The sequence below is a fragment of the Acipenser ruthenus genome, chromosome 18, assembly GCF_902713425.1.
Source record: "Acipenser ruthenus chromosome 18, fAciRut3.2 maternal haplotype, whole genome shotgun sequence".
In the NCBI taxonomy this organism is placed as follows: domain Eukaryota; kingdom Metazoa; phylum Chordata; class Actinopteri; order Acipenseriformes; family Acipenseridae; genus Acipenser; species Acipenser ruthenus.
This window is the reverse complement of record NC_081206.1, coordinates 13,639,579-13,783,757: the sequence shown is the minus strand read 5'-3', so window position 1 is coordinate 13,783,757 and position 144,179 is coordinate 13,639,579.

Sequence of the window (144,179 nt, the reverse complement as noted above, 5' to 3'; positions counted from 1 at the left end):
ACACTAATATTGCTGTAATAGATGAGACAGTGATATCATTATTGTGCATGGCACTGACATTGCTGTAATGGATGAGACGGTGATATCATTATTGTGCATGGCACTGACATTGCTGTAATGGATGAGACAGTGATATCATTATTGTGCATGGCAGATTGCCGTAATGGATGAGGCGCTGATATCATTATTGTGCATGGCACTGACATTGCTGTAATGGATGAGGTGGTGATATCATTATTGTGCATGGCACTGACATTACTGTAATGGATGAGGTGGTGATATCTTTATTGTGCATGGCACTGACATTGCTGTAATGGATGAGACAGTGATATCATTATTGTGCATGGCAGATTGCTGTAATGGACGAGGCGGTAATATCATTATTGTGCATGGCACACTGCTGTAATGGATGAGGCGGTGATAACATTATTGTGCATGGCACTGACATTGCTGTAATGGATGAAGTGGTGATATCATTATTGTGCTTGGCACATTGCTGTATTGGATGAGACAGTGATATCATTATTGTGCATGGCACTGACATTGCTGTAATGGATGAGACGGTGATATCATTATTGTGCATGGCACTGACATTGCTGTAATGGATGAGACAGTGATATCATTATTGTACATGGCACTGACATTGCTGTAATGGATGAGACGGTGATATCATTATTGTGCATGGCACTGACATTGCTGTAATGGATGAGACGGTGATATCATTATTGTGCATGGCACATTGCTGTAATGGATGAGGCGGTGATATCATTATTGTGCATGGCACTGACATTGCTGTAATGGATGAGACAGTGATATCATTATTGTGCATGGCACATTGCTGTAATGGATGAGGCGGTGATATTATTATTGTGCATGGCACATTGCTGTAATGGATGAGGCAGTGATATCATTATTGTGCATGGCACTGACATTGCTGTAATGGATGAGGCTGTGGTATAATTATTGTGCATTGCACTGGCATTGCTGTAATGGATGACACAGTGATATCATTATTGTGCATGGTACATTGCTGTAATGGATGAGGCGGTGTTATCATTATTGTGCATGACACTAATATTGCTGTAATAGATGAGACAGTGATATCATTATTGTGCATGGCACTGACATTGCTGTAATGGATGAGACGGTGATATCATTATTGTGCATGGCACTGACATTGCTGTAATGGATGAGACAGTGATATCATTATTGTGCATGGCAGATTGCCGTAATGGATGAGGCGCTGATATCATTATTGTGCATGGCACTGACATTGCTGTAATGGATGAGGTGGTGATATCATTATTGTGCATGGCACTGACATTGCTGTAATGGATGAGGTGGTGATATCATTATTGTGCATGGCACTGACATTGCTGTAATGGATGAGACAGTGATATCATTATTGTGCATGGCAGATTGCTGTAATGGACGAGGCGGTAATATCATTATTGTGCATGGCACACTGCTGTAATGGATGAGGCGGTGATAACATTATTGTGCATGGCACTGACATTGCTGTAATGGATGAAGTGGTGATATCATTATTGTGCATGGCACTGACAATGCAAAAATGGATGAGGTGGTGATATCATTTTTGTGCATGGCACATTGCTGTAATGCATGAGTGGGTGATGTTATTGTGCATGGCACTGACATTGCTGTAATGTATGAGACGGTGATATCATTATAGTGCATGGCACATTGCTGTAATGGATGAGGCAGTGATATCATTATTGTGCATGGCACTGACATTGCTGTAATGGATGAGGTGGTGATATCATTATTGTGCATGGCACTGACATTGCTGTAATGGATGAGACGGTGATATCATTATTGTGCATGGCACTGACATTGCTGTAATGGATGAGACGGTGATATCATTATTGTGCATGGCACATTGCTGTAATGGATGAGGGGGTGATATCATTATTGTGCATGGCACTGACATTGCTGTAATGGATGATGCAGTGATATCATTATTGTTTTTGTTTTTTTTTTAACTTAGTCGTTGCCAATTAGTTTTTATTATTTTCTCCCCAATTTGAAATGCCCAATTGTTTTTTAGGCTCAGCTCACTGTTACCACCCCTGCGCTGATATGGGAGGGGTGAAGATGAACACACGCTGTCCTCCGAAGATTGTGCTGTCAGCTGCCCGCTTCTTTACACGCTGCAGACTCACGCTGCAGCTGCCTCAGAGCTACAGCGTCGGAGGACAATGCAGCTCTGGGCAGCTTACAGGGAAGTCCGCAGGCCCCCAGCCAGATTACAGGGGTCACTGGTGCGCGGTGAGCCGAGGACACCCTGGCCGACCTAACCCTCCCTCCCCCCGGGCGACGCTCGGCCAATTGAGTGCCGCCCCCTGGAAGCTCCCATCCACGGTCGGCTGTGGAATAGCCTGGACTCGAACTCGCGACGTCCATGCAATAAGCGCATCCTGCATTCTAGCGAGTGCTTTTCACTGGATGCGCCACTCGGGAGCACCAGTGATATCATTATTGTGCATGGCACTGACATTGCTGTAATGGATGAGGCAGTGATATCATTATTGTGCATGGCAGATTGCTGTAATGGATGAGGCAGTGATATCATTATTGTGCATGGCACTGACATTGCTGTAATGGATGAGGCAGTGATATCATTATTGTGCATGGAACTGACATTGCTGTAATGGATGAGACAGTGATATCATTATTGTACATGGCACTGACATTGCTGTAATGGATGAGACGGTGATATCATTATTGTGCATGGCACTGACATTGCTGTAATGGATGAGACGGTGATATCATTATTGTGCATGGCACATTGCTGTAATGGATGAGGCGGTGATATCATTATTGTGCATGGCACTGACATTGCTGTAATGGATGAGACAGTGATATCATTATTGTGCATGGCACATTGCTGTAATGGATGATTCGGTGATATCATTATTGTGCATGGCACTGACATTGCTGTAATGGATGAGACAGTGATATCATTATTGTGCATGGCACATTGCTGTAATGGATTTGGCGGTGATATCATTATTGTCCATGGCACTGACATTGCTGTAATGGATGAGGGGGTGATATCATTATTTTGCATGGCACATTGCTGTAATGGATGAGGCGGTGATATCATTATTTTGCATGGCACATTGCTGTAATGGATGAGGCGGTGATATCATTATTGTGCTTGGCACTGACATTGCTGTAATGGATAAGGCGGTGATATCATTATTGTGCATGGCACATTGCTGTAATGGATGAGGCGGTGATATCATTATTGTGCATGGCACTGACATTGCTGTAATGGATGAGGCAGTGATATAATTATTGTGCATGGCACTGACATTGCTGTAATGGATGAGACGGTGATATCATTATTGTGCATGGCACTGACATTGCTGTAATGGATGAGGCAGTGATATAATTATTGTGCATGGCACTGACATTGCTGTAATGGTTGAGACGGTGATATCATTATTGTGCATGGCACTGACATTGCTGTAATGGATGATGCAGTGATATCATTATTGTGCATGGCACATTGCTGTAATGGATGAGGCAGTGATATCATTATTGTGCATGGCACTGACATTGCTGTAATGGATGAGACAGTGATATCATTATTGTGCATGGCACATTGCTGTAATGGATGATTCGGTGATATCATTATTGTGCATGGCACTGACATTGCTTTAATGGATGAGACAGTGATATCATTATTGTGCATGGCACATTGCTGTAATGGATGAGGCGGTGATATCATTATTGTGCATGGCACTGACATTGCTGTAATGGATGAGGGGGTGATATCATTATTTTGCATGACACATTGCTGTAATGGATGAGGCGGTGATATCATTATTTTGCATGGCACATTGCTGTAATGGATGAGGCGGTGATATCATTATTGTGCTTGGCACTGACATTGCTGTAATGGATGAGGCGGTGATATCATTATTGTGCATGGCACATTGCTGTAATGGATGAGGCGGTGATATCATTATTGTGCATGGCACTGACATTGCTGTAATGGATGAGGCAGTGATATAATTATTGTGCATGGCACTGACATTGCTGTAATGGATGAGACGGTGATATCATTATTGTGCATGGCACTAACATTGCTGTAATGGATGAGGCAGTGATATAATTATTGTGCATGGCACTGACATTGCTGTAATGGTTGAGACGGTGATATCATTATTGTGCATGGCACTGACATTGCTGTTATGGATGAGGCAGTGATATAATTATTGTGCCTGGCACTGACATTGCTGTAATGGATGAGACAGTGATATCATTATTGTGCATGGCACATTGCTGTAATGGATGAGGCGGTGATATCATTATTGTGCATGGCACATTGCTGTAATGGATGAGGCGGTGTTGTCATTATTGTGCATGGCACTAACATTGCTGTAATGGATGAGACAGTGATATCATTATTGTACATGGCACTGACATTGCTGTAATGGATGAGACGGTGATATCATTATTGTGCATGGCACTGACATTGCTGTAATGGATGAGACGGTGATATCATTATTGTGCATGGAACATTGCTGTAATGGATGAGGCGGTGATATCATTATTGTGCATGGCACATTGCTGTAATGGATGAGGCGGTGATATCATTATTGTGCATGGCACTGACATTGCTGTAATGGATGAGGTGGTGATATCATTATTGAGCATGGCACTGACATTGCTGTAATGGATGAGGCAGTGATATAATTATTGTGCATGGCACTGACATTGCTGTAATGGATGAGACGGTGATATCATTATTGTGCATGGCACTGACATTGCTGTAATGGATGAGGCAGTGATATCATTATTGTGCATGGAACTGACATTGCTGTAATGGATGAGGTGGTGATATCATTATTGTGCATGGCACTGACATTGCTCTAATGGATGAGACGGTGATATCATTATTGTGCATGGCACATTGCTGTAATGGATGAGGCAGTGATATCATTATTGTTTTTTTTTTTGTTTTTTTTTAACTTAGTCGTTGCCAATTAGTTTTTATTATTTTCTCCCCAATTTGAAATGCCCAATTGTTTTTTAAGCTCAGCTCACCGCTACCACCCCTGCGCTGACTTGGGAGGGACGACGATGAACACACGCTGTCCTCCGAAGCGTGTGCTGTCATCTGCCCGCTTCTTTACACGCTGCAGACTCACCGTGCAGCTACAGCGTCGGAGGACAATGCAGCTCTGGGCAGCTTACAGGGAAGTCCGCAGGCCCCCAGCCAGACTACAGGGGTCGCTGGTGCGCGGTGAGCCGAGGACACCCTGGCCGACCTAACCCTCCCTCCCCCCGGGCGACGTTCGGCCAATTGAGTGCCGCCCCCTGGAAGCTCCCATCCACGGTCGGCTGTGGAATAGCCTGGACTCGAACTCGCGACGTCCAGGCAATAAGCGCATCCTGCATTCTAGCGAGTGCTTTTCACTGGATGCGCCACTCGGGAGCACCAGTGATATCATTATTGTGCATGGCACTGACATTGCTGTAATGGATGAGGCAGTGATATCATTATTGTGCATGGCACATTGCTGTAATGGATGAGGCAGTGATATCATTATTGTGCATGGCACTGACATTGCTGTAATGGATAAGGCAGTGATATCATTATTGTGCATGGAACTGACATTGCTGTAATGGATGAGACAGTGATATCATTATTGTACATGGCACTGACATTGCTGTAATGGATGAGACGGTGATATCATTATTGTGCATGGCACTGACATTGCTGTAATGGATGAGGCGGTGATATCATTATGTGCATGGCACATTGCTGTAATGGATGAGGCGGTGATATCATTATTGTGCATGGCACTGACATTGCTGTAATGGATGAGGGGGTGATATCATTATTGTGCATGGCACATTGCTGTAATGGATGAGGCGGTGATATCATTATTGTGCATGGCACTGACATTGCTGTAATGGATGAGGGGGTGATATCATTATTGTGCATGGAACATTGCTGTAATGGATGAGGCGGTGATATCATTATTGTGCATGGCACATTGCTGTAATGGATGAGGCGGTGATATCATTATTGTGCATGGCACTGACATTGCTGTAATGGATGAGGCAGTGATATAATTATTGTGCATTGCACTGACATTGCTGTAATGGATGAGACGGTGATATCATTATTGTGCATGGCACTGACATTGCTGTAATGGATGAGGCAGTGATATCATTATTGTGCATGGAACTGACATTGCTGTAATGGATGAGGTGGTGATATCATTATTGTGCATGGCACTGACATTGCTCTAATGGATGAGACGGTGATATCATTATTGTGCATGGCACATTGCTGTAATGGATGAGGCAGTGATATCATTATTGTTTTTTTTTTTGTTTTTTTTTAACTTAGTCGTTGCCAATTAGTTTTTATTATTTTCTCCCCAATTTGAAATGCCCAATTGTTTTTTAAGCTCAGCTCACCGCTACCACCAGGACAATGCAGCTCTGGGCAGCTTACAGTCAAGCCCGCAGGCGCCCGGGCAGACTACAGGGGTCGCTGGTGCGCGGTGAGCCGAGGACACCCTGGCCGACCTAACCCTCCCTCCCCCCGGGCGACGCTCGGCCAATTGCGCACTGCCCCCAGGAAGCTCCCGTCCACGGTCGGCTGTGGAATAGCCTGGACTCTAACTCGCGACGTCCAGGCTATAGAGCGCATCCTGCAGTCTAGCGAGTGCTTTTTACTGGATGTGCCACTCGGGAGCCCCAGTGATATCATTATTGTGCATGGCACTGACATTGCTGTAATGGATGAGGCAGTGATATCATTATTGTGCATGGCACTGACATTGCTGTAATGGATGAGGGGGTGATATCATTATTGTGCATGGCACATTGCTGTAATGGATGAGGCGGTGATATCATTATTGTGCATGGAACATTGCTGTAATGGATGAGGCGGTGATACCATTATTGTGCATGGCACATTGCTGTAATGGATGAGGCAGTGATATAATTATTGTGCATGGCACTGACATTGCTGTAATGGATGAGGTGGTGATGTCATTATTGTGCATGGCACTGACATTGCTGTAATGGATGAGGCAGTGATATAATTATTGTGCATTGCACTGACATTGCTGTAATGGATGAGACGGTGATATCATTATTGTGCATGGCACTGACATTGTTGTAATGGATGAGACAGTGATATCATTATTGTACATGGCACTGACATTGCTGTAATGGATGAGGTGGTGATATCATTATTGTGCATGGCACTGACATTGCTCTAATGGATGAGACGGTGATATCATTATTGTGCATGGCACATTGCTGTAATGGATGAGGCAGTGATATCATTATTGTTTTTTTTTTGTTTTTTTTTAACTTAGTCGTTGCCAATTAGTTTTTAATATTTTCTCCCCAATTTGAAATGCCCAATTGTTTTTTAAGCTCAGCTCACCGCTACCACCAGGACAATGCAGCTCTGGGCAGCTTACAGTCAAGCCCGCAAGCGCCCGGGCAGACTACAGGGGTCGCTGGTGCGCGGTGAGCCGAGGACACCCTGGCCGACCTAACCCTCCCTCCCCCCGGGCGACGCTCGGCCAATTGAGTGCCGCCCCCTGGAAGCTCCCATCCACGGTCGGCTGTGGAATAGCCTGGACTCAAACTCGCGACGTCCAGGCAATTAGCGCATCCTGCACTCTAGCGAGTGCTTTTTACTGGATGCGCCACTCGGGAGCACCAGTGATATCATTATTGTGCATGGCACTGACATTGCTGTAATGGATGAGGCAGTGATATCATTATTGTGCATGGCACATTGCTGTAATGGATGAGGCGGTGATATCATTATTGTGCTTGGCACTGACATTGCTGTAATGGATGAGACAGTGATATCATTATTGTACATGGCACTGACATTGCTGTAATGGATGAGACGGTGATATCATTATTGTGCATGGCACTGACATTGCTGTAATGGATGAGACGGTGATATCATTATTGTGCATGGCACATTGCTGTAATGGATGAGGCGGTGATATCATTATTGTGCATGGCACTGACATTGCTGTAATGGATGAGACAGTGATATCATTATTGTGCATGACACATTGCTGTAATGGATGAGGCGGTGATATCATTATTGTGCATGGCACTGACATTGCTGTAATGGATGAGGGGGTGATATCATTATTGTGCATGGAACATTGCTGTAATGGATGAGGCGGTGATATCATTATTGTGCATGGCACATTGCTGTAATGGATGAGGCGGTGATATCATTATTGTGCATGGCACTGACATTGCTGTAATGGATGAGGTGGTGATGTCATTATTGTGCATGGCACTGACATTGCTGTAATGGATGAGGCAGTGATATAATTATTGTGCATTGCACTGACATTGCTGTAATGGATGAGACGGTGATATCATTATTGTGCATGGCACTGACATTGTTGTAATGGATGAGACAGTGATATCATTATTGTACATGGCACTGACATTGCTGTAATGGATGAGGTGGTGATATCATTATTGTGCATGGCACTGACATTGCTCTAATGGATGAGACGGTGATATCATTATTGTGCATGGCACATTGCTGTAATGGATGAGGCAGTGATATCATTATTGTTTTTTTTTTGTTTTTTTTAACTTAGTCGTTGCCAATTAGTTTTTATTATTTTCTCCCCAATTTGAAATGCCCAATTGTTTTTTAAGCTCAGCTCACCGCTACCACCCCTGCGCTGACTTGGGAGGGACGACGATGAACAAACGCTGTCCTCCGAAGCGTGTGCTGTCATCTGCCCGCTTCTTTACACGCTGCAGACTCACCGTGCAGCTACAGCGTCGGAGGACAATGCAGCTCTGGGCAGCTTACAGGGAAGTCCGCAGGCCCCCAGCCAGACTACAGGGGTCGCTGGTGCGCGGTGAGCCGAGGACACCCTGGCCGACCTAACCCTTCCTCCCCCCGGGCGACGCTCGGCCAATTGAGTGCCGCCCCCTGGAAGCTCCCATCCACGGTCGGCTGTGGAATAGCCTGGACTCGAACTCGCGACGTCCAGGCAATAAGCGCATCCTGCATTCTAGCGAGTGCTTTTCACTGGATGCGCCACTCGGGAGCACCAGTGATATCATTATTGGTCATGGCACTGACATTGCTGTAATGGATGAGGCAGTGATATCATTATTGTGCATGGCACATTGCTGTAATGGATGAGGCGGTGATATCATTATTGTGCATGCCACATTGCTGTAATCGATGAGGCGATGATATCATTATTGTGCATGGCACTGACATTGCTGTAATGGATGAGGTGGTGATATCATTATTGTACATGGCACTGACATTGCTGTAATGGATGAGACGGTGATATCATTATTGTGCATGGCACATTGCTGTAATGGATGAGGCGGTGATATCATTATTGTGCATGGCACTGACATTGCTGTATTGGATGAGGCAGTGATATAATTATTGTGCATGGCACTGACATTGCTGTAATGGATGAGACGGTGATATCATTATTGTGCATGGCACTGACATTGCTGTAATGGATGAGACAGTGATATCATTATTGTGCATGGCACATTGCTGTAATGGATGAGGCGGTGATATCATTATTGTGCATGGCACTGACATTGCTGTAATGGATGAGGTGGTGATATCATTATTGTGCATGGCACTGACATTGCTGTAATGGATGAGGCAGTGATATAATTATTGTGCATGGCACTGACATTGCTGTAATGGATGAGACGGTGATATCATTATTGTGCATGGCACTGACATTGCTGTAATGTATGAGGTGGTGATATCATTATTGTGCATGGCACATTGCTGTAATGGATGAGGGGGTGATATCATTATTGTGCATGGCACATTGCTGTAATGGATGAGGCAGTGATATCATTATTGTGCATTGCACTGACATTGCTATAATGGATGAGGTGGTGATATCATTATTGTGCATGGCACTGACATTGCTGTAATGGATGAGACAGTGATATCATTATTGTGCATGGCAGATTGCTGTAATGGATGAGGCGGTGATATCATTATTGTACATGGCACTGACATTGCTGTAATGGATGAGGTGGTGATATCATTATTGTGCATGGCACTGACATTGCTGTAATGGATGAGACGGTGACATCATTATTGTGCATGGCACATTGCTGTAATGGATGAGGCGGTGATATCATTATTGCGCATGGCACTGACATTGCTGTAATTGTTGAGGTGGTGATATCATTATTGTGCATGGCACATTGCTGTAATGGATGAGGTGGTGATATCATTATTGTGCATGGCACATTGCTGTAATGCATGAGGGGGTGATGTTATTGTGCATGGCACTGACATTGCTGTAATGTATGAGACGGTGATATCATTATTGTGCATGGCACATTGCTGTAATGGATGTGGCAGTGATATCATTATTGTGCATGGCACTGACATTGCTGTAATGGATGAGGCAGTGATATAATTATTGTGCATGGCACTGACATTGCTGTAATGGATGAGGCTGTGATATAATTATTGTGCATGGCACAATGCTGTAATGGATGAGGCGGTGATATCATTATTGTGCATGGCACATTGCTGTAATGGATGAGGCAGTGATATCATTATTGTGCATAGCACATTGCCCTAATGGATGAGGCGGTGTTATCATTATTGTGCATGGCACTAACATTGCTGTAATAGATGAGACAGTGATATCATTATTGTGCATGGCACTGACATTGCTGTAATGGATGAGGCGGTGATAACATTATTGTGCATGGCACTGACATTGCTGTAATGGATGAAGTGGTGATATCATAATTGTGCTTGGCACATTGCTGTTTTGGACGAGGCAGTGATATCATTATTGTCCATGGCACTGACATTGCTGTAATGAAAGAGGTGGTGATATCATTATTGTGCATGGCACTGACATTGCTGTAATGGATGAGACGGTGATATCATTATTCTGCATGGCACATTGCTGTAATGGATGAGACGGTGATATCATTATTCTGCATGGCACATTGCTGTAATGGATGAGGCGGTGATATCATTATTGTGCATGGCACTGACATTGCTGTAATGAATGAGGTGGTGATATCATTATTGTGCATGGCACTGACATTGCTGTAATGGATGAGACGGTGATATCATTATTGTGCATGGCACATTGCTGTAATGGATGAGGCGGTGATATCATTATTGTGCATGGCACTGACATTGCTGTAATGGATGAGGGGGTGACATCATTATTGTGCATGGCACATTGCTGTAATAGATGAGGTGGTGATATTATTATTGTGCATGGCACATTGCTGTAATGGATGAGGGGGTGATATCATTATTGTGCATGGCACATTGCTGTAATGGATGAGACAGTGATATCATTATTGTGCATGGCACTGACATTGCTGTAATGGATGAGGAAGTGATATCATTATTGTTTTTGTTTTTTGTTTTTTAACTTATTCGTTGCCAATTAGTTTTTATTATTTTCTCCCCAATTTGAAATGCCCAATTGTTTTTTAGGCTCAGCTCACTGTTACCACACCTGCGCTGATTTGGGAGGTGTGAAGATGAACACACGCTGTCCTCCGAAGATTGTGCTGTCAGCTGCCCGCTTCTTTACACGCTGCAGACTCACGCTGCAGCTGCCTCAGAGCTACAGCGTCGGAGGACAATGCAGCTCTGGGCAGCTTACAGTCAAGCCCGCAGGCGCCCGGGCAGACTACAGGGGTCGCTGGTGCGCGGTGAGCCGAGGACACCCTGGCCGACCTAACCCTCCCTCCCCCCGGGCGACGCTCGGCCAATTGAGTGCCGCCCGCTGGAAGCTCCCATCCAAGGTCGGCTGTGGAATAGCCTGGACTCAAACTCGCGACGTCCAGGCAATAAGCGCATCCTGCACTCTAGCGAGTGCTTTTTACTGATGCCCCACTCGGGAGCACCAGTGATATAATTATTGTGCATGGCACTGACATTGCTGTAATGCATGAGGCAGTGATATCATTATTGTGCATGGCACTGACATTGCTGTAATGGATGAGGCAGTGATATCATTATTGTGCATGGCACATTGCTGTAATGGATGAGACGGTGATATCATTATTCTGCATGGCACATTGCTGTAATGGATGAGGCGGTGATATCATTATTGTGCATGGCACTGACATTGCTGTAATGAATGAGGTGGTGATATCATTATTGTGCATGGCACTGACATTGCTGTAATGGATGAGACGGTGATATCATTATTGTGCATGGCACATTGCTGTAATGGATGAGGCGGTGATATCATTATTGTGCATGGCACTGACATTGCTGTAATGGATGAGGGGGTGACATCATTATTGTGCATGGCACATTGCTGTAATAGATGAGGTGGTGATATTATTATTGTGCATGGCACATTGCTGTAATGGATGAGGGGGTGATATCATTATTGTGCATGGCACTGACATTGCTCTAATGGATAAGACAGTGATATCATTATTGTGCATGGCACTGACATTGCTGTAATGGATGAGGCATTGATATCATTATTGTTTTTTTTTTTTTCATAACTTAGTCGTTGCCAATTAGTTTTTATTATTTTCTGCCCAATTTGAAATGCCCAATTATTTTTTAGGCTCAGCTCACCGCTACCACCCCTGCGCTGACTTGGGAGGGGCAACGATGAACACACGCTGTCCTCCGAAGCGTGTGCTGTCATCCGCCCGCTTCTTTACACGCTGCAGACTCACCGTGCAGCTGCCTCAGAGCTACAGCGTCGGAGGACAATGCAGCTCTGGGCAGCTTACAGGCAGATCCGCAGGCGCCCAGCCAGACTACAGGGGTCGCTGGTGCGCGGTGAGCCGAGGACACCCTGGCCGACCTAAACCTCGCTCCCCCCGGGCGACGCTCGGCCAATTGAGCACCGCCCCCAGGAAGCTCCCGTCCACGGTCGGCTGTGGAATAGCCTGGACTCGAACTCGCGACGTCCAGGCTATAGAGCGCATCCTGCACTCTAGCGAGTGCTTTTTACTGGTGCCACTTGGGAGCCCCAGTGATATCATTATTGTGCATGGCACTGACATTGCTGTAATGGATGAGGCAGTGATATCATTATTGTGCATGGCACATTGCTGTAATGGATGAGGCAGTGATATCATTATTATGCATGGCACTGACATTGCTGTAATGGATGAGGCAGTGATATAATTATTGTGCTTGGCACTGACATTGCTGTAATGGATGAGACAGTGATATCATTATTGTGCATGGCACATCACTGTAATGGATGAGGCGGTGATATCATTATTGTGCATGGCACATTGCTGAAATGGATGAGGCAGTGATATCATTATTGTGCATGGCACTGACATTGCTGTAATGGATGAGGCTGTGATATAATTATTGTGCATGGCACTGGCATTGCTGTAATGGATGACACAGTGATATCATTATTGTGCATGGCACATTGCTGTAATGGATGAGGCGGTGATATCATTATTGTGCATAGCACATTGCTGTAATGGATGAGGCGGTGATATCATTATTGTGCATGGCACTGACATTGCTGTAATGGATGAGGCAGTGATATCATTATTGTGCATGGCACATTGCTGTAATGGATGAGACAGTGATATCATTATTGTGCATGGCACTGACATTGCTGTAATGGATGAGGCAGTGATATCATTATTGTTTTTGTTTTTTGTTTTTTAACTTATTCGTTGCCAATTAGTTTTTATTATTTTCTCCCCAATTTGAAATGCCCAATTGTTTTTTAGGCTCAGCTCACTGTTACCACACCTGCGCTGATTTGGGAGGTGTGAAGATGAACACACGCTGTCCTCCGAAGATTGTGCTGTCAGCTGCCCGCTTCTTTACACGCTGCAGACTCACGCTGCAGCTGCCTCAGAGCTACAGCGTCGGAGGACAATGCAGCTCTGGGCAGCTTACAGTCAAGCCCGCAGGCGCCCGGGCAGACTACAGGGGTCGCTGGTGCGCGGTGAGCCGAGGACACCCTGGCCGACCTAACCCTCCCTCCCCCCGGGCGACGCTCGGCCAATTGAGTGCCGCCCGCTGGAAGCTCCCATCCAAGGTCGGCTGTGGAATAGCCTGGACTCAAACTCGCGACGTCCAGGCAATAAGCGCATCCTGCACTCTAGCGAGTGCTTTTTACTGATGCCCCACTCGGGAGCACCAGTGATATAATTATTGTGCATGGCAATGACATTGCTGTAATGCATGAGGCAGTGATATCATTATTGTGCATGGCACTGACATTGCTGTAATGGATGAGGCAGTGATATCATTATTGTGCATGGCACTGACATTGCTGTAATGGATGAGACAGTGATATCATTATTGTACATGGCACTGACATTGCTGTAATGGATGAGACGGTGATATCATTATTGTGCATGGCACTGACATTGCTGTAATAGATGAGACGGTGATATCATTATTGTGCATGGCACATTGCTGTAATGGATGAGGCGGTGATATCATTATTGTGCATGGCACATTGCTGTAATGGATGAGGCAGTGATATCATTATTGTGCATGGCACTGACATTGCTGTAATGGATGAGGCTGTGATATAATTATTGTGCATGGCACTGGCATTGCTGTAATGGATGACACAGTGATATCATTATTGTGCATGGCACATTGCTGTAATGGATGAGGCGGTGATATCATTATTGTGCATAGCACATTGCTGTAATGGGTGAGGCGGTGTTATCATTATTGTGCATGACACTAATATTGCTGTAATAGATGAGACAGTGATATCATTATTTTGCATGGCACTGACATTGCTGTAATGGATGAGACGGTGATATCATTATTGTGCATGGCACTGACATTGCTGTAATGGATGAGACAGTGATATCATTATTGTGCATGGCAGATTGCTGTAATGGATGAGGCGCTGATATCATTATTGTGCATGGCACTGACATTGCTGTAATGGATGAGGTGGTGATATCATTATTGTGCATGGCACTGACATTGCTGTAATGGATGAGGTGGTGATATCATTATTGTGCATGGCACTGACATTGCTGTAATGGATGAGACAGTGATATCATTATTGTGCATGGCAGATTGCTGTAATGGATGAGGCGGTAATATCATTATTGTGCATGGCACACTGCTGTAATGGATGAGGCGGTGATAACATTATTGTGCATGGCACTGACATTGCTGTAATGGATGAAGTGGTGATATCATTATTGTGCTTGGCACATTGCTGTATTGGATGAGGCAGTGATATCATTATTGTGCATGGCACTGACATTGCTGTAATGAATGAGGTGGTGATATCATTATTGTGCATGGCACTGACATTGCTGTAATGGATGAGACGGTGATATCATTATTGTGCATGGCACATTGCTGTAATGGATGAGGCGGTGATATCATTATTGTGCATGGCACTAACATTGCTGTAATGGATGAGGTGGTGATATCATTATTGTGCATGGCACATTGCTGTAATGGATGAGGTGGTGATATCATTTTTGTGCATGGCACATTGCTGTAATGCATGAGTGGGTGATGTTATTGTGCATGGCACTGACATTGCTGTAATGTATGAGACGGTGAAATCATTATTGTGCATGGCACATTGCTGTAATGGATGAGGCAGTGATATCATTATTGTGCATGGCACTGACATTGCTGTAATGGATGAGGTGGTGATATCATTATTGTGCATGGCACTGACATTGCTGTAATGGATGAGACAGTGATATCATTATTGTGCATGGCACATTGCTGTAATGGATGAGGCGGTGATATCATTATTGTGCATGGCACTGACATTGCTGTAATGGATGAGGGGGTGATATCATTATTGTGCATGGAACATTGCTGTAATGGATGAGGCGGTGATATCATTATTGTGCATGACACTGACATTGCTGTAATGGATGAGGGGTGATATCATTATTGTGCATGGCACATTGCTGTAATGGATGAGGCGGTGATATCATTATTGTGCATGGCACATTGCTGTAATGGATGAGGCGGTGATATCATTATTGTGCATGGCACATTGCTGTAATGGATGAGGCAGTGATATCATTATTGTGCATGGCACTGACATTGCTGTAATGGATGAGACAGTGATATCATTATTGTGCATGGCACTGACATTGCTGTAATGGATGAGACAGTGATATCATTATTGTCCATGGCAGATTGCTGTAATGGATGAGGCGGTGATATCATTATTGTACATGACACTGACATTGCTGTAATGGATGAGGCAGTGTTATCATTATTGTGCATGGCACTGACATTGCTGTAATGGATGAGACAGTGATATCATTATTGTGCATGGCACTGACATTGCTGTAATGGATGAGACAGTGATATCATTATTGTGCATGGCAGATTGCTGTAATGGATGAGGCGGTGATATCATTATTGTACATGGCACTGACATTGCTGTAATGGATGAGGTGGTGATATCATTATTGTGCATGGCACTGACATTGCTGTAATGGATGAGACGGTGACATCATTATTGTGCATGGCACATTGCTGTAATGGATGAGGCAGTGATATCATTATTGTGCATGGCACTGACATTGCTGTAATTGTTGAGGTGGTGATATCATTATTGTGCATGGCACATTGCTGTAATGGATGAGGTGGTGATATCATTATTGTGCATGCCACATTGCTGTAATGCATGAGGGGGTGATGTTATTGTGCATGGCACTGACATTGCTGTAATGTATGAGACGGTGATATCATTATTGTGCATGGCACATTGCTGTAATGGATGAGGTGGTGATATCATTATTGTGCATGGCACATTGCTGTAATGCATGAGGGGGTGATGTTATTGTGCATGGCACTGACATTGCTGTAATGGATGAGGCAGTGATATCATTATTGTGCATGGCACTTACATTGTTGTAATGGATGAGGGGGTGATATCATTATTGTGCATGGCACTGACAATGCTGTAATGGATGAGACACTGATATCATTATTGTGCATGGCACTGACATTGCTGTAATGGATGAGACGGTGATATCATTATTGTGTATGTCACATTGCTGTAATGGATGAGGCAGTGATATCATTATTGTGCATGGCACTGACATTGCTGTAATGAATGAGGTGGTGATATCATTATTGTGCATGGCACATTGCTGTAATGGATGAGGCGGTGATATCATTATTGTGCATGGCACTGACATTGCTGTAATGGATGAGACGGTGATATCATTATTGTTCATGGCACTGACATTGCTGTAATGGATGAGGCAGTGATATCATTATTGTGCATGGAACTGACATTGCTGTAATGTATGAGACAGTGATATCATTATTGTACATGGCACTAACATTGCTGTAATGGATGAGGCAGTGATATCATTATTGTGCATGGCACTGACATTGCTGTAATGGATGAGGTGGTGATATCATTATTGTGCATGGCACTGACATTGCTGTAATGGATGAGGTGGTGATATCATTATTGTGCATGGCACTGACATTGCTGTAATGGATGAGACAGTGATATCATTATTGTGCATGGCACATTGCTGTAATGGATGAGGCGGTGATATCATTATTGTGCATGGCACTGACATTGCTGTAATGGATGAGGGGGTGATATCATTATTGTGCATGGAACATTGCTGTAATGGATGAGGCGGTGATATCATTATTGTGCATGACACTGACATTGCTGTAATGGATGAGGGGTGATATCATTATTGTGCATGGCACATTGCTGTAATGGATGAGGCGGTGATATCATTATTGTGCATGGCACATTGCTGTAATGGATGAGGCGGTGATATCATTATTGTGCATGGCACATTGCTGTAATGGATGAGGCAGTGATATCATTATTGTGCATGGCACTGACATTGCTGTAATGGATGAGACAGTGATATCATTATTGTGCATGGCACTGACATTGCTGTAATGGATGAGACAGTGATATCATTATTGTCCATGGCAGATTGCTGTAATGGATGAGGCGGTGATATCATTATTGTACATGACACTGACATTGCTGTAATGGATGAGGCAGTGTTATCATTATTGTGCATGGCACTGACATTGCTGTAATGGATGAGACAGTGATATCATTATTGTGCATGGCACTGACATTGCTGTAATGGATGAGACAGTGATATCATTATTGTGCATGGCAGATTGCTGTAATGGATGAGGCGGTGATATCATTATTGTACATGGCACTGACATTGCTGTAATGGATGAGGTGGTGATATCATTATTGTACATGGCACTGACATTGCTGTAATGGATGAGACGGTGACATCATTATTGTGCATGGCACATTGCTGTTATGGATGAGGCAGTGATATCATTATTGTGCATGGCACTGACATTGCTGTAATTGTTGAGGTGGTGATATCATTATTGTGCATGGCACATTGCTGTAATGGATGAGGTGGTGATATCATTATTGTGCATGCCACATTGCTGTAATGCATGAGGGGGTGATGTTATTGTGCATGGCACTGACATTGCTGTAATGTATGAGACGGTGATATCATTATTGTGCATGGCACATTGCTGTAATGGATGAGGTGGTGATATCATTATTGTGCATGGCACATTGCTGTAATGCATGAGGGGGTGATGTTATTGTGCATGGCACTGACATTGCTGTAATGGATGAGGCAGTGATATCATTATTGTGCATGGCACTTACATTGTTGTAATGGATGAGGGGGTGATATCATTATTGTGCATGGCACTGACAATGCTGTAATGGATGAGACACTGATATCATTATTGTGCATGGCACTGACATTGCTGTAATGGATGAGACGGTGATATCATTATTGTGTATGTCACATTGCTGTAATGGATGAGGCAGTGATATCATTATTGTGCATGGCACTGACATTGCTGTAATGAATGAGGTGGTGATATCATTATTGTGCATGGCACATTGCTGTAATGGATGAGGCGGTGATATCATTATTGTGCATGGCACTGACATTGCTGTAATGGATGAGACGGTGATATCATTATTGTTCATGGCACTGACATTGCTGTAATGGATGAGGCAGTGATATCATTATTGTGCATGGAACTGACATTGCTGTAATGTATGAGACAGTGATATCATTATTGTACATGGCACTAACATTGCTGTAATGGATGAGACGGTGATATCATTATTGTGCATGGCACTGACATTGCTGTAATGGATGAGACGGTGATATCATTATTGTGCATGGCACTGACATTGCTGTAATGGATGAGACGGTGATATCATTATTGTGCATGGCACATTGCTGTAATGGATGAGGCGGAGATATCATTATTGTGCATGGCACTGACATTGCTGTAATGGATGAGACAGTGATATCATTATTGTGCATGGCACATTGCTGTAATGGATGAGGCGGTGATATCATTATTGTGCATGGCACTGACATTGCTGTAATGGATGAGGGGGTGATATCATTATTGTGCATGGAACATTGCTGTAATGGATGAGGCGGTGATATCATTATTGTGCATGGCACTGACATTGCTGTAATGGATGAGGGGTGATATCATTATTGTGCATGGCACATTGCTGTAATGGATGAGGCGGTGATATCATTATTGTGCATGGCACATTGCTGTAATGGATGAGGCGGTGATATCATTATTGTGCATGGCACTGACATTGCTGTAATGGATGAGGTGGTGATATCATTATTGTGCATGGCACATTGCTGTAAGGGATGAGGCAGTGATATCATTATTGTGCATGGCACTGACATTGCTGTAATGGATGAGACAGTGATATCATTATTGTGCATGGCACTGACATTGCTGTAATGGATGAGACAGTGATATCATTATTGTCCATGGCAGATTGCTGTAATGGATGAGGCGGTGATATCATTATTGTACATGGCACTGACATTGCTGTAATGGATGAGGCAGTGTTATCATTATTGTGCATGGCACTGACATTGCTGTAATGGATGATACAGTGATATCATTATTGTGCATGGCACTGACATTGCTGTAATGGATTAGACAGTGATATCATTATTGTGCATGGCAGATTGCTGTAATGGATGAGGCGGTGATATCATTATTGTACATGGCACTGACATTGCTGTAATGGATGAGGTGGTGATATCATTATTGTGCATGGCACTGACATTGCTGTAATGTATGAGACGGTGACATCATTATTGTGCATGGCACATTGCTGTAATGGATGAGGCAGTGATATCATTATTGTGCATGGCACTGACATTGCTGTAATTGTTGAGGTGGTGATATCATTATTGTGCATGGCACATTGCTGTAATGGATGAGGTGGTGATATCATTATTGTGCATGGCACATTGCTGTAATGCATGAGGGGGTGATGTTATTGTGCATGGCACTGACATTGCTGTAATGTATGAGACGGTGATATCATTATTGTGCATGGCACATTGCTGTAATGGATGAGGCAGTGATATCATTATTGTTTTTTTTTGTTTTTTTTTTACTTAGTCGTTGCCAATTAGTTTTTATTATTTTCTCCCCAATTTGAAATGCCGAATTGTTTTTTAAGCTCAGCTCACCGCTACCACCCCTGCGCTGACTTGGGAGGGACGACGATGAACACACGCTGTCCTCCGAAGCGTGTGCTGTCATCTGCCCGCTTCTTTACACGCTGCAGACTCACCGTGCAGCTACAGCGTCGGAGGACAATGCAGCTCTGGGCAGCTTACAGGGAAGTCCGCAGGCCCCCAGCCAGACTACAGGGGTCGCTGGTGCGCGGTGAGCCGAGGACACCCTGGCCGACCTAACCCTCCCTCCCCCCGGGCGACGCTCGGCCAATTGAGTGCCGCCCCCTGGAAGATCCCATCCACGGTCGGCTGTGGAATAGCCTGGACTCGAACTCGCGACGTCCAGGCAATAAGCGCATCCTGCATTCTAGCGAGTGCTTTTCACTGGATGCGCCACTCGGGAGCACCAGTGATATCATTATTGTGCATGGCACTGACATTGCTGTAATGGATGAGGCAGTGATATCATTATTGTGCATGGCACATTGCTGTAATGGATGAGGCAGTGATATCATTATTGTGCATGGCACTGACATTGCTGTAATGGATGAGGCAGTGATATCATTATTGTGCATGGAACTGACATTGCTGTAATGGATGAGACAGTAATATCATTATTGTACATGGCACTGACATTGCTGTAATGGATGAGACGGTGATATCATTATTGTGCATGGCACTGACATTGCTGTAATGGATGAGACGGTGATATCATTATTGTGCATGGCACATTGCTGTAATGGATGAGGCGGTGATATCATTATTGTGCATGGCACTGACATTGCTGTAATGGATGAGACAGTGATATCATTATTGTGCATGGCACATTGCTGTAATGGATGAGGCGGTGATATCATTATTGTGCATGGCACTGACATTGCTGTAATGGATGAGGGGGTGATATCATTATTTTGCATGGCACATTGCTGTAATGGATGAGGCGGTGATATCATTATTTTGCATGGCACATTGCTGTAATGGATGAGGCGGTGATATCATTATTGTGCTTGGCACTGACATTGCTGTATTGGATGAGGCGGTGATATCATTATTGTGCATGGCACATTGCTGTAATGGATGAGGCGGTGATATCATTATTGTGCATGGCACTGACATTGCTGTAATGGATGAGGCAGTGATATAATTATTGTGCATGGCACTGACATTGCTGTAATGGTTGAGACGATGATATCATTATTGTGCATGGCACTGACATTGCTGTAATGGATGAGGCAGTGATATCATTATTGTGCATGGCACTGACATTGCTGTTATGGATGAGGCAGTGATATAATTATTGTGACTGGCACTGACATTGCTGTAATGGATGAGACAGTGATATCATTATTGTGCATCGCACATTGCTGTAATGGATGAGGCGGTGATATCATTATTGTGCATGGCACTGGCATTGCTGTAATGGATGAGACAGTGATATCTTTATTGTGCATGGCACATTGCTGTAATGGATGAGGCGGTGATATCATTATTGTGCATGGCACATTGCTGTAATGGATGAGGCGGTGATATCATTATTGTGCGTGGCACATTGCTGTAATGGATGAGGCGGTGATATCATTATTGTGCATGGCACATTGCTGTAATGGATGAGGCGGTGATATCATTATTGTGCATGGCACATTGCTGTAATGGATGAGGCGGTGTTATCATTATTGTGCATGGCATTAACATTGCTGTAATGGATGAGACAGTGATATCATTATTGTGCATGGCACTGACATTGCTGTAATGGATGAGACGGTGATATCATTATTGTGCATGGCACTGACATTGCTGTAATGGATGAGACAGTGATATCATTATTGTGCATGGCAGATTTCTGTAATGGATGAGGCGGTGATATCATTATTGTGCATGGCACTGACATTGCTGTAATGGATGAGACGGTGATATCATTATTGTGCATGGCACATTGCTGTAATGGATGAGGGGGTGATATCATTTTTGTGCATGGCACTGACATTGCTGTAATGGATGAGGCAGTGATATCATTATTGTTTTTTTTTTTTTTTTTAACTTATTCGTTGCCAATTAGTTTTTATTATTTTCTCCCCAATTTGAAATGCCCAATTGTTTTTTAGGCTCAGCTCACTGTTACCACCCCTGCGCTGATTTGGGAGGGGTGAAGATGAACACACGCTGTCCTCCGAAGATTGTGCTGTCAGCTGCCCGCTTCTTTACACGCTGCAGACTCACGCTGCAGCTGCCTCAGAGCTACAGCGTCGGAGGACAATGCAGCTCTGGGCAGCTTACAGGCAAGCCCGCATGCCCCCAGCCAGACTACAGGGGTCGCTGGTGCGCGGTGAGCCGAGGACACCCTGGCCGACCTAACCCTCCCTCCCCCCGGGCGACGCTCGGCCAATTGAGTGCCTCCCCCTGGAATCTCCCATCCACGGTCGGCTGTGGAATAGCCTGGACTCAAACTCGCGACGTCCAGGCAATAAGCGCATCCTGCACTCTAGCGAGTGCTTTTTACTGGATGCGCCATCGGGAGCACCAGTGATATCATTATTGTGCATGGCACTGACATTGCTGTAATGGATGAGGCAATGATATCATTATTGTGCATGGCACATTGCTGTAATGGATGAGGCGGTGATATCATTATTGTGCTTGGCACTGACATTGCTGTAATGGATGAGACAGTGATATCATTATTGTACATGGCACTGACATTGCTGTAATGGATGAGACGGTGATATCATTATTGTGCATTGCACTGACATTGCTGTAATGGATGAGACGGTGATATCATTATTGTGCATGGCACATTGCTGTAATGGATGAGGCGGTGATATCATTATTGTGCATGGCACATTGCTGTAATGGATGAGGCAGTGATATAATTATTGTGCATGGCACTGACATTGCTGTAATGGATGAGACGGTGATATCATTATTGTGCATGGCACTGACATTGCTGTAATGGATGAGGCAGTGATATAATTATTGTGCATGGCACTGACATTGCTGTAATGGTTGAGACGGTGATATCATTATTGTGCATGGCACTGACATTGCTGTAATGGATGATGCAGTGATATCATTATTGTGCATGGCACATTGCTGTAATGGATGAGGCAGTGATATCATTATTGTGCATGGCACTGACATTGCTGTTATGGATGAGGCAGTGATATAATTATTGTGCCTGGCACTGACATTGCTGTAATGGATGAGACAGTGATATCATTATTGTGCATGGCACATTGCTGTAATGGATGAGGCGGTGATATCATTATTGTGCATGGCACATTGCTGTAATGGATGAGGCGGTGTTGTCATTATTGTGCATGGCACTAACATTGCTGTAATGGATGAGACAGTGATATCATTATTGTACATGGCACTGACATTGCTGTAATGGATGAGACGGTGATATCATTATTGTGCATGGCACTGACATTGCTGTAATGGATGAGACTGTGATATCATTATTGTGCATAGCACATTGCTGTAATGGATGAGGCGGTGATATCATTATTGTGCATGGCACTGGCATTGCTGTAATGTATGAGACAGTGATATCTTTATTGTGCATGGCACATTGGTGTAATGGATGAGGCGGTGATATCATTATTGTGCATGGCACATTGCTGTAATGGATGAGGCGGTGATATCATTATTGTGCATGGCACATTGCTGTAATGGATGAGGCGGTGATATCATTATTGTGCATGGCACATTGCTGTAATGGATGAGGCGGTGATATCATTATTGTGCATGGCACATTCCTGTAATGGATGAGGCGGTGTTATCATTATTGTGCATGGCATTAACATTGCTGTAATGGATGAGACAGTGATATCATTATTATGCATGGCACTGACATTGCTGTAATGGATGAGACAGTGATATCATTATTGTGCATGGCAGATTTCTGTAATGGATGAGGCGGTGATATCATTATTGTGCATGGCACTGACATTGCTGTAATGGATGAGACGGTGATATCATTATTGTGCATGGCACATTGCTGTAATGGATGAGGGGGTGATATCATTATTGTGCATGGCACTGACATTGCTGTAATGGATGAGGCAGTGATATCATTATTGTTTTTTTTTTTTTTTTTTAACTTATTCGTTGCCAATTAGTTTTTATTATTTTCTCCCCAATTTGAAATGCCCAATTGTTTTTTAGGCTCAGCTCACTGTTACCACCCCTGCGCTGATTTGGGAGGGGTGAAGATGAACACACGCTGTCCTCCGAAGATTGTGCTGTCAGCTGCCCGCTTCTTTACACGCTGCAAACTCACGCTGCAGCTGCCTCAGAGCTACAGCGTCGGAGGACAATGCAGCTCTGGGCAGCTTACAGGCAAGCCCGCAGGCGCCCGGGCAGACTACAGGGGTCGCTGGTGCGCGGTGAGCCGAGGACACCCTGGCCGACCTAACCCTCCCTCCCCCCGGGCGACGCTCGGCCAATTGAGTGCCGCCCCCTGGAATCTCCCATCCACGGTCGGCTGTGGAATAGCCTGGACTCAAACTCGCGACGTCCAGGCAATAAGCGCATCCTGCACTCTAGCGAGTGCTTTTTACTGGATGCGCCACTCGGGAGCACCAGTGATATCATTATTGTGCATGGCACTGACATTGCTGTAATGGATGAGGCAGTGATATCATTATTGTGCATGGCACATTGCTGTAATGGATGAGGCGGTGATATCATTATTGTGCTTGGCACTGACATTGCTGTAATGGATGAGACAGTGATATCATTATTGTACATGGCACTGACATTGCTGTAATGGATGAGACGGTGATATCATTATTGTGCATGGCACTGACATTGCTGTAATGGATGAGACGATGATATCATTATTGTGCATGGCACATTGCTGTAATGGATGAGGCGGTGATATCATTATTGTGCATGGCACTGACATTGCTGTAATGGATGAGACAGTGATATCATTATTGTGCATGGCACATTGCTGTAATGGATGAGGCGGTGATATCATTATTGTGCATGGCACTGACTTTGCTGTAATGGATGAGGGGGTGATATCATTATTGTGCATGGAACATTGCTGTAATGGATGAGGCGGTGATATCATTATTGTGCATGGCACATTGCTGTAATGGATGAGGCGGTGATATCATTATTGTGCATGGCACTGACATTGCTGTAATGGATGAGGTGGTGATATCATTATTTTGCATGGCACTGACATTGCTGTAATGGATGAGGCAGTGATATAATTATTGTGCATTGCACTGACATTGCTGTAATGGATGAGACGGTGATATCATTATTGTGCATGGCACTGACATTGCTGTAATGGATGAGGCAGTGATATCATTATTGTGCATGGAACTGACATTGCTGTAATGGATGAGACAGTGATATCATTATTGTACATGGCACTGACATTGCTGTAATGGATGAGGTGGTGATATCATTATTGTGCATGGCACATTGCTGTAATGGATGAGGCAGTGATATCATTATTGTTTTTTTTTTGTTTTTTTTAACTTAGTCGTTGCCAATTAGTTTTTATTATTTTCTCCCCAATTTGAAATGCCCAATTGTTTTTTAAGCTCAGCTCACCGCTACCACCCCTGCGCTGACTTGGGAGGAACGACGATGAACAAACGCTGTCCTCCGAAGCGTGTGCTGTCATCTGCCCGCTTCTTTACACGCTGCAGACTCATCGTGCAGCTACAGCGTCGGAGGACAATGCAGCTCTGGGCAGCTTACAGGGAAGTCCGCAGGCCCCCAGCCAGACTACAGGGGTCGCTGGTGCGCGGTGAGCCGAGGACACCCTGGCCGACCTAACCCTCCCTCCCCCCGGGCGACGCTCGGCCAATTGAGTGCCGCCCCCTGGAAGCTCCCATCCACGGTCGGCTGTGGAATAGCCTGGACTCGAACTCGCGACGTCCAGGCAATAAGCGCATCCTGCACTCTAGAGAGTGCTTTTCACTGGATTCGCCACTCGGGAGCACCAGTGATATCATTATTGTGCATGGCACTGACATTGCTGTAATGGATGAGGCAGTGATATCATTATTGTGCATGGCACATTGCTGTAATGGATGAGGCAGTGATATCATTATTGTGCATGGCACTGACATTGCTGTAATGGATGAGGCAGTGATATCATTATTGTGCATGGAACTGACATTGCTGTAATGGATGAGACAGTGATATCATTATTGTACATGGCACTGACATTGCTGTAATGGATGAGACGGTGATATCATTATTGTGCATGGCACTGACATTGCTGTAATGGATGAGACGGTGATATCATTATTGTGCATGGCACATTGCTGTAATGGATGAGGCGGTGATATCATTATTGTGCATGGCACTGACATTGCTGTAATGGATGAGACAGTGATATCATTATTGTGCATGGCACATTGCTGTAATGGATGATTCGGTGATATCATTATTGTGCATGGCACTGACATTGCTGTAATGGATGAGACAGTGATATCATTATTGTGCATGGCACATTGCTGTAATGGATGAGGCGGTGATATCATTATTGTGCATGGCACTGACATTGCTGTAATGGATGAGGGGGTGATATCATTATTTTGCATGGCACATTGCTGTAATGGATGAGGCGGTGATATCATTATTTTGCATGGCACATTGCTGTAATGGATGAGGCGGTGATATCATTATTGTGCTTGGCACTGACATTGCTGTAATGGATGAGGCGGTGATATCATTATTGTGCATGGCACATTGCTGTAATGGATGAGGCGGTGATATCATTATTGTGCATGGCACTGTCATTGCTGTAATGGATGAGGCAGTGATATAATTATTGTGCATGGCACTGACATTGCTGTAATGGATGAGACGGTGATATCATTATTGTGCATGGCACTGACATTGCTGTAATGGATGAGGCAGTGATATAATTATTGTGCATGGCACTGACATTGCTGTAATGGTTGAGACGGTGATATCATTATTGTGCATGGCACTGACATTGCTGTAATGGATGATGCAGTGATATCATTATTGTGCATGGCACATTGCTGTAATGGATGAGGCAGTGATATCATTATTGTGCATGGCACTGACATTGCTGTTATGGATGAGGCAGTGATATAATTATTGTGCCTGGCACTGACATTGCTGTAATGGATGAGACAGTGATATTATTATTGTGCATGGCACATTGCTGTAATGGATGAGGCGGTGATATCATTATTGTGCATGGCACATTGCTGTAATGGATGAGGCGGTGTTGTCATTATTGTGCATGGCACTAACATTGCTGTAATGGATGAGACAGTGATATCATTATTGTACATGGCACTGACATTGCTGTAATGGATGAGACGGTGATATCATTATTGTGCATGGCACTGACATTGCTGTAATGGATGAGACGGTGATATCATTATTGTGCATAGCACATTGCTGTAATGGATGAGGCGGTGATATCATTATTGTGCATGGCACTGGCATTGCTGTAATGGATGAGACAGTGATATCTTTATTGTGCATGGCACATTGCTGTAATGGATGAGGCGGTGATATCATTATTGTGCATGGCACTGACATTGCTGTAATGGATGAGGGGGTGATATCATTATTGTGCATGGCACATTGCTGTAATGGATGAGGCGGTGATATCATTATTGTGCATGGCACTGACATTGCTGTAATGGATGAGGGGGTGATATCATTATTGTGCATGGCACATTGCTGTAATGGATGAGGCGGTGATATAATTATTGTGCATGGCACATTGCTGTAATGGATGAGGCGGTGATATCTTTATTGTGCATGGCACATTGCTGTAATGGATGAGGCGGTGTTATCATTATTGTGCAAGGCATTAACATTGCTGTAATGGATGAGACAGTGATATCATTATTGTGCATGGCACTGACATTGCTGTAATGGATGAGACGGTGATATCATTATTGTGCATGGCACTGACATTGCTGTAATGGATGAGACAGTGATATCATTATTGTGCATGGCAGATTGCTGTAATGGATGAGGCGGTGATATCATTATTGTGCATGGCACTGACATTGCTGTAATGGATGAGACGGTGATATCATTATTGTGCATGGCACATTGCTGTAATGGATGAGGGGGTGATATCATTATTGTGCATGGCACTGACATTGCTGTAATGGATGAGGCATTGATATCATTATTGTTTTTTTGTTTTTTTTTTAACATATTATTATTATTTTCTCCCCAATTTGAAATGCCCAATTGTTTTTTAGGCTCAGCTCACTGTTACCACCCCTGCGCTGATTTGGGAGGGGTGAAGATGAACATACGCTGTCCTCCGAAGATTGTGCTGTCAGCTGCCCGCTTCTTTACACGCTGCAGACTCACGCTGCAGCTGCCTCAGAGCTACAGCGTCGGAGGACAATGCAGCTCTGGGCAGCTTACAGGCAAGCCCGCAGGCGCCCGGGCAGACTACAGGGGTCGCTGGTGCGCGGTGAGCCGAGGACACCCTGGCCGACCTAACCCTCCCTCCCCCGGGGCGACGCTCGGCCAATTGAGTGCCGCCCCCTGGAAGCTCCCATCCACGGTCGGCTGTGGAATAGCCTGGACTCGAACTCGCGACGTCCAGGCAATAAGCGCATCCTGCATTCTAGCGAGTGCTTTTTACTGGATGCGCCACTCGGGAGCACCAGTGGTATCATTATTGTGCATGGCACTGACATTGCTGTAATGGATGAGGCAGTGATATCATTATTGTGCATGGCACATTGCTGTAATGGATGAGGCAGTGATATCATTATTGTGCATGGCACTGACATTGCTGTAATGGATGAGGCAGTGATATCATTATTGTGCATGGAACTGACATTGCTGTAATGGATGAGACAGTGATATCATTATTGTACATGGCACTGACATTGCTGTAATGGATGAGACGGTGATATCATTATTGTGCATGGCACTGGCATTGCTGTAATAGATGAGGCGGTGATATCATTATTGTGCATGGCACTGACATTGCTGTAATGGATGAGACAGTGATATCATTATTGTGCATGGCACATTGCTGTAATGGATGAGGCGGTGATATCATTATTGTGCATGGCACTGACATTGCTGTAATGGATGAGGGGGTGATATCATTATTGTGCATGGAACATTGCTGTAATGGATGAGGCGGTGATATCATTATTGTGCATGGCACATTGCTGTAATGGATGAGGCGGTGATATCATTATTGTGCATGGCACTGACATTGCTGTAATGGATGAGGTGGTGATATCATTATTGTGCATGGCACTGACATTGCTGTAATGGATGAGGCAGTGATATAATTATTGTGCATTGCACTGACATTGCTGTAATGGATGAGACGGTGATATCATTATTGTGCATGGCACTGACATTGCTGTAATGGATGAGGCAGTGATATCATTTTTGTGCATGGAACTGACATTGCTGTAATGGATGAGACAGTGATATCATTATTGTACATGGCACTGACATTGCTGTAATGGATGAGGTGGTGATATCATTATTGTGCATGGCACTGACATTACTCTAATGGATGAGACGGTGATATCATTATTGTGCATGGCACATTGCTGTAATGGATGAGGCAGTGATATCATTATTGTTTTTTTTTTTTGTTTTTTTCTAACTTAGTCGTTGCCAATTAGTTTTTATTATTTTCTCCCCAATTTGAAATGCCCAATTGTTTTTTAAGCTCAGCTCACCGCTACCACCCCTGCGCTGACTTGGGAGGGACGACGATGAACACACGCTGTCCTCCGAAGCGTGTGCTGTCATCTGCCCGCTTCTTTACACGCTGCAGACTCACCGTGCAGCTACAGCGTCGGAGGACAATGCAGCTCTGGGCAGCTTACAGGGAAGTCCGCAGGCCCCCAGCCAGACTAAAGGGGTCGCTGGTGCGCGGTGAGCCGAGGACACCCTGGCCGACCTAACCCTCCCTCCCCCCGGGCGACGCTCGGCCAATTGAGTGCCGCCCCCTGGAAGCTCCCATCCACGGTCGGCTGTGGAATAGCCTGGACTCGAACTCGCGACGTCCAGACAATAAGCGCATCCTGCATTCTAGCGAGTGCTTTTCACTGGATGCGCCACTCGGGAGCACCAGTGATATCATTATTGTGCATGGCACTGACATTGCTGTAATGGATGAGGCAGTGATATCATTATTGTGCATGGCACATTGCTGTAATGGATGAGGCAGTGATATCCTTATTGTGCATGGCACTGACATTGCTGTAATCGATGAGGCAGTGATATCATTATTGTGCATGGAACTGACATTGCTGTTATGGATGAGGCAGTGATATAATTATTGTGCCTGGCACTGACATTGCTGTAATGGATGAGACAGTGATATCATTTTTGTGCATGGCACATTGCTGTAATGGATGAGGCGGTGATATCATTATTGTGCATGGCACATTGCTGTAATGGATGAGGCGGTGTTGTCATTATTGTGCATGGCACTAACATTGCTGTAATGGATGAGACAGTGATATCATTATTGTACATGGCACTGACATTGCTGTAATGGATGAGACGGTGATATCATTATTGTGCATGGCACTGACATTGCTGTAATGGATGAGACGGTGATATCATTATTCTGCATAGCACATTGCTGTAATGGATGAGGCGGTGATATCATTATTGTGCATGGCACTGGCATTGCTGTAATGGATGAGACAGTGATAACTTTATTGTGCATGGCACATTGCTGTAATGGATGAGGCGGTGATATCATTATTGTGCATGGCACTGACATTGCTGTTATGGATGAGGCAGTGATATAATTATTGTGCCTGGCACTGACATTGCTGTAATGGATGAGACAGTGATATCATTATTGTGCCTGGCACTGACATTGCTGTAATGGATGAGACAGTGATATCATTATTGTGCATGGCACATTGCTGTAATGGGTGAGGCGGTGTTGTCATTATTGTGCATGGCACTAACATTGCTGTAATGGATGAGACAGTGATATCATTATTGTACATGGCACTGACATTGCTGTAATGGATGAGACGGTGATATCATTATTGTGCATGGCACTGACATTGCTGTAATTGATGAGACGGTGATATCATTATTGTGCATAGCACATTGCTGTAATGGATGAGGCGGTGATATCATTATTGTGCATGGCACATTGCTGTAATGGATGAGGCGGTGATATCATTATTGTGCATGGCACATTGCTGTAATGGATGAGGCGGTGATATCATTATTGTGCATGGCACATTGCTGTAATGGATGAGGCGGTGTTATCATTATTGTGCATGGCATTAACAATGCTGTAATGGATGAGACAGTGATATTATTATTGTGCATGGCACTGACATTGCTGTAATGGATGAGACGGTGATATCATTATTGTGCATGGCACTGACATTACTGTAATGGATGAGACAGTGATATCATTATTGTGCATGGCAGATTGCTGTAATGGATGAGGCGGTGATATCATTATTGTGCATGGCACTGACATTGCTGTAATGGATGAGGCGGTGATATCATTATTGTGCATGGCACTGACATTGCTGTAATGGATGAGGCGGTGATATCATTATTGTGCATGGCACTGACATTGCTGTAATGGATGAGACAGTGATATCATTATTGTGCATGGCACATTGCTGTAATGGATGAGGCGGTGATATCATTATTGTGCATGGCACTGACATTGCTGTAATGGATGAGGGGGTGATATCATTATTTTGCATGGCACATTGCTGTAATGGATGAGGCGGTGAAATCATTATTGTGCTTGGCACTGACATTGCTGTAATGGATGAGACAGTGATATCATTATTGTGCATGGTACATTGCTGTAATGGATGAGGCGGTGATATCATTATTGTGCATGGCACATTGCTGTAATGGATGAGGCGGTGATATCATTATTGTGCATGGCACTGACATTGCTGTAATGGATGAGGCAGTGATATAATTATTGTGCATGGCACTGACATTGCTGTAATGGATGAGACGGTGATATCATTATTGTGCATGGCACTGACATTGCTGTAATGGATGAGACAGTGATATCATTATTGTGCATGGCACTGACATTGCTGTAATGAATGAGACAGTGATATCATTATTGTGCATGGCACTGACATTGCTGTAATGGATGAGACGGTGATATCATTATTGTGCATGGCACTGACATTGCTGTAATGGATGAGGTGGTGATATCATTATTGTGCATGGCACATTGCTGTAATGGATGAGGGGGTGATATCATTATTGTGCATGGCACATTGCTGTAATGGATGAGGCAGTGATATCATTATTGTGCATGGCACTGACATTGCTGTAATGGATGAGGCAGTGTTATCATTATTGTGCATGGCACTGACATTGCTGTAATGGATGAGACAGTGATATCATTATTGTGCATGGCACTGACATTGCTGTAATGGATGAGACAATGATATCATTATTGTGCATGGCAGATTGCTGTAATTTATGAGGCGGTGATACCATTATTGTACATGGCACTGACATTGCTGTAATGGATGAGGTGGTGATATCATTATTGTGCATGGCACTGACATTGCTGTAATTGTTGAGATGGTGATATCATTATTGTGCATGGCACATTGCTGTAATGGATGAGGTGGTGATATCATTATTGTGCATGGCACATTGCTGTAATGCATGAGGGGGTGATGTTATTGTGCATGGCACTGACATTGCTGTAATGTATGAGACGGTGATATCATTATTGTGCATGGCACATTGCTGTAATGGATGAGGCAGTGATATCATTATTGTGCATGGCACTTACATTGTTGTAATGGATGAGGCAGTGATATCATTATTGTGCATGGCACTGACAATGCTGTAATGGATGAGACACTGATATCATTATTGTGCATGGCACTGACATTGCTGTAATGGATGAGACGGTGATATCATTATTGTGCATGGCACTGACATTGCTGTAATGGATGAGACGGTGATATCATTATTGTGCATGTCACATTGCTGTAATGGATGAGGCAGTGATATCATTATTGTGCATGGCACTGACATTGCTGTAATGGATGAGGCAGTGATATCATTATTGTGCATGGCACTGACATTGCTGTAATGAATGAGGTGGTGATATCATTATTGTGCATGTCACATTGCTGTAATGGATGAGGCAGTGATATCATTATTGTGCATGGCACTGACATTGCTGTAATGAATGAGGTGGTGATATCATTATTGTGCATGGCACATTGCTGTAATGGATGAGGCGGTGATATCATTATTGTGCATGGGACATTGCTGTAATGGATGAGGAGGTGATATCATTATTGTGCCTGGCACATTGCTGTAATGGATTAGGCAGTGATATAATTATTGTACATGGCACTGACATTGCTGTAATGGATGAGACGGTGATATCATTATTGTGCATGGCACTGACATTGCTGTAATGGATGAGGTGGTAATATCATTATTGTGCATGGCACATTGCTGTAATGGATGAGGGGGTGATATCATTATTGTGCATGGCACATTGCTGTAATGGATGAGGCGGTGATATCATTATTGTGCATGGGACATTGCTGTAATGGATGAGGAGGTGATATCATTATTGTGCCTGGCACATTGCTGTAATGGATGAGGCAGTGATATCATTATTGTGCATGGCACTGACATTGCTGTAATGGATGAGGCAGTGTTATCATTATTGTGCATGGCACTGACATTGCTGTAATGGATGAGACAGTGATATAATTATTGTGCATGGCACTGACATTGCTGTAATGGATGAGACAGTGATATCATTATTGTGCATGGCAGATTGCTGTAATGGATGAGGCGGTGATATCATTATTGTACATGGCACTGACATTGCTGTAATGGATGAGACGGTGACATCATTATTGTGCATGGCACATTGCTGTAATGGATGAGGCGGTGATATCATTATTGTGCATGGCACTGACATTGCTGTAATTGTTGAGGTGGTGATATCATTATTGTGCATGGCACATTGCTGTAATGGATGAGGTGGTGATATCATTATTGTGCATGGCACATTGCTGTAATGTATGAGACGGTGATATCATTATTGTGCATGGCACATTGCTGTAATGGATGAGGCAGTGATATCATTATTGTGCATGGCACTTACATTGTTGTAATGGATGAGGCAGTGATATCATTATTGTGCATGGCACTGACAATGCTGTAATGGATGAGACACTGATATCATTATTGTGCATGGCACATTGCTGTAATGGATGAGGGGGTGATATCATTATTGTGCATGGCACTGACATTGCTGTAATGAATGAGGTGGTGATATCATTATTGTACATGGCACTGACATTGCTGTAATGGATGAGACGGTGATATCATTATTGTGCATGGCACTGACATTGCTGTAATGGATGAGGGGGTGATATCATTATTGTGCATGGCACATTGCTGTAATGGATGAGGCGGTGATATCATTATTGTGCATGGCACATTGCTGTAATGGATGAGGCGGTGATATCATTATTGTGCATGGCACATTGCTGTAATGGATGAGGCGGTGATATCATTATTGTGCATGGCACTGACATTGCTGTAATGGATGAGGGGGTGATATCATTATTGTGCATGGCACATTGCTGTAATGGATGAGGCGGTGAAATCATTATTGTGCATGACACTGACATTGCTGTAATGGATGAGGCAGTGATATCATTATTGTGCATGGCACATTGCTGTAATGGATGAGGTGGTGATATCATTATTGTGCATGGCACATTGCTGTAATGCATGAGGGGGTGATGTTATTGTGCATGGCACTGACATTGCTGTAATGTATGAGACGGTGATATCATTATTGTGCATGGCACATTGCTGTAATGGATGAGGCAGTGATATCATTATTGTGCATGGCACTTACATTGTTGTAATGGATGAGGCAGTGATATCATTATTGTGCATGGCACTGACAATGCTGTAATGGATGAGACACTGATATCATTATTGTGCATGGCACTGACATTGCGGTAATGGATGAGACGGTGATATCATTATTGTGCATGGCACTGACATTGCTGTAATGGATGAGACGGTGATATCATTATTGTGCATGTCACATTGCTGTAATGGATGAGGCAGTGATATCATTATTGTGCATGGCACTGACATTGCTGTAATGAATGAGGTGGTGATATCATTATTGTGCATGGCACATTGCTGTAATGGATGAGGCGGTGATATCATTATTGTGCATGGGACATTGCTGTAATGGATGAGGAGGTGATATCATTATTGTTTTTTATTTTGTTTTTTTTTTAACTTAGTCGTTGCCAATTAGTTTTTATTATTTTCTCCCCAATTTGAAATGCCCAATTGTTTTTTAAGCTCAGCTCACCGCTACCACCCCTGCGCTGACTTGGGAGGGACGACGATGAACACACGCTGTCCTCCGAAGCGTGTGCTGTCATCTGCCCGCTTCTTTACACGCTGCAGACTCACCGTGCAGCTACAGCGTCGGAGGACAATGCAGCTCTGGGCAGCTTACAGGGAAGTCCGCAGGCCCCCAGCCAGACTACAGGGGTCGCTGGTGCGCGGTGAGCCGAGGACACCCTGGCCGACCTAACCCTCCCTCCCCCCGGGCGACGCTCGGCCAATTGAGTGCCGCCCCCTGGAAGATCCCATCCACGGTCGGCTGTGGAATAGCCTGGACTCGAACTCCCGACGTCCAGGCAAAAAGCGCATCCTGCATTCTAGCGAGTGCTTTTCACTGGATGCGCCACTCGGGAGCACCAGTGATATCATTATTGTGCATGGCACTGACATTGCTGTAATGGATGAGGCAGTGATATCATTATTGTGCATGGCACATTGCTGTAATGGATGAGGCAGTGATATCATTATTGTGCATGGAACTGACATTGCTGTAATGGGTGAGACAGTGATATCATTATTGTACATGGCACTGACATTGCTGTAATGGATGAGACGGTGATATCATTATTGTGCATGGCACTGACATTGCTGTAATGGATGAGACGGTGATATCATTATTGTGCATGGCACATTGCTGTAATGGATGAGGCGGTGATATCATTATTGTGCATGGCACTGACATTGCTGTAATGGATGAGGCGGTGATATCATTATTGTGCATGGCACTGACATTGCTGTAATGGATGAGACAGTGATATCATTATTGTGCATGGCACATTGCTGTAATGGATGAGGCGGTGATATCATTATTGTGCATGGCACTGACATTGCTGTAATGGATGAGGGGGTGATATCATTATTTTGCATGGCACATTGCTGTAATGGATGAGGCGGTGATATCATTATTGTGCTTGGCACTGACATTGCTGTAATGGATGAGACAGTGATATCATTATTGTGCATGGTACATTGCTGTAATGGATGAGGCGGTGATATCATTATAGTGCATGGCACATTGCTGTAATGGATGAGGCGGTGATATCATTATTGTGCATGGCACTGACATTGCTGTAATGGATGAGGCAGTGATATAATTATTGTGCATGGCACTGACATTGCTGTAATGGATGAGACGGTGATATCATTATTGTGCATGGCACTGACATTGCTGTAATGGATGAGACAGTGATATCATTAAAGTGCATGGCACTGACAATGCTGTAATGGATGAGACAGTGATATCATTATTGTGCATGGCACTGACATTGCTGTAATGGATGAGACGGTGATATCATTATTGTGCATGGCACTGACATTGCTGTAATGGATGAGGTGGTGATATCATTATTGTGCATGGCACATTGCTGTAATGGATGAGGGGGTGATATCATTATTGTGCATGGCACATTGCTGTAATGGATGAGGCAGTGATATCATTATTGTGCATGGCACTGACATTGCTGTAATGGATGAGGCAGTGTTATCATTATTGTGCATGGCACTGACATTGCTGTAATGGATGAGGCAGTGATATCATTATTGTGCATGGCACTTACATTGTTGTAATGGATGAGGCAGTGATATCATTATTGTGCATGGCACTGACAATGCTGTAATGGATGAGACACTGATATCATTATTGTGCATGGCACTGACATTGCGGTAATGGATGAGACGGTGATATCATTATTGTGCATGGCACTGACATTGCTGTAATGGATGAGACGGTGATATCATTATTGTGCATGTCACATTGCTGTAATGGATGAGGCAGTGATATCATTATTGTGCATGGCACTGACATTGCTGTAATGAATGAGGTGGTGATATCATTATTGTGCATGGCACATTGCTGTAATGGATGAGGCGGTGATATCATTATTGTGCATGGGACATTGCTGTAATGGATGAGGAGGTGATATCATTATTGTTTTTTATTTTGTTTTTTTTTTAACTTAGTCGTTGCCAATTAGTTTTTATTATTTTCTCCCCAATTTGAAATGCCCAATTGTTTTTTAAGCTCAGCTCACCGCTACCACCCCTGCGCTGACTTGGGAGGGACGACGATGAACACACGCTGTCCTCCGAAGCGTGTGCTGTCATCTGCCCGCTTCTTTACACGCTGCAGACTCACCGTGCAGCTACAGCGTCGGAGGACAATGCAGCTCTGGGCAGCTTACAGGGAAGTCCGCAGGCCCCCAGCCAGACTACAGGGGTCGCTGGTGCGCGGTGAGCCGAGGACACCCTGGCCGACCTAACCCTCCCTCCCCCCGGGCGACGCTCGGCCAATTGAGTGCCGCCCCCTGGAAGATCCCATCCACGGTCGGCTGTGGAATAGCCTGGACTCGAACTCCCGACGTCCAGGCAAAAAGCGCATCCTGCATTCTAGCGAGTGCTTTTCACTGGATGCGCCACTCGGGAGCACCAGTGATATCATTATTGTGCATGGCACTGACATTGCTGTAATGGATGAGGCAGTGATATCATTATTGTGCATGGCACATTGCTGTAATGGATGAGGCAGTGATATCATTATTGTGCATGGAACTGACATTGCTGTAATGGGTGAGACAGTGATATCATTATTGTACATGGCACTGACATTGCTGTAATGGATGAGACGGTGATATCATTATTGTGCATGGCACTGACATTGCTGTAATGGATGAGACGGTGATATCATTATTGTGCATGGCACATTGCTGTAATGGATGAGGCGGTGATATCATTATTGTGCATGGCACTGACATTGCTGTAATGGATGAGGCGGTGATATCATTATTGTGCATGGCACTGACATTGCTGTAATGGATGAGACAGTGATATCATTATTGTGCATGGCACATTGCTGTAATGGATGAGGCGGTGATATCATTATTGTGCATGGCACTGACATTGCTGTAATGGATGAGGGGGTGATATCATTATTTTGCATGGCACATTGCTGTAATGGATGAGGCGGTGATATCATTATTGTGCTTGGCACTGACATTGCTGTAATGGATGAGACAGTGATATCATTATTGTGCATGGTACATTGCTGTAATGGATGAGGCGGTGATATCATTATAGTGCATGGCACATTGCTGTAATGGATGAGGCGGTGATATCATTATTGTGCATGGCACTGACATTGCTGTAATGGATGAGGCAGTGATATAATTATTGTGCATGGCACTGACATTGCTGTAATGGATGAGACGGTGATATCATTATTGTGCATGGCACTGACATTGCTGTAATGGATGAGACAGTGATATCATTAAAGTGCATGGCACTGACAATGCTGTAATGGATGAGACAGTGATATCATTATTGTGCATGGCACTGACATTGCTGTAATGGATGAGACGGTGATATCATTATTGTGCATGGCACTGACATTGCTGTAATGGATGAGGTGGTGATATCATTATTGTGCATGGCACATTGCTGTAATGGATGAGGGGGTGATATCATTATTGTGCATGGCACATTGCTGTAATGGATGAGGCAGTGATATCATTATTGTGCATGGCACTGACATTGCTGTAATGGATGAGGCAGTGTTATCATTATTGTGCATGGCACTGACATTGCTGTAATGGATGAGACAGTGATATCATTATTGTGCATGGCACTGACATTGCTCTAATGGATGAGACAATGATATCATTATTGTGCATGGCAGATTGCTGTAATTTATGAGGCGGTGATATCATTATTGTACATGGCACTGACATTGCTGTAATGGATGAGGTGGTGATATCATTATTGTGCATGGCACTGACATTGCTGTAATTGTTGAGGTGGTGATATCATTATTGTGCATGGCACATTGCTGTAATGGATGAGGTGGTGATATCATTATTGTGCATGGCACATTGCTGTAATGCATGAGGGGGTGATGTTATTGTGCATGGCACTGACATTGCTGTAATGTATGAGACGGTGATATCATTATTGTGCATGGCACATTGCTGTAATGGATGAGGCAGTGATATCATTATTGTGCATGGCACTTACATTGTTGTAATGGATGAGGCAGTGATATCATTATTGTTCATGGCACTGACAATGCTGTAATGGATGAGACACTGATATCATTATTGTGCATGGCACTGACATTGCTGTAATGGATGAGGCGGTGATATCATTATTGTGCATGGCACTGACATTGCTGTAATGGATGAGACGGTGATATCATTATTGTGCATGTCACATTGCTGTAATGGATGAGGCAGTGATATCATTATTGTGCATGGCACTGACATTGCTGTAATGGATGAGGCAGTGATATCATTATTGTGCATGGCACTGACCTTGCTGTAATGGATGAGGCGGTGATATCATTATTGTGCATGGGACATTGCTGTAATGGATGAGGAGGTGATATCATTATTGTTTTTTATTTTGTTTTTTTTTTAACTTAGTCGTTGCCAATTAGTTTTTATTATTTTCTCCCCAATTTGAAATGCCCAATTGTTTTTTAAGCTCAGCTCACCGCTACCACCCCTGCGCTGACTTGGGAGGGACGACGATGAACACACGCTGTCCTCCGAAGCGTGTGCTGTCATCTGCCCGCTTCTTTACACGCTGCAGACTCACCGTGCAGCTACAGCGTCGGAGGACAATGCAGCTCTGGGCAGCTTACAGGGAAGTCCGCAGGCCCCCAGCCAGACTACAGGGGTCGCTGGTGCGCGGTGAGCCGAGGACACCCTGGCCGACCTAACCCTCCCTCCCCCCGGGCGACGCTCGGCCAATTGAGTGCCGCCCCCTGGAAGATCCCATCCACGGTCGGCTGTGGAATAGCCTGGACTCGAACTCCCGACGTCCAGGCAAAAAGCGCATCCTGCATTCTAGCGAGTGCTTTTCACTGGATGCGCCACTCGGGAGCACCAGTGATATCATTATTGTGCATGGCACTGACATTGCTGTAATGGATGAGGCAGTGATATCATTATTGTGCATGGCACATTGCTGTAATGGATGAGGCAGTGATATCATTATTGTCCATGGCACTGACATTGCTGTAATGGATGAGGCAGTGATATCATTATTGTGCATGGAACTGACATTGCTGTAATGGGTGAGACAGTGATATCATTATTGTACATGGCACTGACATTGCTGTAATGGATGAGACGGTGATATCATTATTGTGCATGGCACTGACATTGCTGTAATGGATGAGACGGTGATATCATTATTGTGCATGGCACATTGCTGTAATGGATGAGGCGGTGATATCATTATTGTGCATGGCACTGACATTGCTGTAATGGATGAGGCGGTGATATCATTATTGTGCATGGCACTGACATTGCTGTAATGGATGAGACAGTGATATCATTATTGTGCATGGCACATTGCTGTAATGGATGAGGCGGTGATATCATTATTGTGCATGGCACTGACATTGCTGTAATGGATGAGGGGGTGATATCATTATTTTGCATGGCACATTGCTGTAATGGATGAGGCGGTGATATCATTATTGTGCTTGGCACTGACATTGCTGTAATGGATGAGACAGTGATATCATTATTGTGCATGGTACATTGCTGTAATGGATGAGGCGGTGATATCATTATAGTGCATGGCACATTGCTGTAATGGATGAGGCGGTGATATCATTATTGTGCATGGCACTGACATTGCTGTAATGGATGAGGCAGTGATATAATTATTGTGCATGGCACTGACATTGCTGTAATGGATGAGACGGTGATATCATTATTGTGCATGGCCCTGACATTGCTGTAATGGATGAGACAGTGATATCATTAAAGTGCATGGCACTGACAATGCTGTAATGGATGAGACAGTGATATCATTATTGTGCATGGCACTGACATTGCTGTAATGGATGAGACGGTGATATCATTATTGTGCATGGCACTGACATTGCTGTAATGGATGAGGTGGTGATATCATTATTGTGCATGGCACATTGCTGTAATGGATGAGGGGGTGATATCATTATTGTGCATGGCACATTGCTGTAATGGATGAGGCAGTGATATCATTATTGTGCATGGCACTGACATTGCTGTAATGGATGAGGCAGTGTTATCATTATTGTGCATGGCACTGACATTGCTGTAATGGATGAGACAGTGATATCATTATTGTGCATGGCACTGACATTGCTCTAATGGATGAGACAATGATATCATTATTGTGCATGGCAGATTGCTGTAATTTATGAGGCGGTGATATCATTATTGTACATGGCACTGACATTGCTGTAATGGATGAGGTGGTGATATCATTATTGTGCATGGCACTGACATTGCTGTAATTGTTGAGGTGGTGATATCATTATTGTGCATGGCACATTGCTGTAATGGATGAGGTGGTGATATCATTATTGTGCATGGCACATTACTGTAATGCATGAGGGGGTGATGTTATTGTGCATGGCATTGACATTGCTGTAATGTATGAGACGGTGATATCATTATTGTGCATGGCACATTGCTGTAATGGATGAGGCAGTGATATCATTATTGTGCATGGCACTTACATTGTTGTAATGGATGAGGCAGTGATATCATTATTGTGCATGGCACTGACAATGCTGTAATGGATGAGACACTGATATCATTATTGTGCATGGCACTGACATTGCTGTAATGGATGAGGGGGTGATATCATTATTTTGCATGGCACATTGCTGTAATGGATGAGGCGGTGATATCATTATTGTGCTTGGCACTGACATTGCTGTAATGGATGAGACAGTGATATCATTATTGTGCATGGCACATTGCTGTAATGGATGAGGCGGTGATATCATTATTGTGCATGGCACTGACATTGCTGTAATGGATGAGGGGGTGATATCATTATTTTGCATGGCACATTGCTGTAATGGATGAGGCGGTGATATCATTATTGTGCTTGGCACTGACATTGCTGTAATGGATGAGACAGTGATATCATTATTGTGCATGGTACATTGCTGTAATGGATGAGGCGGTGATATCATTATAGTGCATGGCACATTGCTGTAATGGATGAGGCGGTGATATCATTATTGTGCATGGCACTGACATTGCTGTAATGGATGAGGCAGTGATATAATTATTGTGCATGGCACTGACATTGCTGTAATGGATGAGACGGTGATATCATTATTGTGCATGGCCCTGACATTGCTGTAATGGATGAGACAGTGATATCATTAAAGTGCATGGCACTGACAATGCTGTAATGGATGAGACAGTGATATCATTATTGTGCATGGCACTGACATTGCTGTAATGGATGAGACGGTGATATCATTATTGTGCATGGCACTGACATTGCTGTAATGGATGAGGTGGTGATATCATTATTGTGCATGGCACATTGCTGTAATGGATGAGGGGGTGATATCATTATTGTGCATGGCACATTGCTGTAATGGATGAGGCAGTGATATCATTATTGTGCATGGCACTGACATTGCTGTAATGGATGAGGCAGTGTTATCATTATTGTGCATGGCACTGACATTGCTGTAATGGATGAGACAGTGATATCATTATTGTGCATGGCACTGACATTGCTCTAATGGATGAGACAATGATATCATTATTGTGCATGGCAGATTGCTGTAATTTATGAGGCGGTGATATCATTATTGTACATGGCACTGACATTGCTGTAATGGATGAGGTGGTGATATCATTATTGTGCATGGCACTGACATTGCTGTAATTGTTGAGGTGGTGATATCATTATTGTGCATGGCACATTGCTGTAATGGATGAGGTGGTGATATCATTATTGTGCATGGCACATTACTGTAATGCATGAGGGGGTGATGTTATTGTGCATGGCATTGACATTGCTGTAATGTATGAGACGGTGATATCATTATTGTGCATGGCACATTGCTGTAATGGATGAGGCAGTGATATCATTATTGTGCATGGCACTTACATTGTTGTAATGGATGAGGCAGTGATATCATTATTGTGCATGGCACTGACAATGCTGTAATGGATGAGACACTGATATCATTATTGTGCATGGCACTGACATTGCTGTAATGGATGAGGGGGTGATATCATTATTTTGCATGGCACATTGCTGTAATGGATGAGGCGGTGATATCATTATTGTGCTTGGCACTGACATTGCTGTAATGGATGAGACAGTGATATCATTATTGTGCATGGTACATTGCTGTAATGGATGAGGCGGTGATATCATTATAGTGCATGGCACATTGCTGTAATGGATGAGGCGGTGATATCATTATTGTGCATGGCACTGACATTGCTGTAATGGATGAGGCAGTGATATAATTATTGTGCATGGCACTGACATTGCTGTAATGGATGAGACGGTGATATCATTATTGTGCATGGCCCTGACATTGCTGTAATGGATGAGACAGTGATATCATTAAAGTGCATGGCACTGACAATGCTGTAATGGATGAGACAGTGATATCATTATTGTGCATGGCACTGACATTGCTGTAATGGATGAGACGGTGATATCATTATTGTGCATGGCACTGACATTGCTGTAATGGATGAGGTGGTGATATCATTATTGTGCATGGCACATTGCTGTAATGGATGAGGGGGTGATATCATTATTGTGCATGGCACATTGCTGTAATGGATGAGGCAGTGATATCATTATTGTGCATGGCACTGACATTGCTGTAATGGATGAGGCAGTGTTATCATTATTGTGCATGGCACTGACATTGCTGTAATGGATGAGACAGTGATATCATTATTGTGCATGGCACTGACATTGCTCTAATGGATGAGACAATGATATCATTATTGTGCATGGCAGATTGCTGTAATTTATGAGGCGGTGATATCATTATTGTACATGGCACTGACATTGCTGTAATGGATGAGGTGGTGATATCATTATTGTGCATGGCACTGACATTGCTGTAATTGTTGAGGTGGTGATATCATTATTGTGCATGGCACATTGCTGTAATGGATGAGGTGGTGATATCATTATTGTGCATGGCACATTACTGTAATGCATGAGGGGGTGATGTTATTGTGCATGGCACTGACATTGCTGTAATGTATGAGACGGTGATATCATTATTGTGCATGGCACATTGCTGTAATGGATGAGGCAGTGATATCATTATTGTGCATGGCACTTACATTGTTGTAATGGATGAGGCAGTGATATCATTATTGTGCATGGCACTGACAATGCTGTAATGGATGAGACACTGATATCATTATTGTGCATGGCACTGACATTGCTGTAATGGATGAGACGGTGATATCATTATTGTGCATGGCACTGACATTGCTGTAATGTATGAGATGGTGATATCATTATTGTACATGTCACATTGCTGTAATGGATGAGGCAGTGATATCATTATTGTGCATGGCACTGACATTGCTGTAATGGATGAGGCAGTGATATCATTATTGTGCATGGCACTGACATTGCTGTAATGAATGAGGTGGTGATATCATTATTGTGCATGGCACATTGCTGTAATGGATGAGGCGGTGATATCATTATTGTGCATGGGACATTGCTGTAATGGATGAGGCAGTGATATCATTATTGTGCATGGCACTGACATTGCTGTAATGAATGAGGTGGTGATATCATTATTGTGCATGGCACATTGCTGTAATGGATGAGGCGGTGATATCATTATTGTGCCTGGCACATTGCTGTAATGGATTAGGCAGTGATATAATTATTGTACATGGCACTGACATTGCTGTAATGGATGAGACGGTGATATCATTATTGTGCATGGCACTGACATTGCTGTAATGGATGAGGTGGTGATATCATTATTGTGCATGGCACATTGCTGTAATGGATGAGGGGGTGATATCATTATTGTGCATGGCACATTGCTGTAATGGATGAGGCAGTGATATCATTATTGTGCATGGCACTGACATTGCTGTAATGGATGACGCAGTGTTATCATTATTGTGCATGGCACTGACATTGCTGTAATGGATGAGACAGTGATATCATTATTGTGCATGGCACTGACATTGCTGTAATGGATGAGACAGTGATATCATTATTGTGCATGGCAGATTGCTGTAATGGATGAGGCGGTGATATCATTATTGTACATGGCACTGACATTGCTGTAATGGATGAGACGGTGACATCATTATTGTGCATGGCACATTGCTGTAATGGATGAGGCGGTGATATCATTATTGTGCATGGCACTGACATTGCTGTAATTGTTGAGGTGGTGATATCATTATTGTGCATGGCACATTGCTGTAATGGATGAGGTGGTCATATCATTATTGTGCATGGCACATTGCTGTAATGCATGAGGGGGTGATGTTATTGTGCATGGCACTGACATTGCTGTAATGTATGAGACGGTGATATCATTATTGTGCATGGCACATTGCTGTAATGGATGAGGCAGTGATATCATTATTGTGCATGGCACTTACATTGTTGTAATGGATGAGGCAGTGATATCATTATTGTGCATGGCACTGACAATGCTGTAATGGATGAGACACTGATATCATTATTGTGCATGGCACTGACATTGCTGTAATGGATGAGACTTTGATATCATTATTGTGCATGGCACTGACATTGCTGTAATGGATGAGACGGTGATATCATTATTGTGCATGTCACATTGCTGTAATGGATGAGGCGGTGATATCATTATTGTGCATGGCACATTGCTGTAATGGATGAGGCGGTGATATCATTATTGTGCATGGGACATTGCTGTAATGGATGAGGAGGTGATATCATTATTGTCCCTGGCACATTGCTGTAATGGATGAGGGGGTGATATTATTGTGCATGGCACTGACATTGCTGTAATGAATGAGGTGGTGATATCATTATTGTGCATGGCACTGACATTGCTCTAATGGATGAGACGGTGATATCATTATTGTGCATGGCACATTGCTGTAATGGATGAGGCAGTGATGTCATTATTGTTTTTTTTTTGTTTTTTTTTAACTTAGTCGTTGCCGATTAGTTTTTATTATTTTCTCCCCAATTTGAAATGCCCAATTGTTTTTTAGGCTCAGCTCACCGCTACCACCCCTGCGCTGACTTGGGAGGGGCGACGATGAACACACGCTGTCCTCCGAAGCGTGTGCTGTCATCCGCCCGCTTCTTTACACGCTGCAGACTCACCGTGCAGCTGCCTCAGAGCTACAGCGTCGGAGGACAATGCAGCTCTGGGCAGCTTACAGGGAAGTCCGCAGGCGCCAAGCCAGACTACAGGGGTCGCTGGTGCGCGGTGAGCCGAGGACACCCTGGCCGACCTAACCCTCCCTCCCCCCGGGCGACGCTCGGCCAATTGAGCACCGCCCCCAGGAAGCTCCCGTCCACGCTCGGCTGTGGAATAGCCTGGACTCGAACTCGCGACGTCCAGGCTATAGAGCGCATCCTGCATTCTAGCGAGTGCTTTTTACTGGATGTGCCACTCGGGAGCCCCAGTGATATCATTATTGTGCATGGCACTGACATTGCTGTAATGGATGAGGCAGTGATTTCATTATTGTGCATGGCACATTGCTGTAATGGATGAGGCAGTGATATCATTATTGTGCATGGCACTGACATTGCTGTAATGGATGAGTCAGTGATATAATTATTGTGCTTGGCACTGACATTGCTGTAATGGATAAGACAGTGATATCATTATTGTGCATGGCACATTACTGTAATGGATGAGGCGGTGATATCATTATTGTGCATGGCACATTGCTGTAATGGATGAGGCGGTGTTATCATTATTGTGCATGGCACTAACATTGCTGTAATGGATGAGACGGTGATATCATTATTGTGCATGGAACTGACATTGCTGTAATGGATGAGGCGGTGATATCATTATTGTACATGGCACTGACATTGCTGTAATGGATGAGGTGCTGATATCATTATTGTGCATGGCACTGACATTGCTGTAATGGATGAGACGGTGACATCATTATTGTGCATGGCACATTGCTGTAATGGATGAGGCGGTGATATCATTATTGTTCATGGCACTGACATTGCTGTAATGGATGAGGCAGTGATTTCATTATTGTGCATGGCACATTGCTGTAATGGATGAGGCAGTGATATCATTATTGTGCATGGCACTGACATTGCTGTAATGGATGAGGCAGTGATATAATTATTGTGCTTGGCACTGACATTGCTGTAATGGATAAGACAGTGATATCATTATTGTGCATGGCACATTACTGTAATGGATGAGGCGGTGATATCATTATTGTGCATGGCACTAACATTGCTGTAATGGATGAGACGGTGATATCATTATTGTGCATGGAACTGACATTGCTGTAATGGATGAGGCGGTGATATCATTATTGTGCATGGCACTGACATTGCTGTAATGGATGAGACAGTGATATCATTATTGTGCATGGCACATTGCTGTAATGGATGAGGCGGTGATATCATTATTGTGCATGGCACTGACATTGCTGTAATGGATGAGGGGGTGATATCATTATTGTGCATGGAACATTGCTGTAATGGATGAGGCGGTGATATCATTATTGTGCATGGCACATTGCTGTAATGGATGAGGGGGTGATGTTATTGTGCATGGCACTGACATTGCTGTAATGTATGAGACGGTGATATCATTATTGTGCATGGCACATTGCTGTAATGGATGAGGCAGTGATATCATTATTGTGCATGGCACTTACATTGTTGTAATGGATGAGGCAGTGATATCATTATTGTGCATGGCACTGATAATGCTGTAATGGATGAGACACTGATATCATTATTGTGCATGGCACTGACATTGCTGTAATGGATGAGACGGTGATATCATTATTGTGCATGGCACTGACATTGCTGTAATGGATGAGACGGTGATATCATTATTGTGCATGTCACATTGCTGTAATGGATGAGGCAGTGATATCATTATTGTGCATGGCACTGACATTGCTGTAATGAATGAGGTGGTGATATCATTATTGTGCATGGCACATTGCTGTAATGGATGAGGCGGTGATATCATTATTGTGCATGGGACATTGCTGTAATGGATGAGGAGGTGATATCATTATTGTCCCTGGCACATTGTTGTAATGGATGAGGGGGTGATATTATTGTGCATGGCACTGACATTGCTGTAATGAATGAGGTGGTGATATCATTATTGTGCATGGCACTGACATTGCTCTAATGAATGAGACGGTGATATCATTATTGTGCATGGCACATTGCTGTAATGGATGAGGCGGTGATATCATTATTGTGCATGGCACTGACATTGCTGTAATGGATGAGACGGTGATATCATTATTGTGCATGGCACATTGCTGTAATGGATGAGGCGGTGATATCATTATTGTGCATGGCACATTGCTGTAATGGATGAGGCGGTGATATCATTATTGTGCATGGCACTGACATTGCTGTAATGGATGAGGTGGTGAATTCATTATTGTGCATGGCACTGACATTGCTGTAATGGATGAGGCAGTGATATAATTATTGTGCATGGCACTGACATTGCTGTAATGGATGAGACGGTGATATCATTATTGTGCATGGCACTGACATTGCTGTAATTGATGAGGTGGTGATATCATTATTGTGCATGGCACATTGCTGTAATGGATGAGGGGGTGATATCATTATTGTGCATGGCACATTGCTGTAATGGATGAGGCACTGATATCATTATTGTGCATGGCACTGACATTGCTGTAATGGATGAGGCAGTGTTATCATTATTGTGCATGGCACTGACATTGCTGTAATGGATGAGACAGTGATATCATTATTGTGCATGGCACTGACATTGCTGTAATGGATGAGACAGTGATATCATTATTGTGCATGGCAGATTGCTGTAATGGATGAGGCGGTGATATCATTATTGTACATGGCACTGACATTGCTGTAATGGATGAGGTGCTGATATCATTATTGTGCATGGCACTGACATTGCTGTAATGGATGAGACGGTGACATCATTATTGTGCATGGCACATTGCTGTAATGGATGAGGCGGTGATATCATTATTGTTCATGGCACTGACATTGCTGTAATGGATGAGGCAGTGATTTCATTATTGTGCATGGCACATTGCTGTAATGGATGAGGCAGTGATATCATTATTGTGCATGGCACTGACATTGCTGTAATGGATGAGGCAGTGATATAATTATTGTGCTTGGCACTGACATTGCTGTAATGGATAAGACAGTGATATCATTATTGTGCATGGCACATTACTGTAATGGATGAGGCGGTGATATCATTATTGTGCATGGCACATTGCTGTAATGGATGAGGCGGTGTTATCATTATTGTGCATGGCACTAACATTGCTGTAATGGATGAGACGGTGATATCATTATTGTGCATGGAACTGACATTGCTGTAATGGATGAGGCGGTGATATGATTATTGTGCATGGCACTGACATTGCTGTAATGGATGAGACAGTGATATCATTATTGTGCATGGCATATTGCTGTAATGGATGAGGCGGTGATATCATTATTGTGCATGGCACTGACATTGCTGTAATGGATGAGGGGGTGATATCATTATTGTGCATGGAACATTGCTGTAATGGATGAGGCGGTGATATCATTATTGTGCATGGCACTGACATTGCTGTAATGGATGAGGTGTGATATCATTATTGTGCATGGCACATTGCTGTAATGGATGAGGCGGTGATATCATTATTGTGCATGGCACATTGCTGTAATGGATGAGGCGGTGATATCATTATTGTGCATGGCACTGACATTGCTGTAATGGATGAGGTGGTGATATCATTATTGTGCATGGCACTGACATTGCTGTAATGGATGAGGCAGTGATATAATTATTGTGCATGGCACTGACATTGCTGTAATGGATGAGACGGTGATATCATTATTGTGCATGGCACTGACATTGCTGTAATGGATGAGGTGGTGATATCATTATTGTGCATGGCACATTGCTGTAATGGATGAGGGGGTGATATCATTATTGTGCATGGCACACTGCTGTAATGGATGAGGCAGTGATATCATTATTGTGCATGGCACTGACATTGCTGTAATGGATGAGGCAGTGTTATCATTATTGTGCATGGCACTGACATTGCTGTAATGGATGAGACAGTGATATCATTATTGTGCATGGCACATTACTGTAATGGATGAGACGGTGATATCATTATTGTGCATGGCACATTGCTGTAATGGATGAGGCAGTGATATCATTATTGTGCATGGCACTGACATTGCTGTAATGAATGAGGTGGTGATATCATTATTGTGCATGGCACTGACATTGCTCTAATGGATGAGACGGTGATATCATTATTGTGCATGGCACATTGCTGTAATGGATGAGGCAGTGATATCATTATTGTTTTTTTTTGTTTTTTTTTAACTTCGTCGTTGCCAATTAGTTTTTATTATTTTCTCCCCAATTTGAAATGCCCAATTGTTTTTTATGCTCAGCTCACCGCTACCACCCCTGCGCTGACATGGGAGGGACGACGATGAACACACGCTGTCCTCCGAAGCGTGTGCTGTCATCTGCCCGCTTCTTTACACGCTGCAGACTCACCGTGCAGCTACCTCAGAGCTACAGCGTCGGAGGACAATGCAGCTCTGGGCAGCTTACAGGGAAGTCCGCAGGCCCCCAGCCAGACTACAGGGGTCGCTGGTGCGTGGTGAGCCGAGGACACCCTGGCCGACCTAACCCTCCCTCCCCCCGGGCGACGCTCGGCCAATTGAGTGCCGCCCCCTGGAAGCTCCCATCCACGGTCGGCTGTGGAATAGCCTGGACTCGAACTCGCGACGTCCAGAAAATAAGCCCATCCTGCACTCTAGCGAGTGCTTTTTAATGGATGCGCCACTCGGGAGCTCCAGTGATATCATTATTGTGCATGGCACTGACATTGCTGTAATGGATGAGGCAGTGATATCATTATTGTGCATGGCACTGACATTGCTGTAATGGATGAGGCAGTGATATCATTATTGTGCATGGAACTGACATTGCTGTAATGGATGAGACAGTGATATCATTATTGTGCATGGCACTGACATTGTTGTAATGGATGAGACAGTGATATCATTATTGTGCATGGCAGATTGCTGTAATGGATGAGGCAGTGATATCATTATTGTGCATGGCACTGACATTGCTGTAATGGATGAGGTGGTGATATCATTATTGTGCATGGCACTGACATTGCTGTAATGGATGAGACGGTGACATCATTATTGTGCATGGCACATTGCTGTAATGGATGAGGCGGTGATATCATTATTGTGCATGGCACTGACATTGCTGTAATGGATGAGACGGTGATATCATTATTGTGCATGTCACATTGCTGTAATGGATGAGGCAGTGATATCATTGTTGTGCATGGCACTGACATTGCTGTAATGAATGAAGTGGTGATATCATTATTGTGCATGGCACATTGCTGTAATGGATGAGGCGGTGATATCATTATTGTGCATGGGACATTGCTGTAATGGATGAGGAGGTGATATCATTATTGTGCATGGCACATTGCTGTAATGGATGAGGTGGTGATATCATTATTTTGCATGGCACATTGCTGTAATGGATGAGGGGGTGATATTATTGTGCATGGCACTGACATTGATGTAATGAATGAGGTGGTGATATCATTATTGTGCATGGCACTGACATTGCTCTAATGGATGAGACGGTGATATCATTATTGTGCATGGCACATTGCTGTAATGGATGAGGCAGTGATGTCATTATTGTATTTTTTTTGTTTTTTTTTAACTTTGTCGTTGCCGATTAGTTTTTATTATTTTCTCCCCAATTTGAAATGCCCATTTGTTTTTTAGGCTCAGCTCACCGCTACCACCCCTGCGCTGACTTGGGAGGGGCGACGATGAACACACGCTGTCCTCCGAAGCGTGTGCTGTCATCCGCCCGCTTCTTTACACGCTGCAGACTCTCCGTGCAGCTGCCTCAGAGCTACAGCGTCGGAGGACAATGCAGCTCTGGGCAGCTTACAGGGAAGTCCGCAGGCGCCTAGCCAGACTACAGGGGTCGCTGGTGCGTGCTGAGCCGAGGACACCCTGGCCGACCTAACCCTCCCTCCCCCCGGGCGACGCTCGGCCAATTGAGCACCGCCCCCAGGAAGCTCCCGTCCACGGTCGGCTGTGGAATAGCCTGGACTCGAACTCGCGACGTCCAGGCTATAGAGCGCATCCTGCATTCTAGCGAGTGCTTTTTACTGGATGTGCCACTCGGGAGCCCCAGTGATATCATTATTGTGCATGGCACTGACATTGCTGTAATGGATGAGGCAGTGATTTCATTATTGTGCATGGCACATTGCTGTAATGGATGAGGCAGTGATATAATTATTGTGCATGGCACTGACATTGCTGTAATGGATGAGACAGTGATATCATTATTGTGCATGGCAGATTGCTGTAATGGATGAGGCAGTGATATCATTATTGTGCATGGCACTGACATTGCTGTAATGGATGAGGTGGTGATATCATTATTGTGCATGGCACTGACATTGCTGTAATGGATGAGACGGTGACATCATTATTGTGCATGGCACAATGCTGTAATGGATGAGGCGGTGATATCATTATTGTGCTTGGCACTGACATTGCTGTAATGGATAAGACAGTGATATCATTATTGTGCATGGCACATTACTGTAATGGATGAGGCGGTGATATCATTATTGTGCATGGCACATTGCTGTAATGGATGAGGCGGTGTTATCATTATTGTACATGGCACTAACATTGCTGTAATGGATGAGACGGTGATATCATTATTGTGCATGGAACCGACATTGCTGTAATGGATGAGGCGGTGATATCATTATTGTGCATAGCACTGACATTGCTGTAATGGATGAGACAGTGATATCATTATTGTGCATGGCACTGACATTGCTGTAATGGATGAGGGGGTGATATCATTATTGTGCATGGAACATTGCTGTAATGGATGAGGCGGTGATATCATTATTGTGCATGGCACTGACATTGCTGTAATGGATGATGTGTGATATCATTATTTTGCATGGCACATTGCTGTAATGGATGAGGCGGTGATATCATTATTGTGCATGGCACATTGCTGTAATGGATGAGGCGGTGATATCATTATTGTGCATGGCACTGACATTGCTGTAATGGATGAGGTGGTGATATAATTATTGTGCATGGCACTGACATTGCTGTAATGGATGAGACAGTGATATCATTATTGTGCATGGCACATTGCTGTAATGGATGAGGCGGTGATATCATTATTGTGCATGGCACTGACATTGCTGTAATGGATGAAGGGGTGATATCATTATTGTGCATGGAACATTGCTGTAATGGATGAGGCGGTGATATCATTATTGTGCATGGCACTGACATTGCTGTAATGGATGAGGTGTGATATCATTATTGTGCATGGCACATTGCTGTAATGGATGAGGCGGTGATATCATTATTGTGCATGGCACATTGCTGTAATGGATGAGGCGGTGATATCATTATTGTGCATGGCACATTGCTGTAATGGATGAGGGGGTGTTATCATTATTGTGCATGGCACATTGCTGTAATGGATGAGGCAGTGATATCATTATTGTGCATGGCACTGACATTGCTGTAATGGATGAGGCAGTGTTATCATTATTGTGCATGGCACTGACATTGCTGTAATGGATGAGACAGTGATATCATTATTGTGCATGGAACTGACATTGCTGTAATGGATGAGACAGTGATATCATTATTGTGCATGGCAGATTGCTGTAATGGATGAGGCGGTGATATCATTATTGTGCATGGCACTGACATTGCTGTAATGGATGAGACGGTGACATCATTATTGTGCATGGCACATTGCTGTAATGGATGAGGCGGTGATATCATTATTGTGCATGGCACTGACATTGCTGTAATTGTTGAGGTGGTGATATCATTATTGTGCATGGCACATTGCTGTAATGGATGAGGTGGTGATATCATTATTGTGCATGGCACATTGCTGTAATGCATGAGGGGGTGATGTTATTGTGCATGGCACTGACATTGCTGTAATGTATGAGACGGTGATATCATTATTGTGCATGGCACATTGCTGTAATGGATGAGGCAGTGATATCATTATTGTGCATGGCACTTACATTGTTGTAATGGATGAGGCAGTGATATCATTATTGTGCATGGCACTGACAATGCTGTAATGGATGAGACACTGATATCATTATTGTGCATGGCACTGACATTGCTGTAATGGATGAGGCGGTGATATCATTATTGTGCATGGCACTGACCTTGCTGTAATGAATGAGGTGGTGATATCATTATTGTGCATGTCACATTGCTGTAATGGATGAGGCAGTGATATCATTATTGTGCATGGCACTGACATTGCTGTAATGAATGAGGTGGTGATATCATTATTGTGCATGGCACATTGCTGTAATGGATGAGGCGGTGATATCATTATTGTGCATGGGACATTGCTGTAATGGATGAGGAGGTGATATCATTATTGTTTTTTATTTTGTTTTTTTTTTAACTTAGTCGTTGCCAATTAGTTTTTATTATTTTCTCCCCAATTTGAAATGCCCAATTGTTTTTTAAGCTCAGCTCACCGCTACCACCCCTGCGCTGACTTGGGAGGGACGACGATGAACACACGCTGTCCTCCGAAGCGTGTGCTGTCATCTGCCCGCTTCTTTACACGCTGCAGACTCACCGTGCAGCTACCTCAGAGCTACAGCGTCGGAGGACAATGCAGCTCTGGGCAGCTTACAGGGAAGTCCGCAGGCCCCCAGCCAGACTACAGGGGTCGCTGGTGCGCGGTGAGCCGAGGACACCCTGGCCGACCTAACCCTCCCTCCCCCCGGGCGACGCTCGGCCAATTGAGTGCCGCCCCCTGGAAGCTCCCATCCACGGTCGGCTGTGGAATAGCCTGGACACGAACTCGCGACGTCCAGGCAATAAGCGCATCCTGCATTCTAGCGAGTGCTTTTCACTGGATGCGCCACTCGGGAGCACCAGTGATATCATTATTGTGCATGGCACTGACATTGCTGTAATGGATGAGACAGTGATATCATTATTGTGCATGGCACATTGCTGTAATGGATAAGGCGGTGATATCATTATTGTGCATGGCACTGACATTGCTGTAATGAATGAGGGGGTGATATCATTATTTTGCATGGCACATTGCTGTAATGGATGAGGCGGTGATATCATTATTGTGCTTGGCACTGACATTGCTGTAATGGATGAGACAGTGATATCATTATTGTGCATGGTACATTGCTGTAATGGATGAGGCGGTGATATCATTATTGTGCATGGCACTGACATTGCTGTAATGGATGAGGCAGTGATATAATTATTGTGCATGGCACTGACATTGCTGTAATGGATGAGACGGTGATATCATTTATTGTGCATGGCACTGACATTGCTGTAATGGATGAGGCAGTGATATAATTATTGTGCATGGCACTGACATTGCTGTAATGGTTGAGACATTGATATCATTATTGTGCATGGCACTGACATTGCTGTAATGGATGAGGGGGTGATATCATTATTGTGCATGGCACATTGCTGTAATGGATGAGGCAGATATATCATTATTGTGCATGGCACTGACATTGCTGTTATGGATGAGGCAGTGATATAATTATTGTGCTTGGCACTGACATTGCTGTAATGGATGAGACAGTGATATCATTATTGTGCATGGCACATTGCTGTAATGGATGAGGCGGTGATATCATTATTGTGCATGGCACATTGCTGTAATGGATGAGGCGGTGTTGTCATTATTGTGCATGGCACTAACATTACTGTAATGGATGAGACAGTTATATCATTATTGTACATGGCACTGACATTGCTGTAATGGATGAGACGGTGATATCATTATTGTGCATGGCACTGACATTGCTGTAATGGATGAGACGGTGATATCATTATTGTGCATAGCACAGTGCTGTAATGGATGAGGCGGTGATATCATTATTGTGCATGGCACATTGCTGTAATGGATGAGGCGGTCTTGTCATTATTGTGCATGGCACTAACATTGCTGTAATGGATGAGACAGTGATATCATTATTGTACATGGCACTGACATTGCTGTAATGGATGAGACGATGATATCATTATTGTGCATGGCACTGACATTGCTGTAATGGATGAGACGGTGATATCATTATTGTGCATAGCACATTGCTGTAATGGATGAGGCGGTGATATCATTATTGTGCATGGCACTGGCATTGCTGTAATGGATGAGACAGTGATATCTTTATTGTGCATGGCACATTGCTGTAATGGATGAGGCGGTGATATCATTATTGTGCATGGCACTGACATTGCTGTAATGGATGAGGGGGTGATATCATTATTGTGCATGGCACGGACATTGCTGTAATGGATGAGACAGTTATATCATTATTGTACATGGCACTGACATTGCTGTAATGGATGAGACGGTGATATCATTATTGTGCATAGCACATTGCTGTAATGGATGAGGTGGTGATATCATTATTGTGCATGGCACTGGCATTGCTGTAATGGATGAGACAGTGATATCTTTATTGTGCATGGCACATTGCTGTAATGGATGAGGCGGTGAGATCATTATTGTGCATGGCACATTGCTGTAATGGATGAGGCGGTGTTGTCATTATTGTGCATGGCACTAACATTGCTGTAATGGATGAGACAGTTATATCATTATTGTACATGGCACTGACATTGCTGTAATGGATGAGACGGTGATATCATTATTGTGCATGGCACTGACATTGCTGTAATGGATGAGACGGTGATATCATTATTGTGCATAGCACATTGCTGTAATGGATGAGGCGGTGATATCATTATTGTGCATGGCACATTGCTGTAATGGATGAGGCGGTGTTCATATTATTGTGCATGGCACTAACATTGCTGTAATGGATGAGACAGTGATATCATTATTGTACATGGCACTGACATTGCTGTAATGGATGAGACGATGATATCATTATTGTGCATGGCACTGACATTGCTGTAATGGATGAGACGGTGATATCATTATTGTGCATAGCACATTGCTGTAATGGATGAGGCGGTGATATCATTATTGTGCATGGCACTGGCATTGCTGTAATGGATGAGACAGTGATATCTTTATTGTGCATGGCACATTGCTGTAATGGATGAGGCGGTGATATCATTATTGTGCTTGGCACTGACATTGCTGTAATGGATGAGGGGGTGATATCATTATTGTGCATGGCACATTGCTGTAATGGATGAGGCGGTGATATCATTGTTGTGCATGGCACTGACATCGCTGTAATGGATGAGGGGGTGATATCATTATTGTGCATGGCACATTGCTGTAATGGATGAGGCGGTGTTATCATTATTGTGCATGGCACATTGCTGTAATGGATGAGGCGGTGATATCATTATTGTGCATGGCACATTGCTGTAATGGATGAGGCGGTGTTATGATTATTGTGCATGGCATTAACATTGCTGTAATGGATGAGACAGTGATATCATTATTGTGCATGGCACTGACATTGCTGTAATGGATGAGACGGTGATATCATTATTGTGCATGGCACTGACATTGCTGTAATGGATGAGACGGTGATATCATTATTGTGCATGGCACATTGCTGTAATGGATGAGGGGGTGATATCATTATTGTGCATGGCACTGACATTGCTGTAATGGATGAGGCAGTGATATCATTATTGTTTTTTTTGTTTGTTTTTTTAACTTAGTCGTTGCCAATTTGTTTTCATTATTTTCTGCCCAATTTGAAATGCCCAATTATTTTTTAGGTTCAGCTCACCGCTACCACCCCTGCGCTGACTTGGAAGGGGCGACGATGAACACACGCTGTCCTCCGAAGCGTGTGCTGTCATCCGCCCGCTTCTTTACACGCTGCAGACTCAACGTGCAGCTGCCTCAGAGCTACAGCGTCGGAGGTCAATGCAGCTCTGGGCAGCTTACAGGGAAGTCCGCAGGCGCCCAGCCAGACTGCAGGATTTCGCTGGTGCGTGGTGAGCCGAGGACACCCTGGCAGACCTAACCCTCCCTCCCCCCCGGGCGACGCTCGGCCAATTGAGCACTGACAGGCAGGCTGGCTGTGCTGTGGAATAGCCTGGACTCGAACTCGCGACGTCCAGGCTATAGAGCGCATCCTGTACTCTAGCGAGTGCTTTTTACTGGATGTGCCACTCGGGAGCCCCAGTGATATCATTATTGTGCATGGCACTGACATTGCTGTAATGGATGAGGCAGTGATATCATTATTGTGCATGGCACATTGCTGTAATGGATGAGACAGTGATATCATTATTGTGCATGGCACATTGCTGTAATGGATGAGGCGGTGATATCATTATTGTGCATGGCACATTGCTGTAATGGATGAGGCGGTGTTATCATTATTGTGCATGGCACTAACATTGTTGTAATGGATGAGACAGTGATATCATTATTGTGCATGGCCTGACATTGCTCTAATGGATGAGACGGTGATATCATTATTGTGTATGGCACTGACATTGCTGTAATGGATGAGAAAGTGATATCATTATTGTGCATGGCAGATTGCTGTAATGGATGAGGCGGTATCATTATTGTGAATGACACTGACATTGCTGTAATGGATGAGGCGGTGATATCATTATTGTGCATGGCACTGACATTGCTGTAATGGATGAGGTGGTGATATCATCATTGTGCATGGCACATTGCTGTAGTGAATGAGGTGGTGATATCATTATTTTGCATGGCTCTGACAATGCTCTGATGGATGAGACAGTCCTATCATTATTGTGCATGGCACATTGCTGTAATGGATGAGGCAGTGATATCATTATTGTGCATGACACATTGCTGTAATGGATGAGGGGGTGATATCATTATTGTGCATGGCACTGACATTGCTGTAATGGATGAGACGGTGATATCATTATTGTGCATGGCACATTGCTGTAATGGATGAGACGGTGATATCATTATTGTGCATGGCACATTGCTGTAATGGATGAGGGGGTGATATCATTATTGTGCATGGCACTGACATTGCTGTAATGGATGAGACAGTGATATCATTATTGTCCATGGCACTGACATTGCTGTAATGGATGAGACGGTGATATCATTATTGTGCATGGCACTGACATTGCTATAATGGATGAGACGGTGATATCATAATTGTGCATGGCACATTGCTGTAATGGATGAGGCGGTGATATCATTATTGTGCATGGCACTGACATCGCTGTAATGGATGAGGGGGTGATATCATTATTGTGCATGGCACATTGCTGTAATGGATGAGGCGGTGATATCTTTATTGTGCATGGCACATTGCTGTAATGGATGAGGCGGTGTTATCATTATTGTGCATGGCATTAACATTGCTGTAATGGATGAGACAGTGATATCATTATTGTACATGGCACTGACATTGCTGTAATGGATGAGACGGTGATATCATTATTGTGCATGGCACTGACATTGCTGTAATGGATGAGACAGTGATATCATTATTGTGCATGGCAGATTGCTGTAATGGATGAGGCGGTGATATCATTATTGTGCATGGCACTGACATTGCTGTAATAGATGAGACGGTGATATCATTATTGTGCATGTCACATTGCTGTAATGGATGAGGGGGTGATATGATTATTGTGCATTGCACTGACATTGCTGTAATGGATGAGGCAGTGATATCATTATTGTTTTTTTTTGTTTGTTTTTTTAACTTAGTCGTTGCCAATTAGTTTTCATTATTTTCTGCCCAATTTGAAATGCCCAATTATTTTTTAGGTTCAGCTCACCGCTACCACCCCTGCGCTGACTTGGGAGGGGCGACGATGAACACACGCTTTCCTCCGAAGCATGTGCTGTCATCCGCCCGCTTCTTTACACGCTGCAGACTCAACGTGCAGCTGCCTCAGAGCTACAGCGTCGGAGGACAATGCAGCTCTGGGCAGCTTACAGGGAAGTCCGCAGGCGCCCAGCCAGACTACAGGGGTCGCTGGTGCGTGGTGAGCCGAGGACACCCTGGCCGACCTAACCCTCCCTCCCCCCCGGGCGACGCTCGGCCAATTGAGCACTGACAGGCAGGCTGGCTGTGCTGTGGAATAGCCTGGACTCGAACTCGCGACGTCCAGGCTATAGAGCGCATCCTGCACTCTAGCGAGTGCTTTTTACTGGATGTGCCACTCGGGAGCCCCAGTGATATCATTATTGTGCATGGCACTGACATTGCTGTAATGGATGAGGCAGTGATATCATTATTGTGCATGGCACATTGCTGTAATGGATGAGGCAGTGATATCATTATTGTGCATGGCACTGACATTGCTGTAATGGATGAGGCAGTGATATAATTATTGTGCTTGGCACTGACATTGCTGTAATGGATGAGACAGTGATATCATTATTGTGCATGGCACATTGCTGTAATGGATGAGGCGGTGATATCATTATTGTGCATGGCACATTGCTGTAATGGATGAGGCGGTGTTATCATTATTGTGCATGGCACTAACATTGCTGTAATGGATGAGACAGTGATATCATTATTGTGCATGGCCTGACATTGCTCTAATGGATGAGACGGTGATATCATTATTGTGTATGGCACTGACATTGCTGTAATGGATGAGAAAGTGATATCATTATTGTGCATGGCAGATTGCTGTAATGGATGAGGCGGTGATATCATTATTGTGAATGACACTGACATTGCTGTAATGGATGAGGCGGTAATATCATTATTGTGCATGGCACTGACATTGCTGTAATGGATGAGGTGGTGATATTATCATTGTGCATGGCACATTGCTGTAGTGAATGAGGTGGTGATATCATTATTTTGCATGGCTCTGACAATGCTCTAATGGATGAGACAGTCCTATCATAATTGTGCATGGCACATTGCTGTAATGGATGAGGCAGTGATATCATTATTGTGCATGGCACTGACATTCCTGTAATGAATGAGGTGGTGATATCATTATTGTGCATGGCACTGACATTGCTGTAATGGATGAGACGGTGATATCATTATTGTGCATGGCACATTTCTGTAATGGATGAGGGGGTGATATCATTATTGTGCATGGCACTGACATTGCTGTAATGGATGAGACGGTGATATCATTATTGTGCATGGCACATTGCTGTAATGGATGAGACGGTGATATCATTATTGTGCATGGCACATTGCTGTAATGGATGAGGGGGTGATATCATTATTGTGCATGGCACTGACATTGCTGTAATGGATGAGACAGTGATATCATTATTGTCCATGGCACTGACATTGCTGTAATGGATGAGACGGTGATATCATTATTGTGCATGGCACTGACATTGCTGTAATGGATGAGACGGTGATATCATAATTGTGCATGGCACATTGCTGTAATCGATGAGACAGTGATATCATTATTGTGCATGGCACATTGCTGTAATGGATGAGGCAGTGATATCATTATTGTGCATGGCACTGACATTGCTGTAATGAATGAGGTGGTGATATCATTATTGTGCATGGCACATTGCTGTAATGGATGAGGCGGTGATATCATTATTGTGCATGGCACATTGCTGTAATGGATGAGGCGGTGATATCATTATAGTGCATTGCACTGACATTGCTGTAATGGATGAGGCAGTGATATAATTATTGTGCATGGCACTGACATTGCTGTAATGGATGAGACGGTGATATCATTATTGTGCATGGCAGATTGCTGTAATGGATGAGGCAGTGATATCATTATTGTCCATGGCACTGACATTGCTGTAATGGATGAGGTGGTGATATCATTATTGTGCATTGCACTGACATTGCTGTAATGCATGAGACGGTGACATCATTATTGTGCATGGCACATTGCTGTAATGGATGAGGCAGTGATATCATTATTGTGCATGGCACTGACATTGCTGTAATGGATGAGACGGTGATATCATTATTGTGCATGTCACATTGCTGTAATGGATGAGGCAGTGATATCATTGTTGTGCATGGCACTGACATTGCTGTAATGAATGAAGTGGTGATATCATTATTGTGCATGGCACATCGCTGTAATGGATGAGGTGGTGATATCATTATTTTGCATGGGAGATTGCTGTAATGGATGATGAGGTGATATCATTATTGTGCATGGCACATTGCTGTAATGGATGAGGTGGTGATATCATTATTGTGCATGGGAGATTGCTGTAATGGATGAGGAGGTGATATCATTATTGTGCATGGCACATTGCTGTAATGGATGAGGTGGTGATATCATTATTTTGCATGGCACATTGCTGTAATGGATGAGGGGGTGATATTATTGTGCATGGCACTGACATTGCTGTAATGAATGAGGTGGTGATATCATTATTGTGCATGGCACTGACATTGCTCTAATGGATGAGACGGTGATATCATTATTGTGCATGGCACATTGCTGTAATGGATGAGGCAGTGATGTCATTATTGTTTTTTTTTTGTTTTTTTTTAACTTAGTCGTTGCCGATTAGTTTTTATTATTTTCTCAACAATTTGAAATGCCCAATTGTTTTTTAGGCTCAGCTCACCGCTACCACCCCTGCGCTGACTTGGGAGGGGCGACGATGAACACACGCTGTCCTCCGAAGCGTGTGCTGTCATCCGCCCGCTTCTTTACACGCTGCAGACTCACCGTGCAGCTGCCTCAGAGCTACAGCGTCGGAGGACAATGCAGCTCTGGGCAGCTTACAGGGAAGTCCGCAGGCGCCCAGCCAGACTACAGGGGTCGCTGGTGCGCGGTGAGCCGAGGACACCCTGGCCGACCTAACCCTCCCTCCCCCCGGGCGACGCTCGGCCAATTGAGCACCGCCCCCAGGAAGCTCCCGTCCACGGTCGGCTGTGGAATAGCCTGGACTCGAACTCGCGACGTCCAGGCTATAGAGCGCATCCTGCATTCTAGCGAGTGCTTTTTACTGGATGTGCCACTCGGGAGCCCCAGTGATATCATTATTGTGCATGGCACTGACATTGCTGTAATGGATGAGGCGGTGATATCATTATTGTGCATGGCACATTGCTGTAATGGATGAGGCGGTGTTATCATTATTGTGCATGGCACTAACATTGCTGTAATGGATGGGACGGTGATATCATTATTGTGCATGGAACTGACATTGCTGTAATCGATGAGGCGGTGATATCATTATTGTGCATGGCACTGACATTGCTGTAATGGATGAGACAGTGATATCATTATTGTGCATGGCACATTGCTGTAATGGATGAGGCGGTGATATCATTATTGTGCATGGCACTGACATTGCTGTAATGGATGAGGGGGTGATATCATTATTTTGCATGGAACATTGCTGTAATGGATGAGGCGGTGATATCATTATTGTGCATGGCACTGACATTGCTGTAATGGATGAGGTGTGATATCATTATTGTGCATGGCACATTGCTGTAATGGATGAGGCGGTGATATCATTATTGTGCATGGCACATTGCTGTAATGGATGAGGCGGTGATATCATTATTGTGCATGGCACTGACATTGCTGTAATGGATGAGGTGGTGATATCATTATTGTGCATGGCACTGACATTGCTGTAATGGATGAGGCAGTGATATAATTTTTGTGCATGGCACTGACATTGCTGTAATGGATGAGACGGTGATATCATTATTGTGCATGGCACTGACATTGCTGTAATGGATGAGGTGGTGATATCATTATTGTGCATGGCACATTGCTGTAATGGATGAGGGGGTGATATCATTATTGTGCATGGCACATTGCTGTAATGGATGAGGCAGTGATATCATTATTGTGCATGGCACTGACATTGCTGTAATGGATGAGGCAGTGTTATCATTATTGTGCATGGCACTGACATTGCTGTAATGGATGAGACAGTGATATCATTATTGTGCATGGCACTGACATTGCTGTAATGGATGAGACAGTGATATCATTATTGTGCATGGCAGATTGCTGTAATGGATGAGGCGGTGATATCATTATTGTACATGGCACTGACATTGCTGTAATGGATGAGGTGGTGATATCATTATTGTGCATGGCACTGACATTGCTGTAATGGATGAGACGGTGACATCATTATTGTGCATGGCACATTGCTGTAATGGATGAGGCGGTGATATCATTATTGTGCATGGCACTGACATTGCTGTAATGGATGAGGCAGTGATTTCATTATTGTGCATGGCACATTGCTGTAATGGATGAGGCAGTGATACCATTATTGTGCATGGCACTGACATTGCTGTAATGGATGAGGCAGTGATATAATTATTGTGCTTGGCACTGACATTGCTGTAATGGATAAGACAGTGATATCATTATTGTGCATGGCACATTACTGTAATGGATGAGGCGGTGATATCATTATTGTGCATGGCACATTGCTGTAATGGATGAGGCGGTGTTATCATTATTGTGCATGGCACTAACATTGCTGTAATGGATGAGACGGTGATATCATTATTGTGCATGGCACTGACATTGCTGTAATGGATGAGGTGTGATATCATTATTGTGCCTGGCACATTGCTGTAATGGATGAGGCGGTGATATCATTATTGTGCATGGCACATTGCTGTAATGGATGAGGCGGTGATATCATTATTGTGCATGGCACTGACATTGCTGTAATGGATGAGGTGGTGATATCATTATTGTGCATGGCACTGACATTGATGTAATGGATGAGGCAGTGATATAATTATTGTGCATGGCACTGACATTGCTGTAATGGATGAGACGGTGATATCATTATTGTGCATGGCACTGACATTGCTGTAATGGATGAGGTGGTGATATCATTATTGTGCATGGCACATTGCTGTAATGGATGAGGGGGTGATATCATTATTGTGCATGGCACATTGCTGTAATGGATGAGGCAGTGATATCATTATTGTGCATGGCACTGACATTGCTGTAATGGATGAGGTGGTGATATCATTATTGTGCATGGCACATTGCTGTAATGGATGAGGGGGTGATATCATTATTGTGCATGGCACATTGCTGTAATGGATGAGGCAGTGATATCATTATTGTGCATGGCACTGACATTGCTGTAATGGATGAGGCAGTGTTATCATTATTGTGCATGGCACTGACATTGCTTTAATGGATGAGACAGTGATATCATTATTGTGCATGGCACTAACATTGCTGTAATGGATGAGACAGTGATATCATTATTGTGAATGCCAGATTGCTGTAATGGATGAGGCGGTGATATCATTATTGTACATGGCACTGACATTGCTGTAATGGATGAGGTGGTGATATCATTATTGTGCATGGCACTGACATTGCTGTAATGGATGAGACGGTGACATCATTATTGTGCATGGCACATTGCTGTAATGGATGAGGCGGTGATATCATTATTGTGCATGGCACTGACATTGCTGTAATTGTTGAGGTGGTGATATCATTATTGTGCATGGCACATTGCTGTAATGGATGAGGTGGTGATATCATTATTGTGCATGGCACATTGCTGTAATGCATGAGGGGGTGATGTTATTGTGCATGGCACTGACATTGCTGTAATGTATGAGACGGTGATATCATTATTGTGCATGGCACATTGCTGTAATGGATGAGGCAGTGATATCATTATTGTGCATGGCACTTACATTGTTGTAATGGATGAGGAAGTGATATCATTATTGTGCATGGCACTGACAATGCTGTAATGGATGAGACACTGATATCATTATTGTGCATGGCACTGACATTGCTGTAATGGATGAGACGGTGATATCATTATTGTGCATGGCACTGACATTGCTGTAATGGATGAGACGGTGATATCATTATTGTGCATATCACATTGCTGTAATGGATGAGGCAGTGATATCATTATTGTGCATGGCACTGACATTGCTGTAATGAATGAGGTGGTGATATCATTATTGTGCATGGCACATTGCTGTAATGGATGAGGCGGTGATATCATTATTGTGCATGGCACTGACATTGCTGTAATGGATGAGGGGGTGATATCATTATTGTGCATGGCACATTGCTGTAATGGATGAGGCGGTGATATCATTATTGTGCATGGCACATTGCTGTAATGGATGCGGCGGTGATATCATTATTGTGCATGGCACATTGCTGTAATGGATGAGGCGGTGATATCATTATTGTGCATGGCACATTGCTGTAATGGATGAGGCGGTGTTATCATTATTGTGCATGGCATTAACATTGCTGTAATGGATGAGACAGTGATATCATTATTGTGCATGGCACTGACATTGCTGTAATGGATGAGACGGTGATATCATTATTGTGCATGGCACTGACATTGCTGTAATGGATGAGACAGTGATATCATTATTGTGCATGGCAGATTGCTGTAATGGATGAGGCGGTGATATCATTATTGTGCATGGCACTGACATTGCTGTAATGGATGAGACGGTGATATCATTATTGTGCATGGCACATTGCTGTAATGGATGAGGGGTGATATCATTATTGTGCATGGCACTGACATTGCTGTAATGGATGAGGCAGTGATATCATTATTGTTTTTTTTTGTTTTTTTTAACTTAGTCGTTGCCGATTAGTTTTTATTATTTTCTCCCCAATTTGAAATGCCCAATTGTTTTTTAGGCTCAGCATTCCACTACCACCCCTGCGCTGACTTGGGATGGGCGACGATGAACACACGCTGTCCTCTGAAGCGTGTGCTGTCATCCGCCCGCTTCTTTACACGCTGCAGACTCACCGTGCAGCTGCCTCAGAGCTACAGCGTCGGAGGACAATGCAGCTCTGGGCAGCTTACAGGGAAGTCCGCAGGCGCCCAGCCAGACTACAGGGGTCGCTGGTGCGCGGTGAGCCGAGGACACCCTGGCCGACCTAACCCTCCCTCCCCCCGGGCGACGCTCGGCCAATTGAGCACCGCTTCCAGGAAGCTCCCGTCCACGGTCGGCTGTGGAATAGCCTGGACTCGAACTCGCGACGTCCAGGCATAGAGCGCATCCTGCATTCTAGCGAGTGCTTTTTACTGGATGTGCCACTCGGGAGCCCCAGTGATATCATTATTCTGCATGGCACTGACATTGCTGTAATGGATGAGGCAGTGATTTCATTATTTTGTGCATGGCACATTGCTGTAATGGATGAGGCAGTGATATCATTATTGTGCATGGCACTGACATTGCTGTAATGGATGAGGCAGTGATATAATTATTGTGCTTGGCACTGACATTGCTGTAATGGATAAGACAGTGATATCATTATTGTGCATGGCACATTACTGTAATGGATGAGGCGGTGATATCATTATTGTGCATGGCACATTGCTGTAATGGATGAGGCGGTGTTATCATTATTGTGCATGGCACTAACATTGCTGTAATGGATGAGACAGTGTGATGTAACTTTAAAAAGAGGATGGTGAGTAAGTAGATTCAAGAAACTGCACAGAGTCCTTTTCTTCAGTCAGTTGTTAGGTTTATTGAAATATGCAGGGAGTCTGGTCCCAGGTACAGGACACAGAATACTCGTTCTTACAATTGTTGCATGACATTAAATACCCTTCTGCATAGGTGTCTTTCTCCTCCTCTTTCTCTGACACTTAACCAATAGAAAAGGTACAACTCATTATCCTGTTACCATACATTTAATTTTGTGTGAGTGTGTGTATGTGTGTGTGTGTGTGTGTGTGTGAGTCTAGTGTGACGACCTCTGAACTCAGTGCATTCCTCAAACCCCTGGTGCCCCAAAAAGGTCCATACATCTTGTTTTTGTCATCTTCTCTCCGTTCTGCCTTAGACCCTTCAAGTCCTAGTGGTATTATCTCTTACTCTCCCTGTGAACCTCTTGGTCCAACGCAGTCCCTGGGAGCCTTTTAGCCCCTTTATGCTTTGTATTCCTAAAAGTCTTAGAGCCTAGCCCCTCCTGGTCCACAGCACCAATATCTTGTTAGCTTGAGGTCAATGTTGGACAAGAAGCTTGTAGACACAAGGTCTCTTATCAATTGTTAGCAGTACATGCAATTTGAACCAAACAGTCTGCTATCTGCAATATTAGTTTCTTTTCAGAAAAGAACACCAGTATAGCTCTGCCAGTCCACATGCGTAGCAAACTGCTAATCAATTCTCAATCCATGTTTTCCAACATACCCTACTTTTAAAATATAAGATGGAGGGGGGTGACCCGCTACAACCAAGTTGCTGACGTGATCCCGAGCCCTCAGATGTCCTCTTCGCTGGTTCTGAGTAGTCACATCAAGTACCGTGTTTGTATAATATATTATAGTGAAGTATGTTCCTCTCATTCTAAGTCTCTCCATTATGTGTAGGTATCTACCTTGCCTTTGCTGTTTCTCCATGTAAGTATGTCATGAGTAAAAAACAAACACAAAAAAAAACAAACATACGTACAAATAATACAAAAAATGAAAAATAAACATACAGTAAACATACAGAAAAATACAGTAAATACAGTTTATCACTGTACACAGGTATTATTTCTTATTCATGGTGGCTCCCAGTAAGTTTACAGTTTCCCATCTGCCAATGGTCCTTTCTAACTGTCGATGTTGTTTTTTCCACCAAAAACACTGAATGCTATTCCATAAAATCAATACTATTATTATTAACAGTATTATTAAAACAACATAATCCCCAAAAGTGTGCCCTAAGGCCTGTCCTGACCATCCATATCGTTTCAATACGGTGGCTTTTAATTGTGCCAAATCAACTTCGACCTTAGCTTTGAGCAGCTTCTGTTCCGCTCTTTGTAGGGCTATTTTAACCAATTTGTGCACTTGAGAAAAAATGACCAAATATGAATCTAGATATGTGTCATCCCACCAAGCAGTAATTTGGAACTCCTCTGCTTCAGGTTCAGGTATATATATATCTCCAATCTGAACTGCATGTGTTGGAGAAAAACAAAATCCTGGAGAAGTCTGACAAGTTAAATCTCCATATTTAAAATTGGTATGGTTACTCAACACACACCATTGATATTTCCCAACCTGCACTGCTTTTTTTTCACCCCTCTAGTGGATGTACCTCTAATTCAGTGCTTATATTTCTATTAATTCCGGTGATTGCAGGACACCGGCAAACTACATGACTATTTGTTTCATAACAACATGCTTCATGCACCACTCCAGTTGCCTCGCTGAACTTTCCATGTAGCCTTTTCCCAAACTATCACTGTCTCATTGTGTAGTACTCCTATCGGTCTAATCTTTATACTGGTTATTAGGATCCAGGTATGGTATTGAGAGATAGAACCCTATGTGACCAGGTGGTTCCTTGCCATTCTCCTTTGGCCACACTAAACTAGCTCCCAGGAGGTCAGTCTGATCAGGGTGGATCATTGCCAACCTCAACCTGAGTTCCTCCTGTGCATGTCTAGGTACCACTCTTAGCCTAATGTCCATTATTTCTTCCTTCATTGTTTTTAAAAGGTCACCCGCAAATATTCTACAATCTATTGCTTTGGTCAAATTGCGCAGGGCTCCCTCTGTTCCATCCATTAGCTCATATATAGCTGTACCCTGGAGCCTAATCCCTTGATTTACATACATCTGTCCATTCCCCAATCTTTCTATTTCTTCTCTCACAGCACTTGACATTTGATAAATATCCCAGCTGTTTGCAACAGAATTTCCTGCACCAAACCATCCTACTATTTCATCAAAAAGTCCCCTCTTCCTACGTTTCTCATTACCTTCATACATTCGTTCGGCTATTCGCTCTTTGTAATCTCTTATTGTACTACCTATTTCCCTTTGAAGCCAATTCTGGATATTGGTGTGTTGCTTGCAATGCTGTTCAAACATAACAGTTAGATTTGTGAAATTATACATTACATACGATAATACTATATTCACATCATCCAAAACAGTTTTTCTTTCTGGTCCGAGAATGATACCTTCCCGAGGTAGGAGGTGCAAAAGGGACATACTTTCGTAGTGATTTTACCTCGATAGTACGGTTTACTGCCCTGTTTCAAGAAATTAGATCACCCCGCATGGAACAAGTGCAAATTACTGACGTACTCAATTCCTTACAGCAATCTATGCCTCCCAATTTCACCCACCCGTCCTGCTCTTTAGCTACGCGGTGCAGTGTTGGTTTAACTCTGTAAGCTCATAATCACATCTTCTATCCGAAACTACAGTACTCTCAGAATAAACTCTATGTTCCAGCTGTGGATCCCCATCCTCTTGATCAGAACCACACTCATGTTGCTCTAACACATTTAGGTGTATCATTATTTTTAACCCGTATGTTAAATTACATCTTTCTAGAATCCAATATTCTAGACCATCTCAATCTTATGATGCACTTAAGACTGATTAAAACCTAAAACTATAACTTCAAAAATGATCACTATGCATTGAACAAATACTAAAATAGTGCCTCATTTTAGACATATTCAACACTACAGCATATCATTCAAAGTTCACATGATTTCCACAATTAATGTCTAATATAGGTAACCATATTTTTCAGTAGAACAGCTGTTTTCAATTGGTATTTCCATTCAACATAGGATGTCCCATTACCTTACAAGTACATATTAATATAGTCTTATGTTCCTAACAACACTCCAAATAATCCATTGCAAGACACCAACCATTTTACAATGTCTTAACAATACCACTCTTAAGTGTCATGAACAACACAAACTCCATACTCCCAGTGCCTCTAGAGGTCAATGGTACAACCTTTGCAGTTTTTGTTATTTTACTGAATGTGATTAGTAATAAATTACATGAGACCTTCCCATCTCTGCACTCCAGGATCGCTGACATATTACCTTTAGTATCTTTAAACTAAGACAAATCTTTTCACCAATCATACATCTATACCCCAAGTTTATAATATGTAGTTTCATTATCAGGTGTGTTAACTGAAATTAACAGTCCCCATTACATCCCCAAAAATGTCACTTTAACGTCATCATAATTTCTTCTTTTGATATGCAGACTGGAATGGTTCCCCATATGTAAGAATGTCTCTGTGGTTTCAGATACTTCCTCATGACCGTCTCTCAGCAACTTACACTCTTGTTCCAGATATATGGTAGAGCTTAATTACTACATATCATGGACAAGCATTGTAAAGTTCTGCAGGTTAATATGTACAGTTCCTGTTTGCATATCCAAATTGTCCCACAAGTGTATTGGAACTTTCTGCACAAACTCTTCTGAAATGGTCCTCTCAGTTCCGATGAACAGCATTGTGCTTCCATTCCACATAAACGCCATCAATATTATCTCGGAACCTGTGGAGAACAAGTGCAGTAATTATTCTTTTGATTAATATCTGATTTAATTTCAAAAAGGTTAATTCTTGAATAGTCTCTTTTTCATCTGCATTGATAATGTTATTGCAATTCTAAGAATCGCCAATGTCTGTTAATTCTATCTTGTATTTTTCTCAAAGCCTATGTCCACCCCATATTGTGAACATAATATAAAATATCAGTTCCAGCATGAACCTGTAGGAGAAGAGAAAAGCCTTAGACCTGTGTCTGTACTCTGAAAGTAACTACAAATCTCTATCTACTTCATTGCTCACAACTACTACTCTAACCTAACTGCATCAGTACCCTTAGGAATTTCCATTCTCCAGCAGGCTTGCTTATCAGTGAAACTAGTTTTCAAGCCAGTTTTCACTCCCTCATTTTTGTATTGCCAATTTCAAATTGGTTTCTCCCAGTTTGTCCATTATCTCATATGAACCTCCCCAATCAGCCTTCCAACCCCCCGCTTTTTTTTTTTTTAACTTTTTAAATTTGAATGGAGACCCTGAGTGGGGTTGGAATCAGTGCCTGTTTTAATGCCTCAATTCAGGTGTTCATAGAGGGTGACAGCTAGTTCGCTGTATCCTTCCATGAAGTCCTGACAGAATCCAAATATGCCCAAAAAGATCTAAGGGGCAGATTTTTAATCAGCTTTTTATTTCCTGGGTCAGGTGTGTGTCCTCCAGTTTCCACCTGTACTCCTAAGAAACAAACAGATGATTTCATTAATGCAGCTTTCTTTAGATTTAATTTGAGAGCAGCGTGCTCCTCCAGCAACAGATAGTGCTTCTCCGCAGTTCTCGTTGCAACAGTATGTCGTCCACATACTGTATGATATTACCTAGTTGAGAACAGTTCTGTAAGATGTTAGTCATACATTGATCTCTCCCTTCTTGGCAAGACGTCCAGAGCACATATCACAATAACAGTTGAAAAGAAAGTTTACAAAGAAATGTATTCAAACGTTAATGTTTCTCAATAACGCATACAGAAATAAAAGTACTGCCTATTCTTGCTGCAATTAATAACAGCATCCTTTTTAGCAGATCAAAATAAATCAGGATCTATTATAGAAATAGTCCAGTGAGAAAAAGAAAATGTGTGTGCACATAAACCTGACCTTCATGAGCACCTGTTTATGATGCTTCCTTTTTAGAATGTGGTCCACAAGCTTTACCAACCCAGAGCTCTTTGGGTGGCAGAGGACATGGAATCACTGTACTTCGCCAACCAGGGCGCAGGTTGCTTCATGCTTAAGCCAGCGAATATATTCTTTATTTAATTAATTTACACGGGCGTTTCCCCATGGTCAATCCTACCAAGTGCATTTGTATTACTGTGAGTGCATAATTACTTTTGCTACTGCGACTGTCTGTTCTGTATTAGACAGTGAGAAGTTGACTTTATTTTGCATCACAATATTTCCATTAGTTCAGCGTCCTGTGCTGAACTTCCACAACAGAGTATTCATACCCTATATTCACAGACAAACACACAAACATTAACCAACAGACTGTCTATCATACCAGTATCACAATCCATCAATCCTGCAGTCCTATACTGCACCATCAATAATCTCATGTCACTCGCGATTTATTCATGTTTCAGTTATCACATTAATCTAATTATCATCACCTCTCCTGCAAGAAGCTCCGTGAAATACTAATTGTAACCACCATAAACAAAACACATCGTAAACATGTGTGCAAACATCCCATTTCACATCACTCGCGTAGCTCTGAGTGACACTGCTTTTGTCTCCTGCATCACTGCATTCTGATGCCTTAGCAGAAGCTGAAATCCCTGTAGATCACTCTGATATCGATTGTGACCTCTTTTTCCCCATTTGAATTGTATTTTATGCTCTCTAACAATTCAACTTTTTTTTTCTTCTACTCGTAGTGTACTTTAGCAACATCAGAATAAACCCAGTTAATACTGATAACATCAGTGCTTTATTAAACTACGTGTTTTCCATTCAAAGAGAATGCAATCTCCCTGTTTAATTCAACATGAACTAAACAATCATTAATAAACAGACCCCTTAAATAAAACATCATTTTAACTCTGCACTTTTTTTAGCTACACCAATAATACAAACTCTACCACTCATGTGATCTTGGTTTCAAATATGTATTCATAGGTGATTCATAAAATTCACCTATGTCTTAAACATAGAATTCACTCTCAAACAAACACTTAACATTCATTCATGAAAATATTTTTAATAAAATATTTCCAGGTCGATAATTTAATTTGTTTCAGATTTATTGATCTCCACAAACCTTTGTTCTCTTCCTAAAAGTCTTTTTATTTTTTAGTCTGTCTAACAGTGATCTATTCTCATAGTCTTTTCTCTCTCTGCCCAAATATGGTCACACAAGTTTTTTTCCCTATTCCTCCCTGAAACTGTGACCAGGGAGACACAGACCCTGCGTACCAAAATAATACCACCACTTTCTTTTCAAGTAAATCCTCTATCAGAAAGACAAAATGTTCCTCTTGTTTACCAATATAATCCTGAACAAACTATTAATTGTTGCTTTGTATATTTGTGTTATTGTTTTAGTTCAAAGGTTGGCCATTCCTTTGCATTCAAACACTAACACAATACAAATAACTCATCAGTTAACATGGGTCTCTTTCCCTTATCAAACTCTCTTATGATCGAGGCAAGACAATAAGTATTCATGCTGGTTCTTAGTAAATAGTTTTACTAAGATGTTACTTTATCTCCACGCTTAAGCAAAATCAGAATTACTCAAACAATCATTAATAAGCAACTTCTTAATTACATTTTAATGTGACCTTTTAATTTTACAGTTTTTTTTTGTTTTGTTTTTTTGTGGGCTACCAGTTTTGAATTTCCTTTGTCTTTTTCTTCTTACGAGACACACACTCCTGACCTGTCACATGAACATGTACATTACTGTTCTGTACATAGCTTCCCTTTTTGCCATGTTTTAACACATAGTCTATGTTCCATATTCTCCAGCCATCCATTTGATGACATTGAGGGTCAGCTTCTAACATATTTGGAGTTGATCAGACTCCCAACAAAACACAAAACTAACAAAACAACTTGTTTTTAGTTTTGTCTTGTTTTTACCAATATTCTGTGTTTAAAGCTATGCTTAATGAAGCATAAACTTTTATTTTGGTTTATTGCACATTTAATTTACACTTTTGTATGTGCTATTTGGAACTTATTGTCTGATTGTTCCTTATCTGTACCACCTAATGTGGACAGTTAAATAAGAGGCTTATCCTATTGCCCCCTTATCGTGACTTATAAACCAAACAGTAAAAACAAAGACAAAACAGGTGTACCAAACCCTCTCAAAAACAAACATAAAACATAAATCCGAGTATGCCCGTACCTGTTGAGCTATACAAGTCCGTGTAACTAGTCCAATAGACTCTACTGGCACGTCATAACACTACACGATTTACTCCGACTTTTTTAGGAATCCAGAGGTCCACTTTCATACCTAAAGTCCTAATAGTCAATACACTTTTAGTTCAGCGGTCAATCTCTCTTGACTTAACTAATTGTGTCCTCAATGTACATGAATTATCAAAAAGTCCTCTTTCATATTCTACCCTTGATTCTCACTACATTCTAAACACTGCATATAAAACAATAAACCAGTAACTACTCACCAATGTACGTGGTTATATGTTCGAGCTGAAGTCCTGATTCAAAGATTCTCCACACCGTCTGGTCAGAAGTTAGAAGCAGTCTCTGTCCATTCGCTTTGTCCTGGTCCTGTGCGCACGGGATTCAGGCTGGGCAAATGGGTTTCTCTGCAGTCAGGTACAAACCCCCCCGGTTTTTTGAAAAAAAAAAGTTTCAGGAAACAGTCCACGGCTGGCTCGCCAAATGATGTAACTTTAAAAAGAGGATGGTGAGTAAGTAGATTCAAGAAACTGCACAGAGTCCTTTTCTTCAGTCAGTTGTTAGGTTTATTGAAATATGCAGGGAGTCTGGTCCCAGGTACAGGACACAGAATACTCGTTCTTACAATTGTTGCATGACATTAAATACCCTTCTGCATAGGTGTCTTTCTCCTCCTCTTTCTCTGACACTTAACCAATAGAAAAGGTACAACTCATTATCCTGTTACCATACATTTAATTTTGTGTGAGTGTGTGTATGTGTGTGTGTGTGTGTGTGTGTGAGTCTAGTGTGACGACCTCTGAACTCAGTGCATTCCTCAAACCCCTGGTGCCCCAAAAAGGTCCATACATCTTGTTTTTGTCATCTTCTCTCCGTTCTGCCTTAGACCCTTCAAGTCCTAGTGGTATTATCTCTTACTCTCCCTGTGAACCTCTTGGTCCAACGCAGTCCCTGGGAGCCTTTTAGCCCCTTTATGCTTTGTATTCCTAAAAGTCTTAGAGCCTAGCCCCTCCTGGTCCACAGCACCAATATCTTGTTAGCTTGAGGTCAATGTTGGACAAGAAGCTTGTAGACACAAGGTCTCTTATCAATTGTTAGCAGTACATGCAATTTGAACCAAACAGTCTGCTATCTGCAATATTAGTTTCTTTTCAGAAAAGAACACCAGTATAGCTCTGCCAGTCCACATGCGTAGCAAACTGCTAATCAATTCTCAATCCATGTTTTCCAACACAGTGATATCATTATTGTGCATGGCACTGACATTGCTGTAATGGATGAGAAGGTGATATCATTATTGTGCATGGCACATTGCTGTAATGGATGAGGCGGTGATATCATTGTTGTGCATGGCACTGACATTGCTGTAATGGATGAGGGGGTGATATCATTATTGTGCATGGAACATTGCTGTAATGGATGAGGCGGTGATATCATTATTGTGCATGGCACTGACTGCTGTAATGGATGAGGGGGTGATATCATTATTGTGCATGGCACATTGCTGTAATGGATGAGGCGGTGATATCATTATTGTGCATGGCACATTGCTGTAATGGATGAGGCGGTGATATCATTATTGTGCATGGCACTGACATTGCTGTAATGGATGAGGTGGTGATATCATTATTGTGCATGGCACTGACATTGCTGTAATGGATGAGGCAGTGATATAATTAGTGTGCATTGCACTAACATTGCTGTAATGGATGAGACGGTGATATCATTATTGTGCATGGAACTGACATTGCTGTAATGGATGAGGCGGTGATATCATTATTGTGCATGGCACTGACATTGCTGTAATGGATGAGACAGTGATATCATTATTGTGCATGGCACATTGCTGTAATGGATGAGACGGTGATATCATTATTGTGCATGGCACTGACATTGCTGTAATGGATGAGGCAGTGATATACTTCTTGTGCATGGCACTGACATTGCTGTAATGGATGAGACGGTGATATCATTATTGTGCATGGCACTGACATTGCTGTAATGGATGAGGTGGTGATATCATTATTGTGCATGGCACATTGCTGTAATGGATGAGGGGGTGATATCATTATTGTGCATGGCACATTGCTGTAATGGATGAGGCAGTGATATCATTATTGTGCATGGCACTGACATTGCTGTAATGGATGAGGCAGTGTTATCATTATTGTGCATGGCACTGACATTGCTGTAATGGATGAGACAGTAATATCATTATTGTGCATGGCACTGACTTTGCTGTAATGGATGAGACAGTGATATCATTATTGTGCATGGCAGATTGCTGTAATGGATGATGCGGTGATATCATTATTGTACATGGCACTGACATTGCTGTAATGGATGAGGTGGTGATATCATTATTGTGCATGGCACTGACATTGCTGTAATGTTTGAGACGGTGACATCATTTTTGTGCATGGCACATTGCTGTAATGGATGAGGCGGTGATATCATTATTGTGCATGGCACTGACATTGCTGTAATTGTTGAGGTGGTGATATCATTATTGTGCATGGCACATTGCTGTAATGGATGAGCTGGTGATATCATTATTGTGCATGGCACATTGCTGTAATGCATGAGGGGGTGATGTTATTGTGCATGGCACTGACATTGCAGTAATGTATGAGACGGTGATATCATTATTGTGCATGGCACATTGCTGTAATGGATGAGGCAGTGATATCATTATTGTGCATGGCACTTACATTGTTGTAATGGATGAGGCAGTGATATCATTATTGTGCATGGCACTGACAATGCTGTAATGGATGAGACAATGATATCATTATTGTGCATGGCACTGACATTGCTGTAATGGATGAGACGGTGATATCATTATTGTGCATGGCACTGACATTGCTGTAATGGATGAGACGGTGATATCATTATTGTGCTTGTCACATTGCTGTAATGGATGAGGCAGTGATATCATTATTGTGCATGGCACTGACATTGCTGTAATGAATGAGGTGGTGATATCATTATTGTGCATGGCACATTGCTGTAATGGATGAGGCGGTGATATCATTATTGTGCATGGGACATTGCTGTAATGGATGAGGAGGTGATATCATTATTGTGCCTGGCACATTGCTGTAATGGATGAGGGGGTGATATTATTGTGCATGGCACTGACATTGCTGTAATGAATGAGGTGGTGATATCATTATTGTGCATGGCACTGACATTGCTCTAATGGATGAGACGGTGGTATCATTATTGTGCATGGCACATTGCTGTAATGGATGAGGCAGAGATATCATTATTGTTTTTTTTTTGTTTTTTTTTAACTTAGTCGTTGCCAATTAGTTTTTATTATTTTCTCCCCAATTTGAAATGCCCAATTGTTTTCTAAGCTCAGCTCACCGCTACCACCCCTGCGCTGACTTGGGAGGGACGACGATGAACACACGCTGTCCTCCGAAGCGTGTGCTGTCATCTGCCCGCTTCTTTACACGCTGCAGACTCACCGTGCAGCTACCTCAGAGCTACAGCGTCGGAGGACAATGCAGCTCTGGGCAGCTTACAGGGAAGTCCGCAGGCCCCAAGCCAGACTACAGGGGTCGCTGGTGCGCGGTGAGCCGAGGACACCCTGGCCGACCTAACCCTCCCTCCCCCCGGGCGACGCTCGGCCAATTGAGTGCCGCCCCCTGGAAGCTCCCATCCACGGTTGACTGTGGAATAGCCTGGACTCGAACTCGCGACGTCCAGGCAATAAGCGCATCCTGCATTCTAGCGAGTGCTTTTCACTGGATGCGCCACTCGGGAGCCCCAGTGATATCATTATTGTGCATGGCACTGACATTGCTGTAATGGATGAGACAGTGATATCATTATTGTGCATGGCACATTGCTGTAATGGATGAGGCGGTGATATCATTATTGTGCATGGCACTGACATTGCTGTAATGGATGAGGGGGTGATATCATTATTTTGCATGGCACATTGCTGTAATGGATGAGGCGGTGATATCATTATTGTGCTTGGCACTGACATTGCTGTAATGGATGAGACAGTGATATCATTATTGTGCATGGTATATTGCTGTAATGGATGAGGCGGTGATATCATTATTGTGCATGGCACATTGCTGTAATGGATGAGGCGGTGATATCATTATTGTGCATGGCACTGACATTGCTGTAATGGATGAGGCAGTGATATAATTATTGTGCATGGATCTGACATTGCTGTAATGGATGAGACGGTGATATCATTTATTGTGCATGGCACTGACATTGCTGTAATGGATGAGGCAGTGATATAATTATTGTGCATGGCACTGACATTGCTGTAATGGTTGAGACGGTGATATCATTATTGTGCATGGCACTGACATTGCTGTAATGGATGATGCAGTGATATCATTATTGTGCATGGCACATTGCTGTAATGGATGAGGCGGTGATATCATTATTGTGCATGGCACATTGCTGTAATGGATGAGGCGGTGTTGTCATTATTGTGCATGGCACTAACATTGCTGTAATAGATGAGACAGTGATATCATTATTGTACATGGCACTGACATTGCTGTAATGGATGAGACGGTGATATCATTATTGTGCATGGCACTGACATTGCTGTAATGGATGAGACGGTGATATCATTATTGTGCATAGCACATTGCTGTAATGGATGAGGCGGTGATATCATTATTGTGCATGGCACATTGCTGTAATGGATGAGGCGGTGTTGTCATTATTGTGCATGGCACTAACATTGCTGTAATGGATGAGACAGTGATATCATTATTGTACATGGCACTGACATTGCTGTAATGGATGAGACGATGATATCATTATTGTGCATGGCACTGACATTGCTGTAATGGATGAGACGGTGATATCATTATTGTGCATAGCACATTGCTGTAATGGATGAGGCGGTGATATCATTATTGTGCATGGCACTGGCATTGCTGTAATGGATGAGACAGTGATATCTTTATTGTGCATGGCACATTGCTGTAATGGATGAGGCGGTGATATCATTATTGTGCATGGCACTGACATTGCTGTAATGGATGAGGGGGTGATATCATTATTGTGCATGGCACATTGCTGTAATGGATGAGGCGGTGATATCATTATTGTGCATGGCACTGACATCGCTGTAATGGATGAGGGGGTGATATCATTATTGTGCATGGCACATTGCTGTAATGGATGAGGCGCTGTTATCATTATTGTGCATGGCACATTGCTGTAATGGATGAGTCGGTGATATCATTATTGTGCATGGCACATTGCTGTAATGGATGAGGCGGTGTTATCATTATTGTGCATGGCATTAACATTGCTGTAATGGATGAGACAGTGATATCATTATTGTGCATGGCACTGACATTGCTATAATGGATGAGACGGTGATATCATTATTGTGCATGGCACTGACATTGCTGTAATGGATGAGACAGTGATATCATTATTGTGCATGGCAGATTGCTGTAATGGATGAGGCGGTGATATCATTATTGTGCATGGCACTGACATTGCTGTAATGGATGAGACGGTGATATCATTATTGTGCATGGCACATTGCTGTAATGGATGAGGGGGTGATATCATTATTGTGCATGGCACTGACATTGCTGTAATGGATGAGGCAGTGATATCATTATTGTTTTTTTTTGTTTGTTTTTTTAACTTAGTCGTTGCCAATTAGTTTTCATTATTTTCTGCCCAATTTGAAATGCCCAATTATTTTTTAGGTTCAGCTCACCGCTACCACCCCTGCGCTGACTTGGGAGGGGCGACGATGAACACACGCTGTCCTCCGAAGCGTGTGCTGTCATCCGCCCGCTTCTTTACACGCTGCAGACTCAACTTGCAGCTATATCATTATTGTGCATGGCAGATTGCTGTAATGGATGAGGCGGTGATATCATTATTGTGCATGGCACTGACATTGCTGTAATGGATGAGGCAGTGATATCATTATTGTGCATGGCACATTGCTGTAAAGGATGAGGCAGTGATATCATTATTGTGCATGGCACTGACATTGTTGTAATGGATGAGGCAGTGATATAATTATTGTGCTTGGCACTGACATTGCTGTAATGGATGAGACAGTGATATCATTATTGTGCATGGCACATTGCTGTAATGGATGAGGCGGTGATATCATTATTGTGCATGGCACATTGCTGTAATGGATGAGGCGGTGTTATCATTATTGTGCATGGCACTAATATTGCTGTAATGGATGAGACAGTGATATCATTATTGTGCATGGCAGATTGCTGTAATGGATGAGGCGGTGATATCATTATTGTGAATGACACTGACATTGCTGTAATGGATGAGGCGGTAATATCATTATTGTGCATGGCACTGACATTGCTGTAATGGATGAGGTGGTGATATCATCATTGTGCATGGCACATTGCTGTAGTGAATGAGGTGGTGATATCATTATTTTGCATGGCTCTGACAATGCTCTAATGGATGAGACAGTCCTATCATTATTGTGCATGGCACATTGCTGTAATGGATGAGGCAGTGATATCATTATTGTGCATGGCACATTGCTGTAATGGATGAGGCGGTGATATCATTGTGCATTGCACATTGCTGTAATGGATGAGGCGGTGTTGTCATTATTGTGCATGGCACTAACATTGCTGTAATGGATGAGACAGTGATATCATTATTGTACATGGCACTGACATTGCTGTAATGGATGAGACGGTGATATCATTATTGTGCATGGCACTGACATTGCTGTAATGGATGAGACGGTGATATCATTATTGTGCATAGCACATTGCTGTAATGGATGAGGCGGTGATATTATTATTGTGCATGGCACTGGCATTGCTGTAATGGATGAGACAGTGATATCTTTATTGTGCATGGCACATTGCTGTAATGGATGAGGCGGTGATATCATTATTGTGCATGGCACTGACATTGCTGTAATGGATGAGACAGTGATATCATTATTGTGCATGGCACATTGCTGTAATGGATGAGGCGGTGATATCATTATTGTGCATGGCACTGACATTGCTGTAATGGATGAGGGGGTGATATCATTATTGTGCATGGCACATTGCTGTAATGGATGAGGCGGTGATATCATTATTGTGCATGGCACTGACATTGCTGTAATGGATGAGGGGGTGATATCATTATTGTGCATGACACATTGCTGTAATGGATGAGGCCGTGATATCATTATTGTGCATGGCACATTGCTGTAATGGATGAGACGGTGATATCATTATTGTGCATGGCACATTGCTGTAATGGATGAGGCGGTGTTATCATTATTGTGCATGGCATTAACATTGCTGTAATGGATGAGACAGTGATATCATTATTGTGCATGGCACTGACATTACTGTAATGGATGAGACGGTGATATCATTATTGTGCATGGCACTGACATTGCTGTAATGGATGAGGCAGTGATATCATTATTGTGCATGGAACTGACATTGCTGTAATGGATGAGACAGTAATATCATTATTGTACATGGCACTGACATTGCTGTAATGGATGAGACGGTGATATCATTATTGTGCATTTCACTGACATTGCTGTAATGGATGAGACGGTGATATCATTATTGTGCATGGCACATTGCTGTAATGGATGAGGCGGTGATATCATTATTGTGCATGGCACTGACATTGCTGTAATGGATGAGACAGTGATATCATTATTGTGCATGGCACATTGCTGTAATGGATGATTCGGTGATATCATTATTGTGCATGGCACTGACATTGCTGTAATGGATGAGACAGTGATATCATTATTGTGCATGGCAAATTGCTGTAATGGATGAGGCGGTGATATCATTATTGTGCATGGCACTGACATTGCTGTAATGGATGAGGGGGTGATATCATTATTTTGCATGGCACATTGCTGTAATGGATGAGACGGTGATATCATTATTGTGCATGGCACATTGCTGTAATGAATGAGGCGGTGTTATCATTATTGTGCATGGCATTAACATTGCTGTAATGGATGAGACAGTGATATCATTATTGTGCATGGCACTGACTTTGCTGTAATGGATGAGCCGGTGATATCATTATTGTGCATGGCACTGACATTGCTGTAATGGATGAGACAGTGATATCATTATTGTGCATGGCAGATTGCTGTAATGGATGAGGCGGTGATATCATTATTGTGCATGGCACTGACATTGCTGTAATTGATGAGACAGTGATATCATTATTGTGCATGTCACATTGCTGTAATGGATGAGGCTGTGATATCATTATTGTGCATGGCACTGACATTCCTGTAATGGATGAGGTAGTGATATCATTATTGTTTTTTTTTGTTTGTTTTTTTAACTTAGTCGTTGCCAATTAGTTTTCATTATTTTCTGCCCAATTTGAAATGCCCAATTATTTTTTAGGTTCAGCTCACCGCTACCACCCCTGCGCTGACTTGGGAGGGGCGACGATGAACACACGCTGTCCTCCGAAGCGTGTGCTGTCATCCGCCCGCTTCTTTACACGCTGCAGACTCAACGTGCAGCTGCCTCAGAGCTACAGCGTCGGAGGACAATGCAGCTCTGGGCAGCTTACAGGGAAGTCCGCAGGCGCCCAGCCAGACTACAGGGGTCGCTGGTGCGTGGTGAGCCGAGGACACCCTGGCCGACCTAACCCTCCCTCCCCCCGGGCGACGCTCGGCCAATTGAGCACTGCCCCCAGGAATCTCCCGTTTTCAGGCTGTGGAATAGCCTGGACTCGAACTCGCGACGTCCAGGCTATAGAGCGCATCCTGCACTCTAGCGATTGCTTTTTACTGGATGTGCCACTCGGGAGCCCCAGTGATATCATTATAGTGCATGGCACTGACATTGCTGTAATGGATGAGGCAGTGATATCATTATTGTGCATGGCACATTGCTGTAATGGATGAGGCAGTGATATCATTATTGTGCATGGCACTGACATTGCTGTAATGGATGAGACAGTGATATCATTATTGTGCATGGTACATTGCTGTAATAGATGAGGCGGTGATATCATTATTGTGCATGGCACATTGCTGTAATGGATGAGGCGGTGATATCATTATTGTGCATGGCACTGACATTGCTGTAATGGATGAGGCAGTGATATAATTATTGTGCATGGCACTGACATTGCTGTAATGGATGAGACGGTGATATCATTTATTGTGCATGGTTCTGACATTGCTGTAATGGATGAGGCAGTGATATAATTATTGTGCATGGCACTGACATTGCTGTAATGGTTGAGACGGTGATATCATTATTGTGCATGGCACTGACATTGCTGTAATGGATGATGCAGTGATATCATTATTGTGCATGGCACATTGCTGTAATGGATGAGGCAGTGATATCATTATTGTGCATGGCACTGACATTGCTGTTATGGATGAGGCAGTGATATAATTATTGTGCTTGGCACTGACATTGCTGTAATGGATGAGACAGTGATATCATTATTGTGCATGGCACATTGCTGTAATGGATGAGGCGGTGATATCATTGTGCATTGCACATTGCTGTAATGGATGAGGCGGTGTTGTCATTATTGTGCATGGCACTAACATTGCTGTAATGGATGAGACAGTGATATCATTATTGTACATGGCACTGACATTGCTGTAATGGATGAGACGGTGATATCATTATTGTGCATGGCACTGACATTGCTGTAATGGATGAGACGGTGATATCATTATTGTGCATAGCACATTGCTGTAATGGATGAGGCGGTGATATTATTATTGTGCATGGCACTGGCATTGCTGTAATGGATGAGACAGTGATATCTTTATTGTGCATGGCACATTGCTGTAATGGATGAGGCGGTGATATCATTATTGTGCATGGCACTGACATTGCTGTAATGGATGAGACAGTGATATCATTATTGTGCATGGCACATTGCTGTAATGGATGAGGCGGTGATATCATTATTGTGCATGGCACTGACATTGCTGTAATGGATGAGGGGGTGATATCATTATTGTGCATGGCACATTGCTGTAATGGATGAGGCGGTGATATCATTATTGTGCATGGCACTGACATTGCTGTAATGGATGAGGGGGTGATATCATTATTGTGCATGACACATTGCTGTAATGGATGAGGCCGTGATATCATTATTGTGCATGGCACATTGCTGTAATGGATGAGACGGTGATATCATTATTGTGCATGGCACATTGCTGTAATGGATGAGGCGGTGTTATCATTATTGTGCATGGCATTAACATTGCTGTAATGGATGAGACAGTGATATCATTATTGTGCATGGCACTGACATTGCTGTAATGGATGAGACGGTGATATCATTATTGTGCATGGCACTGACATTGCTGTAATGGATGAGACAGTGATATCATTATTGTGCATGGCAGATTGCTGTAATGGATGAGGCGGTGATATCATTATTGTGCATGGCACTGACATTGCTGTAATGGATGAGACGGTGATATCTTTATTGTGCATGGCACATTGCTGTAATGGATGAGGCTGTGATATCATTATTGTGCATGGCACTGACATTGCTGTAATGGATGAGGCAGTGAAATCATTATTGTTTTTTTTGTTTGTTTTTTTAACTTAGTCGTTGCCAATTCGTTTTCATTTTTTTCTGCCCAATTTGAAATGGCCAATTATTTTTTAGGTTCAGCTCACCGCTACCACCCCTGCGCTGACTTGGGAGGGGCGACGATGTACACACGCTGTCCTCCGAAGCGTGTGCTGTCATCCGCCCGCTTCTTTACACGCTGCAGACTCAACGTGCAGCTGCCTCAGAGCTACAGCGTCGGAGGACAATGCAGCTCTGGGCAGCTTACAGGGAAGTCCGCAGGCGCCCAGCCAGACTACAGGGGTCGCTGGTGCGTGGTGAGCCAAGGACACCCTGGCCGACCTAACCCTCCCTCCCCCCGGGCGACGCTCGGCCAATTGAGCACTGCCCCCAGGAATCTCCCGTCCACAGGCTGTGGAATAGCCTGGACTCGAACTCGCGACGTCCAGGCTATAGAGCGCATCCTGCACTCTAGCGATTGCTTTTTACTGGATGTGCCACTCGGGAGCCCCAGTGATATCATTATTTTGCATGGCACTGACATTGCTGTAATGGATGAGGCAGTGATATCATTATTGTGCATGGCACATTGCTGTAATGGATGAGGCAGTGATATCATTATTGTGCATGGCACTGACATTGCTCTAATGGATGAGGCAGTGATATAATTATTGTGCTTGGCACTGACATTTGTAATGGATGAGACAGTGATATCATTATTGTGCATGGCACATTGCTGTAATGGATGAGGCGGTGATATCATTATTGTGCATGGCACTGACATTGCTGTAATGGAAGAGGCAGTGATATCATTATTGTGCATGGCACATTGCTGTAATGGATGAGACAGTGATATCATTATTGTCCATGGCACTGACATTGCTGTAATGGATGAGACGGTGATATCATTATTGTCCATGGCACTGACATTGCTGTAATGGATGAGACGGTGATATCATTATTGTGCATGGCACTGACATTGCTGTAATGGATGAGACGGTGATATCATAATTGTGCATGGCACATTGCTGTAATGGATGAGGCAGTGATATCATTATTGTGCATGGCACATAGCTGTAATGGATGAGGCGGTGATATCATTATTGTGCATGGCACTGACATTGCTGTTATGGATGAGACAGTGATATCATTATTGTGCATGGCACATTGCTGTAATGGATGAGGCAGTGATCTCATTATTGTGCATGGCACTGACATTGCTGTAATGGATGAGGCAGTGATATCATTATTGTGCATGGCACTGACATTGCTGTAATGGATGAGGCGGTGATATCATTATTGTGCATGGCACATTGCTGTAATGGATGAGGCGGTGATATCATTATTGTGCATGGCACATTGCTGTAATGGATGAGGCGGTGATATCATTATTGTGCATGGCACTGACATTGCTGTAATGGATGAGGTAGTGATATTATTATTGTGCTTGGCACATTGCTGTATTGGATGAGGCAGTGATATCATTATTGTGCATGGCACTGACATTGCTGTAATGGATGAGGCGGTGATATCATTATTGTGCATGGCACTGACATTGCTGTAATGGATGAGGTAGTGATATCATTATTGTGCATGGCACATTGCTGTAGTGGATGAGGTGGTGATATCATTATTGTGCATGGCATTGACATTGCTGTAATGGATGAGACGGTGATATCATTATTGTGCATGTCACATTACTGTAATGGATGAGGCGGAGATATCATTATTGTGCATGGCACTGACATTGCTGTAATGGATGAGACGGTGATATCATTATTGTTCATGGCACATTGCTGTAATGGATGAGGCAGTGATATCATTATTGTGCATGGCACATTGCTGTAATGGATGAGGCGGTGATATCATTATTGTGCATGGCACTGACATTGCTGTAATGGATGAGACAGTGATATCATTATTGTGCATGGCACATTGCTGTAATGGATGAGGCGGTGATATCATTATTGTGCATGGCACTGACATTGCTGTAATGGATGAGGCAGTGATATCATTATTGTTTTTTTTTGTTTGTTTTTTTAACTTAGTCGTTGCCAATTAGTTTTCATTATTTTCTGCCCAATTTGAAATGCCCAATTCTTTTTTAGGTTCAGCTCACCGCTACCACCCCTGCGCTGACTTGGGAAGGGCGACGATGAACACACGCTGTCCTCCGAAGCGTGTGCTGTCATCCGCCCGCTTCTTTACACGCTGCAGACTCACCGTGCAGCTGCCTCAGAGCTACAGCGTCGGAGGACAATGCAGCTCTGGGCAGCTTACAGGGAAGTCCGCAGGCGCCCAGCCAGACTACAGGGGTCGCTGGTGCGTGGTGAGCCGAGGACACCCTGGCCGACCTAACCCTCCCTCCCCCCGGGCGACGCTCGGCCAATTGAGCACTGCCCCCAGGAAGCTCCCGTCCACGGTCGGCTGTGGAATAGCCTGGACTCTAACTCGCGACGTCCAGGCTATAGAGCGCATCCTGCACTCTAGCGAGTGCTTTTTACTGGATGTGCCACTCGGGAGCCCCCAGTGATATCATTATTCTGCATGGCACTGACATTGCTGTAATGGATGAGGCAGTGATATCATTATTGTGCATGGCACATTGCTGTAATGGATGAGGCAGTGATATCATTATTGTGCATGGCACTGACATTGCTGTAATGGATGAGGCAGTGATATCATTATTGTGCATGGCACATTGCTGTAATGGATGAGACAGTGATATCATTATTGTGCATGGCACATTGCTGTAATGGATGAGGCGGTGATATCATTATTGTGCATGGCACATTGCTGTAATGGATGAGGCGGTGTTGTCATTATTGTGCATGGCACTAACATTGCTGTAATGGATGAGACAGTGAAATCATTATTGTGCATGGCACATTGCTGTAATGGATGAGACAGTGATATCATTATTGTCCATGGCACTGACATTGCTGTAATGGATGAGACGGTGATATCATTATTGTCCAAGGCACTGACATTGCTGTAATGGATGAGACGGTGATATCATTATTGTGCATGGCACTGACATTGCTGTAATGGATGAGGCAGTGATATAATTATTGTGCATGGCACTGACATTGCTGTAATGGATGAGGCAGTGATATAATTATTGTGCATGGCACTGACATTGCTGTAATGGATGAGACAGTGACATCATTATTGTCCATGGCACTGACATTGCTGTAATGGATGAGACGGTGATATCATTATTGTGCAAGGCACATTGCTGTAATGGATGAGGCAGTGATATCATTATTGTGCATGGCACATTGCTGTAATGGATGAGGAGGTGATATCATTATTGTGCATGGCACTGACATTGCTGTAATGGATGAGGCAGTGATATAATTATTGTGCATGGCACTGACATTGCTGTAATGGATGAGGCAGTGATATAATTATTGTGCATGGCACTGACATTGCTGTAATAGATGAGACAGTGACATCATTATTGTCCATGGCACTGACATTGCTGTAATGGATGAGACGGTGATATCATAATTGTGCATGGCACATTGATGTAATGGATGAGGCAGTGATATCATTATTGTGCATGGCACATTGCTGTAATGGATGAGGCGGTGATATCATTATTGTGCATGGCACTGACATTGCTGTAATGGATGAGACAGTGATATCATTATTGTGCATGGCACATTGCTGTAATGGATGAGGCAGTGATATCATTATTGTGCATGGCACTGACATTGCTGTAATGAATGAGGTGGTGATATCATTATTGTGCATGGCACATTGCTGTAATGGATGAGGCGGTGATATCATTATTGTGCATGGCACATTGCTGTAATGGATGAGGCGGTGATATCATTATTGTGCATGGCACTGACATTGCTGTAATGGATGAGGTGGTGATATTATTATTGTGCTTGGCACATTGCTGTATTGGATGAGGCAGTGATATCATTATTGTGCATGGCACTGACATTGCTGTAATGAATGAGGTGGTGATATCATTATTGTGCATGGCACTGACATTGCTGTAATGGATGAGGTGGTCATATCATTATTGTGCATGGCACATTGCTGTAGAGGATGATGTGGTGATATCATTATTGTGCATGGCATTGACATTGCTGTAATGGATGAGACGGTGATATCATTATTGTGCATGTCACATTGCTGTAATGGATGAGGCGGAGATATCATTATTGTGCATGGCACTGACATTGCTGTAATGGATGAGACGGTGATATCATTATTGTTCATGGCACATTGCTGTAATGGATGATGCAGTGATATCATTATTGTGCATGGCACATTGCTGTAATGGATGAGGCGGTGATATCATTATTGTGCATGGCACTGACATTGCTGTAATGGATGAGACAGTGATATCATTATTGTGCATGGCACATTGCTGTAATGGATGAGGCGGTGATATCATTATTGTGCATGGCACTGACATTGCTGTAATGGATGAGGCAGTGATATCATTATTGGTTTTTTTTGTTTGTTTTTTTAACTTAGTCGTTGCCAATTAGTTTTCATTATTTTCTGCCCAATTTGAAATGCCCAATTATTTTTTAGGTTCAGCTCACCGCTACCACCCCTGCGCTGACTTGGGAGGGGCGACGATGAACACACGCTGTCCTCCGAAGCGTGTGCTGTCATCCGCCCGCTTCTTTACACGCTGCAGACTCAACGTGCAGCTGCCTCAGAGCTACAGCGTCGGAGGACAATGCAGCTCTGGGCAGCTTACAGGGAAGTCCGCAGGCGCCCAGCCAGACTACAGGGGTCGCTGGTGCGTGGTGAGCCGAGGACACCCTGGCCGACCTAACCCTCCCTCCCCCCGGGCGACGCTCGGCCAATTGAGCACTGCCCCCAGGAAGCTCCCGTCCACGGTCGGCTATGGAATAGCCTGGACTCTAACTCGCGACGTCCAGGCTATAGAGCACATCCTGCACTCTAGCGAGTGCTTTTTACTAGATGTGCCACTCGGGAGCCCCCAGTGATATCATTATTGTGCATGGCACTGACATTGCTGTAATGGATGAGGCAGTGATATCATTATTGTGCATGGCACATTGCTGTAATGGATGAGGCAGTGATATCATTATTGTGCATGGCACTGACATTGCTGTAATGGATGAGGCAGTGATATAATTATTGTGCTTGGCACTGACATTGCTGTAATGGATGAGACAGTGATATCATTATTGTGCATGGCACATTGCTGTAATGGATGAGGCAGTGATATCATTATTGTGCATGGCACATTGCTGTAATGGATGAGACAGTGATATCATTATTGTCCATGGCACTGACATTGCTGTAATGGATGAGACGGTGATATCATTATTGTCCATGGCACTGACATTGCTGTAATGGATGAGACGGTGATATCATTATTGTCCATGGCACTGACATTGCTGTAATGGATGAGACGGTGATATAATTATTGTGCATGGCACTGACATTGCTGTAATGGATGAGGCAGTGATATAATTATTGTGCATGGCACTGACATTGCTGTAATGGATGAGACAGTGACATCATTATTGTCCATGGCACTGACATTGCTGTAATGGATGAGACGGTGATATCATTATTGTGCATGGCACTGACATTGCTGTAATGGATGAGACGGTGATATCATAATTGTGCATGGCACATTGCTGTAATGGATGAGGCAGTGATATCATTATTGTGCATGGCACATTGCTGTAATGGATGAGGCGGTGATATCATTATTGTGCATGGCACTGACATTGCTGTAATGGATGAGACAGTGATATCATTATTGTGCATGGCACATTGCTGTAATGGATGAGGCAGTGATATCATTATTGTGCATGGCACTGACATTGCTGTAATGAATGAGGTGGTGATATCATTATTGTGCATGGCACATTGCTGTAGTGGATGAGGCGGTGATATCATTATTGTGCATGGCACATTGCTGTAATGGATGAGGCGGTGATATCATTATTGTGCATGGCACTGACATTGCTGTAATGAATGAGGTGGTGATATCATTATTGTGCATGGCACTGACATTACTGTAATGGATGATGTGGTCATATCATTATTGTGCATGGCACATTGCTGTAGTGGATGAGGTGGTGATATCATTATTGTGCATGGCATTGACATTGCTGTAATGGATGAGTCGGTGATATCATTATTGTGCATGGCACATTGCTGTTATGGATGAGGCAGTGATATAATTATTGTGCATGGCACTGACATTGCTGTAATGGATGAGACAGTGACATCATTATTGTCCATGGCACTGACATTGCTGTAATGGATGAGACGGTGATATCATTATTGTGCATGGCACTGACATTGCTGTAATGGATGAGACGGTGATATCATAATTGTGCATGGCACATTGCTGTAATGGATGAGGCAGTGATATCATTATTGTGCATGGCACATTGGTGTAATGGATGAGGCGGTGATATCATTATTGTGCATGGCACTGACATTGCTGTAATGGATGAGACAGTGATATCATTATTGTGCATGGCACATTGCTGTAATGGATGAGGCAGTGATATCATTATTGTGCATGGCACTGACATTGCTGTAGAATGAGGTGGTGATATCATTATTGTGCATGGCACATTGCTGTAGTGGATGAGGCGGTGATATCATTATTGTGCATGGCACATTGCTGTAATGGATGAGGCGGTGATATCATTATTGTGCATGGCACTGACATTGCTGTAATGGATGAGGTGGTGATATTATTATTGTGCTTGGCACATTGCTGTATTGGATGAGGCAGTGATATCATTATTGTGCATTGGCACTGACATTGCTGTAATGAATGAGGTGGTGATATCATTATTGTGCATGGCACTGACATTACTGTAATGGATGAGGTGGTCATATCATTATTGTGCATGGCACATTGCTGTAGTGGATGAGGTGGTGATATCATTATTGTGCATGGCATTGACATTGCTGTAATGGATGAGTCGGTGATATCATTATTGTGCATGTCACATTGCTGTAATGGATGAGGCGGAGATATCATTATTGTGCATGGCACTGACATTGCTGTAATGGATGAGACGGTGATATCATTATTGTTCATGGCACATTGCTGTAATGGATGAGGCAGTGATATCATTATTGTGCATGGCACATTGCTGTAATGGATGAGGCGGTGATATCATTATTGTGCATGGCACTGACATTGCTGTAATGGATGAGACAGTGATATCATTATTGTGCATGGCACATTGCTGTAATGGATGAGGCGGTGATATCATTATTGTGCATGGCACTGACATTGCTGTAATGGATGAGGCAGTGATATCATTATTGTTTTTTTTTGTTTGTTTTTTTAACTTAGTCGTTGCCAATTAGTTTTCATTATTTTCTGCCCAATTTGAAATGCCCAATTATTTTTTAGGTTCAGCTCACCGCTACCACCCCTGCGCTGGCTTGGGAGGGACGACGATGAACACACGCTGTCCTCCGAAGCGTGTGCTGTCATCCGCCCGCTTCTTTACACGCTGCAGACTCACCGTGCAGCTGCCTCAGAGCTACAGCGTCGGAGGACAATGCAGCTCTGGGCAGCTTACAGGGAAGTCCGCAGGCGCCCAGCCAGACTACAGGGGTCGCTGGTGCGTGGTGAGCCGAGGACACCCTGGCCGACCTAACCCTCCCTCCCCCCGGGCGACGCTCGGCCAATTGAGCACTGCCCCCAGGAAGCTCCCGTCCACGGTCGGCTGTGGAATAGCCTGGACTCTAACTCGCGACGTCCAGGCTATAGAGCGCATCCTGCACTCTAGCGAGTGCTTTTTACTGGATGTGCCACTCGGGAGCCCCCAGTGATATCATTATTGTGCATGGCACTGACATTGCTGTAATGGATGAGGCAGTGATATCATTATTGTGCATGGCACATTGCTGTAATGGATGAGGCAGTGATATCATTATTGTGCATGGCACTGACATTGCTGTAATGGATGAGGCAGTGATATAATTATTATGCTTGGCACTGACATTGCTGTAATGGATGAGACAGTGATATCATTATTGTGCATGGCACATTGCTGTAATGGATGAGGCGGTGTTATCTTTATTGTGCATGGCACTAACATTGCTGTAATGGCTGAGACAGTGATATCATTATTGTGCATGGCACTGACATTGCTGTAATGGATGAGACGGTGATATCATTATTGTGCATGGCACTGACATTGCTGTAATGGATGAGACAGTGATATCATTATTGTGCATGGCAGATTGCTGTAATGGATGAGGCGGTGAAATCATTATTGTGCATGACACTGACATTGCTGTAATGGATGAGGCGGTGATATCATTATTGTGCATGGCACATTGCTGTAATGGATGAGGGGGTGATATCATTATTGTGCATGGCACTGACATTGTTGTAATGGATGAGGCAGTGATATCATTATTGTTTTTGTTTTTTGTTTTTTAACTTAGTCGTTGCCAATTAATTTTTATTATTTTCTCCCCAAATTGAAATACCCAATTGTTTTTAAGGCTCAGCTCACCGCTACCACCCCTGCGCTTACTTGGGAGGGGTGAAGATGAACACACGCTGTCCTCCGAAGCGTGTGCTGTCAGCCGCCCACTTCCTTACACGCTGCAGACTCACCGTGCAGCTGCCTCAGAGCTACAGCGTCGGAGGACAATGCAGCTCTGGGCAGCTTACAGGCAAGCCCGCAGGCGCCCGTCCAGACTACATGGGTCGCTGGTACGTGCTGAGCCGAGGACACCCTGGCCGACCTAACCCTCCCTCCCCCCGGGCGACGCTCGGCCAATTGAGCGCCGCCCCCTGGAAGCTCCCATCCACGGTCGGCTGTGGAATAGCCTGGACTCGAACTCGCGACTTACAGGCAATAGAGCGCATCCTGCACTATAGCGAGTACTTTTTGCTGGATGCGCCACTCGGGAGCCTCAGTGATATCATTATTGTGCATGGCACTGACATTGCTGTAATGGATGAGGCAGTGATATCATTATTGTGCATGGCACATTGCTGTAATGGATGAGGCAGTGATATCATTATTGTGCATGGCACTGACATTGCTGTAATGGATGAGGCAGTGATATAATTATTGTGCTTGGCACTGACATTGCTGTCATGGATGAGACAGTGATATCATTATTGTGCATGGCACATTGCTGTAATGGATGAGGCGGTGATATCATTATTGTGCATGGCACATTGCTGTAATGGATGAGGCGGTGTTATCATTATTGTGCATGGCACATTGCTGTAATGGATGAGGCGGTGTTATCATTATTGTGCATGGCACATTGCTGTAATGGATGAGGCGGTGATATCATTATTGTGCATGGCACTGACATTGCTGTAATGGATGAGGTGGTGATATCATTATTGTGCATGGCACATTGCTGTAGTGGATGAGGTGGTGATATCATTATTGTGCATGGCATTGACATTGCTGTAATGGATGAGACGGTGATATCATTATTGTGCATGGCACATTGCTGTAATGGATGAGGCGGAGATATCATTATTGTGCATGGCACTGACATTGCTGTAATGGATGAGACGGTGATATCATTATTGTTCATGGCACATTGCTGTAATGGATGAGGCAGTGATATCATTATTGTGCATGGCACATTGCTGTAATGGATGAGGCGGTGATATCATTATTGTGCATGGCACTGACATTGCTGTAATGGATGAGACAGTGATATCATTATTGTGCATGGCACATTGCTGTAATGGATGAGGCAGTGATATCATTATTGTGCATGGCACTGACATTGCTGTAATGAATGAGGTGGTGATATCATTATTGTGCATGGCACATTGCTGTAATGGATGAGGCGGTGATATCATTATTGTGCATGGCACATTGCTGTAATGGATGAGGCGGTGATATCATTATTGTGCATGGCACTGACATTGCTGTAATGGATGAGGTGGTGATATTATTATTGTGCTTGGCACATTGCTGTATTGGATGAGGCAGTGATATCATTATTGTGCATGGCACTGACATTGCTGTAATGAATGAGGTGGTGATATCATTATTGTGCATGGCACTGACATTGCTGTAATGGATGAGGTGGTGATATCATTATTGTGCATGGCACATTGCTGTAGTGGAGGTGGTGATATCATTATTGTGCATGGCATTGACATTGCTGTAATGGATGAGTCGGTGATATCATTATTGTGCATGTCACATTGCTGTAATGGATGAGACGGTGATATCATTATTGTTCATGGCACATTGCTGTAATGGATGAGGCAGTGATATCATTATTGTGCATGGCACATTGCTGTAATGGATGAGGCGGTGATATCATTATTGTGCATGGCACTGACATTGCTGTAATGGATGAGACAGTGATATCATTATTGAAAATGGCACATTGCTGTAATGGATGAGGGGGTGATATCATTATTGTGCATGGCACTGACATTGTTGTAATGGATGAGGCAGTGATATCATTATTGTTTTTGTTTTTTGTTTTTTAACTTAGTCGTTGCCAATTAATTTTTATTATTTTCTCCCCAAATTGAAATGCCCAATTGTTTTTTAGGCTCAGCTCACCGCTACCACCCCTGCGCTTACTTGGGAGGGGTGAAGATGAACACACGCTGTCCTCCGAAGCGTGTGCTGTCAGCCGCCCACTTCCTTACACGCTGCATACTCACCGTGCAGCTGCCTCAGAGCTACAGCGTCGGAGGACAATGCAGCTCTGGGCAGCTTACAGGCAAGCCCGCAGGCGCCCGTCCAGACTACATGGGTCGCTGGTGCGTGCTGAGCCAAGGACACCCTGGCCGACCTAACCCTCCCTCCCCCCGGGCGACGCTAGGCCAATTGAGCGCCGCCCCCTGGAAGCTCCCATCCACGGTCGGCTGTGGAATAGCCTGGACTCGAACTCGCGACTTCCAGGCAATAGAGCGCATCCTGCACTCTAGTGAGTACTTTTTGCTGGATGCGCCACTCGGGAGCCTCAGTGATATCATTATTGTGCATGGCACTGACATTGCTGTAATGGATGAGGCAGTGATATCATTATTGTGCATGGCACATTGCTGTAATGGATGAGGCAGTGATATAATTATTGTGCATGGCACTGACATTGCTGTAATGGATGAGGTGGTGGTATCATTATTGTCCATGGCACTGACATTGCTGTAATGGATGAGACGGTGATATCATTATTGTGCATGGCACTGACATTGCTGTAATGGATGAGACGGTGATATCATAATTGTGCATGGCACATTGCTGTAATGGATGAGGCAGTGATATCATTATTGTGCATGGCACATTGCTGTAATGGATGAGACGGCGATATCATTATTGTGCATGGCACTGACATTGCTGTAATGGATGAGACAGTGATATCATTATTGTGCATGGCACATTGCTGTAATGGATGAGGCAGTGATATCATTATTATGCATGGCACTGACATTGCTGTAATGAATGAGGTGGTGATATCATTATTGTGCATGGCACATTGCTGTAATGGATGAGGCGGTGATATCATTATTGTGCATGGCACATTGCTGTAATGGATGAGGCGGTGATATCATTATTGTGCATGGCACTGACATTGCTGTAATGGATGAGGTGGTGATATTATTATTGTGCTTGGCACATTGCTGTATTGGATGAGGCAGTGATATCATTATTGTGCATGGCACTGACATTGCTGTAATGAATGAGGTGGTGATATCATTATTGTTCATGGCACTGACATTGCTGTAATGGATGAGGTGGTGATATCATTATTGTGCATGGCACATTGCTGTAGTGGATGAGGTGGTGATATCATTATTGTGCATGGCATTGACATTGCTGTAATGGATGAGACGGTGATATCATTATTGTGCATGTCACATTGCTGTAATGGATGAGGCGGAGATATCATTATTGTGCATGGCACTGACATTGCTGTAATGGATGAGACGGTGATATCATTATTGTTCATGGCACATTGCTGTAATGGATGAGGCAGTGATATCATTATTGTGCATGGCACATTGCTGTAATGGATGAGGCGGTGATATCATTATTGTGCATGGCACTGACATTGCTGTAATGGATGAGGCAGTGATATCATTATTGTTTTTTTTGTTTGTTTTTTTAACTTAGTCGTTGCCAATTAGTTTTCATTATTTTCTGCCCAATTTGAAATGCCCAATTATTTTTTAGGTTCAGGTCACCGCTACCACCCCTGCGCTGACTTGGGAGGGGCGACGATGAACACACGCTGTCCTCCGAAGCGTGTGCTGTCATCCGCCCGCTTCTTTACACGCTGCAGACTCACCGTGCAGCTGCCTCAGAGCTACAGCGTCGGAGGACAATGCAGCTCTGGGCAGCTTACAGGGAAGTCCGCAGGCGCCCAGCCAGACTACAGGGGTCGCTGGTGCGTGGTGAGCCGAGGACACCCTGCCCGACCTAACCCTCCCTCCCCCCGGGCGACGCTCGGCCAATTGAGCACTGCCCCCAGGAAGCTCCCGTCCACGGTCGGCTGTGGAATAGCCTGGACTCTAACTCGCGACGTCCAGGCTATAGAGCGCATCCTGCACTCTAGCGAGTGCTTTTTACTGGATGTGCCACTCGGGAGCCCCAGTGATATCATTATTGTGCATGGCACTGACATTGCTGTAATGGATGAGGCAGTGATATCATTATTGTGCATGGCACATTGCTGTAATGGATGAGGCAGTGATATCATTATTGTGCATGGCACTGACATTGCTGTAATGGATGAGGCAGTGATATAATTATTGTGCTTGGCACTGACATTGCTGTAATGGATGAGACAGTGATATCATTATTGTGCATGGCACATTGCTGTAATGGATGAGGCGGTGATATCATTATTGTGCATGGCACATTGCTGTAATGGATGAGGCGGTGTTATCTTTATTGTGCATGGCACTAAACATTGCTGTAATGGATGAGACAGTGATATCATTATTGTGCATGGCACTGACATTGCTGTAATGGATGAGACGGTGATATCATTATTGTGCATGGCACTGACATTGCTGTAATGGATGAGACAGTGATATCATTATTGTGCATGGCACTGACATTGCTGTAATGGATGAGGCGGTGAAATCATTATTGTACATGACACTGACATTGCTGTCATGGATGAGGCGGTGATAACATTATTGTGCATGGCACATTGCTGTAATGGATGAGGGGGTGATATCATTATTGTGCATGGCACTGACATTGTTGTAATGGATGAGGCAGTGATATCATTATTGTGCATGGCACTGACATTGCTGTAATGGATGAGACGGTGATATCATAATTGTGCATGGCACATTGCTGTAATGGATGAGGCAGTGATATCATTATTGTGCATGGCACATTGCTGTAATGGATGAGGCGGTGATATCATTATTGTGCATGGCACTGACATTGCTGTAATGGATGAGACAGTGATATCATTATTGTGCATGGCACATTGCTGTAATGGATGAGGCAGTGATATCATTATTGTGCATGGCACTGACATTGCTGTAATGAATGAGGTGGTGATATTATTATTGTGCTTGGCACATTGCTGTATTGGATGAGGCAGTGATATCATTATTGTGCATGGCACTGACATTGCTGTAATGAATGAGTTGGTGATATCATTATTGTGCATGGCACATTGCTGTAGTGGATGAGCTGGTGATATCATTATTGTGCATGGCATTGACATTGCTGTAATGTATGAGACGGTGATATCATTATTGTGCATGGCACTGACATTGCTGTAATGGATGAGACGGTGATATCATTATTGTGCATGTCACATTGCTGTAATGGATGAGGCGGAGATATCATTATTGTGCATGGCACTGACATTGCTGTAATGGATGAGACGGTGATATCATTATTGTTCATGGCACATTGCTGTAATGGATGAGGCAGTGATATCATTATTGTGCATGGCACATTGCTGTAATGGATGAGGCAGTGATATCATTATTGTGCATGGCACATTGCTGTAATGGATGAGGCGGTGATATCATTATTGTGCATGGCACTGACATTGCTGTAATGGATGAGGTGGTGATATCATTATTGTCCATGGCACTGACATTGCTGTAATGGATGAGACGGTGATATCATTATTGTGCATGGCACTGACATTGCTGTAATGAATGAGGTGGTGATATTATTATTGTGCTTGGCACATTGCTGTATTGGATGAGGCAGTGATATCATTATTGTGCATGGCACTGACATTGCTGTAATGAATGAGGTGGTGATATCATTATTGTGCATGGCACATTGCTGTAGTGGATGAGGTGGTGATATCATTATTGTGCATGGCATTGACATTGCTGTAATGGATGAGACGGTGATATCATTATTGTGCATGGCATTGACATTGCTGTAATGGATGAGACGGTGATATCATTATTGTGCATGTCACATTGCTATAATGGATGAGGCGGAGATATCATTATTGTGCATGGCACTGACATTGCTGTAATGGATGAGACGGTGATATCATTATTGTTCATGGCACATTGCTGTAATGGATGAGGCAGTGATATCATTATTGTGCAAGGCACATTGCTGTAATGGATGAGGCAGTGATATCATTATTGTGCATGGCACATTGCTGTAATGGATGAGGCGGTGATATCATTATTGTGCATGGCACTGACATTGCTGTAATGGATGAGACAGTGATATCATTATTGTGCATGGCACATTGCTGTAATGGATGAGGCAGTGATATCATTATTGTGCATGGCACTGACATTGCTGTAATGAATGAGGTGGTGATATCATTATTGTGCATGGCACATTGCTGTAATGGATGAGGCGGTGATATCATTATTGTGCATGGCACATTGCTGTAATGGATAAGGCGGTGATATCATTATTGTGCATGGCACTGACATTGCTGTAATGGATGAGACGGTGATATCATTATTGTTCATGGCACATTGCTGTAATGGATGAGGCAGTGATATCATTATTGTGCAAGGCACATTGCTGTAATGGATGAGGCAGTGATATCATTATTGTGCATGGCACATTGCTGTAATGGATGAGGCGGTGATATCATTATTGTGCATGGCACTGACATTGCTGTAATGGATGAGACAGTGATATCATTATTGTGCATGGCACATTGCTGTAATGGATGAGGCAGTGATATCATTATTGTGCATGGCACTGACATTGCTGTAATGAATGAGGTGGTGATATCATTATTGTGCATGGCACATTGCTGTAATGGATGAGGCGGTGATATCATTATTGTGCATGGCACATTGCTGTAATGGATAAGGCGGTGATATCATTATTGTGCATGGCACTGACATTGCTGTAATGGATGAGGTGGTGATATTATTATTGTGCTTGGCACATTGCTGTATTGGATGAGGCAGTGCTATCATTATTGTGCATGGCACTGACATTGCTGTAATGAATGAGGTGGTGATATCATTATTGTGCATGGCACTGACATTGCTGTAATGGATGAGGTGGTGATATCATTATTGTGCATGGCACATTGCTGTAGTGGATGAGGTGGTGATATCATTATTGTGCATGGCATTGACATTGCTGTAATGGATGAGACGGTGATATCATTATTGTGCATGTCACATTGCTGTAATGGATGAGGCGGAGATATCATTATTGTGCATGGCACATTGCTGTAATGAATGAGGCGGTGATATCATTATTGTGCATGGCACATTGCTGTAATGGATGAGGCGGTGATATCATTATTGTGCATGGCACTGACATTGCTGTAATGGATGAGACAGTGATATCATTATTGTGCATGGCACATTGCTGTAATGGATGAGGCAGTGATATCATTATTGTGCATGGCACTGACATTGCTGTAATGAATGAGGTGGTGATATTATTATTGTGCTTGGCACATTGCTGTATTGGATGAGGCAGTGATATCATTATTGTGCATGGCACTGACATTGCTGTAATGAATGAGGTGGTGATATCATTATTGTGCATGGCACATTGCTGTAGTGGATGAGGTGGTGATATCATTATTGTGCATGGCATTGACATTGCTGTAATGGATGAGACGGTGATATCATTATTGTGCATGGCACTGACATTGCTGTAATGGATGAGACGGTGATATCATTATTGTGCATGTCACATTGTTGTAATGGATGAGGCGGAGATATCATTATTGTGCATGGCACTGACATTGCTGTAATGGATGAGGGGGTGATATCATTATTGTGCATGGCACATTGCTGTAATGGATGAGACAGTGATATCATTATTGTGCATGGCAGATTGCTGTAATGGATGAGGCGGTGATATCATTATTGTGCATGGCACTGACATTGCTGTAATGGATGAGACGGTGATATCATTATTGTGCATGGCACATTGCTGTAATGGATGAGGCTGTGATATCATTATTGTGCATGGCACTGACATTGCTGTAATGGATGAGGTGGTGATATCATTATTGTGCATGGCACATTGCTGTAGTGGATGAGGTGGTGATATCATTATTGTGCATGGCATTGACATTGCTGTAATGGATGAGGCAGTGATATCATTATTGTTTTTTTTGTTTGTTTTTTTAACTTAGTCGTTGCCAATTAGTTTTCATTATTTTCTGCCCAATTTGAAATGCCCAATTATTTTTTAGGTTCAGCTCACCGCTACCACCCCTGCGCTGACTTGGGAGGGGCGACGATGAACACACGCTGTCCTCCGAAGCGTGTGCTGTCATCCGGCCGCTTCTTTACACGCTGCAGACTCACCGTGCAGCTGCCTCAGAGCTACAGCGTCGGAGGACAATGCAGCTCTGGGCAGCTTACAGGAAAGTCCGCAGGCGCCCAGCCAGACTACAGGGGTCGCTGGTGCGTGGTGAGCCGAGGACATCCTGGCCGACCTAACCCTCCCTCCCCCCGGGCGACGCTCGGCCAAATGAGCACTGCCCCCAGGAAGCTCCCGTCCACGGTCGGCTGTGGAATAGCCTGGACTCTAACTCGCGACGTCCAGGCTATAGAGCGCATCCTGCACTCTAGCGAGTGCTTTTTACTGGATGTGCCACTCGGGAGCCCCAGTGATATCATTATTGTGCATGGCACTGACATTGCTGTAATGGATGAGGCAGTGATATCATTATTGTGCATGGCACATTGCTGTAATGGATGAGGCAGTGATATCATTATTGTGCATGGCACTGACATTGCTGTAATGGATGAGGCAGTGATATAATTATTGTGCTTGGCACTGACATTGCTGTAATGGATGACACAGTGATATCATTATTGTGCATGGCACATTGCTTTAATGGATGAGGCAGTGATATAATTATTGTGCTTGGCACTGACATTGCTGTAATGGATGAGACAGTGATATCATTATTATGCATGGCAGATTGCTGTAATGGATGAGAAGGTGAAATCATTATTGTGCATGACACTGACATTGCTGTAATGGATGAGGCAGTGATATCATTATTGTTTTTGTTTTTTGTTTTTTAACTTAGTCGTTGCCAATTAATTTTTATTATTTTCTCCCCAAATTGAAATGCCCAATTGTTTTTTAGGCTCAGCTCACCGCTACCACCCCTGCGCTTACTTGGGAGGGGTGAAGATGAACACACGCTGTCCTCCGAAGCGTGTGCTGTCAGCCGCCCACTTCCTTACACGCTGCAGACTCACCGTGCAGCTGCCTCAGAGCTACAGCGTCGGAGGACAATGCAGCTCTGGGCAGCTTACAGGCAAGCCCGCAGGCGCCCGTCCAGACTACAGGGGTCGCTGGTGCGTGCTGAGCCGAGGACACCCTGGCCGACCTAACCCTCCCTCCCCCCGGGCGACGCTCGGCCAATTGAGCGCCGCCCCCTGGAAGCTCCCATCCACGGTTGGCTGTGGAATAGCCTGGACTCGAACTCGCGACTTCCAGGCAATAAGAGCGCATCCTGCACTCTAGCGAGTACTTTTTGCTGGATGCGCCACTCGGGAGCCTCAGTGATATCATTATTGTGCATGGCACTGACATTGCTGTAATGGATGAGGCAGTGATATCATTATTGTGCATGGCACATTGCTGTAATGGATGAGGCAGTGATATCATTATTGTGCATGGCACTGACATTGCTGTAATGGATGAGGCAGTGATATAATTATTGTGCATGGCACTGACATTGCTGTAATGGATGAGACAGTGATATCATTATTGTCCATGGCACTGAGATTGCTGTAATGGATGAGACGGTGATATCATTATTGTGCATGGCACTGACATTGCTGTAATGGATGAGACGGTGATATCATAATTGTGCATGGCACATTGCTGTAATGGATGAGGCGGTGATATCATTATTGTGCATGGCACTGACATTGCTGTAATGGATGAGGTGGTGATATTATTATTGTGCTTGGCACATTGCTGTATTGGATGAGGCAGTGATATCATTATTGTGCATGGCACTGACATTGCTGTAATCAATGAGGTGGTGATATCATTATTGTGCATGGCACTGACATTGCTGTAATGGATGAGGGGGTGATATTATTGTGCATGGCACTGACATTGCTGTAATGGATGAGACGGTGATATCATTATTGTGCATGGCACTGACATTGCTGTAATGGATGAGACAGTGATATCATTATTGTGCATGGCACATTGCTGTAATGGATGAGGGGGTGATATCATTATTGTGCATGGCACTGACATTGTTGTAATGGATGAGGCAGTGATATCATTATTGTGCATGGCACATTGCTGTAATGGATGAGACGGTGATATCATAATTGTGCATGGCACATTGCTGTAATGGATGAGGCAGTGATATCATTATTGTGCATGGCACATTGCTGTAATGGATGAGGCAGTGATATCATTATTGTGCATGGCACTGACATTGCTGTAATGGATGAGGCAGTGATATAATTATTGTGCTTGGCACTGACATTTGTAATGGATGAGACAGTGATATCATTATTGTGCATGGCACATTGCTGTAATGGATGAGGCGGTGATATCATTATTGTGCATTGCACTGACATTGCTGTAATGGATGAGGCAGTGATATCATTATTGTGCATGGCACATTGCTGTAATGGATGAGACAGTGATATCATTATTGTCCATGGCACTGACATTGCTGTAATGGATGAGACGGTGATATCATTATTGTCCATGGCACTGACATTGCTGTAATGGATGAGACGGTGATATCATTATTGTGCATGGCACTGACATTGCTGTAATGGATGAGGCAGTGATATAATTATTGTGCATGGCACTGACATTGCTGTAATGGATGAGGCAGTGATATAATTATTGTGCATGGCACTGACATTGCTGTAATGGATGAGACAGTGACATCATTATTGTCCATGGCACTGACATTGCTGTAATGGATGAGACGGTGATATCATTATTGTGCATGGCACTGACATTGCTGTAATGGATGAGACGGTGATATCATAATTGTGCATGGCACATTGCTGTAATGGATGAGGCAGTGATATCATTATTGTGCATGGCACATTGCTGTAATGGATGAGGCGGTGATATCATTATTGTGCATGGCACTGACATTGCTGTAATGGATGAGACAGTGATATCATTATTGTGCATGGCACATTGCTGAAATGGATGAGGCAGTGATATCATTATTGTGCATGGCACTGACATTGCTGTAATGAATGAGGTGGTGATATCATTATTGTGCATGGCACATTGCTGTAATGGATGAGGCGGTGATATCATTATTGTGCATGGCACATTGCTGTAATGGATGAGGCGGTGATATCATTATTGTGCATGGCACTGACATTGCTGTAATGGATGAGGCAGTGATATCATTATTGTGCATGGCACATTGCTGTAATGGATGAGACAGTGATATCATTATTGTCCATGGCACTGACATTGCTATAATGGATGAGACGGTGATATCATTATTGTCCATGGCACTGACATTGCTGTAATGGATGAGACGGTGATATCATTATTGTGCATGGCACTGACATTGCTGTAATGGATGAGGCAGTGATATAATTATTGTGCATGGCACTGACATTGCTGTAATGGATGAGGCAGTGATATAATTATTGTGCATGGCACTGACATTGCTGTAATGGATGAGACAGTGACATCATTATTGTCCATGGCACTGACATTGCTGTAATGGATGAGACGGTGATATCATTATTGTGCATGGCACTGACATTGCTGTAATGGATGAGACGGTGATATCATAATTGTGCATGGCACATTGCTGTAATGGATGAGGCAGTGATATCATTATTGTGCATGGCACATTGCTGTAATGGATGAGGCGGTGATATCATTATTGTGCATGGCACATTGCTGTAATGGATGAGGCGGTGATATCATTATTGTTTTTTTTGTTTGTTTTTTTAACTTAGTCGTTGCCAATTAGTTTTCATTTTTTTCTGCCCAATTTGAAATGGCCAATTATTTTTTAGGTTCAGCTCACCGCTACCACCCCTGCGCTGACTTGGGAGGGGCGACGATGAACACACGCTGTCCTCCGAAGCGTGTGCTGTCATCCGCCCGCTTCTTTACACGCTGCAGACTCAACGTGCAGCTGCCTCAGAGCTACAGCGTCGGAGGACAATGCAGCTCTGGGCAGCTTACAGGGAAGTCCGCAGGCGCCCAGCCAGACTACAGGGGTCGCTGGTGCGTGGTGAGCCGAGGACACCCTGTCCGACCTAACCCTCCCTCCCCCCGGGCGACGCCCGGCCAATTGAGCACTGCCCCCAGGAAGCTCCCGTCCACAGGCTGTGGAATAGCCTGGACTCGAACTCGCGATGTCCAGGCTATAGAGCGCATCCTGCACTCTAGCGAGTGCTTTTTACTGGATGTGCCACTCGGGAGCCCCAGTGATATCATTATTTTGCATGGCACTGACATTGCTGTAATGGATGAGGCAGTGATATCATTATTGTGCATGGCACATTGCTGTAATGGATGAGGCGGTGATATCATTATTGTGCATGTCACATTGCTGTAATGGATGAGGCGGAGATATCATTATTGTGCATGGCACATTGCTGTAATGGATGAGGTGGTGATATCATTATTGTGCATGGCACTGACATTGCTGTAATGGATGAGGTGGTGATATCATTATTGTGCATGTCACATTGCTGTAATGGATGAGGCAGTGATATCATTATTGTGCATGGCACATTGCTGTAATGGATGAGACAGTGATATCATTATTGTCCATGGCACTGACATTGCTGTAATGGATGAGACGGTGATATCATTATTGTCCATGGCACTGACATTGCTGTAATGGATGAGACGGTGATATCATTATTGTGCATGGCACTGACATTGCTGTAATGGATGAGGCAGTGATATAATTATTGTGCATGGCACTGACATTGCTGTAATGGATGAGGCAGTGATATAATTATTGTGCATGGCACTGACATTGCTGTAATGGATGAGACAGTGACATCATTATTGTCCATGGCACTGACATTGCTGTAATGGATGAGACGGTGATATCATTATTGTGCATGGCACTGACATTGCTGTAATGGATGAGACGGTGATATCATAATTGTGCATGGCACATTGCTGTAATGGATGAGGCAGTGATATCATTATTGTGCATGGCACATTGCTGTAATGGATGAGGCGGTGATATCATTATTGTGCATGGCACATTGCTGTAATGGATGAGGCGGTGATATCATTATTGTGCATGGCACTGACATTGCTGTAATGGATGAGGGGGTGATATCATTATTTTGCATGGCACATTGCTGTAATGGATGAGGCGGTGATATCATTATTGTGCTTGGCACTGACATTGCTGTAATGGATGAGACAGTGATATCATTATTGTGCATGGTACATTGCTGTAATGGATGAGGCGGTGATATCATTATTGTGCATGGCACATTGCTGTAATGGATGAGGCGGTGTTATCTTTATTGTGCATGGCACTAACATTGCTGTAATGGATGAAACAGTGATATCATTATTGTGCATGGCACTGACATTGCTGTAATGGATGAGACGGTGATATCATTATTGTGCATGGCACTGACATTGCTGTAATGGATGAGACAGTGATATCATTATTGTGCATGGCAGATTGCTGTAATGGATGAGGCGGTGAAATCATTATTGTGCATGACACTGACATTGCTGTAATGGATGAGGCGGTGATATCATTATTGTGCATGGCACTGACATTGTTGTAATGTATGAGGCAGTGATATCATTATTGTTTTTGTTTTTTGTTTTTTAACTTAGTCGTTGCCAATTAATTTTTATTATTTTCTCCCCAAATTGAAATGCCCAATTGTTTTTTAGGCTCAGCTCACCGCTACCACCCCTGCGCTGACTTGGGAGGGGTGAAGATGAACACACGCTGTCCTCCGAAGCGTGTGCTGTCAGCCACCCGCTTCTTTACACGCTGCAGACTCACCGTGCAGCTGCCTCAGAGCTACAGAGTCGGAGGACAATGCAGCTCTGGGCAGCTTACAGGCAAGCCCGCAGGCGCCCGGCCAGACTACAGGGGTCGCTGGTGCGTGCTGAGCCGAGGACACCCTGGCCGACCTAACCCTCCCTCCCCCCGGGCGACGCTCGGCCAATTGAGCGCCGCCCCCTGGAAGCTCCCATCCACGGTCGGCTGTGGAATAGCCTGGACTCGAACTCGCGACGTCCAGGCAATAGAGCGCATCCTGCACTCTAGCGAGTGCTTTTTGCTGGATGCGCCACTCGGGAGCCCCAGTGATATCATTATTGTGCATGGCACTGACATTGCTGTAATGGATGAGGCAGTGATATCATTATTCTGCATGGCACTGACATTGCTGTAATGGATGAGGCAGTGATATAATTATTCTGCATGGCACTGACATTGCTGTAATGGATGAGGGGGTGATATCATTATTGTGCATGGCACATTGCTGTAATGGATGAGGCGGTGATATCATTATTGTGCATGGCACTGACATTGCTGTAATGGATGAGGGGGTGATATCATTATTGTGCATGGCACATTGCTGTAATGGATGAGACAGTGATATCATTATTGTGCATGGCAGATTGCTGTAATGGATGAGGCGGTGATATCATTATTGTGCATGGCACTGACATTGCTGTAATGGATGAGACGGTGATATCATTAATGTGCATGGCACATTGCTGTAATGGATGAGGCTGTGATATCATTATTGTGCATGGCACTGACATTGCTGTAATGGATGAGGTGGTGATATCATTATTGTGCATGGCACATTGCTGTAGTGGATGAGGTGGTGATATCATTATTGTGCATGGCATTGACATTGCTGTAATGGATGAGACGGTGATATCATTATTGTGCATGTCACATTGCTGTAATGGATGAGGCGGAGATATCATTATTGTGCATGGCACTGACATTGCTGTAATGGATGAGACGGTGATATCATTATTGTTCATGGCACATTGCTGTAATGGATGAGGCAGTGATATCATTATTGTGCATGGCACATTGCTGTAATGGATGAGGCGGTGATATCATTATTGTGCATGGCACTGACATTGCTGTAATGGATGAGACAGTGATATCATTATTGTGCAAGGCACATTGCTGTAATGGATGAGGCGGTGATATCATTATTGTGCATGGCACTGACATTGCTGTAATGGATGAGGCAGTGATATCATTATTGTTTTTTTGTTTGTTTTTTTAACTTAGTCGTTGCCAATTAGTTTTCATTATTTTCTGCCCAATTTGAAATGCCCAATTATTTTTTAGGTTCAGCTCACCGCTACCACCCCTGCGCTGACTTGGGAGGGGCGACGATGAACACACGCTGTCCTCCGAAGCGTGTGCTGTCATCCGCCCGCTTCTTTACACGCTGCAGACTCACCGTGCAGCTGCCTCAGAGCTACAGCGTCGGAGGACAATGCAGCTCTGGGCAGCTTACAGGAAAGTCCGCAGGCGCCCAGCCAGACTACAGGGGTCGCTGGTGCGTGGTGAGCCGAGGACATCCTGGCCGACCTAACCCTCCCTCCCCCCGGGCGACGCTCGGCCAATTGAGCACTGCCCTCAGGAAGATACCGTCCACGGTCGGCTGTGGAATAGCCTGGACTCTAACTCGCGACGTCCAGGCTATAGAGCGCATCCTGCACTCTAGCGAGTGCTTTTTACTGGATGTGCCACTCGGGAGCCCCAGTGATATCATTATTGTGCATGGCACTGACATTGCTGTAATGGATGAGGCAGTGATATCATTATTGTGCATGGCACATTGCTGTAATGGATGAGGCAGTGATATCATTATTGTGCATGGCACTGACATTGCTGTAATGGATGAGGCAGTGATATAATTATTGTGCTTGGCACTGACATTGCTGTAATGGATGAGACAGTGATATCATTATTGTGCATGGCACTGACATTGCTGTAATGGATGAGGCGGTGATATCATTATTGTGCATGGCAGATTGCTGTAATGGATGAGGCGGTGAAATCATTATTGTGCATGACACTGACATTGCTGTAATGGATGAGGCGGTGATATCATTATTGTGCATGGCACATTGCTGTAATGGATGAGGGGGTGATATCATTATTGTGCATGGCACTGACATTGTTATAATGGATGATTTCCATTTCACGAGAGTAGATGTTAAAACTTCATGCTGATTTGAACTCGGCTCTCGCCAAGATAAGCACCAACTAAGACGTAGCTTTACAGTAAACTAATGTGATCCATATGCGTCTCCATCCATTTACGTTTCCTTCCATATGATGATGTAGATATCCTTCTGTCTGGTGTTAATGGCTGAAGTGTAATGCTGGCTCCAGGGATCAGCTTATTTTGCCTCCCTGGCGCATCAGCACACACAACGGCTGCGATGCTGGCTCCGGGGATCAACCAAAGTGCGGCCTCCCCAGCGCATCAGCATGACAACCGTCTGGATTGAGCTAAGTAGGGTACATCTCTGGGGTTTTCAAGTGGGCACCTTCCATCCTCAGTGTTTCGTCGACTAGCCCACGACACCTCAAGAGGGCTCGACGGTGATTCTGGCGTCCCAAGGCGTGCTGATCCAGACCACAAGACAATATCTGGTCGAAGGTCAGTGTTGGCAATCTCAGGTGGAAAAATAAGCCGTTGACTAACATCTGCCAGCATATTCCAGTCTCTAGCAGCTTCCAGTTGTCCTGGGCGAGGATTGGTTTTAATACCTTTTCTTGGTGGTTGCTCTCCTGGGCGGAGGAATGTTGTCTTTTGTGTGTAATGTTTTGATGGAACAGGTGGCAACTTATTGGTCATGTTACGCTTGTCTTCCAATGCTAAGGCCAAACATCGCAGCACCTGGTCATGGCGCCAAGTAAACCGTCCTTGGCTAAGAGCCACCTTACATCCTGTCAAAATGTGCCTTAATGTTGCAGGTGATGAACACAAAGGACATGAGGGATCCTCTCCTACCCAGAGGTTTAGGTTCTGTGGTGATGGGAGAACATCATATGTTGACCTGATGAGGAAACTGATCCTGCTCTGTTCCATTGACCACAGGTCTTGCCAGCCAATCTTGCGTTGTTCCACACTCTCCCATCTCATCCATTCTCCCTGTTTGGCCTGAGAAATGGCCTTTATACACCTCATCCTCTCCTCCTGCTTTTGCACCTCGTTGACTACCAGCTTCCTTCTTTGAGCTGGGGCCGCCTTGTGCCATGTAGGAGGAGTTGAACTGAAACCAAGACCCCCTCTTCCATGCTGAACTTGCCCCATGATATCACCAATTCGAAGGGCAGCCTTTGCATCTTCCACAGCTTTCTTTGCCGCCCACTTTCTTCCAGTTTTCAACACAGGTGCTGCCTCCCTTACGCATTTATCGCGTGACTCTACTAATGTCATTTCCAGTCTGACCTTGGCGCACTTAAACTCCTCGGTTAGAGCAGAGACTGGTAGCTGCAGTATTCCTTTACCATAAAGTCCCACTCTGTTGAGGCAGCGTGGAACTCCCAACCATTTCCTGATGTATGAACTGATTAAAGCTTCCAGCTTCTCTACTGTTGTCAAAGAAACCTCGTACACAGTCAGTGGCCACAGCAACCTCGGCAGTAGACCAAACTGAAAGCACCAGAGTTTTAGTTTACCTGGTAGAGCGCAGCTGTCTATGCTCTTCAACCCTTCCACTGCTTGTTGTCTGACTTCTCCCACACGAACTGTGTCCTTTAGATCCCCGTCGTACCATCTCCCAAGACTCTTCACTGGCTTCTCAGACACTGTTGGTATTGCCTCACCATTAATGAAGAATGTTTTATCTACTACTTTGCCTTTAATTATAGAGATGCTCCTTGATTTAGTGGGCTTGAATTGCATTCGTGCCCATTCAATGTTATTGGTTAATTTGCCCAATAATCGATTAGTGCAGGCTACTGTTGTAGTCATGGTTGTCATGTCATCCATGTATGCTCGAATTGGTGGTAGTCGCATTCCAGAAGCCAAGCGCTCTCCTCCTACTACCCATTTTGATGCCCTAATGATTACTTCCATTGCCATGGTAAAAGCCAGCGGAGAAATGGTGCATCCTGCCATTATTCCAACCTCTAGGCATTGCCATGTAGTGCTGAATTCTGAAGTTGAAAAACTGAATTGCAAATCTCCAAAATAGGCTTTCACTAAATTTGTTATTGTCATCGGTACACTGAAAAAATCAAATGCTGCCCAAAGTAGTTCATGTGGCACTGAACCATATGCATTAGCCAAATCCAGGAATGTCACATGGAGCTCCTTCCTCTCCTTTTTAGCTGATTGAATTTGTTGCCAGATCACATTGATGTGTTCTAAGCAACCTGGGAAACCTGGAATGCCTGCTTTTTGTATTGAAGTGTCAATGAAGCAGTTCTTTAATAGGTAAGCTGACAATCTCTGAGCAATAATGCTGAAGAAAATCTTGCCTTCTACGTTTAATAGGGAAATGGGATGAAACTGACTGATGCTTGTAGAATCTTTTTCTTTAGGTATAAAGACTCCACCTGCTCGGCGCCATGCTCTTGGTACAACCTGTTTTTCCCATGCCACTTTCATCAATTTCCACAGAATTCGTAGAACTCCTGAAGCACTCTTGTACACTCTGTACGGAACTCCATTAGGCCCTGGAGATGATGAAGCCCTTGCTTTTTTCACAGCTTGCTCTATTTCTTTCCACTTAGGTGCACAGTCCTCCATTTGGTATTCTGGTGGATTGATAGGTGGGATGTCTGACGGAATTGACATAGGCTCCTGCCTTTTTGAATCTGTATGTGTTTCCTCCAAATATCTCTCCAGCTCAACCTTAGATGCTTTTAGTGTGCCATTCTTCTCACTGGTGAATAACTTCTTTACAAATTTGAATGGGTCTTTATAAAAGTTAGCTCTCGCACGCTCCTTCTTTTTGTAGCGTTTCCGTAGGCGCTCAGCTCTGCGCAATGGTGCAAGCTTATCGTTTATGACCCTTTGTAAGAGATTGAGTCCCTCCTTCTGACTTTGTTCTGCTCTTCTCCATTGGTTCCTCAGCTGTCTCCTTTCTCTAACTAAGCGTTCAATCTCCTGCTGCCGTCTAGACTTTCCAGGAATAGTTTGTACTTTTTCCTTCCTTTTTTCAACTCCAAACCTCTCACTTCCATATGCGTAGATGATGTCCCCAAATTTATCCAGCTTCTTTTCAACTGTTCCACCTAAGGCAGTGATATCATTATTGTTTTTTTTTTTAACTTAGTCGTTGCCAATTAATTTTATTATTTTCTCCCCAAATTGAAATGCCCAATTGTTTTTTAGGCTCAGCTCACCGCTACCACCCCTGCGCTTACTTGGGAGGGGTGAAGATGAACACACGCTGTCCTCCGAAGCGTGTGCTGTCAGCCGCCCACTTCCTTACACGCTGCAGACTCACCGTGCAGCTGCCTCAGAGCTACAGCGTCGGAGGACAATGCAGCTCTGGGCAGCTTACAAGCAAGCCCGCAGGCGCCCGTCCAGACTACAGGGGTCGCTGGTGCGTGCTGAGCCGAGGACACCCTGGCCGACCTAACCCTCCCTCCCCCCGGGCGACGCTCGGCCAATTGAGCGCCGCCCCCTGGAAGCTCCCATCCACGGTCGGCTGTGGAATAGCCTGGACTCGAACTCGCGACTTCCAGGCAATAGAGCGCATCCTGCACTCTAGCGAGTACTTTTTGCTGGATGCGCCACTCGGGAGCCTCAGTGATATCATTATTGTGCATAGCACTGACATTGCTGTAATGGATGAGGCAGTGATATCATTATTGTGCATGGCACATTGCTGTAATGGATGAGGCAGTGATATCATTATTGTGCATGGCACTGACATTGCTGTAATGGATGAGGCAGTGATATAATTATTGTGCATGGCACTGACATTGCTGTAATGGATGAGACAGTGATATCATTATTGTCCATGGCACTGACATTGCTGTAATGGATGAGACGGTGATATAATTATTGTGCATGGCACTGACATTGCTGTAATGGATGAGACGGTGATATCATAATTGTGCATGGCACATTGCTGTAATGGATGAGGCAGTGATATCATTATTGTGCATGGCACCACTGCTGTAATGGATGAGGCGGTGATATCATTATTGTGCATGGCACTGACATTGCTGTAATGGATGAGACAGTGATATCATTATTGTGCATGGCACATTGCTGTAATGGATGAGGCAGTGATATCATTATTGTGCATGGCACTGACATTGCTGTAATGAATGAGGTGGTGATATTATTATTGTGCTTGGCACATTGCTGTATTGGATGAGGCAGTGATATCATTATTGTGCATGGCACTGACATTGCTGTAATGAATGAGGTGGTGATATCATTATTGTGCATGGCACATTGCTGAGTGGATGAGGTGGTGATATCATTATTGTGCATGGCATTGACATTGCTGTAATGGATGAGACGGTGATATCATTATTGTGCATGGCACTGACATTGCTGTAATGGATGAGACGGTGATATCATTATTGTGCATGTCACATTGCTGTAATGGATGAGGCGGAGATATCATTATTGTGCATGGCACTGACATTGCTGTAATGGATGAGACGGTGATATCATTATTGTTCATGGCACATTGCTGTAATGGATGAGGCAGTGATATCATTATTGTGCATGGCACATTGCTGTAATGGATGAGGCTGTGATATCATTATTGTGCATGGCACATTGCTGTAATGGATGAGGCGGTGATATCATTATTGTGCATGGCACTGACATTGCTGTAATGGATGAGACAGTGATATCATTATTGTGCATGGCACATTGCTGTAATGGATGAGGCAGTGATATCATTATTGTGCATGGCACTGACATTGCTGTAATGAATGAGGTGGTGATATCATTATTGTGCATGGCACATTGCTGTAATGGATGAGGCGGTGATATCATTATTGTGCATGGCACATTGCTGTAATGGATGAGGCGGTGATATCATTATTGTGCATGGCACTGACATTGCTGTAATGGATGAGGCGGTGATATTATTATTGTGCTTGGCACTGTCATTGCTGTAATGGATGAGGTGGTGATATTATTATTGTGCTTGGCACATTGCTGTATTGGATGAGGCAGTGATATCATTATTGTGCATGGCACTGACATTGCTGTAATGAATGAGGTGGTGATATCATTATTGTGCATGGCACTGACATTGCTGTAATGGATGAGACGGTGATATCATTATTGTGCATGTCACATTGCTGTAATGGATGAGGCGGAGATATCATTATTGTGCATGGCACTGACATTGCTGTAATGGATGAGACGGTGATATTATTATTGTTCATGGCACATTGCTGTAATGGATGAGGCAGTGATATCATTATTGTGCATGGCACATTGCTGTAATGAATGAGGCGGTGATATCATTATTGTGCATGGCACTGACATTGCTGTAATGGATGAGACAGTGATATCATTATTGTGCATGGCACATTGCTGTAATGGATGAGGCGGTGATATCATTATTGTGCATGGCACTGACATTGCTGTAATGGATGAGGCAGTGATATCATTATTGTTTTTTTTGTTTGTTTTTTTAACTTAGTCGTTGCCAATTAGTTTTCATTATTTTCTGCCCAATTTGAAATGCCCAATTATTTTTTAGGTTCAACTCACCGCTACCACCCCTGCGCTGACTTGGGAGGGGCGACGATGAACACACGCTGTCCTCCGAAGCGTGTGCTGTCATCCGCCCGCTTCTTTACACGCTGCAGACTCACCGTGCAGCTGCCTCAGAGCTACAGCGTCGGAGGACAATGCAGCTCTGGGCAGCTTACAGGGAAGTCCGCAGGCGCCCAGCCAGACTACAGGGGTCGCTGGTGCGTGGTGAGCCGAGGACACCCTGGCCGACCTAACCCTCCCTCCCCCCGGGCGACGCTCGGCCAATTGAGCACTGCCCCCAGGAAGCTCCCGTCCACGGTCGGCTGTGGAATAGCCTGGACTCTAACTCGCGACGTCCAGGCTATAGAGCGCATCCTGCACTCTAGCGAGTGCTTTTTACTGGATGTGCCACTCGGGAGCCCCAGTGATATCATTATTGTGCATGGCACTGACATTGCTGTAATGGATGAGGCAGTGATATCATTATTGTGCATGGCACATTGCTGTAATGGATGAGGCAGTGATATCATTATTGTGCATGGCACTGACATTGCTGTAATGGATGAGGCAGTGATATAATTATTGTGCATGGCACTGACATTGCTTTAATGGATGAGACAGTGATATCATTATTGTCCATGGCACTGACATTGCTGTAATGGATGAGACGGTGATATCATTATTGTGCATGGCACTGACATTGCTGTAATGGATGAGACGGTGATATCATAATTGTTCATGGCACATTGCTGTAATGGATGAGGCAGTGATATCATTATTGTGCATGGCACCATTGCTGTAATGGATGAGGCGGTGATATCATTATTGTGCATGGCACTGACATTGCTGTAATGGATGAGACAGTGATATCATTATTGTGCATGGCACATTGCTGTAATGGATGAGGCAGTGATATAATTATTGTGCATGGCACTGACATTGCTGTAATGAATGAGGTGGTGATATTATTATTGTGCTTGGCACATTGCTGTATTGGATGAGGCAGTGATATCATTATTGTGCATGGCACTGACATTGCTGTAATGAATGAGGTGGTGATATCATTATTGTGCATGGCACATTGCTGTAGTGGATGAGGTGGTGATATCATTATTGTGCATGGCATTGACTTTGCTGTAATGGATGAGACGGTGATATCATTATTGTGCATGGCACTGACATTGCTGTAATGGATGAGACGGTGATATCATTATTGTGCATGTCACATTGCTGTAATGGATGAGGCGGAGATATCATTATTGTGCATGGCACTGACATTGCTGTAATGGATGAGACGGTGATATCATTATTGTTCATGACACATTGCTGTAATGGATGAGGCAGTGATATCATTATTGTGCATGGCACATTGCTGTAATGGATGAGGCAGTGATATCATTATTGTGCATGGCACATTGCTGTAATGGATGAGGCGGTGATATCATTATTGTGCATGGCACTGACATTGCTGTAATGAATGAGGTGGTGATATCATTATTGTGCATGGCACATTGCTGTAGTGGATGAGGTGGTAATATCATTATTGTGCATGGCATTGACTTTGCTGTAATGGATGAGACGGTGATATCATTATTGTGCATGGCACTGACATTGCTGTAATGGATGAGACGGTGATATCATTATTGTGCATGTCACATTGCTGTAATGGATGAGGCGGAGATATCATTATTGTGCATGGCACTGACATTGCTGTAATGGATGAGACGGTGATATCATTATTGTTCATGGCACATTGCTGTAATGGATGAGGCAGTGATATCATTATTGTGCATGGCACATTGCTGTAATGGATGAGGCAGTGATATCATTATTGTGCATGGCACATTGCTGTAATGGATGAGGCGGTGATATCATTATTGTGCATGGCACTGACATTGCTGTAATGGATGAGACAGTGATATCATTATTGTGCATGGCACATTGCTGTAATGGATGAGGCAGTGATATCATTATTGTGCATGGCACTGACATTGCTGTAATGAATGAGGTGGTGATATCATTATTGTGCATGGCACATTGCTGTAATGGATGAGGGGGTGATATCATTATTGTGCATGGCACTGACATTGCTGTAATGGATGAGGCGGTGATATCATTATTGTATTTTTTGTTTGTTTTTTTAACTTAGTCGTTGCCAATTAGTTTTCATTATTTTCTGCCCAATTTGAAATGCCCAATTATTTTTTAGGTTCAGCTCACCGCTACCACCCCTGCGCTGACTTGGGAGGGGCGACGATGAACACACGCTGTCCTCCGAAGCGTGTGCTGTCATCCGCCCGCTTCTTTACACGCTGCAGACTCACCGTGCAGCTGCCTCAGAGCTACAGCGTCGGAGGACAATGCAGCTCTGGGCAGCTTACAGGGAAGTCCGCAGGCGCCCAGCCAGACTACAGGGGTCGCTGGTGCGTGGTGAGCCGTGGACACCCTGGCCGACCTAACCCTCCCTCCCCCCGGGCGACGCTCGGCCAATTGAGCACTGCCCCCAGGAAGCTCCCGTCCACGGTCGGCTGTGGAATAGCCTGGACTCTAACTCGCGACGTCCAGGCTATAGAGCGCATCCTGCACTCTAGCAAGTGCTTTTTACTGGATGTGCCACTCGGGAGCCCCAGTGATATCATTATTGTGCATGGCACTGACATTGCTGTAATGGATGAGGCAGTGATATCATTATTGTGCATGGCACATTGCTGTAATGGATGAGGCAGTGATATCATTATTGTGCATGGCACTGACATTGCTGTAATGGATGAGGCAGTGATATAATTATTGTGCTTGGCACTGACATTGCTGTAATGGATGAGACAGTGATATCATTATTGTGCATGGCACATTGCTGTAATGGATGAGGCGGTGATATCATTATTGTGCATGGCACATTGCTGTAATGGATGAGGCGGTGTTATCTTTATTGTGCATGGCACTAACATTGCTGTAATGGATGAAACAGTGATATCATTATTGTGCATGGCACTGACATTGCTGTAATGGATGAGACGGTGATATCATTATTGTGCATGGCACTGACATTGCTGTAATGGATGAGACAGTGATATCATTATTGTGCATGGCAGATTGCTGTAATGGATGAGGCGGTGAAATCATTATTGTGCATGACACTGACATTGCTGTAATGGATGAGGCGGTGATATCATTATTGTGCATGGCACATTGCTGTAATGGATGAGGGGGTGATATCATTATTGTGCATGGCACTGACATTGTTGTAATGTATGAGGCAGTGATATCATTATTGTTTTTGTTTTTTGTTTTTTAACTTAGTCGTTGCCAATTAATTTTTATTATTTTCTCCCCAAATTGAAATGCCCAATTGTTTTTTAGGCTCAGCTCACCGCTACCACCCCTGCGCTGACTTGGGAGGGGTGAAGATGAACACACGCTGTCCTCCGAAGCGTGTGCCGTCAGCCGCCCGCTTCCTTACACGCTGCAGACTCACCGTGCAGCTGCCTCAGAGCTACAGAGTCGGAGGACAATGCAGCTCTGGGCAGCTTACAGGCAAGCCCGCAGGCGCCCGGCCAGACTACAGGGGTCGCTGGTGCGTGCTGAGCCGAGGACACCCTGGCCGACCTAACCCTCCCTCCCCCCGGGCGACGCTCGGCCAATTGAGCGCCGCCCCCTGGAAGCTCCCATCCACGGTCGGCTGTGGAATAGCCTGGACTCGAACTCGCGACGTCCAGGCAATAGAGCGCATCCTGCACTCTAGCGAGTGCTTTTTGCTGGATGCGCCACTCGGGAGCCCCAGTGATATCCTTATTGTGCATGGCACATTGCTGTAATGGATGAGGGGGTGATATCATTATTGTGCATGGCACTGACATTGTTGTAATGGATGAGGCAGTGATATAATTATTCTGCATGGCACTGACATTGCTGTAATGGATGAGGGGGTGATATCATTATTGTGCATGGCACATTGCTGTAATGGATGAGGCGGTGATATCATTATTGTGCATGGCACTGACATTGCTGTAATGGATGAGGGGGTGATATCATTATTGTGCATGGCACATTGCTGTAATGGATGAGACAGTGATAACATTATTGTGCATGGCAGATTGCTGTAATGGATGAGGAGGTGATACCATTATTGTGCATGGCACATTGCTGTAATGGATGAGACGGTGATATCATTATTGTGCATGGCAGATTGCTGTAATGGATGAGGCGGTGAAATCATTATTGTGCATGACACTGACATTGCTGTAGTGGATGAGGCGGTGATATCATTATTGTGCATGGCACATTGCTGTAATGGATGATGCGGTGTTATCTTTATTGTGCATGGCACTAACATTGCTGTAATGGATGAAACAGTGATATCATTATTGTGCATGGCACTGACATTGCTGTAATGGATGAGACGGTGATATCATTATTGTGCATGGCACTGACATTGCTGTAATGGATGAGACAGTGATATCATTATTGTGCATGGCAGATTGCTGTAATGGATGAGGCGGTGAAATCATTATTGTGCATGACACTGACATTGCTGTAATGGATGAGGCGGTGATATCATTATTGTGCATGGCACATTGCTGTAATGGATGAGGGGGTGATATCATTATTGTGCATGGCACTGACATTGTTGTAATGGATGAGGCAGTGATATCATTATTGTTTTTGTTTTTTGTTTTTTAACTTAGTCGTTGCCAATTAATTTTTATTATTTTCTCCCCAAATTGAAATGCCCAATTGTTTTTTAGGCTCAGCTCACCGCTACCACCCCTGCGCTGACTTGGGAGGGGTGAAGATGAACACACGCTGTCCTCCGTGTGCTGTCAGCCGCCCGCTTCCTTACACGCTGCAGACTCACCGTGCAGCTGCCTCAGAGCTACAGAGTCGGAGGACAATGCAGCTCTGGGCAGCTTACAGGCAAGCCCGCAGGCGTCCGGCCAGACTACAGGGGTCGCTGGTGCGTGCTGAGCCGAGGACACCCTGGCCGACCTAACCCTCCCTCCCCCCGGGCGACGCTCGGCCAATTGAGCGCCGCCCCCTGGAAGCTCCCATCCACGGTCGGCTGTGGAATAGCCTGGACTCGAACTCGCGACGTCCAGGCAATAGAGCGCATCCTGCACTCTAGCGAGTGCTTTTTGCTGGATGCGCCACTCGGGAGCCCCAGTGATATCATTATTGTGCATGGCACTGACATTGCTGTAATGGATGAGGCAGTGATATCATTATTGTGCATGGCACTGACATTGCTGTAATGGATGAGGCAGTGATATAATTATTCTGCATGGCACTGACATTGCTGTAATGGATGAGGGGGTGATATCATTATTGTGCATGGCACATTGCTGTAATGGATGAGGCGGTGATATCATTATTGTGCATGGCACTGACATTGCTGTAATGGATGAGGGGGTGATATCATTATTGTGCATGGCACATTGCTGTAATGGATGAGACAGTGATATCATTATTGTGCATGGCAGATTGCTGTAATGGATGAGGAGGTGATACCATTATTGTGCATGGCACATTGCTGTAATGGATGAGACGGTGATATCATTATTGTGCATGGCAGATTGCTGTAATGGATGAGGCGGTGAAATCATTATTGTGCATGACACTGACATTGCTGTAGTGGATGAGGCGGTGATATCATTATTGTGCATGGCACATTGCTGTAATGGATGAGGGGGTGATATCATTATTGTGCATGGCACTGACATTGTTGTAATGGATGAGGCAGTGATATCATTATTGTTTTTGTTTTTTGTTTTTTAACTTAGTCGTTGCCAATTAGTTTTTATTATTTTCTCCCCAAATTGAAATGCCCAATTGTTTTTTAGGCTCAGCTCACCGCTACCACCCCTGCGCTGACTTGGGAGGGGTGAAGATGAACACACGCTGTCCTCCGAAGCGTGTGCTGTCAGCCGCCCGCTTCTTTACACGCTGCAGACTCACCGTGCAGCTGCCTCAGAGCTACAGAGTCGGAGGACAATGCAGCTCTGGGCAGCTTACAGGCAAGCCCGCAGGCGCCCGGCCAGACTACAGGGGTCGCTGGTGCGTGCTGAGCCGAGGACACCCTGGCCGACCTAACCCTCCCTCCCCCCGGGCGACGCTCGGCCAATTGAGCGCCGCCCCCTGGAAGCTCCCATCCACGGTCGGCTGTGGAATAGCCTGGACTCGAACTCGCGACGTCCAGGCAATAGAGCGCATCCTGCACTCTAGCGAGTGCTTTTTGCTGGATGCGCCACTCGGGAGCCCCAGTGATATCATTATTGTGCATGGCACTGACATTGCTGTAATGGATGAGGCAGTGATATCATTATTCTGCATGGCACTGACATTGCTGTAATGGATGAGGCGGTGATATCATTATTGTGCATGGCACATTGCTGTAATGGATGAGGCGGTGATATCATTATTGTGCATGGCACTGACATTGCTGTAATGGATGAGGGGGTGATACCATTATTGTGCATGGCACTGACATTGCTGTAATGGATGAGACGGTGATATCATTATTGTGCATGGCACTGACATTGCTGTAATGGATGAGACAGTGATATCATTATTGTGCATGGCAGATTGCTGTAATGGATGAGGCGGTGAAATCATTATTGTGCATGACACTGACATTGCTGTAATGGATGAGGCGGTGATATCATTATTGTGCATGGCACATTGCTGTAATGGATGAGGGGGTGATATCATTATTGTGTATGGCACTGACATTGTTGTAATGGATGAGGCAGTGATATTATTATTGTGCTTGGCACATTGCTGTATTGGATGAGGCAGTGATATCATTATTGTGCATGGCACTGACATTGCTGTAATGAATGAGGTGGTGATATCATTATTGTGCATGGCACTGACATTGCTGTAATGGATGAGGTGGTGATATCATTATTGTGCATGGCACATTGCTGTAGTGGATGAGGTGGTGATATCATTATTGTGCATGGCATTGACATTGCTGTAATGGATGAGACGGTGATATAATTATTGTGCATGTCACATTGCTGTAATGGATGAGGCGGAGATATCATTATTGTGCATGGCACTGACATTGTGATATCACTGGGGCTCCTGAGTGGCGCAACCAGCAAAAAGCACTCGCTAGAGTGCAGGATGCGCTCTATTGCCTGGACGTCGCGAGTTCGAGTCCAGGCTATTCCACAGCCGACCGTGGATGGGAGCTTCCAGGGGGCGGCGCTCAATTGGCCGAGCGTCGCCCGGGGGGAGGGAGGGTTAGGTCGGCCAGGGTGTCCTCGGCTCAGCACGCACCAGCGACCCCTGTAGTCTGGCCGGGCGCCTGCGGGCTTGCCTGTAAGCTGCCAAGAGCTGCATTGTCCTCCGACTCTGTAGCTCTGAGGCAGCTGCACGGTGAGTCTGCAGCGTGTAAAGAAGCGGGCGGCTGACAGCACACGCTTCGGAGGACAGCGTGTGTTCATCTTCACCCCTCCCAAGTCAGCGCAGGGGTGGTAGCGGAGCTGAGCCTAAAAAACAATTGGGCATTTCAATTTGGGGAGAAAATAATAAAAACTAATTGGCAACGACTAAGTTAAAAAACAAAAAACAAAAACAATAATGATATCACTGCCTCATCCATTACAACAATGTCAGTGCCATGCACAATAATGATATCACCCCCTCATCCATTACAGCAATGTGCCATGCACAATAATGATATCACCGCCTCATCCATTACAGCACTGTCAGTGTCATGCACAATAATGATTTCACCGCCTCATCCATTACAGCAATCTGCCATGCACAATAATGATATCACCCCCTCATCCATTACAGCAATGTGCCATGCACAATAATGATATCACCGTCTCATCCATTACAGCAATGTCAGTGCCATGCACAATAATGATATCACTGTCTCATCCATTACAGCAATGTTAGTGCCATGCACAATAATGATATCACTGCCTCATCCATTACAGCAATGTCAGTGCCATGCACAATAATGATATCACTGCCTCATCCATTACAGCAATGTCAGTGCCATGCACAATAATGATATCACTGGGGCTCCCGAGTGGCGCATCCAGCAAAAAGCACTCGCTAGAGTGCAGGATGCGCTCTATTGCCTGGACGTCGCGAGTTCGAGTCCAGGCTATTCCACAGCCGACCGTGGATGGGAGCTTCCAGGGGGCGGCGCTCAATTGGCCGAGCGTCGCCCGGGGGGAGGGAGGGTTAGGTCGGCCAGGGTGTCCTCGGCTCAGCACGCACCAGCGACCCCTGTAGTCTGGCCGGGCGCCTGCGGGCTTGCCTGTAAGCTGCCCAGAGCTGCATTGTCCTCCGACTCTGTAGCTCTGAGGCAGCTGCACGGTGAGTCTGCAGCATGTAAAGAAGCGGGCGGCTGACAGCACACGCTTCGGAGGACAGCGTGTGTTCATCTTCACCCCTCCCAAGTCAGCGCAGGGGTGGTAGCGGAGCTGAGCCTAAAAAACAATTGGGCATTACAATTTGGGGAGAAAATAATAAAAACTAATTGGCAACGACTAAGTTAAAAAACAAAAAACAAAAACAATAATGATATCACTGCCTCATCCATTACAACAATGTCAGTGCCATACACAATAATGATATCACCCCCTCATCCATTACAGCAATGTGCCATGCACAATAATGATATCACCGCCTCATCCATTACAGCACTGTCAGTGTCATGCACAATAATGATTTCACCGCCTCATCCATTACAGCAATCTGCCATGCACAATAATGATATCACTGTCTCATCGATTACAGCAATGTCAGTGCCATGCACAATAATGATATCACCCCCTCATCCATTACAGCAATGTGCCATGCACAATAATGATATCACCGCCTCATCCATTAAAGCACTGTCAGTGTCATGCACAATAATGATTTCACCACCTCATCCATTACAGCAATCTGCCATGCACAATAATGATATCACTGTCTCATCGATTACAGCAATGTCAGTGCCATGCACAATAATGATATCACCGTCTCATCCATTACAGCAATGTCAGTGCCATGCACAATAATGATATCACTGTCTCATCCATTACAGCAATGTTAGTGCCATGCACAATAATGATATCACTGCCTCATCCATTACAGCAATGTCAGTGCCATGCACAATAATGATATCACTGGGGCTCCCGAGTTGCGCATCCAGCAAAAAGCACTCTCTAGAGTGCAGGATGCGCTCTATTGCCTGGACGTCGCGAGTTCGAGTCCAGGCTATTCCACAGCCGACCGTGGATGGGAGCTTCCAGGGGGCGGCGCTCAATTGGCCGAGCGTCGCCCGGGGGGAGGGAGGGTTAGGTCGGCCAGGGTGTCCTCGGCTCAGCACGCACCAGCGACCCCTGTAGTCTGGCCGGGCGCCTGCGGGCTTGCCTGTAAGCTGCCCAGAGCTGCATTGTCCTCCGACTCTGTAGCTCTGAGGCAGCTGCACGGTGAGTCTGCAGCGTGTAAAGAAGCGGGCGGCTGACAGCACACGCTTCGGAGGACAGCGTGTGTTCATCTTCACCCCTCCCAAGTCAGCGCAGGGGTGGTAGCGGTGAGCTGAGCCTAGAAAACAATTGGGCATTTCAATTTGGGGAGAAAATAATAAAAACTAATTGGCAACGACTAAGTTAAAAAACAAAAAACAAAAACAATAATGATATCACTGCCTCATCCATTACAACAATGTCAGTGCCATGCACAATAATGATATCACCCCCTCATCCATTACAGCAATGTGCCATGCACAATAATGATATCACCGCCTCATCCATTACAGCACTGTCAGTGTCATGCACAATAATGATTTCACCGCCTCATCCATTACAGCAATCTGCCATGCACAATAATGATATCACCCCCTCATCCATTACAGCAATGTGCCATGCACAATAATGATATCACCGTCTCATCCATTACAGCAATGTCAGTGCCATGCACAATAATGATATCACTGTCTCATCCATTACAGCAATGTTAGTGCCATGCACAATAATGATATCACTGCCTCATCCATTACAGCAATGTCAGTGCCATGCACAATAATGATATCACTGCCTCATCCATTACAGCAATGTCAGTGCCATGCACAATAATGATATCACTGGGGCTCCCGAGTGGCGCATCCAGCAAAAAGCACTCTCTAGAGTGCAGGATGCGCTCTATTGCCTGGACGTCGCGAGTTCGAGTCCAGGCTATTCCACAGCCGACCGTGGATGGGAGCTTCCAGGGGCGGCGCTCAATTGGCCGAGCGTCGCCCGGGGGGAGGGAGGGTTAGGTCGGCCAGGGTGTCCTCGGCTCAGCACGCACCAGCGACCCCTGTAGTCTGGCCGGGCGCCTGCGGGCTTGCCTGTAAGCTGCCCAGAGCTGCATTGTCCTCCGACTCTGTAGCTCTGAGGCAGCTGCACGGTGAGTCTGCAGCGTGTAAAGAAGCGGGCGGCTGACAGCACACGCTTCGGAGGACAGCGTGTGTTCATCTTCACCCCTCCCAAGTCAGCGCAGGGGTGGTAGCGGAGCTGAGCCTAAAAAACAATTGGGCATTTCAATTTGGGGAGAAAATAATAAAAACTAATTGGCAACGACTAAGTTAAAAAACAAAAAACAAAAACAATAATGATATCACTGCCTCATCCATTACAACAATGTCAGTGCCATACACAATAATATTATCACCCCCTCATCCATTACAGCAATGTGCCATGCACAATAATGATATCACCGCCTCATCCATTACAGCACTGTCAGTGTCATGCACAATAATGATTTCACCGCCTCATCCATTACAGCAATCTGCCATGCACAATAATGATATCACTGTCTCATCGATTACAGCAATGTCAGTGCCATGCACAATAATGATATCACCCCCTCATCCATTACAGCAATGTGCCATGCACAATAATGATATCACCGCCTCATCCATTACAGCACTGTCAGTGTCATGCACAATAATGATTTCACCGCCTCATCCATTACAGCAATCTGCCATGCACAATAATGATATCACCCCCTCATCCATTACAGCAATGTGCCATGCACAATAATGATATCACCGTCTCATCCATTACAGCAATGTCAGTGCCATGCACAATAATGATATCACTGTCTCATCCATTACAGCAATGTTAGTGCCATGCACAATAATGATATCACTGCCTCATCCATTACAGCAATGTCAGTGCCATGCACAATAATGATATCACTGCCTCATCCATTACAGCAATGTCAGTGCCATGCACAATAATGATATCACTGGGGCTCCCGAGTGGCGCATCCAGCAAAAAGCACTCGCTAGAGTGCAGGATGCGCTCTATTGCCTGGACGTCGCGAGTTCGAGTCCAGGCTATTCCACAGCCGACCGTGGATGGTAGCTTCCAGGGGGCGGCGCTCAATTGGCCGAGCGTCGCCCGGGGGGAGGGAGGGTTAGGTCGGCCAGGGTGTCCTCGGCTCAGCACGCACCAGCGACCCCTGTAGTCTGGCCGGGCGCCTGCGGGCTTGCCTGTAAGCTGCCCAGAGCTGCATTGTCCTCCGACTCTGTAGCTCTGAGGCAGCTGCACGGTGAGTCTGCAGCGTGTAAAGAAGCGGGCGGCTGACAGCACACGCTTCGGAGGACAGCGTGTGTTCATCTTCACCCCTCCCAAGTCAGCGCAGGGGTGGTAGCGGAGCTGAGCCTAAAAAACAATTGGGCATTTCAATTTGGTGAGAAAATAATAAAAACTAATTGGCAACGACTAAGTTAAAAAACAAAAAACAAAAACAATAATGATATCACTGCCTCATCCATTACAACAATGTCAGTGCCATACACAATAATGATATCACCCCCTCATCCATTACAGCAATGTGCCATGCACAATAATGATATCACCGCCTCATCCATTACAGCACTGTCAGTGTCATGCACAATAATGATTTCACCGCCTCATCCATTACAGCAATATGCCATGCACAATAATGATATCACTGTCTCATCGATTACAGCAATGTCAGTGCCATGCACAATAATGATATCACCGTCTCATCCATTACAGCAATGTCAGTGCCATGCACAATAATGATATCACTGTCTCATCCATTACAGCAATGTTAGTGCCATGCACAATAATGATATCACTGCCTCATCCATTACAGCAATGTCAGTGCCATGCACAATAATGATATCACTGGGGCTCCCGAGTTGCGCATCCAGCAAAAAGCACTCTCTAGAGTGCAGGATGCGCTCTATTGCCTGGACGTCGCGAGTTCGAGTCCAGGCTATTCCACAGCCGACCGTGGATGGGAGCTTCCAGGGGGCGGCGCTCAATTGGCCGAGCGTCGCCCGGGGGGAGGGAGGGTTAGGTCGGCCAGGGTGTCCTCGGCTCAGCACGCACCAGCGACCCCTGTAGTCTGGCCGGGCGCCTGCGGGCTTGCCTGTAAGCTGCCCAGAGCTGCATTGTCCTCCGACTCTGTAGCTCTGAGGCAGCTGCACGGTGAGTCTGGAGCGTGTAAAGAAGCGGGCGGCTGACAGCACACGCTTCGGAGGACAGCGTGTGTTCATCTTCACCCCTCCCAAGTCAGCGCAGGGGTGGTAGCGGTGAGCTGAGCCTAGAAAACAATTGGGCATTTCAATTTGGGGAGAAAATAATAAAAACTAATTGGCAACGACTAAGTTAAAAAACAAAAAACAAAAACAATAAAGATATCACTGCCTCATCCATTACAGCAATGTCAGTGCCATGCACAATAATGATATCACCCCCTCATCCATTACAGCAATGTGCCATGCACAATAATGATATCACCCCCTCATCCATTACAGCAATGTGCCATGCACAATAATGATATCACCGTCTCATCCATTACAGAATGTCAGTGCCATGCACAATAATGATATCAACACCTCATTCATTACAGCAGTGTCAGTGCCATGCACAATAATGATATCACTGCCTCATCCATTACAGCAATGTGCCATGCACAATAATGATATCACCGTCTCATCCATTACAGAATGTCAGTGCCATGCACAATAATGATATCAACACCTCATCCATTACAGCAATGTCAGTGCCATGCACAATAATGATATCACTTTCTCATCCATTACAGCAATGTCAGTGCCATACACAATAATGATATCACCGTCTCATCCATTAGAGCAATGTCAGGCCATGCACAATAATGATATCACTGTCTCATCCATTACAGCAATGTTAGTGCCATGCACAATAATGATAACACCGCCTCATCCATTACAGCAATGTGCCTTGCACAATAATGATATCACTGTCTCATCCATTACAGCAATGTCAGTGCCAAGCACAATAATTATATCACTGCCTCATCCATTACAGCAATGTGCCATGCACAATAATGATATCACTGCCTCATCCATTACAGCAATGTGCCATGAACAGTAATGATATCACCGTCTCATCCATTACAGCAATGTCAGTGCCATGCACAATAATGATATCACCGCCTCATCCATTACAGCAATGTGCCATGCACAATAATGATATCACCCCCTCATCCATTACAGCAATGTCAGTGCCATGCACAATAATGATATCACCGCCTCATCCATTACAGCAAAGTGCCATGCACAATAATGATATCACTGGGGCTCCCGAGTGGCGCATCCAGCAAAAAGCACTCGCTAGAGTGCAGGATGCGCTCTATTGCCTGGACGTCGCGAGTTCGAGTCCAGGCTATTACACAGCCGACCGTGGATGGGAGCTTCCAGGGGGCGGCGCTCAATTGGCCGAGCGTCGCCCGGGGGGAGGGAGGGTTAGGTCGGCCAGAGTGTCCTCGGCTCAGCACGCACCAGCGACCCCTGTAGTCTGGCCGGGCGCCTGCGGGCTTGCCTGTAAGCTGCCCAGAGCTGCATTGTCCTCCGACTCTGTAGCTCTGAGGCAGCTGCACGGTGAGTCTGCAGCGTGTAAAGAAGCGGGCGGCTGACAGCACACGCTTCGGAGGACAGCGTGTGTTCATCTTCACCCCTCCCAAGTCAGCGCAGGGGTGGTAGCGGTGAGCTGAGCCTAAAAAACAATTGAGCATTTCAATTTGGGGAGAAAATAATAAAAACTAATTGGCAACGACTAAGTTAAAAAACAAAAAACAAAAACAATAATGATATCACTGCCTCATCCATTACAACAATGTCAGTGCCATGCACAATAATGATATCACCCCCTCATCCATTACAGCAATGTGCCATGCACAATAATGATATCACCGCCTCATCCATTAAAGCAATGTCAGTGTCATGCACAATAATGATTTCACCGCCTCATCCATTACAGCAATCTGCCATGCACAATAATGATATCACTGTCTCATCCATTACAGCAATGTCAGTGCCATGCACAATAATGATATCACCGTCTCATCCATTACAGCAATGTCAGTGCCATGCACAATAATGATATCACTGTCTCATCCATTACAGCAATGTTAGTTGCATGCACAATAAAGATAACACCGCCTCATCCATTACAGCAATGTGCCATGCACAATAATGATATCACCGCCTCATTCATTACAGCAATGTGCCATTCACAATAATGATATCACTGTCTCATCCATTACAGCAATGTCAGTGCCAAGCACAATAATTATATCACTGCCTCATCCATTACAGCAATGTCAGTGCCATGCACAATAATGATATCACTGCCTCATCCATTACAGCAATGTGCCATGCACAATAATGATATCACTGCCTCATCCATTACAGCAATGTCAGTGCCATGCACAATAATGATATCACTGGGGCTCCCGAGTGGCACATCCAGTAAAAAGCACTCGCTAGACTGCAGGATGCGCTCTATAGCTTGGACGTCGCGAGTTAGAGTCCAGGCTATTCCACAGCCGACCGTGGACGGGAGCTTCCTGGGGGCAGTGCGCAATTGGCCGAGCGTCGCCCGGGGGGAGGGAGGGTTAGGTCGGCCAGGGTGTCCTCGGCTCACCACGCACCAGCGACCCCTGTAGTCTGGCTGGGCGCCTGAGGACTTCCCTGTAAGCTGCCCAGAGCTGCATTGTCCTCCGACGCTGTAGCTCTGAGGCAGCTGCACGGTGAGTCTGCAGCGTGTAAAGAAGCGGGCGGCTGACAGCACACGCTTCGGAGGACAGCGTGTGTTCATCTTCACCCCTCCCAAGTCAGCGCAGGGGTGGTAGCGGTGAGCTAAGCCTAAAAACAATTGGGCATTTCAATTTGGGGAGAAAAAAATAAAAACTAATTGGCAACGACTAAGTTAAAAAACAAAAAACAAAAACAATAATGATATCACTGCCTCATCCATTACAACAATGTCAGTGCCATGCACAATAATGATATCACCCCCTCATCCATTACAGCAATGTGCCATGCACAATAATGATATCACCGCCTCATCCATTACAGCAATATCAGTGTCATGCACAATAATGATTTCACCGCCTCATCCATTACAGCAATCTGCCATGCACAATAATGATATCACTGTCTCATCCATTACAGCAATGTGCCATGCACAATAATGGTATCACCCCCTCATCCATTACAGCAATGTCAGTGCCATGCACAATAATGATATCACTTTCTCATCCATTACAGCAATGTGCCATGCACAATAATGGTATCACCCCCTCATCCATTACAGCAATGTCAGTGCCATGCACAATAATGATATCACCGCCTCATCCATTACAGCAATGTGACATGCACAATAATGATATCACCCCCACATCCATTACAGCAATGTCAGTGCCATGCAGAATAATTATATCACTGCCTCATCCATTACAGCAATATCAGTGCCATGCACAATAATGATATCACTGCCTCATCCATTACAGCAATGTCAGTGCCATGCACAATAATGATATCACTGGGGGCTCCCGAGTGGCACATCCAGTAAAAAGCACTCGCTAGAGTGCAGGATGCGCTCTATTGCCTGGACGTCGCGAGTTCGAGTCCAGGCTATTCCACAGCCTGTGGACGGGAGCTTCCTGGGGGCAGTGCTCAATTGGCCGAGCGTCGCCCGGGGGGAGGGAGGGTTAGGTCGGCCAGGGTGTCCTCGGCTCACCACGCACCAGCGACCCCTGTAGTCTGGCTGGGCGCCTGCGGACTTCCCTGTAAGCTGCCCAGAGCTGCATTGTCCTCCGACGCTGTAGCTCTGAGGCAGCTGCACGTTGAGTCTGCAGCGTGTAAAGAAGCGGGCGGATGACAGCACACGCTTCGGAGGACAGCGTGTGTTCATCGTCGCCCCTCCCAAGTCAGCGCAGGGGTGGTAGCGGTGAGCTGAACCTAAAAAATAATTGGGCATTTCAAATTGGGCAGAAAATAATGAAAACTAATTGGCAGCGACTAAGTTATAAAAACAAACAAAAAAAACAATAATGATATCACTGCCTCATCCATTACAGCAATCTGCCATGCACAATAATGATATCACTGTCTCATCCATTACAGCAATGTCAGTGCCATGCACAATAATGATATCACCGTCTCATCCATTACAGCAATGTCAGTGCCATGCACAATAATGATATCACTGTCTCATCCATTACAGCAATGTTAGTTGCATGCACAATAAAGATAACACTGCCTCATCCATTACAGCAATGTGCCATGCACAATAATGATATCACCGCCTCATCCATTACAGCAATGTGCCATGCACAATAATGATATCACTGTCTCATCCATTACAGCAATGTCAGTGCCAAGCACAATAATTATATCACTGCCTCATCCATTACAGCAATGTCAGTGCCATGCACAATAATGATATCACTGCCTCATCCATTACAGCAATGTGCCATGCACAATAATGATATCACTGCCTCATCCATTACAGCAATGTCAGTGCCATGCACAATAATGATATCACTGGGGCTCCCGAGTGGCACATCCAGTAAAAAGCACTCGCTAGACTGCAGGATGCGCTCTATAGCTTGGACGTCGCGAGTTAGAGTCCAGGCTATTCCACAGCCGACCGTGGACGGGAGCTTCCTGGGGGCAGTGCGCAATTGGCCGAGCGTCGCCCGGGGGGAGGGAGGGTTAGGTCGGCCAGGGTGTCCTCGGCTCACCACGCACCAGCGACCCCTGTAGTCTGGCTGGGCGCCTGAGGACTTCCCTGTAAGCTGCCCAGAGCTGCATTGTCCTCCGACGCTGTAGCTCTGAGGCAGCTGCACGGTGAGTCTGCAGCGTGTAAAGAAGCGGGCGGCTGACAGCACACGCTTCGGAGGACAGCGTGTGTTCATCTTCACCCCTCCCAAGTCAGCGCAGGGGTGGTAGCGGTGAGCTAAGCCTAAAAACAATTGGGCATTTCAATTTGGGGAGAAAAAAATAAAAACTAATTGGCAACGACTAAGTTAAAAAACAAAAAACAAAAACAATAATGATATCACTGCCTCATCCATTACAACAATGTCAGTGCCATGCACAATAATGATATCACCCCCTCATCCATTACAGCAATGTGCCATGCACAATAATGATATCACCGCCTCATCCATTACAGCAATGTCAGTGTCATGCACAATAATGATTTCACCGCCTCATCCATTACAGCAATCTGCCATGCACAATAATGATATCACTGTCTCATCCATTACAGCAATGTGCCATGCACAATAATGGTATCACCCCCTCATCCATTACAGCAATGTCAGTGCCATGCACAATAATGATATCACTTTCTCATCCATTACAGCAATGTGCCATGCACAATAATGGTATCACCCCCTCATCCATTACAGCAATGTCAGTGCCATGCACAATAATGATATCACCGCCTCATCCATTACAGCAATGTGACATGCACAATAATGATATCACCCCCACATCCATTACAGCAATGTCAGTGCCATGCAGAATAATTATATCACTGCCTCATCCATTACAGCAATATCAGTGCCATGCACAATAATGATATCACTGCCTCATCCATTACAGCAATGTCAGTGCCATGCACAATAATGATATCACTGGGGGCTCCCGAGTGGCACATCCAGTAAAAAGCACTCGCTAGAGTGCAGGATGCGCTCTATTGCCTGGACGTCGCGAGTTCGAGTCCAGGCTATTCCACAGCCTGTGGACGGGAGCTTCCTGGGGGCAGTGCTCAATTGGCCGAGCGTCGCCCGGGGGGAGGGAGGGTTAGGTCGGCCAGGGTGTCCTCGGCTCACCACGCACCAGCGACCCCTGTAGTCTGGCTGGGCGCCTGCGGACTTCCCTGTAAGCTGCCCAGAGCTGCATTGTCCTCCGACGCTGTAGCTCTGAGGCAGCTGCACGTTGAGTCTGCAGCGTGTAAAGAAGCGGGCGGATGACAGCACACGCTTCGGAGGACAGCGTGTGTTCATCGTCGCCCCTCCCAAGTCAGCGCAGGGGTGGTAGCGGTGAGCTGAACCTAAAAAATAATTGGGCATTTCAAATTGGGCAGAAAATAATGAAAACTAATTGGCAGCGACTAAGTTATAAAAACAAACAAAAAAAACAATAATGATATCACTGCCTCATCCATTACAGCAATCTGCCATGCACAATAATGATATCACTGTCTCATCCATTACAGCAATGTCAGTGCCATGCACAATAATGATATCACCGTCTCATCCATTACAGCAATGTCAGTGCCATGCACAATAATGATATCACTGTCTCATCCATTACAGCAATGTTAGTTGCATGCACAATAAAGATAACACTGCCTCATCCATTACAGCAATGTGCCATGCACAATAATGATATCACCGCCTCATCCATTACAGCAATGTGCCATGCACAATAATGATATCACTGTCTCATCCATTACAGCAATGTCAGTGCCAAGCACAATAATTATATCACTGCCTCATCCATTACAGCAATGTCAGTGCCATGCACAATAATGATATCACTGCCTCATCCATTACAGCAATGTGCCATGCACAATAATGATATCACTGCCTCATCCATTACAGCAATGTCAGTGCCATGCACAATAATGATATCACTGGGGCTCCCGAGTGGCACATCCAGTAAAAAGCACTCGCTAGACTGCAGGATGCGCTCTATAGCTTGGACGTCGCGAGTTAGAGTCCAGGCTATTCCACAGCCGACCGTGGACGGGAGCTTCCTGGGGGCAGTGCGCAATTGGCCGAGCGTCGCCCGGGGGGAGGGAGGGTTAGGTCGGCCAGGGTGTCCTCGGCTCACCACGCACCAGCGACCCCTGTAGTCTGGCTGGGCGCCTGCGGACTTCCCTGTAAGCTGCCCAGAGCTGCATTGTCCTCCGACGCTGTAGCTCTGAGGCAGCTGCACGGTGAGTCTGCAGCGTGTAAAGAAGCGGGCGGCTGACAGCACACGCTTCGGAGGACAGCGTGTGTTCATCTTCACCCCTCCCAAGTCAGCGCAGGGGTGGTAGCGGTGAGCTGAGCCTAAAAACAATTGGGCATTTCAATTTGGGGAGAAAAAAATAAAAACTAATTGGCAACGACTAAGTTAAAAAACAAAAAACAAAAACAATAATGATATCACTGCCTCATCCATTACAACAATGTCAGTGCCATGCACAATAATGATATCACCCCCTCATCCATTACAGCAATGTGCCATGCACAATAATGATATCACCGCCTCATCCATTACAGCAATGTCAGTGTCATGCACAATAATGATTTCACCGCCTCATCCATTACAGCAATCTGCCATGCACAATAATGATATCACTGTCTCATCCATTACAGCAATGTGCCATGCACAATAATGGTATCACCCCCTCATCCATTACAGCAATGTCAGTGCCATGCACAATAATGATATCACTTTCTCATCCATTACAGCAATGTGCCATGCACAATAATGGTATCACCCCCTCATCCATTACAGCAATGTCAGTGCCATGCACAATAATGATATCACCGCCTCATCCATTACAGCAATGTGCCATGCACAATAATGATATCACCCCCACATCCATTACAGCAATGTCAGTGCCATGCAGAATAATTATATCACTGCCTCATCCATTACAGCAATATCAGTGCCATGCACAATAATGATATCACTGCCTCATCCATTACAGCAATGTCAGTGCCATGCACAATAATGATATCACTGGGGGCTCCCGAGTGGCACATCCAGTAAAAAGCACTCGCTAGAGTGCAGGATGCGCTCTATTGCCTGGACGTCGCGAGTTCGAGTCCAGGCTATTCCACAGCCTGTGGACGGGAGCTTCCTGGGGGCAGTGCTCAATTGGCCGAGCGTCGCCCGGGGGGAGGGAGGGTTAGGTCGGCCAGGGTGTCCTCGGCTCACCACGCACCAGCGACCCCTGTAGTCTGGCTGGGCGCCTGCGGACTTCCCTGTAAGCTGCCCAGAGCTGCATTGTCCTCCGACGCTGTAGCTCTGAGGCAGCTGCACGTTGAGTCTGCAGCGTGTAAAGAAGCGGGCGGATGACAGCACACGCTTCGGAGGACAGCGTGTGTTCATCGTCGCCCCTCCCAAGTCAGCGCAGGGGTGGTAGCGGTGAGCTGAACCTAAAAAATAATTGGGCATTTCAAATTGGGCAGAAAATAATTAAAACTAATTGGCAGCGACTAAGTTAAAAAAACAAACAAAAAAAACAATAATGATATCACTGCCTCATCCATTACAGCAATCTGCCATGCACAATAATGATATCCCTGTCTCATCCATTACAGCAATGTGCCATGCACAATAATGGTATCACCCCCTCATCCATTACAGCAATGTCAGTGCCATGCACAATAATGATATCACCGCCTCATCCATTACAGCAATGTGCCATGCACAATAATGATATCACCCCCTCATCCATTACAGCAATGTCAGTGCCATGCACAATAATGATATCACCGCCTCATCCATTACAGCAATGTGCCATGCACAATAATGATATCACCCCCTCATCCATTACAGCAATGTCAGTGCCATGCACAATAATGATATCACTGCCTCATCCATTACAGCAATGTCAGTGCCATGCACAATAATGATATCACTGGGGCTCCCGAGTGGCACATCCAGTAAAAAGCACTCGCTAGACTGCAGGATGCGCTCTATAGCCTGGACGTCGCGAGTTAGAGTCCAGGCTATTCCACAGCCGACCGTGGACGGGAGCTTCCTGGGGGCAGTGCGCAATTGGCCGAGCGTCGCCCGGGGGGAGGGAGGGTTAGGTCGGCCAGGGTGTCCTCGGCTCACCACGCACCAGCGACCCCTGTAGTCTGGCTGGGCGCCTGCGGACTTCCCTGTAAGCTGCCCAGAGCTGCATTGTCCTCCGACGCTGTAGCTCTGAGGCAGCTGCACGGTGAGTCTGCAGCGTGTAAAGAAGCGGGCGGATGACAGCACACGCTTCGGAGGACAGCGTGTGTTCATCGTCGCCCCTCCCGAGTCAGCGCAGGGGTGGTAGCGGTGAGCTGAACCTAAAAAATAATTGGGCATTTCAAATTGTGCAGAAAATAATGAAAACTAATTGGCAACGACTAAGTTAAAAAAACAAACAAAAAAAACAATAATGATATCACTGCCTCATCCATTACAGCAATGTCAGTGCCATGCACAATAATGATATCACCGCCTCATCCATTACAGCAATGTGCCATGCACAATAATGATATCACTGTCTCATCCATTACAGCAATGTCAGTGCCATGCACAATAATGATATCACCGCCTCATCCATTACAGCAATGTGCCATGCACAATAATGATATCACTGCCTCATCCATTACAGCAATGTGCCATGAACAATAATGATATCACCGTCTCATCCATTACAGCAATGTCAGTGCCATGCACAATAATGATATCTCCGCCTCATCCATTACAGCAATGTGACATGCACAATAATGATATCACCGTCTCATCCATTACAGCAATGTCAATGCCATGCACAATAATGATATCACCACCTCATCCACTACAGCAATGTGCCATGCACAATAATGATATCACCACCTCATCCATTACAGCAATGTCAGTGCCATGCACAATAATGATATCACCACCTCATTCATTACAGCAATGTCAGTGCCATGCACAATAATGATATCACTGCCTCATCCAATACAGCAATGTGCCAAGCACAATAATAATATCACCACCTCATCCATTACAGCAATGTCAGTGCCATGCACAATAATGATATCACCGCCACATCCATTACAGCAATGTGCCATGCACAATAATGATATCACCGCCTCATCCATTACAGCAATGTGCCATGCACAATAATGATATCACCACCTCATTCATTACAGCAATGTGCCATGCACAATAATGGTATCACCCCCTCATCCATTACAGCAATGTCAGTGCCATGCACAATAATGATATCACCGCCTCATCCATTACAGCAATGTGCCATGCACAATAATGATATCACCCCCTCATCCATTACAGCAATGTCAGTGCCATGCACAATAATGATATCACCGCCTCATCCATTACAGCAATGTGCCATGCACAATAATGATATCACCCCCTCATCCATTACAGCAATGTCAGTGCCATGCACAATAATGATATCACTGCCTCATCCATTACAGCAATGTCAGTGCCATGCACAATAATGATATCACTTGGGCTCCCGAGTGGCACATCCAGTAAAAAGCACTCGCTAGACTGCAGGATGCGCTCTATAGCCTGGACGTCGCGAGTTAGAGTCCAGGCTATTCCACAGCCGACCGTGGACGGGAGCTTCCTGGGGGCAGTGCGCAATTGGCCGAGCGTCGCCCGGGGGGAGGGAGGGTTAGGTCGGCCAGGGTGTCCTCGGCTCACCACGCACCAGCGACCCCTGTAGTCTGGCTGGGCGCCTGCGGACTTCCCTGTAAGCTGCCCAGAGCTGCATTGTCCTCCGACGCTGTAGCTCTGAGGCAGCTGCACGGTGAGTCTGCAGCGTGTAAAGAAGCGGGCGGATGACAGCACACGCTTCGGAGGACAGCGTGTGTTCATCGTCGCCCCTCCCAAGTCAGCGCAGGGGTGGTAGCGGTGAGCTGAACCTAAAAAATAATTGGGCATTTCAAATTGTGCAGAAAATAATGAAAACTAATTGGCAACGACTAAGTTAAAAAAACAAACAAAAAAAACAATAATGATATCACTGCCTCATCCATTACAGCAATGTCAGTGCCATGCACAATAATGATATCACCGCCTCATCCATTACAGCAATGTGCCATGCACAATAATGATATCACTGTCTCATCCATTACAGCAATGTCAGTGCCATGCACAATAATGATATCACCGCCTCATCCATTACAGCAATGTGCCATGCACAATAATGATATCACTGCCTCATCCATTACAGCAATGTGCCATGAACAATAATGATATCACCGTCTCATCCATTACAGCAATGTCAGTGCCATGCACAATAATGATATCTCCGCCTCATCCATTACAGCAATGTGACATGCACAATAATGATATCACCGTCTCATCCATTACAGCAATGTCAATGCCATGCACAATAATGATATCACCACCTCATCCACTACAGCAATGTGCCATGCACAATAATGATATCACCACCTCATCCATTACAGCAATGTCAGTGCCATGCACAATAATGATATCACCACCTCATTCATTACAGCAATGTCAGTGCCATGCACAATAATGATATCACTGCCTCATCCAATACAGCAATGTGCCAAGCACAATAATAATATCACCACCTCATCCATTACAGCAATGTCAGTGCCATGCACAATAATGATATCACCGCCACATCCATTACAGCAATGTGCCATGCACAATAATGATATCACCGCCTCATCCATTACAGCAATGTGCCATGCACAATAATGATATCACCACCTCATTCATTACAGCAATGTCAGTGCCATGCACAATAATGATATCACTGCCTCATCCATTACAGCAATGTGCCATGCACAATAATGATATCACTGTCTCATCCATTACAGCAATGTCAGTGCCATGCACAATAATGATATCACCGCCTCATCCATTACAGCAATGTGCCATGCACAATTATGATATCACCGTCTCATCCATTACAGCAATGTCAGTGCCATGCACAATAATGATATCACCGTCTCATCCATTACAGCAATGTCAGTGCCATGGACAATAATGATATCACTGTCTCATCCATTACAACAATGTCAGTGCCATGCACAATAATGATATCACTGCCTCATCCAATACAGCAATGTGCCAAGCACAATAATAATATCACCACCTCATCCATTACAGCAATGTCAGTGCCATACACAATAATGATATCACCGCCTCATCCATTACAGCAATGTCAGTGTCATGCACAATAATGATATCACCGCCTCATCCATTACAGCAATCTGCCATGCACAATAATGATATCACTTTCTCATCCATTACAGCAATGTCAGTGCCATACACAATAATGATATCACCGTCTCATCCATTAGAGCAATGTCAGGCCATGCACAATAATGATATCACTGTCTCATCCATTACAGCAATGTTAGTGCCATGCACAATAATGATAACACCGCCTCATCCATTACAGCAATGTGCCATGCACAATAATGATATCACCGCCTCATCCATTACAGCAATGTGCCATGCACAATAATGATATCACTGTCTCATCCATTACAGCAATGTCAGTGCCAAGCACAATAATTATATCACTGCCTCATCCATTACAGCAATGTCAGTGCCATGCACAATAATGATATCACTGCCTCATCCATTACAGCAATGTGCCATGCACAATAATGATATCACTGCCTCATCCATTACAGCAATGTTAGTGCCATGCACAATAATGATATCACTTTCTCATCCATTACAGCAATGTCAGTGCCATACACAATAATGATATCACCGTCTCATCCATTAGAGCAATGTCAGGCCATGCACAATAATGATATCACTGTCTCATCCATTACAGCAATGTTAGTGCCATGCACAATAATGATATCTCCGCCTCATCCATTACAGCAATGTGACATGCACAATAATGATATCACCGTCTCATCCATTACAGCAATGTCAATGCCATGCACAATAATGATATCACCACCTCATCCACTACAGCAATGTGCCATGCACAATAATGATATCACCACCTCATCCATTACAGCAATGTCAGTGCCATGCACAATAATGATATCACAGCCTCATCCATTACAGCAATGTGCCATGCACAATAATGATATCACCGTCTCATCCATTACAGCAATGTCAGTGCCATGCATAATAATGATATCACCGCCTCATCCACTACAGCAATGTGAAATGCACAATAATGATATCACCCCCTCATCCATTACAGCAATGTCAGTGCCATGCACAATAATGATATCACCGCCTCATCCATTACAGCAATGTGCCATGCACAATAATGATATCACCCCCTCATCCATTACAGCAATGTCAGTGCCATGCAGAATAATTATATCACTGCCTCATCCATTACAGCAATGTCAGTGCCATGCACAATAATGATATCACTGCCTCATCCATTACAGCAATGTCAGTGCCATGCACAATAATGATATCACTGGGGCTCCCGAGTGGCGCAGCCAGCAAAAAGCACTCGCTAGAGTGCAGGATGCGCTCTATTGCCTGGACGTCGCGTGTTCGAGTCCAGGCTATTCCACAGCCGACCGTGGATGGGAGCTTCCAGGGGGCGGCGCTCAATTGGCCGAGCGTCGCCCGGGGGGAGGGAGGGTTAGGTCGGCCAGGGTGTCCTCGGCTCAGCACGCACCAGCGACCCCTGTAGTCTGGCCGGGCGCCTGCGGGCTTGCCTGTAAGCTGCCCAGAGCTGCATTGTCCTCCGACTCTGTAGCTCTGAGGCAGCTGCACGGTGAGTCTGCAGCGTGTAAAGAAGCGGGCGACTGACAGCACACGCTTCGGAGGACAGCGTGTGTTCATCTTCACCCCTCCCAAGTCAGCGCAGGGGTGGTAGCGGAGCTGAGCCTAAAAAACAATTGGGCATTTCAATTTGGGGAGAAAATAATAAAAACTAATTGGCAACGACTAAGTTAAAAAACAAAAAACAAAAACAATAATGATATCACTGCCTCATCCATTACAACAATGTCAGTGCCATGCACAATAATGATATCACCCCCTCATCCATTACAGCAATGTGCCATGCACAATAATGATATCACCGCCTCATCCATTACAGCAATGTCAGTGTCATGCACAATAATGATTTCACCGCCTCATCCATTACAGCATTCTGCCATGCACAATAATGATATCACTGTCTCATCCATTACAGCAATGTCAGTGCCATGCACAATAATGATATCACCGTCTCATCCATTACAGCAATGTCAGTGCCATGCACAATAATGATATCACTGTCTCATCCATTACAGCAATGTTAGTGCCATACACAATAATGATATCACTGCCTCATCCAATACAGCAATGTCAGTGCCATGCACAATAATGATATCAATGGGGCTCCCGAGTTGCGCATCCAGCAAAAAGCACTCTCTAGAGTGCAGGATGCGCTCTATTGCCTGGACGTCGCGAGTTCGAGTCCAGGCTATTCCACAGCCGACCGTGGATGGGAGCTTCCAGGGGGCGGCGCTCAATTGGCCGAGCGTCGCCCGGGGGGAGGGAGGGTTAGGTCGGCCAGGGTGTCCTCGGCTCACCACGCACCAGCGACCCCTGTAGTCTGGCCGGGCGCCTGCGGGCTTGCCTGTAAGCTGCCCAGAGCTGCATTGTCCTCCGACTCTGTAGCTCTGAGGCAGCTGCACGGTGAGTCTGGAGCGTGTAAAGAAGCGGGCGGCTGACAGCACACGCTTCGGAGGACAGCGTGTGTTCATCTTCACCCCTCCCAAGTCAGCGCAGGGGTGGTAGCGGTGAGCTGAGCCTAAAAAACAATTGGGCATTTCAATTTGGGGAGAAAATAATAAAAACTAATTGGCAACGACTAAGTTAAAAAACAAAAAACAAAAACAATAAAGATATCACTGCCTCATCCATTACAGCAATGTCAGTGCCATGCACAATAATGATATCACCCCCTCATCCATTACAGCAATGTGCCATGCACAATAATGATATCACCCCCTCATCCATTACAGCAATGTGCCATGCACAATAATGATATCACCGTCTCATCCATTACAGCAATGTCAGTGCCATGCACAATAATGATATCACCCCCTCATCCATTACAGCAATGTGCCATGCACAATAATGATATCACCGTCTCATCCATTACAGAATGTCAGTGCCATGCACAATAATGATATCAACACCTCATTCATTACAGCAGTGTCAGTGCCATGCACAATAATGATATCACTGCCTCATCCATTACAGCAATGTGCCATGCACAATAATGATATCACTGTCTCATCCATTACAGCAATGTCAGTGCCATGCACAATAATGATATCACTTTCTCATCCATTACAGCAATGTCAGTGCCATACACAATAATGATATCACTGTCTCATCCATTACAGCAATGTCAGTGCCATGCACAATAATGATATCACTTTCTCATCCATTACAGCAATGTCAGTGCCATACACAATAATGATATCACCGCCTCATCCATTACAGCAATGTGCCATGCACAATAATGATATCACCGTCTCATCCATTACAGCAATGTCAATGCCATGCACAATAATGATATCACCACCTCATCCACTACAGCAATGTGCCATGCACAATAATGATATCACCACCTCATCCATTACAGCAATGTCAGTGCCATGCACAATAATGATATCACAGCCTCATCCATTACAGCAATGTGCCATGCACAATAATGATATCACCGTCTCATCCATTACAGCAATGTCAGTGCCATGCATAATAATGAT